The sequence below is a fragment of the Amblyomma mixtum genome, chromosome 8 (genome assembly GCF_055824585.1).
Source record: "Amblyomma mixtum isolate Tamu chromosome 8, ASM5582458v1, whole genome shotgun sequence".
Taxonomy (NCBI): domain Eukaryota; kingdom Metazoa; phylum Arthropoda; class Arachnida; order Ixodida; family Ixodidae; genus Amblyomma; species Amblyomma mixtum.
In genome coordinates, this window is record NC_143019.1 from 122,318,576 (window position 1) to 122,462,754 (window position 144,179).

The following is a 144,179-nucleotide window of genomic DNA, read 5'->3' on the forward strand; positions in this document are numbered from 1 at the left end:
GGTGAAGGTGGGACGTTGGCCGCTAGGTACTGGTCGATCTCGCGGGTACATTCACCATAGCGTGGCGGGGGTGCGTCTGGCGAAAAGCCGCGCAGGCCGATGCGGCGGTACGGGCAGTTACGATGGATGTGGCCTGCTTCGCCGCATTGAAACCACAGCGGTCTGTTGTTCGGCGTGCGCCACATGTTTGTCTTCGTGACGGGTGGGCGCCGTCTGGCAGCGCTGTCGTATACGGGAATCGGTGGGATGGCGCGTTAGGGGCAGAAGAGTAGAACGCCGGTGGGCGTGGCGCAGGGCTGCGCAATGCCTTGCTGTATGTCATCACATAGGGTGCTGGCGGTTGGGGAGGTGGAATGGGCCGCACCGTGTGGCTTATCTCGTCACGGACCGCATCCGAAATGGCGGTGACACTAGGAGGTTGCTCCACAGAGCGAAGCTTCTGAATCTCTTCGCGGACGATGGTCCTGATGAGCTCTCAGAGGTTGGTGTTCTCATCCCTGGGCTTCGGCACGTGGCACTCCACCGCAGTTATGTTTGAGGGACGGCCGTAGTGCGCAAATCCCTGTTGCAGGGCGCGCTCCATGCCTGCCGCTTCCTTTGCAAAATCGGCGACTGTAGCCGGAGGATCGCGCACGAGCCCGACGAACAACTGCTCCTTCACGCCACGCATCAAATGGCGAACTTTCTTGGCTTCTGACATCGAAGGATCAGCGCGGTTGAAAAGCCGGGTCATGTCCTCCACGAACATCGCCACGCTCTTGTTTGGCTGCTGCGCTCTTGATTGCAGGGCCAAATCAGCACGCTCCCTCCGTTCGTTGCTGCTGAACGTATCCAGCAACTGCCGCCGGAAGTCTTGCCAGGTGTGGATGGCAGACTCGTGGTTTTCGAACCACGTCTTGGTGGCGTCCTGGAGGGCAAAGTAGACGTTCCGTAGCTTGCGGTCCTCGTCCCACAGATTAAATTCAGCGACCCCGTCGTACCCGTCCAACCAGTCCTCTACATCCTCAAACTTGTCACCATGAAACGACGCGGGCGTACGAGGCGTATGGAGAAGTAGCGGTGGCGAACTTAGAGATTGCTGGATAGTATGGCTGGCCGCCGTAGAGGTCATCGTGCGGGGTGGAGTGGTGAGGGGATTGTATGCGGGGGCTAAGCCTCTCAAGCGGCGGCTCGACTTGTGGACAGGTGTTGTGTTCAGGGAGTGTGGCTGAGCGCTGGAGGTTCCTGGGACCTCTTCGTACATGGATCGTTACCCAGCAGCTGCACCAAATCCTCACCGGACGCCGGTAGAACGTTCTCCCTGGCAGAACAGTACTTGGCGAGCACACTGGGCAGAGCGCAACCGACCGACCCTAGAACCGAGCTGAAGAGGACGAAGTTCGGCGAGCGGCAAAGGACGAAGACAGACCGCACGGGGGCGCCGGTAGAGTGTCCAAAATAGGATCCATTATCGTTGTGTTCCTCTCTAACCGCGCCTACAACATCTCATGCACTACTCTTACTCAAATGCTTGATTCCACCCCACGTGTGTTCGTTACGGTTGGTCTGGGTGGCTGGACACAGAGGAATCTATTTGAATGAGGTTGCTGATACCCTGGCGAAGGCATCTCTTCAAGGCCCAGTCGTATCTGTGTTTCCACCCAGCGCATATATTACTGCGGCCAGGTTTCGCAGGCGTCTGCTCTTGAAACAATTCGCAGCATCAGCTCTGATCTCCTCTCCCGAATTCCGGCATCTCCTTTACCCGTGGTGCAGTAAAGGATGGCGACCGCGCAAGCTTGAGGTTTCCTTCATGCGTCTACTTTGTCGAGTGCCTCACTTAAACTTCTACCTTTATACATCTGGTCTGGCGGTCTCCCCATTGTGCCCGTTCTGCGGAGAACCCGAAACGATAGATCATTTCTTGTTGACCTGCCGCCGTTTGTCCTCTTTACGGAGCCGCCTGCTAGAGCATCGGTTACGACAGCTAGGTCTAAGTCTGTCATCTGGGGTTGATCTGTCTCTTGGGGCTTCCTCCCTTGGGCACAGTAACTGCAATGTGCTCTCGGCCATGCAAAACTTCCTTACAGACACTAAACGGCTGGCGTCTTAAGCTGTGCTCTTTCTCATGATATATTTCTCTGTAACGAAAGCTTTCCGAAACATGGAATAAATATTTATCTCCGTTCTCTATTTCAGTCACCGATCTCACAATTATTGTTTAGCTTATTTCAATTACACATCTGAATTTCTTTTATTTATTTCCTAATTACTATTATTATCATTATTATTTTATTTTTTTCCGCCATCATTATTTTCTTCCCTAACATTCTGAGTACCAATCAGTTGCCGCCTGTGTCTTGGCCAACTCCCCGCAGTGGGTACGCGCCATTATTTAGAGGACAACAACAACAACAAGCGTGGCAATATTATGAAAACTGTTTACAGCATTGGCTACCTTGCAACCACCATACATAGCTTCGAGCCACGTTTTGCTTCTCAATGCAGGTGCTGCAGCTCAAATAATTTTGGGTGTTGTTTCTGTAATCAGATGCAAGAAAACTGGCCGACAAGGAATAATTCTGCTCTTGATTCTTTTTTTCTCGAGATTTTGGGTGTCAGCTGTGACATGGCAATAGAGTGCACGACGAAGCTCAAGACAAAGGATCTCGTGGTAAGTCTGCGACATTGATTGCGCCGCTAAGGTGTTGCATTAGGGCAATTTAATATTTGTCACCCTTCATTTTCATGCTTGTGGAGTTGAACGGAGGTGGTGCTTGACTAGAGTTTTAAGAGCGTTAGTTCTTATTCATCACGTTTCTCGATTTCTTGGAGTCTGCTACCACCTCCCTTCGGCGTGAAATTTCTTGGCCAAGGAATGAAATATGGCGGTCTCAATAGTAAATCGATATAGCAACCCATTTGGTGATTGATTGGTGACATCATTAGTATATCGAAGTGGTTATTGGCGACGTCACCGATTTCGTGACGCCATGAGTAACGTCACATGACTATGTTTAATCGCTTTTAACATAATAATTATTGAGGCATCATAAAACGAATTAGATATTTGGAATCCTCTATATGAGTAGAACAGCTTAGATACCAAGATTAACTAACGAAGTTAATATTCAGTTATGGTTATGCTTATATTTAATTGCTTATAATTAACCAACCGATAACTTCATGATAAATTAATGAATAATTGTAACTGGCTCGATGAATAGGTCATGTTTGACGTCAGTATTGTCTAATTAGGTTAATATTTACTTATGTTTAGGCTTCACATGCGACCATGTCGTCAGCACTTCATACATTCGCAATTTCATACATCATCGCGACCGGGCACCTACCACCTTGAGGTAAGAAAAAATGGCCCTCCAAAGTGTTGAAAAACGTTTTCGTCCCAAATTGGTCAAAAATATCTGACCTCAAGGAGGTAGGCGCCCGCTCGCCGTAAGGTATGGAAAAGTAGCCTAATCACGCGGTAGTACACCACATGGACGATAGATGGCGCTACCGAAAGGCTACGCTCGTTACTGCAACGTCTTCCAGGCATTTTTTTTAGTTCAGAATGGCAGTGAAATCAGATTTTGCATGTCATGAGTTCAGTTTCCGTATTATGTAAGCTGTCTATTTTGTATTGTCCATTTCGCGTCCATTTAGTCCAATGGGATTGGTTACTCACACATACCCGCGGCTTTCAAGCGTCTGTGAGAAGCAACCTGGCCATCTTCATTCGCTCCAAATCGCAGCAATGGTGAGTCTCGGTCGCCAACCACCCAATGGTCAGGTCCCTTCCCACAGACGCTTGAAAGCCACTGGTATATGTGAGTAACCCATCCCAGAGGACTAAACGGACGCGAAATGGACAGTACATAATGAACAGCTTCAAGATGTGGCCTCTGAACTGGCTTTGTCGAGTACTCTGGAGAATTAAAATTGTTACTTGTGCTAGTTTTTCTCAAGTAATTAAATTCTTTACCTTTATTGTTTTCGTAAAGTAATGGAGGAAGAGTTGGTTGTCACGACAAATTATTTGCCACTTTAAAGTGTTGCTTAAATTGTTGCTCGACAATGATATTTTCACCGTCGTGGTTAGTTAAGCGGGCGAGTTGGTGATACATTATGCAAAAAAACAGCGCGAACAAACGGGGACGAGACGAAGAATACACAGGAACAAGCGCTTGTTCCTGTGTATTCTTCGTCTCGTCCCCGTTTGTTCGCGCTGTTTTTTTGCATACCGTCGTGGTGATGGCGGTAAAGGAAGCAGTGAAATACTTCCTAATAAAATACCTTAATTGAGCTTACTTACAGCGCCCACAAAGAACTAACCAACTCGGCAGGAGTAATAGCAACAACTGTGCTAGGCGGTTGTCGAAGTTTTCTATCACCACCTGCATTAACGCCGCTAAATTTAAAGCTGACGAAGAGGTTTGTAGATCAGGCACGGCAATCATCTACGACATCCTCGAAAAACTGGGAACCAATAGCGCGCGGCTGTAGACATTCCAGATAAATCTTGTAGCATTTCTCTTCAGATGCAAAGTAATAAAGCCGCCTAGCGGCATCTATCAGCATGAGTAAATAAACATTACAAAGCTGTGCGGCATTACCTCCCTCTTAAAGAATCAATGGAGTGGTGCTTTACTACGAACTGAAATGTGGACAAACACTGCGAATGCTCACACCAAGGTTCTTTTAGCGCGCATAGGGTCTTTAGGCGCACGCCAAACACAACTGTGTGCGCGCGGTGTGGGTTAGGTTTTGTCGTTCTGTCGGGGAACCCTTCGTAGTGAAGTTCTCCAATCCGACGATGAATCTTGTACGCGCCGAAGTAGCGGCGCAAAAGTTCTTCACTGAGTCCGCGTCCGCGAACGGGCGTCTAGGCTCTTACTCGGTCACATCGCTTTTATTCCGTTTGATACCGGCGCAGATGGTAGCACCTGGCAGCGGTATGCTGTTGGTCCTTAATTCGTAGTTGTACAAGTACTCGGGCTTCTGCACGCTGCAGGTAGGCGGTGGGGTCAAGGTTGGCCTCGTCGGTGACGTTCAGTAGTCAGTAGTCGAGCGTGGTGGTTTCATTCCTGCCGTGGAGGAACCAAAACGGCATCTGGGTGGTATCATGTACGGGGGTGTTGTACGCAGACAGCGTAGAGGAGGATGCCATCTTAGGTGTTGGTTCGCCATGCACATTCATGGCGATCATGTAGGCTATCGTTTTATCCGTTAGCCCGTTAGTTTGTGGGTGGCACGCAGTTGTCGTACGGTGGCTGGTTTCGTTGTATTGCGGGATTGTTTCAGTTAACCTGGACGTAAACGCAGTTCCTACGTCTTTGATGACAACATCGGGGGTACTGGGGCAAGAAGGATGTTTTGAACGAAGAATTTGGCAACCTCACGGCGTTACTACGGGCCATACCATTCGTTTCGGCAAAGCAGGCGAAGTAATTCATTGGCGCTATTATCCCGCTCTTAGCAGGTATCGCTTGACAGGAGGGGCCAAGTAGGTGTATGCCGATCTGGTGGAGAGGTCTTACTGACAGTTGCTCTGGCAGTCACGGAACAGTCACGGGAACTTTTGACGTAGTGATCGGTGTCAGCTGACAGAAGGGGCCAGTAATATTTGCTGCGAATTCTTCGGAGGATGCTAGTGAAAACTGGTGGCAGAAGCCTGTAAATTTTCCTTAGAAAGGTTCACAGGGAGGAACCGAGGCAGGACATCTTAGGTGCGAGGTTTTCTTCACTAGGACGCCCTTATGACGACAGAAGGTGGGTAATGCACTTTGAAACGTTCTGGGTTTGGGAAGAGGAATAGCCATCAAGGTACTCGAGTTGGCCCTGGAGCTCATGATCGTAGCTATGGTGTTGCGCAAAGTCGCTGGTGCTTATCAGTGCAAAACTGGACGACCATGGCCCACGTCTTGACTTCGTTAAAGCATTGCTGTTAAAATTATGAACGGTACGCAAATAAAAGATGGTTGATTGCTGTATTACAGCTGGCCACATACAGGTTTGCCGAGTATGCAGCCTAATAATTTCTCTTGTATTGACGGTTGCATTGACAGCATTCAGCTGAATAAAATAAAGAAAACATTTTTATGTCTTCTGAGGCTTCGACATCACGGCTAATCATTGAACTGTGTATTCAGCGTAATTCAACCGCTTACGAGGAACAAAACCAGAGTTTTCGCCTAAAACTCACCCTTTGCTTATACTTACAGCATGAGTACAAATGTTTCTCCTCTCGTTTTGTCCACTACAGGCACAAAAAAACTGCACTGTTGCACTTCTGTGGGCACACAATGTGAGTTTCTTCTCCGGCTACATCCTGCATCGTTTTTCTAGCGAATAAAAATGTGTGACTTGAGCTTGAAGCTTCTCTCCCTGCGGGAGAAAGTACTACGTCAAACAAGAAAATAAGTTCCTGCGATTGTCTTGTTCTGATGACGTTTGTGGCTGCCGATGACTTTTGCTTAAGGGCAAGGACAATCCGCTATGTAAGGAAATAAATTTTATGTAAAACAGTCATGGAAAACTTAAAGTGATATTACGCTGCTTTGGAGAAATTAAATGGCTTCGTGCAGCCACAAAAATGACGTGGCTTTGGAGAAATCAACAGAGGTTTCGAGAAGCCAAAAAGCACGCCCTAGCAACGAGGCAAGATGCCTGTCTGATCTCTTGACGGGTCCTGTGAGTGGCAATGTTCTAGTATTTTCACGGCGCAATAGATAGTAAGTTGTCGTCCCTCCGTCATTTCAAGATAAGTTGTCGAAGTGTGTACATGTAATCGACCCGCACTGAACATAGGGAGAGAAGAATTCGAAATGAACAAGGAGTGCAAGTCGTGCAGTGAATGGCCGCATAAACCACCGATAATGCGCAAGCGTGGCATGCATTAAGAGCCGCAGCCAATAAACGTCTGCACAGAGATATTTACGTTACGAGCTGAATGTCTATCTCATTTCATTTAAGTTGAGCGGGGTTGATGTCTCCGCAAAGGCGCTCTTTAAGTGTACTGTCATTTACTGCATCTCTTTGAGAGCAAATACGAATTCAAAACAAAGCAGTGAGTTTTCCGGGTTCAACCAGCAGTTGCATTCTAGACCCTCTTAATAAGAATCCCTTCTCCTTCTCAGCGATCTACACAGCCCCAACAATGTAAAGTAACTGATATTAATAACCGGCTTCGGAATTTGCGAGATCTCATGTAAATTTAGGACGCCATTGAGTTACTACATTTGCTGTATGGCAGCAACGAGACAGATAAATAATACCTCGGCATTACACAATCGTATCAACCAGGAATGTTTGACAAAATTAGGTGAGAAGTCCTTCAGATGCTGATGCCACTTTTTAAAGTCTGTTATTTTACACCCTAGAGGACATGGATGATCTGTACTGATTAACCACAACTTGGCTGTCAGATTACCCGTGTCTACAAAATGTCCAAAGTGTGCTATAAAAAAATTGTTGACTATGCGATGTTCCGCTCAGTGACAGCTTGTACTATATAATGCTAAGTGTTATATAAGGAGACGGAGGTGGTTTTCACAGGACCGCTGAGCGTCATAGTTGTCCCAGTCGATGATGATTATGCCACAGTCACAGCTGTTGAAGAAATATATTTCTGATGGCAAGTATAATGCCGGGCAAAGTTTAAAGAGATCAGGGAATAATTGACTGAACAAAAAAGGGGTTTAGCACTTTTGAAAATGTGCGACACATTTTAAACCTTTGATGAGAATCCTTTGTGTAACATTGGCTTACTTGCAACTGACACCAGAGAATAAGGCGACAATTAACTACTCATATATCTAAAATACGAACATAGCGTAGGACACTTCTTTACTTGCGAAACTCACGACTTCAGCATCAAAAATAGATATGGTATTTAAAGGTAGATTATGTTTTTGATCAAAGGTAAGCTTTGTGATATGCAGTTTCCTCTGATAGCAGCTGAAATCTTTTAGCGACACCGACAAAACGTGTAACAAATATTTACACAGTTTATGGTTCCCCCTTGCGAGTCTTATGAGCTGTTTCGTAGTCTTCTGTGAGCACTTAGGGGCTCACATCGGGGTCCATCATGTTGAACAGGGCTAGTTAAGAGAGTCCCCAGGATAGAAGCGGGCCCAATCCACCATTTCCGAACTTTAGTATACAGAGGCGTCTTGTCCAAAACAAGAGCGAAGATGATGAAACAATGATATAAATATTTATCTGAGTGAACACACCGTAGATGATTAGAGGGGCCATGAAATTGCTGGAGATGCACATTTCAGTGCAAAATGAGAAAACTTTATTGGGGACGAGTGCAGATGGACTTGATTTCGCGAAATGTTTTATTGACATGGACATTTTGTTCTTTATGTGTACGATTAAAGGACTTTAAATCATGAAAGAAGACTAGTGCTAATGACAGATTTTTATGTATATTGTTTATGTTGAATACTTCCGCTTGATGATAGGGTATAGTATACTCTAAAGTCGAGTTGTTTATGTATATAAAGCAAACTGTGCTGTTTTCAGAACATAACTGCACGGTTCACAAGGCAGGAAATCACGTGCCTAAAAAATGCAACAGTAAGCACGCACTTGTTACTATCAGACTGTTTTGCCCCGTTTTTGCTCGCTCGTATTCGAGACGGTGCACGCTAGGACTTTTTCACTGATGACAAATAGAAACCATAGCATGGTATTTATTGTTGTCCTTTGTGTCAAACTTCGCCCAAAACAGAGCCCTCTTATCTGAAAATTTTATCCCAAATGAAGTGTTATGCATTCCATAATTCTGGTTCCATAACTTCCGAGAATCACTGTGGCACGATTCGAATTTGCCCTACTAATACGAATCCCTAGCACGCCTTAACTTTTTGTTTAGCTTATTTCTGAGGACTTTGTATCTTGCTAATAGTTCGGGATCGGGTGCATTAAGGAAGTCTTGGTACATTTTTGCTTTAGATTGTATCTCCTTGAGCAACTGTGACGTCATCCACTCCTTGCGCCCTTTCCGAGGTCTTACGTGCGCCTTGTACGGAAAATGTTCGGTGAAAAGTGTTTTAAATTTTTCAAGAAAGCTATCATAAGTGGCTTCCACGTCTGTCATAGACAGCACGTCAGACCAGGCTACATATGAAACAGCCTGTCTTAAAGAAGCAAGGTTTTTCTTAGTTATCGCTTGATGAAAGCAAGCACGTGCTGGTTTGTTCTTCATACCTGGTTTCACCCCTAGCAATATTGTTATAAAGGGCCACTAAGGTCGTAATGAAAGACAGCGGACACAAAGCTCTGTTTATCAAAATTAGTAATAAAGAGGTCAATGAGTGATTCTGTATGCATAGTAACTCTTGTAGACGTACCAATTGTGTTATTGCAGCCGTTAGCGGAGAGCAGCAAAATAAAATCTTTTGCTGTGTTGCTATCGGAAAGCAGGTTTACATTAAAATCGCCGCCTAGAATGACACTGAAGTTGTTAGAGTTCACAAAATTCATAAATACGGCAACGAAAGAGAAGAATTCTGCAGTGCGGCTATCAGGAGGCCGTTAACAAACCGCAATAATAGTACGGTCAAAATTTAAGCAAACCATTTCGTAGTCAGAAGTGACACAACAAAATCCTGGCACTAGGTCACAATTTATACGCTTTTTTACTAAAGCACAAACACCGCCACTACGATTTAATGATCTGTTCATGAAGAAATAGTTGTACCCGGGCATATTCATTACTTCTTCCTCACAAGAGTGCCAGGTTTCCGTAATCATAAACACTTAAAACCCTTCTAGTTTATTAAACAGATGCTCAAGATCAGCAGTTTTATTCACGGCAGACCGCGCATTCACATGGAGACAAAGAAAAGACGTGTTTGTTAATATTTCGTTATATTTTACTTCATGCATCGTGACTTGATTGAAAGCTTCTCGACCGTCATATTCGTTGATAAGACTGCGCACGTCTAGACTGATCAACGTTTGCGGCAACTTGACCGAGTGGCCCGTGGTTCCATACTGTGCTCTACTTCGCCTTTCATTTCCCCCACAAAGAAACAGGCGTCTTCGTACATTTAGACTCTGTTCCTTTCTTTTCTCGCGGCCAACAATTTTATTTATTTTCATAATATCAGTGCAAGTTAAGATGGAGTTTGGCGAAGAATCCGCAGTCCTCTTAAGTGTTCTAGATGGCGCTGTGGGGCTCTCGGACATCCAATGCAATTGAGTGTAGAACATTTTATCCGTCGGAAAGAGCTCGTGGGAATGTCAATCACTTCTCGAACGCGCGCGCCTTCACAATAGGGCTCGAAGCTGATAACCATTCCAAGATGGGGACGACGTGGCTGTGCCATTTGTAGCGGGTCGCCGCTGTGTAGATGGCACGGCAGAGCGAGAAAAAAATCGTTAATAAACAAACTGTAAAAACTTTGAAGCTTTGAAAGAAAAGTAAATCATCACAGCCCCCTCCGCACCGCTCCGTGCTGCCACCAGTATTCTGGCCGCCTCTTCGTTACATCAACCACTGCGGCTGCGTAGCTTTCCGTCCCAAAATTGAGTGCGGTTGGGAGCCATGACGAGCGGACTATGGGCGAAATGCCCGGAAATTCGATTATCCCGAGCTCCGCTGTCTTCTTCTCTGTCCCACAGACAGCACATGTCGTCTGGAAGCCTTTGGAGAAATGAGCTCTGCATAGCCTTGTGCGCAGCACTCCGCTACTAAAAGCTATGCGTTGCGCAGACCTACGCGCCCACATCTACTCATGGTGTTGGTGTTGTAGCATGGTTCTATAGAAATGTAGCAGCCATGAAGAAAGTGGAAATACCGCACACTCTAATTTCTCTGTCAGCAGCTGGGAATAATGAAAAAATAATCGAAAGTTGCTGAAGAAAAAAAAACAGCAACTTTCTAAACACCGCAAAGAAAAACGGTTTAAGATAGGAACTGTTTGTGTTTGAATATGGTCTTTTAACGCTAGGGCATCTAGAGTCGTTCCTCCTTACTAGCTGCATTGAGTACACCCCCTTGTCAGGACACAACTGCCAAATGTGCTGATTTTGTTCATCTGACGCAGAACTGTGCACTCGCGGAAATCCCAAGCCTTGATGTCGCCAAACTGATCATATCGTACCTCAGGAAGAAGGCCGGCTGAAAAGTTTGGGTTGTTATTGCCGAGACCAGCGGTGTCGTCGCGGATCAAGAATTCATTGTATTCTTGCCTTTTACTGTGCGCAGTGAAGAATAAAATCACACGCATAATCCAGCCACCAAAAACATGCTATATGTTTCGCACTAAAACAGCACCTAAACATGTACACTAGCAATTATTTCTCGCGGTTTAAGATATGAACACCAATACATTCCAAGCAGCTACGTTGCATGTGGTCGGCACACAAAGAAAAGTAAATGAGGAAACCGAGACCGTATTTTAAGCCGTGGCGGGAGGCTCTTTGAACGATTTTGGCATGAATGACCCTCTAATACTACCTGAGATTAGTGGTTTGGTTCGGTTTGTGAGGTTTAACGTCCCGAAGCGGCTCAGGCTATGAGAGACGCTGTAGTGAAAGGCTGCGGAGATTTCTACCACCTGGGGTTCTTTAACGTGCAATGATATCGCACAGTACACGGGCCTCTAGAATTTCGCCTAAATCGAGATTCGTCCGCCACGGCCGGGATCGAACCTGAGATTAGTGTTAGTCTTAGTGTTAGCCAAATGTTTAAGGGGAAACACCCGACGTTATCATTTAGAGTAATCCCCCAGTATTTCTGTGAGAATGTTTATCGCATTATGAAGGAAAACATGACCAGTGCAAGATGTTTTGTTTCTTGAGAAACAGCTGGCATTGATTGCGATATGTAGCCACTGGTGAGGTGCATTGTAGCGCTTTGTCAAAGGCAGGTGACCGGTCGTGACCACTGGGCGCCATTGCTGCAGTACGCAGCGAATGGTGAGGTCTGACAGCCTTCCACCCAATGGCCGCGTTGCTATCCACGCACACTTAAAAGCCGCGGGTATACCTGAGTCACGAAAGACAGATGATAATACGGACGCGAAATGGCCATTTCAAATTGGACAGGTCATAGAACACGGCATCAGGAGGCCCTTTTGTCGAAATGTTGGCTCGTGGGCTGCGAATTCACTTTGTTACATACCAGAAGAGAGAGAGAGAGAGAGAGAGAAGGTTTACTGACGGGAAAGGAAGAGAGGTTGGCCTGAAAAATGAATATCTGGCCTGCTACTCTCCACTGTGGAACGGGAAGAGGAGAAAAAAGAGGGTCACGATGTGGGATGATGTTGATGGGAGGAGGCAGATGAAAAAAGACAAGGCACACTTACTAACATCACAAGCTCGAGTCGAGGCCCGTATCGCTTAAAAAAACGTGAAAAGAGTGACAGGACTCGCGTTGCCTGTAGTTTACGAACTATCTGGCCGAGCGCCGAGGATCAAGTCCTTCGAGAGGGGCCTGGTTTCAAAAGACTGGAGAATAGATGCTAGCATGCGTCTTTCTCGTGCATATGCTGGGGAGGCCACTAATTCATGGTCTACAGTTTCTAGCACGCCAAATGTGGAACAGTTCAGGGAGTCCGCTTGTCCGATTAAGTGCAAGTACTTGCGCGTGAAGGTGGCGTTTAAACGTAACCTATGTATTAGGCATGCAATAGGGCATGCTATTGTGCGAGGAGGAGAAAAAGCCATCGCCGGAGCTAGCCGTTTAAAAGGACTATGCAATGAATTAAAAGTCACTTGTAAATGTTTTCAATGCTTAGAAATGATGCTAAGAAGCATTAACACCAAGTCTGAGTCTTCGAAACTGAGCCGGCAATTTAATATGAATTTTTAAAAACCGCGTTTTTTAAAATTCGCGGGCCGATTGGTGTCTTCGTAGAAACCGACTTTGAAACCAACATCGGGAAAATTGACGTCACTAGTCCCGTGACGTCGGCAGGCCACCACGCGTTGTAATTCGCTGGAGCCACGGCAGCCACGACGTCACGGGCACACTTGCGGTAGCCGTGAAAATCGTCTGCTCGAGCCGCCGCACGACCCCCTCAAGCAAGCGCGAGCGAGCTAGGCACTGCCTTCACGCCTATGTTTTCAGTTTACCTCTGCCGCCTCTTTCTCTCGGGAGTTCGGGAATCACTCACAGTGCCTTTGTCGCAGTGACAAGCAAAAAAACCAGACGCGCGCTGCAATCCAGGAAGACGAGGAGAGACGCTCCCGACTCTGCTGCTGGGGTGCGGGGGGCGACAACCGGAAGTCGCAAACCGAACGTCAGCGATTGACGTTTTCATGGGCGGGGCCCAGTCCCAGAGCTGTTTTCTTTACTTTTTCTTGGTGCTCCGCGCGTACGAGTTGAGGGGGGCGAGGAGGTACGTGATTTTTAAGCGCCTATAACTTCGTTGTTATTGACGCTAGCTCAAAAATTCTTGCGCTGGGGTGAGGAGTGATGGAATGCCCATCTCTCGTCTGCTTTACGTAATCGCAATTAATTTACTGCGTAGTCCCTTTAAGGCGGATGTGTCGAGTGTCTGGCAGGGCCCAGTATCTAGCCGTCGGACTCCTCATAGATCATGAAAGTAGACGAGTGGTGTCCGATCTACAGAAGGGCACAGCTGTGCGCATGCCACTGCTCCAAAGCGCTCCTTGCTTCAGCGTCGGTGGTCTCATTTCCATCGAGTCCGCAGTGACCAGGGATGCACTGGAACACTATAAGGTGGCCTTTTTGCTGAGCAGATGAAAGGAGTCTAGTTATATCAAGAGCCAGAGCCTGGTAGGTGGTGCGGCGTAGGAAGCATCCCAATGTTTGTAGCGCAGGTTTATAGTCTGTGAAAGTTCACCACTCCTGAATCGGTTCTCCGAAGATGTGGAGAATTGCTTCCCGAAGGGGCGCAAGCTCTGCAGCGGTTAATGTAGAATTTTGTCCTAAAATGAATCTCCGAGCCGTCTGCTGAGCGGGGATTACCAAAGCTGCGGTCGATGCCTTTGGTGACGCAGATCCATTATTGTATACGTGCACGCAGTTTTGGTGTTCTGAGCAGATGTAGGCAAGAGCAAGTTGCGTCAGTCCGCTTAGCGCCATCACAGATTTCTTGAGTATGCCAGGGACATGCAGGCGTACTGAAGGCTGAGCCATCACTCATGGTGGCTGCAAGGGATGATGCGGCAGGGCACAGTCTGATGGCAATGCGGACTGATGGCAGCGCAGTGCACTTACAAAGCTGCTGTCCGGTCGCTCATCAAAAATCTTCGTCAGCGGGTGACAGCGGTGCCGTGTAAGCGCGCGTAAATATACACGAACTGGTTCATGTGACAGGTAGTTTGATATTGCGCCCGCACGAGATTCCTCAATCATGCCTTTGTTCGAGACAAAACGTGGTAATTCGAGGCATATCTTGAGAGCCTGTGCTTAAGCACTCGCTAATGTCCACAAGCTTGAAATGCTTACGGTAGAGAGTACAGGAAGGCTGTAACGAATGTAGCCTAAAGAGAGAGTATAGTAAAGTCTTAGCAAGGAGCGCTCCACTGAGTCTTTTCATTAACATATTTATATCTCTCGACCATGACATGTCGCGGTCAATGGTAATGCCCAACAATCTGTAGTGGGAGACGTATGGTATTGGAACCCCTTGAAGTGTTGCCGGGTAGCGGCAGACAGATTTGCGCGTGAATGCGACCACAGCACACTTCTCAACTGCGAAGTGCAAGCCCTGACGCCGTAGGTACCTTGATGTAGATGACATGGCACGCTGTAATCTCGCTCGTATTTACGGACGTGTCGAACCCAAAGCCCAGATGCAGATATCAGCAGCATAGGCACTGATATGGATGTGAGTGGGAAGTTCATTCACCAGTCCGATCAACGCCACGTGTTGGGCTGGGAACTCCTCCCTGAGGAACTCCACGGCAAACCTGATTGCGGGTAGTCTCTCCATCAGGGGTAGACATGTAAACGGACCTGCCGCTGAGGTCGCTCACAATCCACGAGTACATCTAGCCGCCAACGCCCATTTAGTCAAGGGCATCGAGGATGGTGTCATGAAGTATGTTATCGTAGGTCCCTTTGATGTCTAGGGAGACAGCTGCAGCTAGTCGGCGACTACGTTTTTAATGCTCCACTGTCGATATGGGGTGGATTACGGTGTCATTCGAAGAACTTCTCTGCCGGAACCCGGTGATCATGTCTGAATAGACAACACTTTGCTCTAAAAACTATTCTAGACACGCCAGCACCATTCGCTCCTTACTGAAGCAGCTTGCTAGTGCAACTCGCCGATATGAGGTAAACTCACAAAGAGGCTTTCCGGGCTTCAAAAGAGCAACCAAGCGACTGATCTTCCAGTGTCCTGGAAGAAATCCGGAAGCCCATGTATCATTGTAGTAACTGAGCAGCACAGTTCGGTCTTCCATGCCAAAGTGAGAGAGAGACGCGTACGAGATCCCGTCGGGACCAGGTGTAGATGCAGGCCTACATGAGGAAAGAGCAGCGTCTAGTTCAGACACCGTGAATAGCATGTCTTAGTGGCCGGTGAAGGCAGCACAAAAGCCTTCAAACTGTTTGATGCTACCGGAGTTGTGCCCACAACCATTTTTCCGAATTCTGCTACCCCTACATTATTACGGCATTGGTAAAGGGACAGGGCATGGAAAAGATACCGTTCTTGTGGGGGGTTAACGCAAGCTCCTGGCTACATGCCAAAAGAGTGACAGCGGTTTTTGAGGTTCCAGCGATGAACAGAACTGCCTCCAGCGTTGTCTCCCTAATCTCGTGGGTGGCGCTTTATTTGTCGTTGAGCTCGACGACAAAGGACGAGATCATAGGTGGATTTAGTTCTGTATTTCCTCTCGGCTCGCCGACGGACTGCGTGTAGTCTCTCGAATTCCACGTCAATAGTAGATCCTGGCATAGGCGCACGGATATACCGCGTGGTCTCACCGAGAGAGGACGCAATCAAGTCTTCCATTTTAGACGGTGACGTGAGGTCCACACAGGAAGTCTCCACGGAAGTCCTAAAGGCGGATCAGTCTGTATATCGCACGCTAGACGAAGTAGTAGGTGCGTACCACTTGACGCATACATATGTTGGAATGTGGTCACTTCCATGTGTTTCCACGTCAGTGCACCAGGTGATGTGAGACAGGAGACTCGCTGAAACAAACGCCAGATGCAAACAGCTGCTGCACGACGTGCCACGCAGAAACGTACGTGAAACATCGTTGATATTGACGAAATTCTGATAGTGCATAATGTCAAACAGGTTTCTGCCTCGGTACTTCATAACAGCACCTCCCCACTGAGGGTGGAGACCATTAAAATCGCCCACTATTATATGAGGAGCTGTGCAACTCCGGATAGCTGAAAATAGGTATGAAGTATCAATGGCATCTCTAAGTCGAATGTAGCTATCGATTATAGAGAAGACCCGTGCTTTTAGCCTGACTGTCAAGCTGGTCTAATCGTTGTGTTGTATGACTGTAGGACTTGGCGGACGTGCGCAATGTCTTAGCGTATGCAAACTAACACTTTGCTTGTTTCGTCTGCTTCGCGAGACCGAAGCAGCACATACCCAGGAAGGCGGAAAGGAGACGGCATGTTGGGATCACGTATAACTAGCACAGGGAAGCAGTACTTGTGGACGTGTTGCTGGAAGTCACGCAGACGCCGCGTACACCACTACACTGCGGCGCACGTGCATTTGCACAGAGGAAGTGGGTATTGGTAGTGCTATCATGATTTACTGCAATGCCTCCAAGAGCGGCTGAAGTGCGTTCAAAAACTGCGCAACAATCCTTGCTTTTGCCGTGTTGATGCCTGAAAGCAGCGCGGGCATTGAACACACAAGTCTTCTTAGCATAATGTTCACCTCCTGACCGTCGGGCTTGCCAGCAGTGTCAGCTGAAGCGGCAACCAGTCTTGGCCGTGGCGATGTCCTTGGATGGTAGCGCAGGCCATTCCGCATCAGAGGAAGTTGATAACACAACTGCATCGGACTGATCCACGGTGGTAACACGGGACACTACCGCAGGAGTCTTGTTATCGTTTTTAGGCTCATGCTGCTGAGCCGGTTGAGCTGATACTTGCTGCGACGTTGGGGCAGCTAGAATAGTTTTATTTGTGGATCCGGACGACGGCGCCGGGAGCGATGTTTGGATACGCGCATGCGCTTCTTGGTTGGTTGAATTGTCCTTCACCATGTTCTTCAGGATGAGTCTTTCGTTTTTCATCTTAGGGCGGTCCTTAGCCGTTGCTTCATGGGCACCCGAGCAGTTTGCGCACTTTATAGTCTCCGTCGTGCAAGTGTCATTCTGGTGAATCCCACCGCATCGAGAGCAGGATACCTCGTTTTTGCGAACAGCACTCACACATACTTTCTTGTTGCACTTGTGGCGCTGAACAGGCCTTGGAATACACAGGCGGACAGGATGCCTCACATACCCCACCTTGACGTGCGGTGGGAGAATGTCAGTTTCAAACACCAACTTCACACACTTGGAGCGGCCGAAACGATGAACGTCAACTACCCGGGCGTCGAATTGATCAGCGTCTGGAGGTCCTCGTCATCTATCTCAAGGTCAACATAGTGGTAACTCCAATGGTAGTCCGCTTCCTGTGTGCAACGTAGGAGTGGACCGCCATACCACCGAGGACACCAATTTCTTTTAGCTTGTCCGCTTATGCCTGAGATTTAACATCTACGATCAGGACATTGTTCCGTGCATTAATTCTAACTTCACAGACTTGTCCCGGAACCACCCGTTCGAAAAACTGGGTTAGCCGCTGTCTGTTAATGGTGTTCAGATTAGCTGCCTACGTTGTGGAACAAAGGCCACTGAGAAAACTCTTGGCTTGTCAACAGTCTTGGTAGGCAACTCACCCGCTGTTCATGTGCGGCGCAGCTTCCTTTTCAGGCGGCGCGACTCAACAGGCACGAAGCTGCTGCTGTCAGATTCCATCTCTGTCACTGTGAATTCATAAGAGGAATCTGGAAGGTCCGCAGCAGCGACGTTCGTGGCACTGGAATTGCCAATTGGTAGAGCCGCAGTCTTCTCAACGGCGACGACGGGAGGGCGCAGGAAATTTTCGTCCGCCATCCCAAAGGATGACGAGGACACGGTTCACGCGCATAAGTAAGAAAACTGCAGTAAAGTGGAAGAGCTGCAAACAAGGGACAGTCGGTACCACTACTTCTTCCAAGAGGAGAGGGGATCAAGGCGGGAGATGACATGAAAAATTGACGTGGCAAGAGTTACGGAGCTGAAAGAAGATGACGAGAGGAGTGACTTAGAAAATTGACGTGGCAAAGGGTACAGGAGCGAAAGAAGCGGATGAACGCGTGAGACAAAGAATGTATGTTTTTATAGTGCTGGGACTTCAAAATTATTATTTTGTGTTCAATTATTTTTTTTTTAGTTTGAGCCATATAGCTATTCTAATTCTCCGTCTCATGCCTTTCTTTTCCTCGAAATAAACTGTAAATTACCTTGATATCAACCACCAAACCTCGGCCACTCCCCTCGCGTGGGTATGGGCCATGTTCACCGAGGACAACAACAACAATAACAACATAAAAGTGCATGGGATGTAATAATAGGTTGGTTTAGAGGAGCTAAGAAGAACATAGCAACATCGAAGGCGAAGCCTCCGGTTCCAGCCGGTGTTCGGAGCATCGCACTGTCCCAGCAGGTCAGAAGCGCATCTCTTGAGAGAGCATTGCTGGCTGCTCCTCCGATTTTGTGGTCCCATTTGTCCTACTGCGCTGCTGCATAAGCCTCAGCTCTTCCTGCACCTGTTTTTGGGCTCCAGCGGCTTCGACAACAACTGAAACGCCCAGGGTTTTCTTCGACGCTGACTTTACCGTTCACCTGTAACGCCCAATGGCTCCTCCAATCCTGGCTACGACGCCGAAGCCAGCACCTTGCGATACCCAGTGGTTTCTGCGACGCTACCTTAAACCCTTATTTATTTCTTTATTTATTTATGATTACCCTCAGGGTATGAACATTACAGAGGGGAGTGGGTTGCAATCAATAAACAAAAAATATGCACAGCAACAAGAACATACAAGTAATACTGTAAGTGACAGTTAAGTTTGGTTGCTTGTGCAAACTTAGCTTGTGCAAAATAGCTTGTGCGAGGCACAAGCTATTTGTCAACGTCAACAGCGAACAACGCTCAGGCCTCTCTCATTGTATACCGACAAGACATCTATCGCAGTGAGCAAAAACTGTGAACGCTCTTTGCACTTACTGTTTTGCATGTTTTGTTTGCCCGGGGGTTCCCTTAGTTTGGTGTAGGTTAGTATTTTCGCGCATTTACTGTTTTGCATGTTTTGTTTGCCTGGGGGTTCTCTTAGTTTTGCGTACGTTAGTATTTTCGCGCAGTTTTAGATTAACACTGCGCTTTTCTCATAGTTAGTATATCGTAGTGTCTGTTGCTGTTTAGTATGTATTAAATGTGTTTGTGTAGCTACCACGCCTGACATGTATCTTCAGTCTGCCTGAGCGTTTTATTTCAGGTTCGTGACGAAAGTGGCGAGCCGTTCCAGAATCGTTTTAATACGATAGCGTTACTGGCCGCCGTGAACAATTTCAGGGATCTGTGTGTGGTCGTTCTGCGTCACGCAAACAAGACATATCCAGAGAAAAAGTTCCAGGGGCCAGATTCCAGCCAAGGAATTTCTCGTGGGACGCGAGTACGGAACCTCTTAGCCACGACGAGCGCGTGTTTATTTTTTTATTGACGAGTGCCGTGTTAGTGGATGGAAGTGAACGCAGTCTGTGCAGCAAGACAGAAGCAGTAGCGGCGGAGCTTCGCATGATGCAATTCTAGGTTAGCTGAGCGAACAGAAGGTGGATGACGTATGTAAACTCTGTTTACGTTGACGTTAGAGAAAGTTACCACGCGCACGCCTAAAAACCTCCGCGCGTTGTCCAGTCGCATTGGCCTCGCGTCAGATATGGACCAGGGAAATGGGCAATGCCTTGGCATGTCTTGAACAGTGCCTTAGCCAGTGTTGCGAATAAAGCAACAAAATTGGAGGAGACAATTAAGCTTCGCCTTAAAGGTATGACGCGATAGCGTAACACGAGCAGAAGGGAAGGGAAGTAGGGAATCTACTTTACATTCTTAGATACCTGGGAGTCCTGATACCTTCCTGGCACAGTGGTGCAGCCATTTAGCGATGCGCCACTGCCCTGCGATGGAAGGTGCTCCCAGCGGTGGGCCTTGTGCGACTCACCTGGGTGTTCCCAACCCACCAATCATTAATTTAACTGCTACGCACCACGGTGGGTAGTTTGATCACTATTCGGGGGGCAGGTTGTGATGGCTCTGCGAAGACACGTGACCAAGGCGGTCTACCAGCTTCCTAGGTTTCTCTCTGCGGACTACCTGCCAGAGCAATGCCCGTGATTTTTAACACAGAACGCCGACGCTGACAGCGCCGACAAGTAGAATGATGCAGCGAGAACAAGACTATGGTGGCAGTAGTTGAATGGATGTTCAGAGTTAACAAAAGAAAGTGTTTGCAATGGGCAACAAAGGTGTTCGCGGTGGTTTGAGAAGGGGCCAAACAGTCGTTAGTGTGGACAACTGCTTGCTAGCGCATTGAAACCTTGCTCTGGGAGAGAATGGCCTGTCATTTTTATTTATTTATTTATTTATTTATTTATTTATTTATTTATTTATTGATTTATTTATTTATTTATTTATTTATTTATTTATTTATTTATTTATTATATTTATATATTTATTTATTTATTTATTTATTTATTTATTTATTTATTTATTTATTACAATACCCTCAGGGCCCGCAGGGCGTTATAGAGGGGTGGGTGAAAAAAGAAAACATACACAGTAAAAAGTACAGGCAAAAGGCAAATTCATGACGCAGACGCTAGTTCTTGATATGCTTGGTGATAAGTGGCTTGAAAGATGACGAGTCTTCAATGCAAGCGATATGGAGTGGAAGGTGGTTCCACTCAGTGCTAGTCTTCGGTATGAAGAATGCTTCGGTATGAAGTTATGCTTTTTCTCGGGTCTCACGGATTTTAGGATGGCAGAAAGAAACTTAGCGAAAACTTTGCAGGTGCCTTTAGCTAGGTCTCCCTAAGGAAGAAGCTATGTGTCTCCATTAAAAAGTCGTTATGAGTCTGTATTAAAAATTAGTTTCTATTAATCGGAGATAAATGAACGCAACATCAGAAGTATCCAACGAGGGAAGGAGTTTTGATGCGGAAACAGTAGTAGTCGATGGCATAAAGTGAGGGCTATGCGGGTGACAATAGGGCCACCGCGGTAAGGGAATAATCACCTAGATCGAAGAGAACATGTCCAAGAAACGGGTAAACAGAGAACCAGGATGAGTGTTTTCACTCTAAGGAAATGTTGGGAACAGAGTGAGTTGGCGGCGGTGTTAAGCCTGTGTTTGGAAGGGGAAGTCTTGAATGTGTTCGATAGGATACCTGTCAGTTAGCCAGTGGATTACGATTAAGTCAAGGAAGCACTTCTCGCAAGATCAAGATCAATAGGAGTTGGTTTTTGTGAAAAGTTTCGCATTGCCAAGCCCGAGGATTGACAAACAGCCGAAGAGTTATCTGGTGAGTTGGCGAATTATTTGGACATTTGGCTGGATACGTCAAGGATCGAAAAAAAATCTTCTGAAAGTGTGCATGACAGGATGGTCATAGAGCAGTTGTTGGTACTTTGCAGCCGAAAACATGCAGTATTTCTTAAAGAAGGGAATTTGCTCTTTAGATGATTTTGTCGATTATGCAGACCGATTCTTATAAGCTCAAAGGTTTAGGAACATGGGCAAGGTGAAAGGAGAAGTACAGAAGGCCCTGGAAACAAAATCAGCAATACCAAAGCCTCATGGTGAACCTCAGGCGACGATAAGCTGTTTCCTTCGCGACAGGCTACCTCACGGTAGAGCTTGCTGCCGGTCTAGCAGAGGAACCAGAAATACGGAGGTTTTATTTCAAGGCTGCATTCCAAGATGGCATACAGTAGAAGATTGCCGATATCGAACGCAGAACAGGGCGGCTTGTGTTGATTTGCGGGAACAGTGCATCCTGCCACCCGAAGATTCGCGGCCCAGATGGGAAGGAACGCCGCTGAAGAATGAGGTGGCAGGTAGAACGCCTTAATCGAAAGCAGAAATGCCGCTGGTTGTCGGGCAAATAAGTGACCTCCACATTTTGGTTGTAAGAGGCAGTGGAGCCAACACAGACTTCGTCAGAAGAAGCCTAGGAGGAAGAGCGAGAGAACACTTTATTTTCACGAAAATTTTCTTTCACGAATTTCACGAAATATTTTCACAATTGGTGTCAAGAATAGGGTGGTCCTCCCCTTTTTATTGTGGGTCTCTTCCTCGGCCGCACGCTAGGTGGCCGACCGGCGGAGCCATCCGGCGACCTTTTCAATCCTTCCGTGAACCGGAAGTGCGGGCTGTACAGCGCGGCCTCCCACTGGGATCGGTCGGATCTTTGCAGCCATGTGGCGATTTTTCTCGATTGCCTAAGTATAAAATGTGTGGAGCGTTTGCTCTTGGGTCTCTGGACCGAGAACAGACGGGGTTGAGCTCTTCTGGCAGGCATTTTGAATATATGTGCGATTAAAGAATGTGTTTTCTGGTGTTGTCTGCAGCGGACTTGTTGCGATTTACTTAATGATTTGTGTGGTGCGGGAAACAATTCTCTGTTCTATTAACACTGAGACGTAAGTTTGTAACAGGACACCACTCGCTTTCTGGTCGACCTGAGTTCGGAGTAGAGCTGCTCCTTGTTGACGACAGAACCTAGGGCATATTGGTGCGCCGCCTCTTTCAGAGGATGGTCCAAATGAGCTCAGTAAGGCATGTTGACGGGCTAGTTGGTTATTCATCTTGAAACTTGGGAAAAACCCACCTAGGCGCAAATGATTTCACGACACAAAAAGAGACGAGGAGATTGGCGCCTGTCCGTTGTCTCCTCGTCTCTTTTTGTGTCGTGAAATTATTTGCGCCTAGGTGGGTTTTTTCCCAAGTTTCAAGGTCCAAATGAGGGGGGCCCAGATAAATTTGATCTGGCGAGTATTAATGCGAAGTCCTTTAATGGCTCATGTTCGCGGTGTCCGTCTGTGCGCTCGAATCGTGCCAACTGCGGCCTCTACTCCTCGCAGCGGCGCAACCTCCTCTCCTCCTTAGCAACCGGTGCACCGGTGGGGGCGCAGCTATGCATAATGTCACGTATTATTGTAGTGTCCGTTCGTTCGCGCTCAAGACCGCAGGAAAGGGTTGTTATCATTTTTGTTCATGACGCGAGAAGCGACCGGACTAATCTCGATTGATCGCAGCCATAAAGAGCTATATCTACGTTTTTCCAGAATACCGTAGATGATCTTTTCCTGTTATTACGAAGTTTCCTTGCCGGATTTAAATTGAGCGATGCCGCGAGCGGCAGGTATTCGTAGTTCGACGACTGACGAGCACGTTTGTGCTTACGCCGCCGCCGAGTGATTCAGTTCTTTTGCGGGCGAAAGTCAGCCCAAATAAAGAGCTTCGTTTGCAAGTCTTGTTGGTGTCCTCCTGACCGGTGGACTGCCGTCACTACAACGTGACAATAGCAACCGTGACGTCGCACCGTAGCGGTAGAACGAGCGCTCGCGCGTCGGCGGTGCCAGCTACACCGCCGCTCCTTCGCCAGACGTCTCGTTGCAGTCGAGTGAGTGAGACGCATGGCTCCGCAGCGCCCCAGTGATTCCGCGCCCAGCGGTTCAGGGAAGCGGCAGTGGGTTGACAGCAAGGCTTTCGCCAAGCACACTTTAGAATTTCCAAAGTGTCTTTGGTAATTTTTTCGATTGTTGCTCGAATTTACTTAGCATTTTAATGCATGCAGAGTAGATTCTGCATTTAGCGAAATTTGGAATTCCTGTTTTAGAGTTGCTGATTATGTATTTGGCTGTGGTGGACACGATGGCCAGGGCTTTGGCAGTTTCTTCTGGGAACTTTGCTTTACTGACAGTTCCTGAGACTGAGGGATAACCACGGTGATCGACTATTGCCATGGCAAAGGCGTCCCTGTGCAGGGACAAAGAGTGTACAGGTGAAGCATCCGCTCTCACTCTCGTTAATGGGCTCCAGAAGCTGGGATTTTTGTCTCGACACCATATTACACCGGACCACTGGTGGCCAAATGTGCTGAAAAACCCTCTCATCTTCACAAACAATCTGAATGCAAGAAACGCCGGTGACCCTGACACTGACTGGAGAGCACTCGACATTGTGAAATGCCGAAATGAGGAACCTTGAGCACAGTAATTGCGCACACACAAGAGAGGACATCAAAACAGACACACGCAGGCGCAAACTTCAACTGGATTTTATTGTGACCGCGAAAAATATGCATTCTTTGACAATCAGGATGATCAATAATAAACGACAAATAGAAACATGCAATGCCGCTCGTGCCGAAAACGTAGTGCGACTTTTTCATCAGTTCTCCGTCCAAAAATTTCCCTCTTTGTCTAGTGAAGCGACTGATGGCGCACTCACGCACCCAGGGCCATACCTAAGAATTTCCCTCGCCGCGACAATCTCTCTGGTCAGTTGATTGCTGTGCGAGTACATAATCTGGCAACTAGGACTGCACCCTTCGCACGAACTACATGCTCTTCTACGTGTCCGTTAGTACTTTTCCTCACCTTGCGATAACGTTCGTCCAAACGCACATTTACGCACCTGCCAGTTTGGCCGATACAGCATTTCCCGCATGATAACGGCACGAAATAGTCTACGCCTTCTTTCCAGTTCACAAACGTCATTAGGCGGCTTATCGTGCATCTTGCAGCCTATTGGTTTATTGGTCAGCTCTTTTTGCACAGCCTTGCAAGTGTCGTGGGGCACCAGAATATGACTTTTACATTGGAGCGAGATCCTACCTTTTTGAGACGATGGGATACTTTGTTTAATGTATGGTTTTACAGCCATTTCTGCTCCTTTCGGGCTTCAACTTTTCTTCAAATATCTGCGGGTTCTTCTTTACTCATCTTTGCCATAATTTTCCTGTTGCGGTGCATGCTGTGAGCGATAGCTACCAGAACCTGTTCTGAGATGCCTGCTTTTTCCAACCGCGTCACCTGCAAATGAAAGCTTTCTTGCTTTAAATGATGACATGACTTCTCAAGCGCTTTCGCGAAACAAGAATGCGCTATACTTCTTTTTAAAAGTTCCGAATGAGCAGATGAAAATGGCAACAGAGTCTGGCTTCGTCGTGGTACATACATCCCGCAACAGTGATGCCGCTCAAAAACAATTTGGAGATCAAGAATCTTGATGCTGTTGGCCTCGGGCACCTCGGAAGTTAAATACAAAGGCTTGAGGCAACTTTTGAAACATCTTGAAGTACTTCCTATCTCTGCGTCATTGTTCTTAAATGATTGTCTAAAACCACTGAAAAGTCATCAACAAAACGAAAGATTCTTGCAACACCTAGGTCACATAAGCATATGGGAATGCCGCCCTGTCACACCGCGCTAAAAGGAAGTCACTTAACACAGGAGCTATACAGAAGCCGATAAAATGCCCTGTTAGCGCACGTAAACCTCTTGTCAGCAGTTAAAAAAGTGGAAGATAAGTACACAGCCAATAATTCTAAAAAAGCAGCAGAGCTTACACCTGAAGCTTTCTGGAAGGCGACGACACCGCAACAATCAAGGCATGCCTTCAGACACGACCGTAGTTCATTGTGCGCTAGAGAACAGCAATAATCTTTGTCTTAAGAAACTCAGCAGCAGCATCAGAATCACGCACCCGAAATGGGTCATCTAATTCTATCTTTCCAAATTTTCTTCCAAAAACACAGCGACGCACTTTTCCCACGTTCCGGCTCAGAATACTGTTACACGAAACAGGCATTCTGCCTTGTATAGCGCTAAATAACATATCAAAATTGCCTTTCATACTTAGCTCAGTGCTCCGTACAAACCTGTTAATTTCAAGCGGCTTGAATAGCTTCTTTTCCCTCACTTTTGCAACAGACACTTTGTTTAGTCGGTTGAAGAGTGCTGCAGCTGCACTTCACCTGCACTTTTCGTCCTTGACGAAAAAATGTTTGCGGCTGAAACTGGCAAAACCACCTTCTTTGTCCGAATTCACAACACATAGGTTCTGCGATTTCCAACCATGAACCGGAGCCTAAGTTTTGAAATTAGAGGATATGTTGAAATCGCACAAGTAAAGGAGAGTTTCTTCTCTGGTTTCTTGGAAATGTGTCCAGGAAACTGTTCGTCTCATTTTCGTGCTTAAGTATTAATGAATTGTCCGATTTTACTAATTTTGTATCAAGCGACGTTGTATCTGCCGTCCATGCTGAGACGGCAGTCGCGAAGGTCGCTGTTAATTTGTAACAAACGGAGGAATGGTCGATGAACGCCTTGTGAGCATATTCTAGTGCATGTGTGTAGCTTGGCGTGTCCCGCGTTTTTTATGCCCCCTTTTTACTTTTGTTGTCGCCCCCAACCAGTCTGTCTTAGCACGCCTTTGAATGAATCCCACTCGAGACTCGTGAGGAAATAAGTACTCGTCAACTCAGCGTCGGCAAGATTTGCGCTTTAGTATGTGACATGAAATGCGAGCTCCCAGCCAGATTAATCAGTTATATTTTTATTTTCTGAGATCATAGCAAGTAATGCGCCGTTTAGTATTCACGTTAAAAAGTATATGCCGACTGTTTAGTGCGCGTCCTCGACAGAAGTAGTCGGAGTCACTTTGTGAGGCCCAGCCTTTTGGCTGCCAATGTACGCATCTTAGCCTTTTGCGCTTTGCCAACGGGCGTCCTGGGTACGTTGGGATCGTAGATGAAGTACCTGGGAATCTTGAATCGAGCCAGCTGGAAAAGGCGGAACAGGAAGAAAGAATGAGCTGAATGTTTGATACCAACGTTGAGCATACTGGGGAATTCGGTTGCAAGTAAATGGAGCCCTCGAATTTGGAAAAGAGAAGAAGAGCTTATCTACAGAGAATGGAACACTTAGACACACAACATACTTAACAGCGCCAGGTCGAGTGTGAAATGCTACCGAGACATCACTCGTCGCAGGAATGACAGTAGCAGGAAAAAAAATGTGGCAGTTACTGCGAAGAAGAGTATGCCTCTGTTTCCCGCGGTAATGTCTTAGTGTTGGTTGTGTGATATTAGAGGGTGATCGGCCGGAAGACTAAGTGTTTCTCAGAAATTTTTCACTGAAAACTCGAAGTCTACTTTTGCAGTTATCGTTCTTAACATTTACGTGCAAAAAATACGCTGGGTTGCAAAAAAACCTAAATTAAGTAAACGTCTTGGCTAGCTTATTATCTACAGCCCATGGTTATGAAAGGTCTTATGCATTGGGCGAAGCATTTAAACAGTATGTGAACAACTCTAACTGCGGAAGATATGGTTTGAGAAGTGGCATCGATAGATTTTTTTTTGAACTCAAGACGATCAATTTTCATACGGTTTAGGGGAAGCGCGCACTACAGTTAATGAATTATTCGGAAAGAACGAAAACTGTAAGAAACCAGGAATTCGATAACAACAACTAGCTTACAACATTGGTTTTTGTATAGAGGGATAAATCTAGTTAAAAAAATTGAGCCGCTCAAAACTCAGGCACATCGCAGCTCCGTGAATGCAAAGGTTTGCGCGGCACATTAAATAGACAGAAAGAGTAGATGTACTCCGACAGAAAACTCTGGATTACTCTGAAATTTCACCTGTTCTGATCATCATCAAGCCTTTTACTATATTGGCGAGAAGGTGAGTCCACTCCTGAGAAAAGTGATTTAACTTTACGGTCCCCTTCGTCATTTACGGCCCCAGAAAACGTGGGCAATGTTACATCATTGAATAATATGCATAAATCATACCAATCAAAAAAAGAATGAGCGTAAAAAGTAATTCATCGGACCCCAAGGTTGTCGCGCGGCAGTTAGCCGTTGAGTTTAGGAAAAATGATACCAACCTGCCAATTTCACTGCCAATGACAACTGATACTGCACATTGTCTCGTCTATAGTTTAGCCATAGTTACACGTACCGGATTTTCAAGGTTTAACAGGGGGGATACCAAGTTAATAAGAACTAGCTTAACCAAGATATACCAATACCTTAGGCTACGTACACCCCCCGTCAAAAGTATACAGCCCAAGGGGTGTGATTGTGAGGCCTGCAGCATGGCTCGTTATGCATCCTCAGCAACCGTGATCTCTCTAAAGAGAAAAGGCATTGAGTCCTCAATCCTACCAAGCTTTGGACTTCTCAGTGCACTAGGGAGCCACGCTAAACAGCTTCGAAGCAAACCCCTTGGGCTCTATACTTTTGACGGGGGCTGTACATCCTGGCATAGCAGAGCGAAGCCACTGCCAATTTTTTGCCCAGCTTTTCCAATATTCCCCTTCACCGATCCTGCGCGCGCAGACCGCCTCTCGGCCGCCCGTTCACCCAAGAAACAAACGAGTTCTACTACTTTAGAACAGACCCGTATGTCTGTAGATCACAAAATGAACAAGGGAGGGGAAAACCTCAGGTTGCTAGAGCCAACGTTTCGACAAGGGGACTTGTCTTCGTCTGGGCAAAGCGTTCATCATCGGCAGCGATTAAATAGGGCCTTCGCTCCGAGGAGGAAGGCCCCGGGGGTGGGGAAGGAAAGTGGTGTGGGAGGGGATGCGTGTCAGGAAGGGGTGGGAGGTGAATCATGATTCGTTAGGCTGCAATAGTGGAACAACTTATATCCGGGGGGTGTATAATGAACAAAAGGCTTTGAAGGGGCTGCGACGGGGGAAGGGGATGAGGCGCTGGGTGAACCTGCAAAACTCAGATAAAAGGATTAGTCAGCGTGGTACAGGGAAATGAGAACAAGGAAAAAAAAATAGGCTGGCACTGGAAGGAGAAAGGAAGGGGGGCATTTCCAAGGAAGGACAAGGCAGGGGGGGGGGGGGGGGGGGGGGGAATGGCTCGTGTTCAGAGAAAGCCAAAAAGTGGGGGCGGAGGGGGTAACAGGATTGTCATGGTTTCCGAGAACTGGTAGCAGGGGATTAGGAGAAAAAAAAAAGGTGAACAAAGGGAGAGGGTGACAAGGCCGGAAATGGGGTGGAAGATATGACGTGGGAAGGGTGCAAGGAGCGACAGTATACTTATGTGAGGTTCTAGGAAATAGTCTGACCACGTGCAAGACATTTGTTAATTTAAAATTATGCTGACCCTGGAATGTACCTGAGAGATTCCAGGTTTCCTCTGGACATGTTGATCCCTGTTGGTTGCAGTGTTTTAAATTTGTGGATTAGGAATGCTTCTCTGTATTTTCTGTCCCTAGTCGATTTGAAGCCTGACTGAAGAATGAACAATTTGAGTTCGTCGAATTTGTGATGGCGTTGATTGAAATGGGTCGACACTGCCTTCTGTTCATTCCGTGTTGTGTCAGCCCGGTGCCCGTTTAATCTGGCACTCATTGTTTGTCCGGTTTCTCCGATATATTGTTTCTGGCAGTAGGAGCACTGGAGCATGTAGATAATATTGGACGATGTGCAGTCAAAACTGGTCTTTATATCGAAACTGAAATTGCTTGGCGTACTTTTAACCGTAGTGTCCCTTTGTAAATGTTTGGGAATGTTTCGCCCCCACTTTTTGGCTTTCTCTGAACACGAGCCATTTCCCCCCCCCCCCTGCCTTGTCCTTCCTTGGAAATGCCCCCCTTCCTTTCTCCTTCCAGTGCCAGCCTATTTTTTTTTCTTCCTTGTTCTCATTTCCCTGTACCACGCTGACTAATCCTTTTATCTGAGTTTTGCAGGTTCACCCAGCGCCTCATCCCCTTCCCCCGTCTCAGCCCCTTCAAAGCCTTTTGTTCATTATACACCCCCCGGATATAAGTTGTTCCACTATTGCAGCCTAACGAATCATGATTCACCTCCCACCCCTTCCTGACACGCATCCCCTCCCACACCACTTTCCTTCCCCACCCACGGGGCCTTCCTCCTCGGAGCGAAGGCCCTATTTAATCCCTGCCGATGATGAACGCTTTGCCCAGACGAAGACAAGTCCCCTTGTCGAAACGTTGGCTCTAGCAACCTGAGGTTTTCCCCTCCCTTGTTCATTTTGTGATCGCCAAGGACCATCTACCGCACCCTCTCTCTACCATGGACCGTATATATGTAGAACAGACAAGGGAAGGGCTAAAATGTTGACTAATAATTTCCGTCGATCAACACCACAAAGAAAAAAATCCCTTGGGCTTCTTGGTTTCTGTGACTGTTGGATTCTCTCTCTCACCCCCCGCCCCCCTACAGAAGCACACGAGCGCGCGCGCGCGCGCACACACACACACACACACACACACACACGCACACGCACACGCACACGCACACGCACACGCACACGCACACGCACACACACACACACACACACACACACACACGCACGCACGCACGCACGCACGCACGCACGCACGCGATATGCTGGATACGTCGTCACACGAAATATAGGTGTCGTCTTCCTCGGGCGATTTCAGTGAAGTGCATGCTCTGACCCAGACGTTCTGACGCTTTTCCCAGAGCCTACACAACGCTAGCGTGCACTCGAAAACGGTGGCAACACTTTGTTTCAGCGAGCACTACACCACTGTGAACACACTGGCAGGAATGTTGTTGCACTCCAGGTTTCTCGCTTATAAGTGCACCTTTGCCATCCAGACTAACGTCAATGTACGCAGAGAGAGCCAGGGAGTCAATTTTACTGAAAAGAATAATTGGATGGAGTCGCCCTCAGTGTCCCAATAAATCTATATAACATAGGATTTAAAGAATTCCTCCAATTAATCTACGTCAGTCGCGTTTGTCTGGCGTGAATTTTTTTCCACTGCCTCCATTTTTTGTTTAATGGACGAGATTTGACCAAAAGGAGGTCTGACTGAATATCAATGCATTTTTTTGTAATACGCCTACGGTCTCTCGGAGCCTTGACGCAGAATTTTTAAGTGAAATTAAATGCTACAACATGGGATATAGTGTGAATATGCTTAAAGTGTTGTATGATACGGACATTATCTGCTCGCTACGAGAGCGTGAAACACGTTGTTCTTAGCCCAAGAAAAATTAAGGTACAAACAATGCTCCAGAACATAGTTTTGGAAGTTCTGCATAGCACGCTTACGAGCCGTTGTTATGAGGTTTATGTACCATGGAATTAATTTTAATTTTTCTTTCTTTTTGCATAATTGTGGAGGCAGCGGCTCATGTGGAATTAAGGACCGAAATCTTTAACAGAATTCCCTTTCTGAGCTAATAACAAGAGAACAGTTAGTGGCAATGTTAACAAGAGCTGCCAGCTCAACATGTTCATATTAGATGTCCTACCTTGCCTTCACAGTGATCCCTCAGCTCCTCCTCAGTGGCACTCAGTCCGTTCTTGAGCACGATCCACGCGCACAACTCCTCTCCCATGCGGTTGTCGGGTACCCCGATAACCTTTATTAAAGAACAAAAAAGAAACACGCTCGCTAAAGATTGATATGCGCCGCCGCAGTGGCTCAGTGGTTACGGCGCTCGGCTCCTGACCCGAAAGACGCGGGTTCGATCCCGGCCGCAGCGATCGGATTTCGATGGTGGAGAAATTCTAGAGGCCCGTGTACTGTGCGATGACAGTGCACATTAAAGAACTCCAGGTGGTCGAAGCCTCCGGAGCCCTTCACTATGGAGTCCCTCATAGCCTGAGTCGCTTTGGGACGTCAAGCCCCCCTAAACCGGATGGATAATCTGTACAGCACTCGGAAAGTGCAACAGAAAGAGAAGCGCGGCTGCTGCAACATTCCAGAAGTGACGTGGCCTGCACATGTTGAAAGCGCTAACTCCTAAATTCGCAGCATAGAGAAATACATTGTGTATTGCGCTTCGCAAGCGCAGTGCTTGCAGTCATCATCATCATCAGCCTGACTATGCCCGCTGCACGGCAAAGCCTCTCCAATGCCTCTTCAATTATTCCTGTCCTTTGGCAGGTGCGGCTATCACATCCACGCAAACTTCGCAATCTCATACGCCTACCTAACTTTCTGCCGCCCCCTGCTACGCTTGCCTTCTTTTGGAATCCGCTCCGTTACCCTTATGGGTTAGCGGTTATCTTGCCTTGCAGTGGTGTGATTCAAACGTTTCTAGAACTCTGTTTTGGTTGCTTTAGAAAACTGGGTATGAGCCATTCGAATTGGCTAGCCATCTTGAAAGGTTGGTTCGGTTTATGAAATTTGAATGCCCCAAAGCGACTCAGGCTATGAGAGACGCAGTAGTGAAGTACTCCGGAAATTTCGACCACCTGAGGTTCTTTAACGTGCGCTGACATCGCACAGTACACCGCGGCCGGGATCGAACCCGTGTCTTTCGGGACAGCAGCCCAGCGGCATAACCATTCAGCCACTGCGAATTTTTTCCCGTTATTGCATGGAAATAGTGCCGAAAAGAAAAATGTAAGCATGCTTCGCTACAAAACACCAGGCGACCATACCCCTGCTTGACCCCACATTCCAAAACATCAAAAGTCTGGGATGCACACACATGCTTCGAGATAGACGAGCCAGCTGGGCGGCTCTTTCAGGGCAGCATATGCTCCCCGCATCAAATCGCATTGTTCACGTTGCAAAGGTTTCGACGACCATGAGGGATTCGGCGTGGCGGTCCATCCTGTGGCTCTTCCAGAGACTAAATAGTCCCAGCGACATAAATAGATCACATTACACAGCACAGTTTTTCTCCACAGGAAAGAAAACTTGAGCTGTAGGGCGTGATGTCAACTTCTTAATGGTTCGCTGTAATATGTCCGAGGAGAATACAGCATCAATGCACAGAATAAAGCAAAGGTCATTTGTCTCCGCTGTATTGCACAGGTGGCAATTCGCCGTTCACGGCGCAAGCACCTCCTTAGCATAAAGCCATGCCTTCACAGGCAGCGTAGATGTGTGCAGTTTGAAGAAGAATGTTTTTGCAGCAGAAAAAATGCAGATTCGCCTAACACCTTTTAAAACACTGGTGTCAAGGAACTCCAGAAAAGGTTGCCGGTGCAATAGTACAGGGAACAAATACCCTGTAAGTGCCTGAGTCATCTACCTTCTGGAGAGCCAATACAGGTAGTCTAAGGAAAAGAACACATTGAGGAAATTGAAGGTGTCAGCAACTTCCTTAAGGAATCCCCTTAAGGAATCCCCCTCACGAGTGCGTCCAGTCAGTGCGAAAAGGAAAGGCAAATGAGCACTGAGTCGCCTAATAAGCACAGCTACTAAAAAAGGTGGTTTGCCGATTTGAGAAAGAAAAAATGGCTGAGGCTTAGCTAAGGTTAAGCCTAGTCAGATGCGAAGCATATTGATGGCTAGGCTTGGTAAAGTTCCTCGCTTTGTTCTTCAATTGTAGAACGTTGTCGCCGAGCCGCATATTGAGCACGCCGCTTAGCCAGACGTTCATCCCGCTCTTCATCGGTCTCTGTGGCACGCTGAAGCTTTCGCTTCTCGTTCAAATCAGCCCTGCTTCTAGGCGGCATCCCAACACCTGGCCGCCTCGTAAGTGCCCGGAGAGCGAGGCAAGCTCAGCTTTATACCTCTGCTGTAGCGTCACGTGGTCAGCTGCAGCGCCTCTGATGTGGAGCCTCCACCGCCGCAGCCGACCGCGCGAGCCGGCAGCCCATCTCTCCTCTGATGTGACGTCATGTTGTCACGTGGTCAGCCGCCGCGCCTCAGATGTGGAGCCTCCACCTCCGCGGCCGACCGCGCGAGCCGGCAGCCCATCTCTCCTCTGCTGTGACGTCATGTTGTCACGTGGTGTCACGTGGTCACGCTAAAGGTCAATGGTAGCTCCACCGCCGCGCTCAACGGGCTGTAGTGTAGCTCTAGTAGTATGCTTCGCATAAAAAACGCGAAACAAGCTGATACACAAATAAATGAACACGGCCTATTCCACCAGATTATAGAGAAAGAAATAGGTTATCGCGAAGTATGGGTTTCCATTGGGAACGCCTTACGAAGGTTGCAAATATTCTCTGCATAAACTGCACTTTATTCCTCGCACAGTGGAGAACCTGCATCGCATAGGTAAGCTTTGCGAATACAGAAATGTTGCAGACTAGAGCCCGAGAAAACGCCGACAGTTCCCCACTCATCCAAGCCTGGGTTTCTCGCCTCGTGGAGATTATCTGTGAATCCCAGCAGCCCCCACTGTTGCGAATTTGGTGAAGAGGAACTCCTAAGTAGTGAAGGGTCCCGCCGTCCCAGCTTATGCCACCATAATGACTTGGCGTTGTACCCCATTGGCCCAACCAAAACCCCTTAGATTGATCTAAATTAGGAGCCACATCTGATACGTCGCGAAACTGTTGAGTCCAATGTAATGCCTCATTCACACTCGTTTTGTCAGAACAAAAGAGGGCGACATCATCTGCCTGGGCTAAAATCTTAATTTCACATTGCGCCAGGGTGAAACCACGCATAGTTGTGCTGTTAATTATATCGAGGCAAAGGGGTTCAAGATATCGGGCAAACAACAAAACGATAATGGATAGCCTTGTCGAACAGATGATTTCTATGGAAAACGATTGATTAGGTCTTGAATATTAATGTCATTAATATTATGTCCCTTATCTCTCCCATCATCCACAAGGTTTTATTCGCATGCCAAATCAGTAAGTAAAGCAGCAATCAATAGATAGATAGAGAGAGGGGGGCAAAGGAAGGGGTGTTAACCAGAATGGTTTCCGGTTGGCTACCCTGCACTGGGTAAAGGAATGAAAGGATTAAAGAGAGATGCAGCACGAGGGTCATTGAAGAAAGTATATACCCTCTTTAAAGATGGAAGCCGCCGCAGTGGGTCAGTGCGCGCTCAGTGTTGAGTACACAGAGGGCCACTGTGGCGGCTTCTATATTTAAACACGGTACAAACTTTCTTCTATGCCCTCGAAAGCTATTGGACACCAAAAAGATGAATATGCTTTGCCTTAAAAGGACTCTGAGAACAAGCTGAATTCGGCTAGTACCGTCTAACTGGGGATGTTCAATGAAACATAGCTACCAATCTTGAAAACAAAGGTCCTGAAATACGATACTGCTGTCATGCCCAGCGGTAATTTTCAGAAGCAGACTGCGTGTACGTTGGTAATGTTTTTAATTCGTAACTCGTAGGCTCAGCTCCGCCGCTATTCTTTTATTTGTCACTGGCATCAAGAGAGTGAATTTCGTGGGCAGGAGAAATGTTAATATTTTAAATTCTATTTTCTCGGCAAAAGATGATTATTTGCTGCTTAATAATCGTCAACATGCCAAAGAAGGCCTATGCAAATAACGTTCAGTCAAGGCATAAACGCCATAAAATTTTTCTGAATGTCTCTACGCAGGTACGTACCAAGCTCTCTTGGATGGCCGGATGGGTGTTGAGGACTTCTTCCACCTCGACCGGAGATATATTTTCTCCTCCACGAATCACCATGTCCTTGAGTCGGTTCATAATGGTAACATAGCCGTCGGCGTCCATGACACCCACGTCGCTGCAGGAAAGAAATATTTAAATAGTGTTAACTGGGAACGTTTTCTTGTTACCACTGATGAATTTTCCAAACTAAGTTATCACAAAAACCAGATGCTATTACAAAACTAGAGCCTCTAATCTACTTTTATCACAAGACTAGATTAGAGGCTCTGGTTCTCTGCCTTCTGCGTGATCTTGGCACTACGCCTTATTAAGCAATCGGAAAACTATGTTGGTAGGCACTTGGTATGGTTTATCTTCATCTGTGCGCATTCATTTATATCTATAGATTCCATGTTAAAGCCACGGCCGCTCAATGGAGGCGCACTTGGTGCGGCCCGCCGCGTCGCGCCTCAATGGGTGGGGGAGCGCGTATTGGGAGAAGTTCTAGTTTCCGCCGTTATTCTCCGCGGGGGCGCCACCTCTCCGTGACAAGCCGCCGCCGGCACGGACGGCCAGACGACGCGGAAGGAGTGCGCTGGCTGTGTTAGCACGTGTTTTCGCTCTAACTGCTCTGCATGACCGCGTGGTTCAGCTAGTTCTGCGTGCTTGTCATCGGTGCCTGTGTCGACAGCGTCCTAAGCGCATGCGACACCATGCCACGCAACTGCTGCGTGCCGCTGTGCACCACAAACGCTAAGATCCGAAGATCGGTTACCATGAGTTCCCGCATAAGCAGCAAGCTATGCAACATGGTGGTTTCAGCCCTTCTTCCCTATTTTGAGCAATGTCCGGAGTTGATTTGCGAGAGAGAAGACCGCAGTCACACCGAGGACATCTGCAAAGCCTTTCTAACCAAACTAATGCGACCACTGCTGGCCAATTGGGCAGACAACATCAATCTTACGCAGGAAAAAAATCATACTTGCTCATAAACCGCTTTCGAGGAAAGTTCTTCGCTTGTAAAATAGGCTTGAATTCCTTCGGTGCATCACGTGGCTTCAAAATAAAACGCAAAACATTGGCCGAGCCTGCTGGAGTCTGGTTGAACTGGCTGTCTTGTGTTGTTTGTTTTGCAACTGTTTGTGTCAGTAGTATATTTACGAGGGTAATCCCAAAAGTAAGGTCTCCAAAGGGCTGCGACCGCAGGGAAACTATATGCGTGGCTGCTCGCTATACTGCTGTGTTCATTGTTCCCCGTCTTCCAAACAAGCCATGACTCAGCGCGAAAGGGATTGTCAGTCTCGGCCCGACAACCATTTGAAATGGAGCTCCCGTTTGTCGCTACCGCCAGGAGCGAAGTTCACGCAAATGGCGTTCAACCAATCGAAAATTATCGCCAGTTGATGGAACTGTACGGAGAGTCTTGCATGGATGTTAAAAACTTCCGCAAGTGGTGTAGGGAGTTCGCAGCTGGTAGCACTGGAATTCACGACGAAGAAGCGGTAGACCGTCAATTTCTGATGAGACAGTCGCCAAGGTCGAAGAAATGATGCGGCAATATCGGAGGATCACACTCGACGAACCCTGCATATTGGTTCCTGGCGTTTCTAGAAGCACTATTCACAGGAGTTTGACCGCAAAGTTGAAATATCGGAAGGTGTGCCCAAAACGGGTTGCGCGTATGCTCACAGACGACCATCAACAATGCGTTGACCTCTCCCGCGAATTCCATCCGCGTTCTGGAGATGAAACGGAGACATTTTTGTATTTGTTACGGGTGATGAAGCCTAGACATTCCACTTCACGCCTGAGACTAAAAAAAAATCACGTGAATTGCGGCACTCATCTTTGCCCAAGCCGCGAAAATTCAAGCAAGCGCAGTCTGCCGGCAAAGGCATCTGCGTTTTGGGATCGAAAATGGGTATCGTTGTTAGACTTCATGACTCCTGGCTCCACAGTAAACGCGGACAGATATTGTGAAACCCTTTCGAAACTCAGACGGGCGATTCAAAATCGCAGAAGAGGAACAACGCTCGCCGCCACGTTGACTGTCAAACCATCGCTCTCCTAGAACAGTTTGTGCGGGACGTCATCAACCACTCACCCTACAGTCCGGACTTGGCACCAAGTGACTACCACTTATTTCCAAAGCTAAAAGAACACCACGCTGGAAGGCGCTTCACTGATGATGACGAAATGAAAGATGCGGTCAAACGATTCCTCAAAGGCATAGCGGCGAGCTGGTGTGACATGGGCATACAAAAACTGCCCCAGCGTCTGTAAAAATGCATAGACCGCAACGGCGATTATGTGCAAAAGTAGAAGAATGGTGTCCCTTTTAAGTGATTTGTAATTTGCTTAAAATAAACATATCTTTCGATTTATAAAAGAACTGCAAACCTTAATTTTGGGATGACCCTCGTACTTGGTGGTACCCACTTGGAACTATTTCCACCGAAAACGGAGCAACAGGCTGAACTATAATACAGAACGTTACGACCACAAGCGTAAGTTTACAGAAAGTTCACGTTCAATAAGTGGCCCGAAACCTTGTCCCGAGTTCAAGACTGTAATAAGTAATGAGTTATTACAGTGGTTGAAACGCCCGTAACTGAATGGGTGACCGCTCGGCGAAGCGCACTTCTTCCTAGATTCTCGGTGTAAACGCAAGTCCTCGTGCGATTGGGAAAAGCGCAGTGATCGTGACATGCCACTATCACGCTATCAATAGCAAACTTGCACGTGGTATCACCATAATGTGTGAAACGCAGCTCAGAAAGGCTAAAATTATAAGGCGCCTACCGTGCAGACGCCTAAACGAAAGCACTGCCTCGGCCGCTGCGCACAGCTCTCCGCCCGGACTCGTCCCGGAGCGGTGGCGCCGCAGCGGTGGCGACGAGAACTAGGCGCAATACGGCTCTTTCGGGCGACGCGACGGGCCGCACCCAGTGCGCTCTCCATTGAGCGGCCGTGTTAAAGCTGTCACATGAAAGTATGCTTCCAGGTATGAACTTTTACATGCCGAGGGTTGAAGCACTTGGATAACGTTACTTCCCTCCGTACAACGTATCTTGCAGCGAACGTTCCTTTCCACAACCTGTTCGCCTCATACGTACAGCCTTTGTCAAAGGTTTTGAGCCCAGGGGGTTTGCTTCTGAAGCACACTGTCTTGTTCGTAATGCATATCCAGCGCTCCAAATTTGCTGAAGGTAAGAAGAGTTCTGGTCCTGCCTCCTCCAATGGGTAGGACTACCACGAATATTGCAGGAGTCCCACTGCGAAGCTTAGAAGCAACCTCCTGGGCTCTAAACTTTTGACAAAGACTGTACTTCCTCATCGTATTTAGCTGCACAGGTGTCATTACAATCGCACCTTTCCTTGTGGTGCATTTAAGGTTTTCATCAGAAGTTCAATATCGAACTCTAAATCGCTGAGGAACCAGACATTCCTTCCGCACGACGCAATACTGCATAGATTTACCCTGTCTTGTACCAGCCGGCCTCCGCAAAGCATTCCCGCGTCTTCTGCTCATCATTGTAGTACCCGAGGAAGACGTTGTGGCCGCGGACCCACACTTCACCGGGCGTGTCCACCGGCTGCGCGCGGCCCGTCTTCGAGTCAGCGATTTTTACCTGCAAGGTCAAGTGTCGGCAATAAAGGGAGGAGAGGCATACTTGCCTCATAAATATATCGAGCCTCACTGAAATCACATAGCTAACAAGGCGCCGAATTCACACAAAGAAAATCCGGCGCAAAGTGCAAAAATGGTGGGCGCAAGGGTGATGATGCACTTTGAAGGAAAGCGTCGTAAACTTAGCTTAAGGTTTACAGTTGAGAATGTTCCACAATTTGCCGATTAGGTAGGATTCATGTTTAGTGCCCCATAAAAAAAATTGCAGCTATTATTGGAATATTTCATAACAGCAAGCGTTCAGGCATTTTGTAGCCAGCACCAGTAATCGAAAACTTAACGGTGGATTTGAAAGAGTAAAGCATTCAACCACAGTTCCGGACACCTCAGTAAAATGAACTAGCTACACTTGGATGGTGTATTAAAGTAATTTTTATCACATGTTGTTAAAAATAAAGCTAATGACGTCCTCTAATGTTAAGATTTACCTAAATAAGCAGCCTGATGGAAAAACCACGAGAAGCTTTCGAATAAAATTCCTTACTTTGACATCGTGAAAACTTTAGCATGTGCAGCAAATAAAACATGTCGAAATGTTGTGTTCACGAATTTCTATCGAAATTAGCAAATATTTCCACTTTGAGGTGCTGTTTTAAGATTTACCTTTTTTTTCTGAACAGCGGCACCCCGTTCAAGGCACTCAACAACCAACCGAAAATATTTGGTCACATCTGACGAATATTTACAGGAGTGTATTTCAACCAGATCTTACCCAGCAAGCTGCCTCGCGTACCAGGGCCTAATATTTCAAAAGCGATTTTTGATTCCTGAAGTACTATAATGTACTTCTGCATTATTAGTACTGTAAGTACTTGCTAACATACTTAAGTATATAAAGTACTTACAGTATTGTACTGTCTACAACTACTTCCTCTTTTTGCTTGCTATATGTCTACAACAAACCAGCAACGTTCAGGGTATCATGTCTGAGCCAGACAAAAGTAAATTGCTCTTTTTCGCTAGTACGCACTGTAAGTGTCTCAGCGGTGCGGTTTTGTGCACCCTAAATAATACGTTGCTTTGCTACAGCTGAGCGCGTGTAAAGAAGCAAGCAGACTGCACTTCACTGCACATTGTCTTGCCGCCATTAATATAACCGCTGTTCAGGCTGCCAGATGCTCGCTATGGCTGTCTATGGGTCGCTTAAGATCAGGAAACACACTTATGGCCACTTATAATGGCCGCAGACAAACGACCATTCGCTTATCAGGAACGTGTTCGCTGCTACCGTGCAAAATATGCATGGGACAATGCAACTCGTCTCTGATACAACGGGCAACATTGGCCGCGCCACTAGGTTATAGCGAACAAAAAGGGGTTGTAAACTTCCCCGCCCCCGCTTTCTCCCCGAATTCGAAGAACGTGTGCTTCCTACCTTCCTCCCTTCCCTTACGGCGTGGTTCAGGTGTTCGCCGAGATATGTGAGACAAATACTGCGCCATTTCCGTTCCTCAAAAACCAATTTACCAATTTTGCGCTTCAAGCGAGCGCGGAGATCGAAGAGCGTCTCTCGGCCCTCGCGACACACTGTAAAAAATTTCACACCTTTAAAGGGAACAAACTGACTAACACACCCTCGCACCCGACAAAATAGGAGTTTCTGTTACTCGTGCACCCGTCCTGCACCCGTCCTGCAAGCTAGCATTTTAGGGGCGGGTGCATTTGGCCAAAATACCCCCCAGTGCAGGCAAGGGTGTTCCTTTAAAAAATGTAAAGCTGGCTTCACCTCAGTTATGCATGCCGGACTAATTGGGGAAGGGAAATGTAAAAAACATAAAATATAGCTGTAGCTCGTGTGTTTTATGGGACAAAATATGTTGGCGTGGTTCCTGTGACAACAACACGTGCACGTGTGAAGCAGTAACATACGTTTTCGGCATTTTATCCACGTTTCACTGATGCATCGACGCGATTGTTAAGGCAACATTCCACATGGCGATCCCAACTTAACTAATTTTAAAGGCTGTACAAACGCTCTGACGGGGGCGATAGTATGCGCTTTTGAGGATTGCACTTTGAGGCATGGTTTACATCTTTCGCACCCGAGAACATACATGCAGCGGCGAGAAAAATATTGGTTCACTCGCAGCTGAAAAAAAAAGGGGTCATTGATTTTATTACAAATGCCAATAAAAATTGCTGGAATAATACCTATGCCACGAATGTGGGTGCTAATTGCTTGTTTTGATAATGACGTGCTCCTGTACTGAATCCATATCAAGGTGAAGCAGTTACGACTGCATCGCAGTGAATAGAGGAATCATTACGTTAAAGTGTTGCGATAATACGGGGTGTTTCACGTAACTTGAACCAAGTATTTAGAAAAAGCGGTTAACCGAGCGCCACAAGGAGCGCCACATGATGGCGAACAATGCATCGTTGGATTCAGCTGGCTGCGGTGTAACGCTTTTTTAAAATCCTTGGTTCAAGTTACGTGAAACACCCTGCATATTTTTCAAACAGAGTACTGTCAGCGCGAAATCATTCTACTTTACGCACGAAACTACGCGCAAAAAACAAGACCAAAATTAGCAATTTCTTGAAGCAACCTCTGTGTCAACTGGAAGAAAGGTAACGATGGAGACCTGAAGTTAATGAGGGTCCCAGAAGCACTTGAGAAGCTCAAAGAGCAAAGGGAAGAAAACAAAAATTTTATTTTGCCCCGACCTACGTAGCTCTCCAAAACTGAGCGAGTAGCAGAAGGTACCTGTGCAAACGCATTACAAAAAAAGTTTAATGTCTTAAAGCTAAACCTGAGCTATCGGAGACACCGTAGTGGAGGACCCCATACCATTTTAGGCAATCGTGGGTCCTTTAACGTGCACTGACATTCGCACAATACACGGACAATTTAGGCATTTAGTGCTTCCAGTTTCCGTTCTCGACAAACTATCGAACATCGTCTACGCACAGCAGCGCACAGGACATAGAACATGAGCTAGAACTTTTAGAACCTTAAGCGAACATTTCCATCCTCCCGCTGATCCCGTAACAGGCGCGCTGCGAGTGAAAGCACGCTGTGCGGGCCTATGAGAGCGCCAAGGGAGCCGAAGGTCTACTGGACCGGAGAAAAATCTGTCGCGATCAGACCTTGCAGTCCGCATTCGGCCTTATGCGTTGCTCTCAATCACCGCTGCGTTTTGTTGATTAATTCAAGTTTATGAAGAGCAATGCCACAGGCCTAGGGGCATTATGCCTATCCATCATAGCATAGCACCCTCCCGCCCATCTTCTACCTCTGAGCCACCTCACCACGAATGCCATGGCACCGTCCCTGTGCGGCCCTTCGAAGGTGTCGCTTGACGGTGGGGGTGCCGTCCTAAAATGTGCTACGCCGTGACTGCCATACATTTCATGCTCCCTCCACTTTCGACGACGATATAGGCTACACTTTTTTTATATATATTTCGCCACCATCGAAATGCAGCCGCTGGAGTGAACGTAAAAAGAAAAAAACGGCAAGGGGGCCAATTCATGGTAACTTTTGAATCCGAAGAAATATATCTAATTTAATCACTTCGCATTTTCCGTAACTGGTAACGGTTGGCAATCGTTGCGTATGCTGTTCAAATGCTGCAAATACATTCTAGCTTCCGTACGCACTGTAAAAAGCCCAATAAACTGAATTCAAAACTGAAAGTGAAACTACATTTCCGCCGCTAGGCGGCCACCGGTACCGTCGGGCCTTTGTTGATTTTTTTCCCGCCTGTTGCGTGTGGTATGGCGTCGCGTCGCGGTGTGCGGTTTTCAGCGGTTGACGTGAACTGCGTTTTCGACCGCATTTTTCGAGGTACCGCGTTGAACTGAAGTGTTTTTTGTGCATATATAACTGGAGTAGTGCGTAGGTTCGTTCACTGCTGTCCAAGTACGCGTATCTCACGTATCGGAACAGAAGCACCCTTTGGAGGCTCTGCCGAATGCGTTTCTTTGTTGTAGATTGGCAGAAAGGCCGGCGCTCGCTCACGTTTTAAAGGCTTGATATCAGAAATCACGGGCGAAGTTATAATGTGCGCGTGTTTATGCACCAGAATGCATTTTGTAATGTAGAAACGTCCTGAAGTCGGCGTTAATGAAAAACGAGCGTTGCCGTGATTTGGAGACGTACTTCATCAGCTCGGCACGACTACGCACCTGCCTCGCATGGTAAGCAATACTATGTCTTCATGAATGCTGGTTTGCATTATTCATAGCATATTTTATGGAAGAGCGGCCTCAAGGCTTGCTGCTTCTAGTACCAAAGTGCCAAGATCTGCAGACAGGCAGCTCTTTCCGTGTATCCAAGAAGAGAAGCAGCACTAAACAGAGTTCGCCGAGAATGATTCTACTCAGAGCTGTTTTTGTTTTGACGAAACGAATGTTGCAGAGTACTGCCTCATGTTACTTAAGAGCTCTAGTATGTGTGTTCTGTCATATTTACAGCCGTTTAACGCTATTTCGTCAAATTACTTGTCCTACGGTTTATCTGCACGTGGTAATTTTTCCTCCTGTGCGTAAGGTCTATTCCGTATCTCTGCGTAAAATGCGTTGCGTCAGCGTGACGTCTGAAATAAGCTTTCAGTTTTGTGTGCTGCAGGCGCTGACCGCTGGTCGTTTTTGCATCAGGCCAGGTTTTTGCAAAAATTTGTTGACGCTGCTATCTATTTTGGTTCTTTAATTGTTTTTAGAACGGCATCCAGATTAAAGAATCCTGTGCTGTGCCAGCTAGGTATATTTAGCTTGCTTTTTCAAGTTTTTAAAAGCTTCATTGTTTGGCCATGGTGACCTAATTTCTGAATTTTGGCGGTCTGTAATCGTGATGGTATTAAATGGATGTCTGCAGGGGGAAACATCTACATCCACAGCCACAGCTTGCACCTTGTTGCCACTGGGCAATATTCATGAGCAGTATGGAAGCAAAGGTGCGTTTTATTTCTTGCTGTCAGCTTCTTTTTATTTTGTATGCTTGGTTCTCTTTTGGGCCATTTTCCCTTCTTTCCTTCATCAAGCTGCTTCATGAAACAGGGTACATAGCCTAACCATGCCCTCATTTATTTGTACATCCTTGCTAGTTCGTTGTCAGCATAAGGTTATTGCTAACCAGTTTGAGTGTTGTTGAACGTAGTTTTCTCGTCATCATCATCATCCTGATTACACCCACTGCAGGGCAAAGGACTGCCTTTGCCAGCTGCGGCTACCATATCCCTGCGAACTTGGTACTAGCATTTGGTGATAAAAAGTGTGCTACCGCATAATGTCTTTACCTCATCCACCCGCCTAACTTCCTGCCGCCCACTGCTACGTTTGCCTTCTCTTGGAATCCACTCCGTTACACTTGAACCCGTGTACTGTGCGATGTCAGTGCACGTTAAAGAACCCCAGGTGGTCGAAATTTCCGGAGCCCTTCACTACGGCGTCTCTCATAGCCTTAATCGCTTTGGGACATTAAACCTCATAAGCCAACCAACCAACACTTGAGGACCAACGGAGTGGATTCCAAGAGAAGGCAAACGAAGTGCCAAATGTGTGGATGGGTTTGTTTTGTATGATGTGAATGGGATTAGGACAAAAGCTAGAGCATTTTGGTGCATCTTTATTTGTTTGTCATGAAGTTGGGAATTTCTAAACATTGTCGTTATCAGTTTTTGGTAATGGAAAATGGGTTGTTACAAAAAGTGCTGCAAAATAAAATCCTGTGCTAAAACAGAACCTCTACTCACTGGGTGCTCACTTTAAGACCTGCTTTTGTAACTAAATATATGTGGGCATATGTAAGGGTCTCAGTATGACAAATATAATGCAGGTACACTCATTTAAATAAGCCAGTCAGAAGCCCAGTGCAGAAGCAGGTATGAATACTTAGACAATGAAGAGTGACAATTAAAAAAAAACCTAGACCCTTACTGTAGCATCAGCATTCAAGTTAGTTAGCTGCAGCTAGAATCAACTAAAAGCCATTGATAACGGTGGCATAGAAAGCCTAGAGGGTTAGTTTGTGGGACATCTGGCACCAAGAGCACACTTGCAGATGTAGGCAAGAGGAAGCTGAATGGCTTTTTGGCTTTAATACATCTCCCATTTCCTGTACACTCACTTATGCCAGTCCGGTCTATGTTAAAGCAGAATAGCCAACTGTGTGACTCATAACCCCACTGTTCTTTTTTTTTTTGAGGTAGCAGTAGCTGGCATCACAATTATTTCAACTGCGCAGAGCATGGGCCGCAGTGTAATCAGTAGCAATTACCTGCTGCTCCTAATCCAGCATGTCTGTGACTTGCAAGCAGAGTAGTATATTTCACCTCACCACTTCTTGCAGTGCATTAGAAGTTGTTAGTGAAAGGCAACGTCTTCCACCTAACATGGCCAGTCACAGTTTCGGAAGCTGTTGCCTCACTAGCATAGGTTCGCCTCCATTTTACTAAGGTGTGAAATGGAACATACTAGAAGTGTAGTGAAAATGTCACTCTCGTTGTTTAAAATAAGTGTTTTCTCTCGGGTATAAGCATGCATTTGGGAGGTAGCTGCCTATCTGACTAGTGTAATGGTAGCCACTGTGTAGATTGTTTTGTTTTTTTCAATTAATGCTGTTGTTTGTCGCTTTTGTTTCTTGTGTGTGTGTACAAAGCCTGCAGTAGGATAGTGGATATAGCACTTGTGTTCATATTGCCTTGTGATTACACCCATTGGCAGTAAAGTACGTGGAGCACATGTGATCATTCCCAAGGAACAGGTGGAAGTCAACAAACGGTCTGTGATCACTTTTGGGGAGCTCATGGTTAATCTTTAAGGTTTCTTTAAGCTTAGCCTTTGGTATGCAATGAATTTTCATGCTGCTGTGAGGTGCCTGCAGAACTGCATTATTTTACATTCTAGTACACTCGTTTGTGATTCCTTAACTATTATTGATGTCTGTTTTGACTGAAGTAGTACCAAAAATGTTTCATTACATTGTGAAGCTATCACTTAAAGGTACAGTGCTGACTCACTACTGATCTTTATTGCTGTTAAGCAATAAATCGATGAAAAACGAGCACTACCGACACGTGGCACTGCATCAAAGATTGACTACATAAAGCAAAACAAACATTGGCGAATAAAAACAAAAAGAATAAAAAATGTTGAAAAAAATCACTATTCTGCCTTCTAAGCTGCTAAGGTAGCCTATAGTCGGGGACAGCTTTCTGTGGCTATGCAGTGGAAGGTACGAGCACGCACCTCCAGCTTAACCACCTATCTCTGTCCCTTGTGACGGTGTGATAAGAGGCACGCTTGTAAAAGCCTTGCCCTCATAGCTTCCACTGCATAGCCACAGAAAGCTGACCCCAAGTATAGTTCTTTTCGTGTGAGCACAACAGAATGTTTGCTGACACACTTGTCTTGCTCCTGACGGGTCAAACGCACCAACAACAATCTCGTCTCACACGTGTCTCACAACTTGAAAAGAATAGAAGCTAGGGCCGGTGTGCGAGTAGTATTCTCTGCTCCAAGCAAATTGCAACGTCGCTGCAAGAGTGTCAACTGTGAAGGGTTGCCACCTGCAGAATGCGAAAAGAACCAAGAATTCTCTTATGTACAAGTGCCCCAAAAATGTGACGCACAGAAGTGAGCTATCCCGCGGAACGGGCTGTATCAGTCAAACAGGAGATGCCTAAACGACTTTATGAGCGAACACAAGAGCTTCTTAAAACCACCTCCCGAAAGCAATATGGTTATATATTGGCTGTCGTGTGAAAACTGCGCCTCTGCTTTCAGCCAACCATACTGTGCACTTACATAAGGACCAGAACACGCGGGAGATTGTTGTTGATGCGTTTGATGTGTCAGGAGCAAGACAAATGCATCAGCAAACCTACTGTTGTGCTCACATGCAAAGAACTAGGCTACCTCAGCAGTTAAGACGGCAGAGTAATGGTTTTTTCTACATTTTTAACACTTTTTTTGTTTTTATTCGCCAGGGTTTTTGCCCTTCGCAGACAATCGTTAATGCAGTGCCACATGTTTTGCAAGCAGGCAAACTGTTGCAAAAAAAATGTTGGTTGTGCCCTTTTTTCACTTGTTTATTGTGTGGCAGCAATAAAAATCGTCAGTCAGCGCCGAGTCTGTCTAGTTCTTTCATCCCATTACTGTCATGGTGTGCCCTTCATGCTGACGAACATGTACCGACTAGTTCAAGAAAGTAACTTTTTACATTGTGAAGCCATTTTACCAATTGCATTCGCATGGTTTGAATGAATGACCATTCAGATTGCTATTGCATCTTTTTGGAAACGAACAAGCTTAAATTTTGCAAGCTTACCAAACTCTTAGGATGCTTATATTTGTTGTTAGCAGCATTAAGTCTCCTTTGCTGCTCACGTCTACAGAAGGCAAAATGCTCGACTCATTATGATATTGCGGGGACCATATTTGGTAGACTGGCAGGAACAATGCCACCATCCAAGTAGGGGAGTGGGAGTTCTCAGTGTCAGGGTTATACATCTGTACAATGTAAAGATTCAGATTGGTGTCCTCTTTGTAACTGGCAATTGTAATTTTTTCTAGTGTTACAGAAGCCTCTTAAAGTCCAGCCAATATATTGACCTATACGGAAGCTGCTATATGCCTGGTGATAAGTAGGCTGTGTATTTTGTTCCTGTGCAATACTGAATAAGGTGATTCCAAGCCACCTTATCCAGACTTTTGCACTCGACTCCACTTGATTTCTTAAAGAAACAAAAAAAATCATGGCTTATTTTATTACCATGACAAAGATTTTTCCATCATGTTCTTGGCAGAGAAAAATAAGTTTCATGTCGTGGCCACGTCCTATGTTTACAAGCAAAGCTAAGTCTTGCAAAAGAACATGTTAAAAATAAATGCTTTACGCATGACTGAAACTTTTTCGTATAAATGAAGGATGTGCTTTCTATCCAATAAATTGGACTCATGTATAAAACATGAAAGAAGGTGCAAAAATATTGGAAATTGATGTATGTTATCCAATTTATGTTCTCATAACCGTCATTTAAACCATTTTTCTGGGTTATCCAAAAGGCAAAGGATGGAATAAAAGTGTTTCAGAGATGAAAAAAACTCAAGGCATGTCAGTCAGCTAAAAAAAATTATATTTTTGAGGCATATTCAGCCACCAGTTGCACAGTGAGGTTGGTCTCATTTATTTTCTAATGGCTGACATTTCTAAAATTTTAATTGGAGCAATTTTCATTTTAGGCGAGAAAATAATTTTGCAATTTGAGTCTACCTTCAACCGCAGCATTGCTGGCTGCTTGCTCGACACTGCGGTGCATGCTAGAGCCGGCATGAAGGAGACAAAGCTTTGCTGCACGGTACTCCATGTGGATGCTCCTCATATTTTGGTTTTGAGAGGTCTGCTGGCATATTCGCTCAAATTTTGTCAGTTTAAACTCAAGCATGACTTAAGTCCAGCGTGCACCATTGAGAGAGATAAAAAAGGCTTGATGTGGTGAAAAATGGGTATTCCTTGTAATGGTAGCACTCTTGTAAACCGCCTAGTGAGTTCACCTTTGTTTTCTTGAATATTTTGTTGGAGCACCCAGAGGGCTACGACAATCTTAATGGTTGTCTCCGCCCATGTAAATAGCTTATACAAGAACAGTATTTGACCTTTCTATGGCCTCTGAATGCTTGCTGTTGCTGCAGGGGGCCTCACACTCCCACCAATGCTGTCACAAGCAATCCTCCCATGTGATGTGGTGAAAAAGTCCATTCCACTGAAAAGTTTAAATAATTTTCATGGTAGTAGAGGTTTTAACTCTGATTGGTCAGACCGCAAGAGTGCTTCCTGGCTGAGTACTGTTTGTGCCGAGGAACGAGAGTCGTTCTGCCATGTGGCCACTTCAGTTTTACTTCTTGTAAATCTATCGTTCAGCAGATTTCTTTATTGCCGAAGCTGGTGCCATCGAAGACCAGCACACTATTGTATTCGTGCAGCGGAGTGCTGGTTTTGTGTAATTTACAGCCGGTGGCAAAGTGTGCTGGAGTGAAAAGGAAGCACTGTGCAGTGTCAATGTTGAACGCTGGGACTCAACTTGCAAGATTGTTTTCTCGCTTAAAACAAAAAAAGAGCTCCAATTGAACTAAAAATAAATGCCATTAAATGGTGCTGTTTAACTTTCTATCTTTCATAATTTAATTAAGATCACCTCATTATGTAGTAGACTACTGAATATGTCACATAAAGCAAATTTTCTCGACTTTAGAATCCTTTCGCTGACTTGCCTTACTTGTTTTGCTCTCTGAAATATTTTTATCACCTTTGCCTTCTCGACAGCTTAGAAAATAGAATAATACTGTGAGAACATAAAATTTGATAAAAGATCTCAAATTTTCATTTTGTACTTCTTATAGTTTTTATTTAAAACAAAATAAGTTCAATTTACTGCATTGGATATAGAATACCTTTAATTTATATAACAAAAACTTCATAGTCCTGCTTAAGAATGTTTCTTTTCACAAATTTTTTTGCAAGGTTAGGTCTGGCTAGCGCTTACAAACGTGAGATGGTGGGCACGATGGGAAAAAATTATTCCGCCTAAAACAAGCTGGGATAATGTTTGCCTAAGTAATGCAATAAGCCATGAATTTTTTTAAAGAAATCGAAGATTTAGTGGTAAGCCTGGAACAGTTGGCATGGAATGATCCAATGACATATAAATGCCAACTGTGTGCTGGTTTGAAAAAGCCTTTATGATATTTTTGTAACTCGATTAATATTGGAGTGTAGGTTGAATGCAATTTTTTCTGCTGGCATAATTGGAATGGTTCCATATCATACCGTCTATTTCGCATCTTGTATGCGAACTTATATTGCATTGCCAATATTTTTTCCTGCAAGCATTCACCTCATATGAATATTGCTGCTCCTGAGCAGCATACTCAACTGATCCACTGGAATGGTATCACTGTGTGTACCTTTGGTAAATTTCTGGGAAAAATGTATGCATTCACCTGGGTGCTTGGAATTTTCATGTTTCATTTGTAATGGCAGATGAAATGCAGATCTGTCCTAAGGATTAATGTGGCCATTTGTTAACACCGTTTTACAGTAGTGATATTTGCCAAATGATTTATTCTATTTATCTACTTTGTACTTTTGTTCACTACATGGTGCATGTATGCCTCAAAGAAAGGGAACGCAAACCAGAAAGGAAACAGCTTGGAACCCCTTGTGGTCTTTTTCCAGATTTAGATAGTCTAGTAGTCTAGGCAAAGCAGCGTGCAGGGTAACAGGACACTGACAGGAAGACGCAGATACTGTGCTGACTAACAATTGAGGAATTTATTGCTTTGCTCACTATAGGTAGAGGAAATATCATCCAAGATACAAAAGAAGGAAAGTCGTGGAATCATCATTTGGTCACATCGGTCGTGATTATTAATCCAGATAGTCAATTTATTTTTTCGTTGGCGTTAGTGATGATGTGCTTGCGTAGGTTGAACAATTCTTATGTGTCATGCATGTCTCATATGTCTCGGCATGAGCTGTTCATTATATTTCCTAAGAATTTTACATTGTCGAAAGTGTGGGGTGCACTCACAGTTCGACACGTGTCTTGCTAGTTTGCTACTATATCCTGTCTCAGTGTTGCTGACTTGTTCTATTAGACAAATGTTGACACGCTCCCCTTATTTCCCAACATACGACGCTTTGCATGAGAGACGGATCTTGTAAACTAAGCCACAGTCGCATGCTGTGAATTTGTTTCAGTGCTTCATCTTGTGCTGGGCTGTTTTTAAAGCACCTTTGCTGGGTGCGTTGCATACTACGTTCAGCTACTTTCTGCAAAAAAGCAAATGAAGCCATCGCAAAGAACTTCCGCAAGCTGCAAAAGAAGGTCAAGCGCCATACAGTGAAGAACGAAACCTAAAAAATTGTGTCAAGCCAGCAACTTGACCAAATTAGTGCTGGCTATGAAGAAAAGTGATGGCCTGTGCCTGAATGCATTCTCTTGCAAAAACACTCAGCAATAACTGGCCTTTCAGAGTAATTGTCGCTGAACAAGGATCAAGGCAGCAACCCTTAGGGCAGTATCTGCAAGAATTACTCTCCTTGTTCACCGTGGGAGACCTCTTCCTGGTAAAGAAGCCAGAAGTGTCCGCATTCCCAGTGATGGGAATGCTGCGCCAATTGCGCCAATCTGCGCCATTTCGATAAAGCTGCTACATGCTGCTCCAAAAAGGGGCCTTTTTGCAAAATTGCGCCAAAGCTGCGCCAAAACGAGCCGTCGCCAACGTCAGGTACTGCCCTGTGAGGGAACTATGCTTGCGACTGTTGTCCGCCATTGAAGTCTGAGAGTAGCCGGTAAAATCCAATACGATCCAGTTCTCAGTCTTCGTCTAGAGTGCTCCGCATGGTGCTCCGTCTACTTCGTCTCTGATGGGAGAGTGTGACTGAGTGAGGGTGTCGTGAACGCGTCACGCTTTCCACCGCGTCCGAGCTCCGAGCGTTTCCGGTGGGCCGGCACCGGAGGCGAGTAGTTGGTGGAGTGGGCCGTGGCTAGGCCTTGGCGCGTCGGCGCGCGCTCTTGCACTTTCCCGCCGCTCGTTCGCCTCGACTGCGTGGTTTCAGCGGTTTCAGCGGCGTCGTGGCGGCGTCACGATGGCGCTCTCGAAACTGAAAGGTAAGCTTTTTCTCGTTTTTTGCGCCTTTTAGTTTATTCAAATGAGTCTTTCTGGACATAAGAGCTGATGAGTCAGTGTGGCGGGGTTCAAATTTAGAAACTGAACATGACTTAACAGTAGCAAATTGAGCGAATGGCGGTGGATGCACGTTGCAGAACCGCGGTAGTTTGAGCCTGCAAGAGAGGGTGCTGTTAATTCCCGGTTTGTTTACTTTTTATGAAAGAGTACTTGTAGTTTTGTGGCGTTCGTCTTACGCTAGTATCAGCTTCGAAAGCCCTGGAGCACGTGGCGTGCTGGGCAGCCGTGTAACGTCGCTCAGTAATTTCATATTGCCATCCGCAGTTCTACGAATTCCGTGGTTGAAATAAAGCTACAGTGACGTCCGGGCTGCCCATAACAACCTTGCGGCACGAAATGCATAAAACTCGCCGGCGACCGGGCCATTCACGCGCTCCTTTATTCACTCGGCATGCGAGGTCGCTTGGTAGTTTCGGATTGTCCGGCTGCGGAGCCTACGGAATGCGTTTTCCTGACATCACTTGGCTGATTGAAAGACGTCCTTAAAGCGGTGCCTTTGCAGCTTGAGCTGAAAGTGTTATATGGATATGAGCACTGAACTCATGCTAAGGAGTTTTATGTAGCGGCTTCTGAAATAAAGTGTATACCGCGGACGTATATGACGCCGTACATTTCTCACGGAGTTGGTGGGCCTTCTGGCCTTCGTGCTCGTGTTGCTGCCGTAATTAAAAAAACTTCCGAGGCGAAAATGAAAGAAAGTTCCACGGAACGCAGTATTTTGCAGCCTTCCGGCTATACGATGAAGCAACAAGCGTCTTCTGGCGCGCCCGCTACGTTCGTACGATTTTGGCGCTGCGCTGACGGCCCTGTCTGTTGTCGAAGCTTGGCAGGCTTCGCGAATTTACGGCGGAAGCTTTCAAAAAGTAAGGGGAAACAAGGTCGTTTTTCAGGGCAGCAATTAACGGGCGGGTAAGGGATACGTGGGAGAAAGCCTCCACCCTTCCTCGGCGGTCGAGGACTGCATGATAGCGCGATCGCGCGCTCAAAGCAGGTGCGCTCTTTGTCGGCGAAAGTGGTACTGCTTTTATAATTACACGTGTCCGGTTTTTAGAATGGAGCTTGCTCTGCCAAACATCTAGACAGAAGCCTTCAATACTTTGCAATTAGTGAGCTGCAAATTTTTGGCACTTTGCTTATTCTGGATTTATAACAAACTGCTCTTTTGTTTTTACGTGTTCAAATTAACGTTTATCCAAATTAACGTTTATTCATCAAATTAGTGCAGGAAAGATTGCCGGTATGTGCAGCTCAGGTGCTCTGAAAGCCCTGAAAAAGCTACTTTTGCAGCTATTAGTGCAACAGCTACAACCTAAGGACGCTGCAGTGAAGGGCTCTGGAAATTTCGACCACCTAGGTATCTTTAACGTGCACTGACATCGCACGGCCCTCTGGAATTTTGCCTCCATTGAAATTTTGTTAAAGTTAATTTTTAATATTCAGTTCTGTATCGAGGAACGTGTTTCTATAACTTGTACTGCCACGTTTGAATGAAGTGTGTAATTGTTAACCATGACTGTTGTGGGAAAAGAACCGTAGTGTTTCCTGGGTCTTTATTTTTTTTTTTAGAATATGTTTAAGCACTCAACAATTATTCTCTAATTTACAGGATCATATTGCTTGCATAACAGCTTTTTATTTCATCAAACTAACATTATTATTTATCGTTTGCAGGACGCAACAGCAAATTTAACTCTGGCATATTGAAAGATGTCGACTGCAATGGAGATTGCTTCGAGGTGTGGTGCAGACCAGGAAAAAGGGAAGAAAATGCTTATTGCATTATTTGTAACCAGACAATCAACTGCTCACAGCATGGTGTCACAGCAGTGAAACGGCATTCACAGAGTAAAAAGCACTTGGAGCTGACCAGCAAGCTTCGGGGCCCTGACGGGAGGCTGAAGAGGCCAGCTGCTGTTCAAGCATCGTTGGATTTTTCATCGACAGGCACGATGACCCATGCAGACCGTGTCACAGCTAGCGAAGCACTTTTTGTTTTGGCATTGACGATAAAAGGTCTCCCATACTCATGGGCGGATACGGCTACACCCCTTCATCGCTTGATGTTTCCCGACTCAAAGGTGGCTAAAGACTTCTCCTGTAGTAGGAAAAAAGTGTCTTACGTTGTGTCAGATGGGCTTGGGCCTTATTTCAAGGGACTTGTGCATGAGGAACTGAATCGTCCTGGTGTGTTTTACAGTATCAGTGTAGATGAAACACCACTGCCAGAACAGCGGTGCCAGCAGTTTGATGTTCTCGTGCGCTACTTTTCTGGTGCTGAAAAAGGAGTAGTGGTCGAGCACCTGCAGTCGTTTCGTTTGGGGAGGGCAACGGCTGATATCCTTTTGAAATGTGTAAATGAAGCCACTGAAAATATTCCTCGAGCAGGGTTTTTTTCATTTTTCAGTGATGGTCCAAATGTAGTGAAGTGTTTAAAGAAAAAATTGACCCAGGAAAACGGCCCCTTAATGGAAATCGGAGAGTGCTCGCTGCACAAGGTGCACAACGCGTTTTCATGTGCTCTTGATTCATTTGGTAGTGAAGTTGAAACTGTAGTCAGTGACGTGTATTACTTTTTCAAGACATCTTCGGTGCAAAGTGCCCAGCTCCAAGAAAAACAAGAGGCTCTTGGATTGCCTGAAACTGTGTTTTTGCGTCATGTCAACTGTCGCTGGTTGTCTCTTGTACCAGCCGTGGAAAGACTAGTCGAGCAGTTTTCTGCCCTAAAGAGCATCCTAGACTCCCAGAAACCAGTGCGTGCTGCAGGTAGCATGAGGGCGAGACTAAACAGAAACCTGAATGACAAAAGTTTCTACGCAAAGGCTCTGTTTGTGAAGAATGCAGGTGACCTAGTTGTGAGATTTCTGACGCTGTTTCAAAAGAGTGAACCTTTGCTGCATGTTCTTTATGATGAAATGGTGATGATGTTGAAGAAAATTTTGGGCAGATTTCTGAGGCCTCAGGTGTTCATGTTGAAACAGGGACATGAGCTCGCTTCCATTGATGTCGAAAGTTCGCAGAATTGGAAGGAAAGCATAGTAGTTGGGGCAGATACTGAGGAAGCTATGAAATCTTGGTCTGCTTCAGAGAAAGCTGAATTTCGACTAGGAGCTAGGTCATTTTACATAGCGTGCTCAAAGTACCTTCTGACAAGGCTTCCTCTTCAGAATTTGACACTTCAGCACCTCAGGTGCTTGCACCCAAACACCCACTCCCAGGAGTCTTCAGCAGAATCGTTCAGATATCTTGCAAAATGTGCGCCTCAAGTGGTACAACCTAGCCAAGTTTCATCTCTCCTTGATGAGGTGACACTCTTAAGCTCTGAAGCGCTGAATGTGGGCACTGATGGGCCACTTGACAAATACTGGCATAATATATTTATCATCAAGGGCGCTCAAGGTGAGAGAAAATATCCGCTTTTGACTAAGCTTGTCAAGGCCCTTCTTTCGCTTCCGCATGGGAACGCTGATGTTGAGCGAGGCTTCAGCCAGAATACAAGGGTTTTGAATGAGAGGTCGAACCTTTGTCTGGCAAGCGTGAATGGTATTCGCCAGATTATGTCATTTGCCAGAAGGTACAACAGTGACCCATGCCAGCTTTCAATTTGTCCAAATGTCATTAGGGCCGTTCGAGGCGCATCGAAACGGTATGCAGAGCGCATTGCCTGCGAACAAGAGAAGTCGAAAAGGCCACGTGCAGGTGCGGATCCAGTGCTAGCAAGTGCCAGCTTGTCTAAAGCACAAGCGAAACAGAAGGTAGATGAAGCGCAGCACATGTTCAGAAATGCTGAATTGCTGATTGAGCGGGGCATGAAGCTGAAGAACTTCAGTGACATTGCGAGTGGCCAGGCAATATTGAGCCAAGCTAGGGAAAAAATGAATGATAGTGTCTCTCATCTGGCTGCCTTTAATAAGGGCTCAAAGAAAGGAACATAGGCCTGTCCATCTGATATCAGTATTTTTAAAGCACATGCCTAATTCCCTTTCATTTCTCTTGATTCTTGTGCGAAGGGTTGTCATACATGCTTACTGCAATCCAAGATGGTCAGTTCCTTTTTTTCTCGAAAGCAGGTTTAGTTCAGTGGCTGCTCCTGTTTACACTCATAATTTATTTTAATATTTTGAGTACTTCGGTCTCAGTTCTTTGTTGCTGGTGAAGACAATGTTTCTTTGTCTTGCGGTACAATTACCATGGTAATGATTACCAGTGCTAGTCAATATACACTTTGTGTGTTTCTGTATTGCATTGCATTGATGTATGCTGTTACAAATAAACTATAAATTTGTCTTCTAAGCTTTTTTTTTTCGGAAATGCCGGCTCTTGCTACAAAACAAGTGACGCTTGCTACAAAGCGAATATTTTCCTGCTACAAGGCCTGCTACAAAATGGTTTTGGCCATTCCCATCACTGCATTCCTCTCTAACAGCTGTACAGAAGAATTGTCTTCTTATTCTGATCAATGACTTACATTGCACGCTGCTAAATGCCGCCTTGTTTGAGACGATGAGAGAAGGCATTAATTCAATGGAAGCAGTACGATTCCAGAACCTGTGCAGAATTAATGCGGATAGATTCCTCGAGTTGCTAACCATCTGCTTCCGTTCTACCTATGTAAAGTTTAATGATGTGTGCATACAGTGGCAGGGAGTATGCACCAGTTCCGGCGTAGCACTAATTCTCATTGTGCTGCTAGCCTGTCAAGATAGCCAACTATTAAAAATCTTTGCATGGCACCAGTTTGATAATGACCTTCCGATTTGTGGACGACTTCTTAGTAATCACAAGCTTCATTACCAAGGGTAACACAAAGTCATTGTTGCCATCTTCATGACCTTCTCCAAAGTTCTTGCCAACTTTGAGCTGACCAAAGAAATGCCACTGGAGGTACAGCTTCCCGATCTATGGCTGTACTTTGTAGAGACCCATATGTGCTGGCGTTTCTTCCCAGGGTCGAAAAAAAAGGCTGTTGCTACTGGCGCACTGAAAAATATCCTAAATAGGTCGTGTATTGACCGTCAGCAGGAATGCCTTGAGGCCCACCTGACATGGCTACCTGAAGCTGATTTCCCAGATGACCTCATCTGCAGCCTTGGCTTCAGGATAAAGAAATTTGCCTATCTACCTCTAAAAGGCTTCAGAAAGAACGGACCATAGCTGTCGTAGAATATTATTATGGGGTTTAGCTCAGCAGCAGGCGCGACAGGTCGCACTCAGAAGGCACACCAAACCAAGTCACCCCAAGCACTAGCTGCAGCGTCCCCGTTGTCGACTGTCCAGAGTCAAAACTCCTCTTCACCTTGCAACTTGCACTGTGGCACTTCCCCCTCCGCCTCGCGGAAGGAAGCACAGTCCCTGGGTGCCCTAAGTTGGTGTGAATGGTAGGGCTTAAGACGGGTGACGAGCGCGAGCTTTGTGGGGAGGCCGTGGGAGGAGTGTGGTAGTCCAGGGACGTGATTTGATAGGTCACATTGCTCAGTTGCCTTAAGATAAGATGCGGTAAGGACCCACGCAATGAGGCAGCAGCTTCTCACCCAGGCCCACATGGCGCGCAGGGAGCCAGAGGAGTACGTGGAAGCCGGGAGGGTAGTGGGCAACATGGTGATTAAGGTCATAGGTGCATGGTATCAGCCACGCGCGAAAGAAAGTGGTCAGGCAGGCTGGTGTGAACTTAGTATGCAACATGCCCAGCAAGGGTGCTTCAAAGACAGCCTGGTATAGAAGGCAGTCAAATTCACAGCATGCGACAGTTACTCAGGCGCCTTGTTTACTAAGTTCACACCAGCTTGCCTGACCACTTTCTCTAGCGCGTGGCTGATACCATGCACATACGCCGTCACAGCTAACTTCCATTCTTCTTTCTGAAGCCTCGTTAGGGTGGATCAGAAAATTTCTTTCATTATCTTCAAGCCTAGGCTGCAGACCAGGTCATCGGGTAAACCAGCTTCAGGTAACTATGTTAATTGGGCCTCAATGCTTTCCTGCTGACGGTCAGTACACAATCTGTTTGAGGCATTTTTTAGTGTGCCAGTAGCAACAGTCTTTTTTTCAACTGTGGGACGTAACACCAACACATATGGGCCTCTCTGATGTGCAGCCATAGCTCGAGAAGCTATACCTCCAGCAAGAACTTCGGAGAAGGTCTTGAATATGTGAACAATGCCGTTGTATTGCCCTTTCTTATGAAGCTTGTGGATTACTAGGAAGTCGTCCAAGAATTGGAAGGTCATTATTAAATTGGTGCCATGCAAAGCTTTTTAATAGTTGGCTATCTTGACAGGCTAGCAGGACAATGAGAATTAGTGCAACACAGGAACTGGTGCATACTCCTTGCCACTGTATGTGCAGGTCATGAAACTAAAATAATAGATGGTTAGCAACTCGAGGAATCTATGAGCATTAATTCTGCATTGGATCTGGAATCATGCTGCTCCCATTGAATGAATGCCTTCTCTTACAGTCTCAAACAAGGTGGTATGTGGCAGCGTGTAATGTTAGTCCTTGATGACAATGAGAAGACACTCCTTCTAGACGGCTGTTCAAGAGGAATGCGGACACATCTGGTTTTTTTACCAGGAAAAGGTCTTCCACGGTGAGCAAGGAGACCAATTCTTGCAGATACTGCCCTAAGGGTTGTTGCCACGATCCTTGTTCAGAGACAATTACTCTGAAAGGCCAGTTATCATTGCGTTTTTGCCATAAAGAAGGCATTCAGGCATAGGCCCTCACTCTTTTTCACAACCAGCCCTAGTTTGGTCAAGTTGTTGGCATGACTTTCTTTTGCAGCTTGTGGAAGCTCTTTGCAGTGGCTTCATTTGCTTTTTCACAGAAAGTAGCTGAATGTAGTATGCAATGCTCCTAGCAAAGGTGCTTCACAAACAGCCCAGCGTAAGACGCACAGAGACAAATTCATGGCATGCGACAGTGGCTTAGTCTACAAGAACCCTCCGTCACGCCTAGCGTCCTGTGTTGGGAAATAAGGTCAGCATGTTAACATTTATCTAATGCAACATGTCGGAATACTGAGAAAGGATATGGTAGCAAGCTACCAAGACACGTATCGGACTGTGAGTGTATATCACACTTTCGACAATGTAAAATTCTGAGGAAATGTAAGAGACGTGCATGGTACATAAGAATTGTTCAACCTGTTTAAGCACATCATCACTAACTCTAACGAAAAAGAAATCAACTACCTGGATAAATAATCACGACAGATTTGACAAAATGACGATTCCATGACTTCCCTTCTTTGTATTTTGGATGATGCTTCCTGTATTCATTGCAAACTAAACAATAAATTCCGCAGTTGTTATTGCTGCACCTGTCTTGTCTGTGCCCTGTTATCCTGCGTGGTTTTGCAAAGATTCATGCACCAACTGGCCGAGCTCCTTTTCTTGTAGTAGTTTAGTGGCCTTGTGCAAATTTTTCTTGATGGATTTTTGAGGTTACTGGCTGCAGACATGGGAGATATGTTAACTTAGCACTGTTGCCTGCCTTTCAAGATGTCACTTGCTTGGTATAATAATGAATGCATGCTTTGCGTTAGTTGCAGCCAACCACTCTCATGGAAGGGGTCGTATTGCTGACTTTGATCAGATACTGTGCTTTCTGTTACAGTGAATGTTGCACATTACTTGTCGTTCGGTTTATTGTAAAACATTTTGAAGTGCTCTATTTTCGCCTTTGTTGTCATGGTGTTTTGTGCCTTTTATAGTCAGTTTACCCGCCAGGCAGGCCAGTGGTTTGCACTAGCTTTTAGCAGTTCGTGCAGAATTAATTGCATGGCCTGACCACCTTCATTCCATTTCATAACATCTAGCTTTTTACCTAAAACATTGTTTATATAATGCCGCTTAGAGCTATTTTTTCTAAACCACGGTGGCCTCTTTGGAATGGTTCAAAAGATAACAGCTGGCACTTGCTTGCCACTTGGGCAGATTTTCTTTCTGTTAGTGTTAGCATGCATTATAAAACACATTGTTAATGAGCAATATGTTGGCGTTTATAAGGACCATTGAGCAGTGTAAACTGATGTGAAATATTTTACTGTTTTTGTCTGAAATGCAGACTCACACCATGTATGCTGTTCACCGAAGACAATCCTGAGGTGGCTGAGAACCTGTTCGTCGAGGATGACTACTCAGCAAGCTTACCACTGCGGCTCACTCCACAACTGCCATAATGTCAGGAATATGCGTGTTCAGCATAAGCTGCCTTAAGTTTGCTTTTTTGCTTATTCCTGGGAGTTAGCGTCACAGTCCAAGCCTTCTTCAGGCTGGTATAGAAGGCTGCACAGGCATGAATTTTTCATTCTGTTTGCTCTGAAAGGCTGCACAAGCATGAATTTTTCATTGTTTGCTCTGGAAAATTAGGAGGTAGAGTAAGTGCAATGGAACCTTATTCTTGCAGCACCATAAACCCAATAATGGCAGGTATCGTGCTGTTGTACCTTAAAATTTTAAGTTCCTTGGATGGCAGTGAGGAATTCATTGGAGAAGCTTCTTGTGCATTGTTTTATGGATGTTTTGTTCTAATAAAAATTTTCAACATTTCTGCAGTTTTGTGAGTTTTGTCAATAAACGTTTTTCTTAGGTGCATACAGCCTGTTTACTGCTATGAAGAGCTCCAGTAACACAGGTATATTGCAATACATAGGCATTATAATGGTAAAATTAAAGAACGCTTAAGAAAAGTAATAAAAGTGGGGACAAATTATGAACCCATTGCATGCTTTTTCCTGAAGGGTGCAGGGGTGTAAGAAGCATAAAACTCCTTTGGCTCGGTGGTAAAGTGTGTGATACACCTCAACACCTTTGGGTCAAGTTATATCATTTTCGGGTTGGTTTTTTCATGAAACACCCCATGTGAAAGGTGTATTGAAATCACAAAACACCCTTCTGGGCCGGGTGCAAGGGTGCGAGTTATAGACACCTGGAAACTCCTTTAAGGGTGTTTTATTTTTTACAGTGCACCCCGGAAAGAACACCTCAACACAAGAAGGAGAAGGAGGGATAAGAGGAAAGGCACGGACATTAACCGAAACAATAATAGGCTTGCTACCCACCTCAACCAAAAAGGCGGCACTGAAAAGAAAAGTAACCGCCTTCCAGGCGCGTTCAAGGTCAATCATCTCTTGAGTGTTCGACGGCTGTGCAAAGCATCCAAGAAAAAGCAGAAGCAGAAAAACGTGGTATGCGTTTCCTGCCCAGTCGGCTCCATCTTTTGTGCTACTACCACGTGCAGGCAGCGCCAGACATTAAGCAATGCCGAAAGTTGGCCAAGTTGGATAACGTTCATGATGTAACAATAGCGCAAAACGAACACGAGGGACGGATCGTTGCATCATGAGTGTCAGACAGCTGACAGAGAGGTTGGTACATTTCATGCCACAAGCACTGCTCTACTTCCGTCGCTGCATGGGCCCAGCAGCAATAGATCAAGGTGTCGCAAACACATGCTATCAGACGCGTGTAGATTTGTGGCAAGGCATCGCTGAAACATAGCTGGCCAGATGTTTCTTTGGATGACTATGTTCCTACGAGCGATATTGCAGAGCAGCCTGCTCTGAATAAGCCGTGCTACGAAAATTGTGTACTGCCCTACAGCTCTGATATGGCCGACCAGCCACAAGCTGTGGTGGACGCTGCAACCGCGGTTAGTTTTGTACCGTCCACAAAGCTGAATGCTGGCAGCAATGGTATCGGCGAGCAGAACGTGAACGTCTTGGAGAGCCTGGAATGCGCCGCGGTAGGGTCTGATTGAAGCAGTAGATACGTATGACGCAGTTTTTTAAAAGAAATAAACACCGGCTAATATTTTTAATCTTATACCGGGCCGACGACCACGAGTCGAAGACGAACATCTCTCTCTCGGTGCGCTCGGCACTTCTCGCAGCTATCCCTGCTGCTGTTATTACTTTTCCTGCAAATGCTTTTAAATATATTATTCTCGCTGCCATAGTTTTGGCTGTAAATTAAGCGTGCACTTACTACGAACATCGCATACAACGAACGAACGCCGCGTGACCCTCAGGTTCTTTATAAGTGGGCTCGACACTACTGCCATTTTGCTTGCTTCAGTACCTTTAGGAAATTGAAAGGTCGTGTCAGTCTTGTCTTGGAGACAAGTTTATGGGATGTGGGTTCTAGGAAAAAAGTCTTTGTGCAGCGTGGGGCGAAGAGCTCAATGGAAAGTATTTGAAGCGGTTGAGGACACGCGCCCTCCATCCACTGGAACGAATACCAGTTGATTGGCTTGCAAAGCGCCAATGAAATAAATTATTTTCTGCGAATCTGCGTCCTCTAAACTTTTGTTTGAAATGGTACAGGTGCTCACCCCTGCGGTTTTCCATTCAGTCACTGCCAAGTTTTATCCACTAAAATCTTGTACCAAAGTTCAAACTAACTCTAGGAAACCAGCTGTGAATGTTGCACTTGTAACTTACTGGAATATAGTATGCATTAAAAATGAACATCAAGCTCTTAGATTGGTTCATTGGTTCATTGTGCTTTAACGTCCCAAAGCAACACAATCTATGAGAAACGCCGTAGTGAAAGGCTCCGAAAATTTCGACCAACTGGGGTTCTGTAACGTGCACTGACATCGCACAGTACACGGGCCTGTAGAATTTCGCCCACCGCGGCCGGATTCGAACCCGTGTCTTTCGGATCAGCAGCCAAGCGCCGTAACCAATGAGCCACCGCGGCGGGTCGAAAGTCTTAGAAACCGAAAAAAAACCATGACATTTCATTTCCTGCATGTCTCACTTTTCAATATTTTGCAATCTTCTACAGACTGCTACATGTTACAAAAAATGAATTCCTTTCATTATTAAAAATAACCAGAATACCTTAAATGTTTAGTACATATTACGTTATAAAATTTCCTTTCTTTGTTTTGATGTTTTGCCATATTTTTAGTGTTTATTTGTGTTTAGTTGCTTGAGAAGTCTACGCATATTGCATGCAGCCTGCCTATCTTTCAGAGTTTGTCCAGAGAAGAAAACTCTAAGCGGCATCTTCCGCGCAAATATATTATATGACCGCTATACTGGGCTCAGTCTTAAACAACTAACGACACAATGTGCTAGTCAAGTACCCTCTTGCTAAGTCGGGCTAAATTTGCTGTAACGTGCGCTTTTGCAACGCAAGGGACGAGTGCAGCTTTTGTATATGGTGGTTGAAAGAAATGGAAAAAAATGGACAACCTTGATCGGCAAAATTCAACAATCATTTACGTTTTGATTCAAACCATTTCGTGTAAGTCATGGTGATGAGTCGAAGATACCGCCGCTGAAAGGAAAGAGGGTAGGGGATGGGGTAGTGCCATTTAAGCAATTGATGATGGGAAAAACAACAAAGCTGAACAGCAGTGCCGTCTTCATATTCGCTCTTGGAAACCGCCTACCTCCAGAAAAGGGAAAGCCCGGCCAACTGTGTGCAGCTGTTTGGGCAGCGGGTCGTCTTCGCACACGACGGTGGCGCAGGTGGTCAGTTCCGTGGCGCCGTAGCCAACCTGAAAGATGTAGGATGCTTACTGAAGAGTACGTAGCCGGGCTGCTGCAGTCATCAGAGAAATAAGATCCTTGCGCAAATTATCACGACAACACACGCCTTCCTTAGATATGCAGTGCGGGGAGCATATAGGCAATGATTCGATAATGTGGGTAATTTATTTATTTATTTATTTCGCATACCCTCAATAGCCGAAGCATTGTAGAGGAGAGTGGGTTACAAAAAGCAAAAACAGAACTTGAAAGCGGCAGGTATCTAGTGTCAAAATACAAAATAAATCATATAGCGTGAAAGGTTAAAAAGCGAGAAAACGAATAGAATTGCACGATAAAAGTAAATCGAAAAGCAAAACAAGACAGGAATACAATAACAGAAAAACGGCAAAAAAGAAAAAAGGCATTGATAAACTCATAGGTGACATTACAAAAATTATGGAACAATGCTTGCCTGAAAAGAGTGTATTCTGATATAGATGCAATCTCTGCGGGAATGTGGTTCCAGTCTTTAGATGTGTTTGGCAAGAGTGAATAATAAAAGGTGTTAGTGCGGCAATTAAGAAGAGCAACTTCGTTGCGATGGTCGACACGTAAGGAGCGGTAGCTCGGCGATATCATGAATTCACGATGTAGAGATTCGAGGTATAAATTTTTATGAAACAAGCAAATGCGAAAAACTTGACGGCGCAAAGACAGGCACGCCAAACCGACATTAGACCTCATTAATGTTATGCTGGATGTTCGGTTATAAATAGAATGTACAAACCGAATAGCATTATTCTGCACCATTTCAACAGCATGAGATAAAGTGTTTTGATTAGAATCCCAGATGGAGGCAAGGGGATTCTTGGCACATTGAAAGCCAAGGGGAAAAATAATCCGGTGCGCCAGAAGATGAGGAGGTGGGCAGATGAACTTAGCATAATTGTGGGGATTGCGTAGCTGCGGTGATCGCACAGAAAGCTTAATTGCAGATTTGTCGGTGAAACGTTCGTCCTGACGTGAATGCAACCTGACGACACACACTACAAATGCCATTTCCAGGAATGCTTGACTGTTGCCTCGCGATGCAAGCCTTGGCCATCGTATTGCGAATTTTGGAATAGCATGGCTATGCTCACCTCACTGCCGCCGCTAGAAGGTTTCCCTGTTTCTATTCTACGCATTGTGCAAATGAAGTTTAGCCAGCTGTAGCCGATACTCAGATAAAGTAAGCCTGGTCGGACACGTTACATGCTCATCCCATGCTCGCGCACATCATCACACATGTGGTGAGTAATAAATAATTCTAAATATAATCATCATCAGCTTGACTACGCCTACTACAGGGCAAATGACTCTGCGATGCCCATATAATTAACCCTGTGCATTGCCAACTGCGGCCACCCGCAAACTCATTAATCTCATCCGCACAGTTAACTTTCTGCCGCCCCCTGTTACGCTTTCCTTCTCTTGGAATCCACTCCGTTAGACTTAAGGACCAGCGGTTATCTTGCCTTCGCAACACATGCCCTGCCCAAGCCCATTTCTTCCTATTGATTTCGACTGGGATGCCATTAACTTACGTTTGTCCCCTTACCCACTCTTCCTGCTTCCGGTCTCTTAACGTTACTCCTAACACTTTTTTTCCAAAGCTCGCTGCGTTGTCCTTAACTTAAGCTGAACCCTCTTCGTTAACCTCCACGTTTCTGTTATTGGTGAGTACCGGTAAGATACAGCTGTTGTACGCTTTTATATTAAGTGATATTCAGGACCGTGATTCATGATCTGAGAGAACTTGCCATATGCCTTTTGCCCCATTCTTATTCTTCTACTTGTTTCCTTGTCATGATCCGATTCAGCGCTCACCTTCTGCCGTAAGTAGGCACATTCCCTTACCACTTAGAGCACCCCGCTAAGAGAGACTGTTGAAAATCACTTTAGTTTTCTGCATGTTAATTTTTAGACCCACGTTGTGCTGTGCCTAACTGATTGTTTGTGCTTTGCAGTTCATTTGAGTTGCTTGGCAAGGCAATGTCATCAGTGAATCGAAGATTACTTATGTATTCTTCATTAACTCTTATCCCCGATTGTTCCCAATCTAGGCCTCGGAATTCCCCAATACCGCAGTGCCTGCATGAATGCTAATGTTTCCACTCAGTCAAATCCTTTTTTGTGAACAATCAAGGCTACATGTTGGTGGTAGTTATAGTGTGCACATTTCTCTGTCATCGTATTGGCAGTGTGAATATGGCCTATTGTCGGATATTCTTTACGATCTTTTGGGTAATTAAAGTCATAAGTCGTCTCGACTCTATTAGCGATTGCCTCAGGGAACACCTTGTAAGGAACGGACAGTAGGCTGATCTCTCTGTAATTTTTCAAGTCCTTGACGTCTCCTTTCTTATGAATTAAGTTAATGTTAGCGTTCTTCCAAGCTTCGGTGCGCTCGAGGTCATAATGCATTTCGCATGGAGGGTGGCTAGTATTTCTAGAACAGTCTGCCATCCGTTCCTCAACAGAACATCACCATCCGTTTTACCCCTTTGATGATGATGATGATGTCCTCGGGCTGAATGGCACATACCCACGGCGGGGGATTGGCCAGGGTGCATAGCGGATACAAACGCACTCAAGTACAGGGAATGGAGTATAATTAAATATAAAATTTGGGACACAGAGCTAGAATTTGTACAATACAAAAAATACGGAGAAAGAAAAGTTGTGAATTCACATTCTAGCAGAGGAATCTACCAGATGAAATTATATAATTGTGAATAGAATCGAACACTGGTTTCAGGGCATATCCCTTGGCGCTTGCCCCGAAGGATAAGAGAATTGGAATAGATAGAGGAAGCCCAAGCCGAGCGAGGGGGATCTCCAAGCAAATTCTACGGAGAGCAGCGAGCCGCCTGCAGGAGAGGAAAAAATGTTCTATAGACTCAATTTCGCCACAAGACTCACAAAGGTTGGATATCGAAAGCCCCGATCGGCATAAATAAAGATTTAGCCGCGGTATCCTGCAGCGCAAAAGGGTCATGGACACCTCACATTGCCTCGAACTGCACATCCGCACACTCCAAGGAAATGCCAGGTGTTGAAAATCCGCTGCAGCGAGGAGAGGCTCATGGCTCAAGGTGTGGAAACGCTGGAATCGCTGAAAGCGTGCTAAAGTCAAGTAAATAGTATTTGGGACGAAAGGGACAATAGGACCATCAAGGGCAGACTTCGCTAAAAAATCAGCCCTCTCATTAGAAACAATGCCACAGTGCCCAGGGACCCAGTGAAAGCTAACTTCTGAAACATGTGGAGGATTAAAAATTGAAGGGAACGGCTCATAGGAGTATCACTCGAGGTTTCGAGCGCTGCCAAAACAGAAAGGTTGTCTGAGAGTATAATAACCCGAGTGACACTGCAGGGAATCCTTAGTAAGGCCAACTCAATGGCCAGGAACTCAGCTACAAAAATAGGGGTATAGTCAGGGGCCCGAAATGAGTAACTCCAATCAAGAGCCCTTGAGTAAATACCAATAGTGGCCTTTTCATTTTGCTGGGAGGCATCTGTATAGACGGCAATATGGTTAGGAAAATTGTCTAGGTACTCCTCTATGAGCCCATTTAACATATTGGCGGGCAGGTTCTTAGCATTCCTTGGGAGGGTGTTGTCAAAGAAGACCGCCGTGTCAGCCCGCCTGTGGTTGACCAGTACTAAAGATCTCACTGATAAAGAAATATTTGACAGCAGGGAGTTAGTGAACACCACCTGAGGGAGCTTATACTGAGGCCAGGGAGTACCAAAGAAGAGAGTTGGGTTCGTTGTAAATATAGGGTTAGCCAATCCAGGAACAGGCTCCAAAGACCTTAAAAATGTCCGCGCAGTGATAAGCTCAAACCGGGAATTGAGATCAGGTATCCGCGCCTCCAAGTACAGCACAGCATTAGCTACTGATTTAGGCAGACCTAAGCAAAGGCGCAGAGCGCGTCGCTCCATAACAAACAGGGGTTCACGCTTGTACTTTGGGCACCCAGAAAAGAGAACGGAGCCGAATTCAAGGATTGGCCGTACATAGGTCTTATAAAGAAGTAGTAGAGTGTCTCGTCGCATACCGAATTTTTTGTTGCTGATCCTCACCAACCGGCCGAGGGCACGCTCACCCTTAAGCGCAATGCTTCTAATGTGTGGCCGCCAGTCTAAATGCGGGTCATATATTATACCCAAGTATTTTGTTGAATCAACTTGCGGGATGAGGATAGAGTGATACGACAGAGAGATGTAAAGAGGGGTTGCTTGTGGGAAAACAAGGACGGCACACTTGTTCACATTTAAAGTTAACTTTATGCTGTCTAGCCAAACTTCCAGAGCATTTAAATACTCTTGCAGTAATTGGTACAGGATATGAATGTCTTTGGCAGAAGCGAAAAAAGCAATATCATCCGCATACACATAAACTTTGACGGCAGGGTGAATAGGGATATCACGCATTAGTATGTTAAACAATAACGGTGAAAGAACGGAGCCTTGTGGGACACCTCTAGACTGGGCGTATGTTGTAGAAGTTAACGTGCCCTTAGAACAAAAGAACGCTCTATTCTTCAAGAACTCTCCTATCCACGCAAATAGGTACAAAGGAGGTTGTACATTAGCCAGTTTATGAAGCAAAATGCTGTGTTCAACGCTGTCGTAAGCCTTTGCAATATCTAAAGTAACCAGAGCTGATACCTCATTTTGCCTCATAGCAACCTTAATACGGCTCTCCAAGTCTATGTGCGCGGTCCAAATCGAACACCCCCGGCGAAAGCCAATCTGAGCCTCGCTAAAACCTTGAATGCTCAGAATATGACTCGTGAGGCGGCTGAAGACTACCCGCTCTACAAGCTTAACCAAATTTGATGTGAGAGCAATCGGCCGAATATTGTCGAGATCAAAACCCTTCCCCTGCTCTTTCAGCAGTAAAATAATTTTCGCTGTTTTCCAATTTTGTGGAATCCAGGCTTTTTCCAAAGACCAGTTCACAATCTGCAAGAGGTACGGGGCAAAATCTTGCATTAGGATTTTAAGCATGCCAACTGTTACTCCGTCAATCCCAGGGGCAGCAGATTGCAGGCAATTAACTACGGACGCTAAATCAGAGGCAGATACCTTAGTGAAGTCTCCACCCAAATGAAACGGGGTTGATGGAAAGGTAGTGCGAGCTTGAAAACGCACAGCAAGGCCTTCAGCTATGGACTCTAGTATATCTTTTTCGTCCCGAGGTGGCAATACTGTGGACTGAGAGATGTGAGAAGAGGGCAGCACATGAGTATGTTCCATGAATCTATAAAGAGACTTCCGGTTGACAGGATTAGACAGATAGGTGTTCAGGCTGGCATTGTAATCATCCTTAGCCTTAGATATTGTTCTTTTAAAAGAGGCTGCAAAGAATTTGTAATTTATCCAGTTCTTTGGGCACTGGTTGTGCGTTAGACTCTTCCATGCAGCTTTCCTTCGACGATAGGCTTTTTCGCAGTCGTCATTCCACCAACTTGAAGGAGTCTTATTTACAACGCCTGACCGGACTGTAAAGACTGCTCGCCGAGAGGCGTCTAACACTGAATTTAATACCAGAGGGCCCCCGTCAGATTTATCGGAGGGGGAAACAGACGAGAGGGCCTCACCTAGGAGGTTCTTGAACAGTGAAGTATTTATAAATTTTTGTGGCGAACCAGTCGCCCTGACTGGACTGCACGCAATAGTGAAAGTGATTGGGGCGTGGTCACTGGACGTACCGCAGTCAACTGTACACCACGAAGATACCGCTGTACCATTAACTGCTAGCGTTAAATCAATAGCTGATCGAGAATTAGCCCTCATGTAAGTTATGGCGCGACTATTGTAACAGCACACGCCGTTTGCTGACATCCAAGACCAAAGTAATTTCCCGCTAAAGTCTGATCTGAAACCCCAAATTACATGATGAGAATTGAAGTCCCCAGCTAGAACTACTCGTCTGCTGATGCGCAGTAACGCATCGAGCTCATCCGTCCTACGGACTCCTGCGGGGAAGTAGATATTTGCCACCGTAACAGGGGCGCACTGCGGAATAATGATTTCAACGGCAAGTATCTCACAATCAGGTCTCATAATTTTGTGAGACACTTTAGCACGATGATACAGTTTCGTTGAAATCAATGTTAGTAAGCCCCCACCCCTGCCGTTTGGGCGATCATTTCTAAAAACGGAGAAATTTTTAATTGCAAATGGGCGATTAGGATTGAGCCACGACTCCTGTATTAAAATAATGTCTGGACTATGTTTTAGTATAAGCTGCTGTAAATCGGGGAAAGAAGATGATATAGAGGGACAATTCCACTGTAGAACAGATATTCCCGCCATGATTATTGCTTTAAAAACGTAGCTGCAACAGCCTCTTTCAACACATCTGTTTTCTTTGAAATTCCAGGCGAACTTTTCTTAGTCTTACCATGATGATGGTCAGATTTCGATGGAGAAGAGGAAGCACGACGCTTCTGAGATGGAGTAGTCATTTCAACATCTGACTCACAAGCGTTAGAGAGGGGGACTTGGTCAGAGTCATTTACATCCACGGACGTGGAGGTAGAAGGGGTGGTGGGCTGAATAGCAGCAGTGGCAGAGGAGGAAGGACAGGTAGACGAGTTGAGGTTACTTAAAGCCGATGAAGCAGCCTGCGCGGAAATGACCTGGGACAAGGCGTCGCTGAACGTACTGATCATGCGGTCAAGTACGCCAGCAACAGCCTTCTCCACCGCAGCAACAACGGACTTAGTTAAGGCTGCCTCCACATCAGCAGTGGACGTGCGGGCAATACTTGCGTGTGAGCACTGCCGTCTGTCAAGGCGGGCGTATGCATCAGCGCGCGAGCACCTGTCACGCTGAATAATGTCCAAGACGTTCTGCTCATCGGCACGCTTGGGACAGGTGGGGTCGTCAGCTGTGTGATCAGAGTGGCAAAGACAGCAGCTAAGCGACTCAGAAGTGCAAATATCGTGTGCATGATCACCGCCACAAACGCGACAGCGCGTTGCGGACTTGCAAGATTTGGCACTGTGACCGAACCGCCAGCAATTCTTACATTGTAAAGGACGGGGCTGCAGTGGGTCTACACGGTACACAATAGGCCAAACTTTGATCTCGGACGGACAAGAGTACCCTGCGAATGTTGCAATAACCGACTCCGTTGGTGTTCGAGAGCCTCCAGCCTCTCTGCTGCAGCGGTAAACTGAAAGGATGCCAACACCGGCGTCATGAAAGTCTGCAAGAATTTCCCCTGGTGTAGCGGAAGGATCCACACCGCGTATAATTCCTTTTACGCAGGCTAGCTGCTCTGGAATGAATACCTTCACCGGTAGGGAGGCGAAAGAGGTGCACTGCAGCAAATCAGCAACGCAATCCAAGTGAGCCGATTTGCATAGAATTCCTCTCTTGCCAAATGGTCGCACCTCCGAAATCTCAAGATAGTGGCTGGTGGCTGCCTTCAGCTGCTCCTGGATGAATCGAGTTTTTTATTTTAATTACTCCATCTCCTACAGGGACCAGCGCCACAGGGATTAGCTTTACACCGTTTTGACTAAAAGATGGTAACGGCAGATTTTCAGCCGGTAAACTGGCGAACCAGGTTACCGGACCTGAGCCCGGGGAAGACATAGCCATGGCGGAAAACCTACAAATCCTTCGAACCTACATCGAAAGGGGGAAAGACCTGGCCAAATCCCCCACTCGCGGAACGGCCTCACCAAAATTTGAAGACGGCCAGAAGACGCAGAGGCAGTCCGTGGTAGAAGCAGCTCCAACGGGGAGGAGAGGGAACAGCAGGACTCCGTGCGTTGCTCCTAAGGCTTTCTTAACTTCCTCTTTCTTTACTGGCGGGTTGTCCTAGCTATTGCTGTGTGCTACTGCCTCTCTGAATAACGTTCTGATTACACTGGCTACTGTATAGAGTTGTGTACAACTTTTCGACTACTTTAACTACCTTGTCTATATTGCTATTGACATTGCCCTGTGTGTCTCTCAACGCTTGCATCTGGTATTTACCAATGCCTCGTGTCCTCTTTACCGCCTTTTAGGCTGCCTCCGTTTCTTTAGAGCATGCTGTATTCTCTCCATATTAAACTTCCTTATGTTGACTACCTTATGCTTATTTATTAGCTTTTATAGCTCTACCAGTTCTATTCTGTCCGTAGGCTTAGAGGCTTCCGTGCTTTGGCGTTTCTTAATCAAATCTTTCGTGTACTGAGATAGCTTGCCGGTATCTTGCCGTAGCACCCTACCGCTTTCTTTTACTGCGCACTCCGAAATGATAGCTGTGAGATTAGCGTTCATTGTTTCGACATTAATACTGTCTGTCACACTTAGAGCCAAATATCGGTTGTGCAACGATATCCTGCATTTCGCTACTTTCCCTCTTACCGCTAACTTGTTAATGGGCTTCCGCTTTACTAGTTTATTCCCTTCCCCCTTCATGTCTAGGCTACTTCAGGACTTTACCATTCTGTGGTCGCTGCAATGTATCTTTCTGCGGACCTCCACATCCTGCACGATGATTTATGTACGCGCATAGAAATAGATAATTAGGAATACAATGTCCCCCGCGGCTCACATTATCAACTTTGAAAACCTTAAAACGCGACTTATGTTACGTTTTAAAATTTTTACCTTGCACAGTGGCTGGTGAGGACAATGACACCTCTGCAGCCACCGACAAAATGAAAGCATATCACTTGTTTTTTTCTATCCACAAAAAAAGCGCTCTTTGAAGTCCTGCTGAGGAGCGAAATGTTATGCTTTTTCCGTGAAAAACGTAAAGCGCATCACTTGCGCAGGAACCTCGGTGCAAACACATCATCAGCTGGTGCCACCTTAAAACGACTACGGCGCCTATTTAGAACCTTTGAATAGTTGTACCTCAGAATGTTCTTATTTCTGCCTCTCTGGGCGCGAAAGCGAAGGCCAAATTATTGCCACCATTATTATTTACTCATCATATTACTTGATGAGATACAGAAAACTATTGTGCTGAATAAAATGCTAATTAGAAAGTTTCGGTTGCTTCAAATAGTTTTGTATTATTACTGGCGTTCCCCTGAATTAAAGTTTGTTCCTTACACTTTATATTGACCAGCTTGCGCTCGTATTTACTACCTTTCCTGCGAAAGCACTACTTCACTGCGTCAAACTCTGCGAAGAATCTTGTGGTGTTGCGGGGCTTGAGAGTGCAGAAATGTAATAAATATTGCCGCGACTGGGTTTCGATCCCACGGCGGTGCGAATATATCAGCTTCGCTGGCTACTGCAGGAAAGCACTATGCTATCGCCGCAGCCAATCAGGCCTCGTGTTAAACTGCAACACACTCACGTGCTGTACATTGCACATCGTTATCTTCGTGAACCGCCATCTGCGGTGGGAACATGTCAGGTCAGTTTAACTTCGATCAGTGCTTAATCTGATTCAAATATCGTCGCCAGACGCGTCGACGATCCAGTAAAGAAAAAGCATGAACCAACCAGGCTTCCTCACCCCTGCTTAGTTTAATCGCGTTTTGAAATTGTTTGCTTAAACAACTGATGTGTATGCGTATGGTACGGGCAGCATGCAATGCATCCGGCCCGACTTCACATTGCTTGTTAATATCAGTAACAGTTAAGTATGCTTTCCTTATATTTCCGATCCATTTATTTATTTATACAAATACCTCACAGGTTCCACACTTGGAACATTGTGTGAGGGGAGGGGTTACAATATTTAGCAGACAAAAGATGGTACAAGGTGGAAAGAACAAAAGTAAACAATATTAAATACATTGGACTGCAAACAATTATTACACCGTACTTAAACAAAAACGTAATATATTGACATAGAGGAAAAAAACAGCAAACAAATAGCGGCACTGCATGGATTTGACAACACATACGAACACAATTTATGTACAATATCATGGATGCATGAAGGTGGTCAATTCGTTTTTGAAGATTAATGGGTCACGTATGGTAGCAATGCAATCCGGAAGGCCATTCCAACACTTGATAGCACGTGGCAAAGCAGAAGAATTAAACGCGAGTGTTCGGCCGAATAGACGTTGGAAGCTAAGATTATTATGTAGGCGACGTGAAGTGCGCATTGGGCGTGTAAGTAGCAGTGTGGACGCGTGACGACTGTATATTAGTTTCTGTAGTAAGCAAAGAAGTGCGATATCCCTACGTGTCTGTAAACTTGTTAGCGACAAAGATAACTTGATGCTTGTTACGCCTCAGTGCTTCAGTGCTTCAGTTCAGTTACGCCTCAGTGCTTCAGTGCTTCAGTTAGTTCGCTATCAAAGCGTTATGCTTTTAGAAAATGCGACATGATCTCAAATTTTATCTGCGGAACCCTTGCCATGAAGTTCATGCGCACTGTTCAGACGGGTGCAGAAAAGCGGCGAGAGGGCTCCGGGCAGTCCGCATTTGTTTTTATGTGGTCACAGTGGATGCAAACCTACTTCACAGCGGTACATACATGATACAAGAGAGTGACACAGACACAAGCGCTTGCTAGCATCCAAATGCATTATAGCCACATTTACGGCAGTGTCGCCACCTACGGTGACGCGTGCGTTAGCCAGCTGTCGGTGGCATTGATTTCACAAGAGCTTGCCTATCTTATTAGTCAGTGACATCATTTGATAGTACGCGATTGTGGGCTTTGCTCGATATGTATGATGCTTTTTGTTTTGCTTGCCGCGTTTCATTTATATTGCTGCCTTACCGGTCCGGTCGCATTAAATCAGTTGGTTGCTAGTAAGAGCTTGTGTTTGTGTTCCTCTTTTGCGTCCTGTCTGTTAGCGCTGCTGAATTGGTTTCTATCAACATACACGAACCAGCCTGACTAAGCCTTGTTCTTGAAGTCACAGTGGACCTTAGTGGGTAAGTGTATTTAGGAAGCGATAGTAAGCGCCTCAGAGCAGACGCCCATCTCAGGGTCAAACGCATGCCATCCATCGGTCGACTGCTTACTTGTGCTTGTATTGCTCCACCATGTTAGACGCGTGTTACGCTCGACTTCTTCCGCTAAAACGCCGAAGCATCGGTACGGCTCCTTTGGGCTGTTGCTGCTATATGTTAAAGACGGGAAGCGCCAGCCTACAAGGAATCTACAGACATCTGGAAACTGTCAATAGACAGGACTTCGGAGAGGCGTCGCCGTGGCGGCCCCGGCACCCCGAAAGCAGGGAGCGGCGTCAACAAGGGGACCCCCTGGTGGTTTATGGGGGGACATCCGCTGCACGGGAACGGTCTTCGGCTCAACTCCCATTAGCGGTGCCAAACCCAAACGAAACGCAACGGCATGGTGTGTCGGCGGCTGTTCTGTGTTGTTTGTGGCCAGCGCGGGTGCTGGCGTGCTCGCGCTTCGGTAACGGCTTCCGGTCTTCCTGGAACCTTTCGGCCCAAGTGCGACGCCGGCCCTCCGTCCCCGCGGCTCGCTGTGAAGTGCAGGTGTCAGACTTGTGTTTCGGCTGACGAATGGCTCGACCTTAACGGCTTGTCATCGTTGCTGCGAGGGATCGGCCGGACAGCATCTTCGAGGAAGTGGCGAGTGTGAACTGGGGAATGTCCTTGTGGGCGGAACACTACAAATGGACACGTGACCCAATTCGCAGTGATTGGACGCATTTTTGATTAACCAAATTCCCCAACTAGGGGCCTGTTCGGCATGGAAAGGGGCTTTTTCTTCAACCTTGTAACCTTGTCTACCTACTTTCCTTGTTGTCTCACCTTTAATCATGTAATTAAACCTTTGTATTTTACCTGTTACCTTGTCTGGGAAGTTCGTTCTATGTACCGGCAGTCTGAGGGAAATTATGGTAGGGAACACAACTGGCGCAGTCGACAGGACCTGCTTAGGCTGAGCGGAAGAACTTCACAGGGGACAAGCGACAACGACGACGAGAGTGGCGGAGGGAGCGACCAGGCTACCAAGGAGACCCACCAGACCTCCAGGCTCATCTGACCCAGCCGGGGCACCGACAGCGACGCTTCGGTAGCTAGGCGAGTACCCGTTTGGTTTCTTGTGTTTGCGTGTAATGTCAAAGCCTTGGGTTTTGAGGAGTGACATCGCTAAAGAAACCACAATGGTGAACCCGGGTGTAGATGGGGAAGGGGGAGAGGTGCCGGCGCTAACAAACGAAATGGTAGAAGGCCGTAGTAACGCCTCGCCACAGACGGCGTCGGAGCAGCAAGAAAGGCTGCTGGAGTTACAATTGAAAATTGCTGAAAGGGTCCTAGAAACAGTACGTTTGCAATCGCAAAGTGGAGTCGCGTCCGTCGAGGGGAGCAGCTGCTCAGGTGCGGATACGCGGTTGGAGGAGGACCGGAAACTAAAATTTGCTAGCCTGTTGAAGGGGGTACTCGCGATAATGCCTACTCAAGAAGCACTAGTGCCGGGTTGGTTTGAAGACATCGAGGCAACCTTGGAATCCTACGATGTACCAACAGAGTGGCGGGCCGGACTTGTGTTGCCGCGACTCAGTGAGAGGGCGCGGGGACTCCTTACACGTCTGTCTTCAGATGAAAGGCGAGAATACGCCATTCTAAAGAGCAAAATTTTGCAGGGACTAAGATTATCAGCTGCGGAGTACAAACGCCTTTTCCAATCATCCAGCAGGAGACCGGGAGAGTCGTGGGAGCAATTCGCGGTCAGATTAGAGAATTATTGGGAGTACTATGTCGAAAGCAGTGAAGCAAACTCGTTGGAGAAAATTAAACAGCTGGTAGTCTCAGACCGTCTGAAGGATTGTCTCAGCGCAGACGCAAGAGCACACATTGTGCTAAATCAAAGCCAAAAGCGAGGATCCCTTAGGCTCGAAGATGTTGCTACGATAGCACAGGCATTCGGGGAGAGTGTCAGGTGCAGAGTGACAGCGGGAAGGACATCAAGTGCGAACGAAAAGCAGAAAGCGGAAGGGACCCCGACAGCACGGCCTTCAAAAAGCACTAGCCCACATTCGCGGCGCAGGAAACTATGTTTTCATTGCCACAGCTACGGGTACGGAGCAAAGGAATGCCCGCAGGGTGCATTACCAGCCAGGGAGGCGACAAAGAAAAATCGTAGCGAGAACAGAGAGGTCGTTGCTCGGGTAGCCGCACCACTTGAGGCGGGGGACGCGCCAGTGCGAGTAACAGAAGTCGGCGGGGCCAGCACGGTTACGATAAAGAGTGCAGGTCAAACATTCGACGCGCAAATAGACTCTGGGGCGGACGTGACCCTCATTCGCAAATCACTATGCCCAAGGTACTACAGCGCAGGGTCGACTATCAAACTGACAGGCGCGTTTGGGGAGCAAGTAGTTGCCGAGCTGGCATACGTGCAGATGTCGACTACGGAGGGCGCTCCAGGTGTCTCATTTTACCCCTCGGAGAAGGGCATACTGTGTGCAATCGCCGACAAGTTGGCAAAGGGCATAGACGCGCTGATAACCCCTAATGATTACGAGCAGCTCTTGGAGGACAGAGAGGCAGCACCACCTATCGGTGAGCCTGAAGCCGAAGATGAGAACTTAGACCCAGGGCAGGAATCGTGCGAGAACGAGAGCGGGGAAGTAGTGCGCGCATGCGAGGTGACCGTCGAGAGCACCTCGCAAGAGGCAGCGCAAACGACGCGGCAGACATTCCGCGAGGCGCAACGGATGGACGAAACGCTGAGAGAAGCATGGGCACAGGCGAAGGAAGGCACGCACGGCATGCTCGTGCGCGACGAGCTGCTTTATCACCGAGAGCACGTCGCCGGGCACGAGTGCTGCCAGCTCGTTCTGCCATCAGAACGCCGCAAGGAAGTCCTAGAAATGGCCCATGATTCCACATGGGCAAGACACCTTGGCGAGCGGAAAACTCTACAGCGCATTAGGGCGTCATTCTACTGGCCACGGGTAGCCCGCGATGTGAAGGAGCACTGCCGCACGTGCCATGATTGTCAGATGAGAGCCCCTATGCGAACACAGGACCGCGTGCCAATCTCACCTTTAGCTAGACCGGGCGTCGCATTCCAAGTGGTAAACATGGACTGTGTAGGCCCGCTCGAGCCGCCTTCCGCTAGAGGACACCGTTATGCTTTATGTGCAGTGGACGTCCATTCGAGGTGGCCAGAAGTAATATGTTTGAAGACCTTGACTGCGAGGGCTACTTGCGACGGGTTACTACAGATATTTGCGCGACTAGGAGTCCCAGAGACGATCTGCTGCGATCAGGGCACAAATTTCACAGCTAAGTTGACTCAGGAGCTCCTTGCAAAGCTAGGCGCATGTCCTCGTTTCTCTACGCCGGACCGCCCGCAGAGCAACGGGTTAGTCGAGGGGTGGAATGTGACATTCAAGTCCATGCTGCACCACACCATAAACGAACACGGGAGAGAGTGGGACAAATTCGTTCCGTTCCTCCTGTGGGCCTACCGCGAGGTGCCCAACGCTAGCACGGAGGAGGTCGCCCTTCGAGCTGATGTACGGAAGGCTGCCGGTGGGGCCACTCACCATCCTACAAAAATCTTGGACGGGGGAATGGCCAGTTCTAGACTCATTGGGAATCCCCGCGGCGCAGTACATGCAAAGGCGACGGGAAACGATGGCTGAGGCCAGTGCAGCAGCCGACGAAAACTTAGAAGCAGCTCAGCGCGCTTATACCAGCCGCTACAATCTCAGAGCGACAGACAAGGGGTTCATGGAGGACGAACAGGTATTGTGGCTCGAGAGGGTAGGGAACACAACACAACACAGTCTGAGGGAAATTATGGTAGGGAACACAGCTACGCGGTTACTTTTTTTTAAGAATACAGTTATCTGAGGTTGCGACGGATGCTTAAGCTAGATTTTTTATTTATTTATCTATTTACAAATACTGCAGGCCCTTCTCGGGCCCATGCAAGAGTGGATACAAAGGAGACAATACAAGGGAACAAGTTAGGTACATATATAATACAAAATAAGAATTCGGCATCATATTTCACTATGATATCATCATATTATCATATATCATCATATGAAGAATCATCATCATCATTTTTTTTTCATTATGCTCATGAAAAGAAAACCGGTAATATCATCCTTGACCGCTTAATGACGGATGCAAGGTGAGTAAGGTTTAAGGATGCGTGTGTGTTTGTTTTTCGTTATTTCTATGCGCTTCCGTCACATTTAATACCTGCTCGTATCTTCGGTTTAATATTGGTTGCAGATATTGGGGCGAGGGTCGTCACCCACACCCTCTCTTAAATCAATCCCTGATGTGGAAGAAAAATTCTGCGCACTCACCCTAACAGGAATATTGAGCTTCTCCCTGATAAGTTTCCGGACAGAAGCCGTGACGACGCTGCCGCCCGTCTCGGCTGCAAAGCGTTTTCCGCGTTGCTGGCGTTACACGGCGGTTTAGGACACAAACTAGAGATCACATTGTGTAAGCCGTGGACCAATAAAATTAAAAAAAAACAATGCTAGTGAGTCGTGTAGCGCTCGAGGTCCCATTGCACATTCAGTGTTCTGCATGAGTACACAGTCGATCACACTTGTCTAGAGTGCTTGGACGGTGTGCTGCGGAGCTGATGAACCGAAATCTTTTCGCAGCTGCTTTGCTAGCGGTAAGGAGCTGGTGCTTGTGCGTTCACGGCTCTATCCAGCTGCTGTCTAGCGCATGCATTATCAATGAAAGTTAATACCTGCTTCATAATTTCTGTTCATCCTGCCTGAACGGCACCTTTCCAGCGCTCTAGGCAAGTGTGATCGACTCTGTACTCTTTCTGCAACAACATTCTGCTCCACCGACTTGGTTTCCCACACACATTGGGCAATCGAAGGATTGACTTCTGCACAGAAAGTTTGCGTTTCTCTGCGTTTCTCTCTATGTTGACATCTGTACCACCAATTTAGTGCTGTATTTTATCGTTGAACATGGGGGTACCCAAATGTTTCTGAGAAAATAATATTTGACATTAATTTTTTTTGGCCGGCTCCTGAGAACTTTGAAGTCTTTGGCAGCAAGAGAATAAGTCGCGGCAGACACTTCAGCGAGCAGACCAAACAGAATTTTTGAACATGAAGATATAGACAACTGTCGTTTTTTCTGCGTGTTATCAGAATCTCAGTAAACTTTATAGAAAAAGTGCTCCGATGGATCAAACAATTGCATAGCAAGCTTGAACAAAGACAACTCCACTCACGACTTAGCAGGTTGCGTGAATGAATTTAAAGGACATGCCACTTTTGTCATTGGCTTCATGTAAATGAGGCGAGTTATAATTTATTGCTGTCAGGTACGTTTCATCTATGCATGAAATACTCTGCATGCATGGCATTCATTCGCAACTGTGCAATGCATCGCATAGGTTCTTGTCTATACATGCGTCAGAAAGGCAATGTATTTTCAATATTGCACAAATGCTTAGGCATATTAGAAGAGTTTTGACCTCAACGGTGTTTCGATGTAAGTAGAAGATGCGATAAATTTTACTCCTGGTCACATTTTCCATCAATGCCATCGGAATTTAGGACTTGATAATTTTCCGCGGCGGCCGCGTATCAATGCAGGCGAAAGGCAAAAGGCGCCCGTGTGCTGTGCAATGTCAGTGCACATTAAACATCCCCAGATGGCCGGAATTATTTCTGAGGCCTCCACTACGGCACCTCTTTCTTCCTTTCTTCTTTCACTTCCTCCTTGATTTCACTCCCTCCTTTCCCTTACGGCGCGGTGTCGACGTCACTTTCTTTCCTCAAAATCCAATTTTCAAAATTGTCATTTTTTTTCATGCGTTTTCTGCAAACTTTCATTTTCTCTTAAGCGGTGATTCATTTAGGTTGCGTAAACAATCACTTTATGACATCTATATCATTAATCCTTTTTAAAAAGGCATTGTTCTTTGTCCTATCGACATATCAGGAGCTCAACTTATTCGATCATGGTAGTTAGCAAGGTTAGCACTGTTCGTTTGAATGCGTACATCAACTAATCAAAACCTGAAAAATAGCCAAACAATACCGCAGTGGATGCATATTTCAGGGTGCTATCATCATAACCATCAACCTGATTACGCCTACTGCAGGGCGGGGTGGTATATGATGATCTAAGTTTTTGCGCAACTAATCATTACAGAAACATCACACAAGAGGGTAATAAACCTTGCAAAGAGATGTATTTTAAGACAGGATTTGAGAAAATGAAACATTTGTAATGTGCGAGAAATCATAATTGCCATGAATTAACACGTAACTTCAAGAATTATCATTTTCTAGACATCCTTGCACACATGACTGCCATGACTCCACATGTCGCCTCTTGAACAGGCGACATGTGGAGTCATGGCACATCCGGCTCACAAAGGCAGCGATGAATACAACTCCAGGAACGCTCCCCTCTGCGTACGTTAGTGGACTGTGCCACGTGCTAACGAAGGGAGAGCGAAGGCAACACCCCGCTGCTGCTGGCACACTTTAGTCACCCCTGAAGAAGGGACCGAGCTGGCCCCGCAACGTTCGGCAAAATTAAAATATTGGTTGTCGTCAGTTTTTTCTCTCAATCTACCATGAGTTGGGATCTCTACCACCGGATATCTGCCATGGACGCTTGTCCAGTTTTTGCTTTCGTTCAGGATGCTGTCATGAAAGCTCTAGTGAGGCTTCGGCAGACCATTAATGTTTATTGTTTGTCATTTATCTGAGAATAAAGCAATTTTTATCAGTACTCGTATTATTGTTACGAACATGATCGCTTATGCGGTCACGGTATCAAGATGTTCGTGCGCACTTTAAAAAGCTTTTACACCGCTCACTATCAAAGAACAGGTATGGCCTTTTCGACAGCTTATGACAGAAATATACGACGCGCACCATTTATGCCCAACTGAGGTAATGCGCGGAATTAGCGAAGATGCTTACCGATTCGTAGAGACGAGACGTCATAGTGCTGAAGCAGCGGGCTTTTGATTATGTCCACTAACATGGCTGGGGTTCCGCTGATTTCGGTGCACCTGAGAAACATTGTGATTGATGCACGTGCATAGGATTGACGGTGTCGCACCTGAGAACATGCGATAACATGCACGCATAGTGCCAGGAATCAAAACTTTGGGAATAATGGGAAAGCGTATGGTAGGTGCCTTTCAACACGGTCTTTCATTCTTTTCGAGGATTTGGCCCAGTCTTTTTTTTTTGAAAGACAACGATTAAATTTACAGATCTTAACACGGTAGAGAGATGGAATGAGGATGGGTTGCTTTGAAACATAAAGTGAACAAGGGATTGGCAGCCTCAGGGTGATTAGTGAGTGTTGTGACAAGAATTTTCTTCGTATAACCAAAGCGTCAATCATTGACGGGGGTTAAATAGGCCTTTCTCAGAGGAGGAAGTTCCGTTGGTGACGCAGGGAGTTAGTGGTAACGTGATGGAGGTGTGATGTGCGACTGGTAGTAGGAAACTGAGATGTGGCTAATGAAGAAAAGATGACTGCGAGGACTTTAGAATCATTTACACGGCGTTCAAATCTATACGTAGGTCAAAATCTGTTCGCCGGTATTTCCTCATTAAGCCTTTATCGAAATACATGACGCGAGTTGCTGATGATGATGATAAAATAAAGTTTTACGGCACAAGGGCATTTGTGGCCAAAGAACGCCATGGCAAAAAATGTTTTCTTCTACTCAAGGGGGGGGGGGGGGAGGTCAAAGACCGATCTCCCAAGCATTTTACTCGAAATAATTCGAGCACCAAACCAGGACAAAGCTTGCACCACTTGTATGACCAGTGGGTACCCGGCGGCACTGGGGATCGATCCCCGCGCCTTCCGCATGCGAGCCGGATGCTCAGGCCACCAGGTCACCGCGAATTGCTGCTCTCAAGCAGATTACCAACGCGGCAACGTGAAGCACAGGAAAATAATAACACTATCGCCATTATTTTGAGTTTTTCTTGTATCGTTAAACGCAGCAAAACTCATCGAGGAAGACCGATCTCTTTCAAGATCTCTTTCAAGATCGGTCTTTCTTACGTTTGCAATCCTTTATGTCATTTAAAACTGGATGCAATTTTTTAGCAGTGTTGTGTGCATGATCAAGTTTTACATATGATAGTTTTGTAGGAGTACGAGAAACGTCTACGTAGGTACCGTTTCAGGTCTGCTTATCGACGTTGTTTTGTGCAGTGTGTGGCTTTAATTGTGAAGAGGGACATGTAGAATGGAAGACTTCCAGTCCACAGACACAACCATAAAAAGGAAGGAACTGTGCCGTCTATATAAATGATACTGGAACCGTGTTCCGCGTATACTGCTGCACGCGACAGCACCTTCATCCTTCAGTCAAGCCATTCCATTTACAATGTACAGTACGGTCCATTGTTAAAGGGAGCATGCGATCGCGTGGCCTTCGCGCTTCTCGGCGCGGTGCAGCCGAGAACTTGCGGGAATTGTCGACACAAGACGCATGCGCAGTAAGCACAGCGGCTGGTCTTTCCACGTATGCGCCTCGTGCCGCTTATTCTCGCTGCATCTTGGCAGCAGGGCTTCGTGAAGCTCGAAGGCCACGGCATCGCATGTTCCCTTTAACAATGGACCGTACTGTACATTGTTCACTGGACATTCCACAGGTCACTACATCTCAGTGACCACCTCACAGTTTACAGAAGCATTAAGGTCGTCGTTTACGTCACCGTCTCACAGAAGTTACTTAAAATAAAGCTGAGCCTGCGGTAAAGACTGGCTAACTGAATAACCTGAGTAGTCAGTTTTGCGGCCGCTTGAATAGTGTTTCCAAATAAATATGCTTGAAATATTACTTTTCGCAATTTAATCAAAGCGTTGATAATGGTACGGGATTGGAGACACAAGCATCTGGAATCAAAAATTAGGAGTTACTGTATTCTCCTTCATAATTCTTTTTACACTTGCGATTTGTGGCATATTACGCCCAAGGAGAAGAAAATTTGCATGGTAGTATACTGCATTGAGGACAGGGTGAGAATTTTTTCTTGCGGTCCCAACATGGGAATTTGCGTTGTGTCTGGTTAAACGTTCTACACGAGAAGGCGTACAGAAGACACTTGGCATACCTGTGGTCCTGGATGGCTTTGAGGATGGCGCCGACGTCGTAGCTAGGAGAAGGCACAACTACCTTCAGCCCGGGAACCAAGGGACGGGCCAGAACCCCGCTCAAGCCATACGCGTGGAAAAGGGGCAGTGGGGCGCACATCACGATGTCCTAGAGAGGACGGAGGAGTAACCTTCGCAATTAAAACTTTATTAGTCCGAAAGCACTATTACAATGGGTTAACCCCGAGCAAGATCGCATGGTTTTTGCATGATTGCGATGTTTCTGGGTTTGTGCCAAATGGTATAAACAAACAAAAATAGACGATATAAATATTTGCGATTCGGATTCGAGATGCAGCGGCGCAGAGAGATCATCTTCGCTGGCCACTGAGCGAGAGCAGTAGGCTACCCTACGGGTCTATGAATGTAATGTAGAGAATGACAGATTCCGCCTATATGGCCATTCACTCATTAACACTATCCGAGCATTTTCGCCCGTGATCAATAAATCCGAACGCCGGAACCGAAGTGAAAACCGAAGTGCTAGCGCAGGTGATTCGTATTTGGCGTAACTACGGAAATCAATCGTCAATTTTTTTTTCAGATCAATACTCATGACAACAAACATTCCGGCAGCAACAATAAATAAACGATGCAACAAGAACCCTGCAAGTACATAGTAGACCAGGGATTAAGACAGGGAATCGTAGTAGGGAAACATAGCAGACAGGGAATCAGGGAGAAGGTACAAGTCCTTCTCTGACCTATTTGCACAGTATTACATGACCACGTTTTTAGATCTTGGCATAAGTGAATTGTTGCATTATTTCAGAATTTTATTATGCATCTACTTTGCATGTTGTATAGGGTCCATCACCGCATCATTATCAAGCCACGCACAAGTTTTATTCAGGCCACAACCAAAGATTTTTGAGATGACTGCTTTTCTATTATCAAGAAGTATGCTTTACCTCATTTCACAGCGCATCTGAAGAGCATCGAGAAAGCCATCCAGTTCACCGTCAAAAAATAAGAAAATGGACACCGTCCTTGTTTGGACGTCTTAGTGAAACGAAGCCAATCCGCCCTCTCATTCAAAGTGTACATGAAGAGCGCTCATACTGGACGCTACCTGCACTTTTAATTCCCTTCACCCAGCCTCCCACAAGAGATCAGTGGTTGCCTCGCTTTTTCGTCGAGCAGACCGCAACTGCCCAGAGCCAGAGGGCGCCAAAGCCGACCGTCAAAGAGTTCACAAGGACCTCTCCAAATGTGGCTGCCCGTTGCCTTTTCTCAGCGTTGTGGAACGGAAACTGTTGCGGCCTCTACGACCTGACAGTGGCCCAGCCGCCAAAAAACGTGCGCCTGTGCTATACGTGCCCGGAATAAGCGAAACCTTGGCCCTCATCTTGCGATCCTATAACGCTGAGGTGTCACACGTGCCGGCGAAAAAGTGGTGGCAAGCCCTTGTCAGCGTAAAAGACTTCTGCCAAAAGAAAAACTTCCTGGCGTAGTCTACAGTATACCGCGCAGAGACTGTAACCATGTGTGTGCAGGTAATAGTAGAAACATTGTTAAAAGGTTGAAGCAATACCAGAATGATATTGTAAACCAGAAAGTTTCGTCAAGTGCACTAGCCGAACACTCTGAAAGCAGAGAGCATGACATAGATTGGAGCAAAGCACCGATTTTAAAAACAGAAAAGAATCTCCAAAGCCGTCTATCTAAAATCTTGAATCATTCAGACAACCGAACACACACTTAATCGCGCTGACGGGGAACTTCCTGGTGCGTACGCCCGCTCTCTAAGGCACATTTTCAAGCATAAATAGCGAGCCTTGCTCGCCTGTACCTCTTTGCAAACAAGGTTCCCGTGTGGGAGCCGACAAGTCATTCAAAATTTCATTGTTTTGGTCGGTGTTCCGCCTCCTTCATAAGACAAGCCTGAAGCAAATCCCCATTCTTTTTCCTGTGCCTTTAAAGGCATTTTTTCGTGTTTCCCCTCATAGTGTGCACAAGGCTGCCACTTATTCCGCTCAAAAGCAAAAAGAGCGCTCGGACCCATCTCCTGCTTCAGAAGTGCCAAGAGGTGAAACTGCTTAGTGTGTGGACATTACGCAGGTTGAGGCTTTGGGCCAAAAATGTAGTCCGTCTCCCTTAAGGACTGCTGAATCGTCATGCCCTCATAGGGAAACAAAAAAGAATGACACTGGTGGTACCTTTATAAATAGTAGTCTAGAAAAGGCAGGTGTGGCTGCCGGCCTCTCCTCAGAATAGTGTCTCCTAAGAGTGTTGGAAAGGAGAAGTCGTTGATTTGAATCCTCTTTAAATGATTTAATCAGTTAATGAGAATCTTGAGGAAGAAAGTGCCTAGCTGAAGAATGCAATTTTTTCATCGAATTATCGAGCTTGCAAGCTTCATCGTCCATCGTGGGGAGGTTGCACACTTTGGTCATTTCATTCAAAGTTTGTTACAGGTTTAGTATAGTGTTTCAGTATATGGATGTGGAGAGGATAATTCAGGCTCTGGATTTCTCCATAGCTGGATTCCATTCAATAACAACTGTCAATGCATATTTACCATCTGGGGTTCATGACACTAATCCTCTGGATTATATTTTCTCTATCTGTAGAACGCATGCGTTACTGGGCGGAGAGTTCAGTTCTGATCACACAGCGGGGATTTCGGACGTATGCTTGCGGCTGCCGTGTATGGGGACTGGACTTGTGAAAGAAAAAACATACTGATTTAACACGAGCTTTCCTACTCTTTCCCATGGGTGATGTAGTTCTATATTACATTAAACTTTTTGCACCCACATGTTAACTGTTCATTCATTGACACCGGTCGGCTCAGCCGCAAGTAATACTTTGTAATCAGTTTCAAATTTGTGCTTCCGGTGACCTCTAGCAAAGGCCTGATTTGCGCCTTCATCAATTTTAAGAGTTAAAAACTACTCTGTACACGAAACGGAAAGACTTGGCGAATTTGCTCACTAACATTTGGTCGGCTTTAGATAGAGCACGACAGCAAACAGATTTCTGGTGCAGGCTAGTAAAGTTACTGTTAGGGTGAACATGCAATTACGTGGCTACGCTGGCAGGAGACTCGAAGGAGCACCTCCAGGTCCTTCTCTGTGGACCACACTTTGCTTCGATTCGCAGCCGTGTCCAACACAAGGGCGCTCCGAAGAGAGTGGCCACTGACTCGCGTGCTCACACTATGAGTGGATCACCCTGTGCATACCTATGCAATTGTTGGTATGCGGAATATCCTAGGGATGACAGCAGATGAAAGGCAACCTGGAAGAAACTAATAAACAACCAGTGCCCCAGAAACTGGGTTCATTACGAGTTTATTACCGGAAACCCGAATTGCATTGTTTCTTCTGCAAGCGAGGAATACGACGAAGAGGATTGGGAATATCCGTTTTCATCATAAAAGAGACCAGTTTTGGTTCGTTTTTTGAGATTTAGGACATTGATTCCAATGGCTGTGTTCATGCTCTCAGCAGTATCAACTGGAGGAGAAATTGCGAAGTAATTAGACGGAATTGATACAGTCCTGGGTTTTCGCTTTACAGCTCCCTGACTACCCCTCCATGAATTCCCTTCGACAGTTTCTGCATTGATTCTACACGTGAGCTTTCGCAAATTGTCTGCTGGTTGCCTTCTGTGGCTCCTGTACCTTACTGTGTAACCTGTGTGATGGTGAAAATTGTTTTCAACGAATCCCCCTATATTTATTGACAGCAACGCCGTGCACCCCAAGCGAAATTAAGTGGTCTGCTTCGAGGATGATGTGAAAGCAAGGGCGCTATGAACTCCGGGGCTATTTAACAACGCCTTAGTGGCAGGAAAGTAGAGTTAAAAAAGACCTGAACGTTGAAAAGTATACCTTTAAGAGAAAGTGAGAAAGACAGTCGCTACAGCACTAAAGAAGGCGATGACAGGACGGACGCCGTCCGGACCTCAACGTCGTGGCTCAAACCTCGTACTTCATTAAAAAGGAAAACAACGCTCACAAACGAGCAGAAGAGCCGAGACGCAAACACAGCGAAACGATAGCAGGATCTCGTTTCCAAGCAGCGGCTTAGGAGCGACAAGCGAGCGATATCTTGTACAGTTGCGTCTTCAGCATGAAGTCCAGCTGGACATTACTGATGCCCTTCGGCATTAATGGGGCAGGAAGCTTTACCGCTCCACGAGGTTTCGCTTGAGGTTGACATTGATCACTTGGTCACTTTCCTATTCGACTGCGAAAAAAAAACGCTACGAAATGGGTGCTTAAGGTAGGTTGACTGACAACACTTTGTGTCTATGCGTGACAGCAAAACAAGTCGCAGTACGCAATCATCATTGCAGCGAGGCAGTACGGGCGTAGCATGAAGTAGGACAAACATTTTTTGCCGAATCGCGTTTCACAAGATGTCTGTGCTTAGACGTATACTAAGTGAACGTAGTATGCGTTTTTTCTTCGCCAAGTATAACGCTCTCCTTGCTTAATTGAAATCATTTCCAGGCAATTTCCTTGATCTATGACGTATTGTGAGCCAACACTATATGGCCACGCTAAACACACCATACGTTTGTATGTTTTAGTGCACATGATGTGGCCAGAAAATTATTTCATTGCGCTGAGCAATGCCGACACCAATACCATTCCCCGACTATGACTGAGGTCATCGAATATATACTGACCATTGGAGATGCTGGGGCACTCTATGCTTACCGTTGTCAAGTCTATCCTGTGGTGGAAGGCGACGATATTGTTGACGAAGTTGTGATGGCTAAGAACGGCCGCTTTTGGACTGCCTGTTGTACCCTGTGAGAGGACATTGTCGTACTCTATATTACACTGAAAGCGTCCTACTCTTTCGAACATATATAATGTTTTATAATCCAACTAAGCACTTTTACTTAATCTGTAAGGTTCTGGTTTTAATTAGAAGCATCCGAATTTCCGTCAGGTAAGTTGCATTTTAAGCTTTGCCAGGCCGCTTTACTGTCACCTTTTTCACACTCCAACGAGCCGGCTGTCAGTCTCTAGTTTGAAAATCAATACGAATACATTAATAATTTCACGACCGAATCACGGTCTACACTGGTTCAGTGCTTCTTGTTTTAGCTGGATTAAGGAAAAATGAGTTTCATGCGTGTTATGGTAGCCGCGAAAGAGGCCGAGCAGCGATATTAAGGTATGGATTTTGTAAATCGTATTTTCCCATTGTACTCGCTCGTATATTTGTTATTATTGTTTTGTGTCAACTCAAAAACTTTCAACAACAAGTATGAAATCAACAACTAGCAAACATCGAGATTTAATATCTGTCAGTCATGCAGGTCAAGGCATGCCCATAGTTAGAGTATACAAAGCAATGGTACGAACGTCTGTCCGTGGATATGGCTTGAAACTTTAGGGAAATTCGCCAAAATTTATTCTAGATCTATGCTTCCTGTTGTGCTATAAATGAAATGCAAGAGTTTTGACAAAATTCGACTCCCGTTGTCGCACCTATGGTCGCCTCTGAACGGCACTTCGTCGTTTCTCATTCTCCGCTATTTATGTGTAAGCGCTTCGTGGTGTTCGCTACAGAAGCAGCGTGTCCTTTTTCTGCCTTCAAGCGCTGCAGAAAGATATTGACAGGAGGCATTGTTAAGGGTACTTGTTTTTTCTCTGTATATAGCACAACTGTCATGCCGTTTTTAGATTATTTTATGTTTGCACATGGTGCAAGCAATATTATAGGCGCCTAAATGGGAAGGAAATGCTTTATAGACGTTCCGTCCTGACTTTATTTCTTAATGGGATAGTTTTCGACATTAGCAAGAGATCTAAAGGAGGGGCTCGGCTGAAAATTGTTAATGAAATATTTATTCACCCGCTTTCAGAACAACTTAGCAGAGAACGCGTTCAGAGTTTGCCCAGCTTTAACTGGAAACAAAAAACTCCACTAGTTTGCAAGAAAAATAAGACAATGATGCCTATACGTATTATTAATTAGGCTTACCATTATGAATAACCTAATTAATGAAGGAGTTTTAAAGACAAGCACACAGTCCAGCACGTACTGATGTGAAGACAATGGTGAAAGGGTCGTCCATGTCGACTTGCTGCTGAGCTGTTTGGAGGTCGGCTTCCCCACCTTGCATCAGATCTCGCAGTGCGATGCAACCTCTGCGTTTGTGGCCGATGCTTATATTTTATCGGTACAAAAACAGCCACGGAATTGCTCTTTTCAGTTCGCACCCACTAGTGCCGTCGTAAACGCTTACGATGCTGTAAATAACGCGCTCGCCTTCTGAGAATCTTTATAACCAAATCTGTTCACAGGAGACCTGGAGAATTTCATACCATCCGAATGCTCTCGACGGAACGTCATCGCTACTCCGTAGCCCAACTCACCATCTGCACTGCAGCTGCGTTTTCGTGCACGCATAAAGACAGCTAAACTATGCCTGCGCCGTGGGTAGGCTGGGGGTAGTCTCTGTATAGTCTGTATAGCTTTCCTTTTTAGCCGTATGGCTGCGCTCGGGTGGACTTCAATGAGTAATTATTCCCTTATTACAAATCTACTCCACCTTGGGGGATTCCCCTAAACATTTGGTCAACATCTAAAGCTGTATAGCTTTCTCAGAAACATCGTAGTTAAAGAAAAATTCGTCCTGGTCCGGGGCTCGAACCCGGGACCACCGCTGCACCGGTGCCGTCGCTCTACCAACTGAGCTAACCGGGATGGTAAGCTTATGGTAGGGCGAGAGCGAATTGATCTATAACTCGAAGTGGGAACTGTGTTGGTCAAATGTTTACACACACATTGTCGCTTAGTGATTAATTTTTTTAGCATCTAATGGACAATGTTAGCCGCAGCTTTTTTTTTTCAGCACTTAGTGAACAGCGATAGGCACAGATGGCGCTGTAATGGAAACCCGCCGCGGCGGCTCAGTAGTTAAGGCGCTCGGCTACTGGGCCGGAGAAGCCGGGTTCGATCCCGGCAGCGGTGGCCGTGTTTCGATGGAGGCGTGACGCAAAGGCGCCCGTGTTCTGTGCGTTGTAAGTGCACGCTAAAGATCCCCAGGTGATAGAAATTATTCCAGAGACTTCCACTACGGCACCTCTTTCTTCCTTTCTTCTTTCACTCCCATCCTCCTTCCTTCCCTTACACCCTGCCCACCTAGTTTTGAGACAATTTCAGCGCCATTTCTTTTCCTAAAAACCGATTTTATTTTTTTGTAATGGAGGCCTAAGCGGAACACAGCGTTTTTTTCTGCATTTCCAATTTGATAGTGGCAAAAAACTGTCAAATGCTGTGCTCGCTACGGAGAATGTGTTACGCGTGCTTATGTAAGATCCTTGAAATACACTGACTGCAAATTAGCGGAGCACAGCGGAAATCCCGAAATATTCTGGAAGCCTAGGATAAAGTCTAGGAGGCAACGTGAAGTTCCAGCTTACGACATTTCATAGTTTTAGGAAGACATTGACCTGCAGCTGACGTTATGAGCAGTCTGCGTGCCCTATACAGTCATACGAAAACATTGTTCTCGACATTTTATATGGCGAGAATTAGCATCGATCTTTGCCATTGCACATTGCAATCTTCATTATTTTGCTACACTGCGGACTTGACCAACTGCGACTGGATTCAGGTGATATTTTTGGATTTCGAACAATGTTCCTGTAGTGCATTAAAAGACATTCCGACATCCATGGCCTGTAACTGAAAGCAAATGCAGACCAAATTCAATCAAAGCCTGGGACAAAAATGGAAGCTTCTATTAGCATAGCCTCCAGAAAAGGATAGGCACGGTATCGAAAGGAAGGCGGTATGGGGCCCGTCGTTGTTGATCCGAATAAGGTCCTTCTCCCACCTTCTTATGTCTGTCTTGTAGATATGTAATAAGCCGTGATCTTATGCCTGAGTTATCATTTGAAGAGCAGGTTTAGCGTTTAATTGATTCCTTTCCAGGAATAGTCCGATACATCACTGAGTGATTCGCTGGTGATTGTCAAATCGCTCTCTCTCTCGGTCCAGCTCGAAGTGATTCTGCTTTGGTCGCCTTTGACCAGAAAACGTACGAAGGTGTGTAAGTGGTGTACCATATATTGCACCAGTCCACTTCAGGCGACGCATAGAGACTGAGGCGGTAAAGAGTGCATTTGCCTATCGAGCATGACGTTGGCATTCCGACTGTCGAAAGTAGGCGTGAACAATTCGTCTCATATAATCTGCTGCACGAGCTGATCCTACAAACCTACAACTTGGACTGGTGGATCAAGGGCGCTGGGCATGGTGCTGGTAAAATGAACACGAATCGCGTATGCATGCCGGAACACAGGGAAGTAGTAGTAGTGGTACAAACATTTATGGAGAATTCAAAATAAAGACGAAGAATATTGCTGCGGGTGATGTCTTTATTTCCGGGCTAAAATGACCATGGCTGTTTCGTCAGGTCACAGCAGGAGAGAGCGGCCTTCCACTGCTCCTTCGTGTAGTGTGTTTGTAGGTTGTCTGGTTTTTCGTTCCTGCTGTTCCATGTGACTTGGTATACTGTAGGTCTCTCCTTGCACCACAGGCATGCGTCTTTGTAGTGTTCAGGGTATATTGTGGTTTATTTATGTAAATTTGGGAAGCGGTTGGTTTGGAGTATTCTCCAGTCCCTGACGTCCTGTGCTCTCACCCCCTTGTGTGGTCTGGGGAGGAGTTTTCGCTTTCACTAAAAGTATTGTAATCTGGTGTTGTAGGCAGTAGGTACTGCCGTAGTGTTTAGTTGGGTGGAGTGGGTCTCTGCGTGGCCTGCTTGGCTTCTATGTACTCGAGCCATGCTATTCACGACCTCGTTGCACTCGAGTCCTTAGTGCGCTTACATGTATAGCGAAGTGCATACTTTCTGTTCTTACGGCGTAACGCATGCGCAGCGGTATGCTGTAATAGGCCCGGGGTACTGCGTGACGACACGCGTTTGTTTAATCCTAAAGCGATCACCTGAAAAGCCTTTTACTATATACAATTGCTGTTTTCTTGTTTCATTCAAGAAAACTAGCAAATGACGGCATTTTTGAAAGGCAGCTAGTACGCAGTGGTCATTTCATTTCATGATAGAGTACAGATGGAAAGGAAATACGAAAGCAAGAGAAGCAGCTAAGTAGAACTGTGGGGGCACTTCAGTAGCCTTTAGAGCGGAATGGGATAGCATTAAATTTTATATTGTTGCAGTTTCTATTGCAACTTCTGTGTTTGTTCGAGCTTGTTTCGTTTTCGGTTCAACACCGTCGTATTAAGAATCTGTCACATAATTCGGCGCAGTTTTGAAACAAAGAAAACACCGCCGAGCGCACGGCGTCTAGCCAGCGTGAGCCGAATGGGGGAGAAGGAAAACCCCGCTGAGCGCGTGGCTCTCTCCCCTCGACCACCGCTCACCGCCACGGAGTGCGCCGAGGGAATGAGTCATCCACGCCGATTTCTCTAGAACGTGCGAGTCGTTTCTACTGTTAACCGGGGGAAGAGGGGAAAGCCTTGCGTGCGCTAAGACATGTCCCCCTCCTCTGCACTCGGACGTCGGTGACGGCGCCACGCCAGAACACGCTCGAAACTTCGAGATGCGACCCCCGTACTCTGACCAATGGGGACGCGCGGCTGGCGAGAGAAAGGAAGGGAAACTACACGGGAAATGCTGCGTGTATGTGCGTGCCTACTTTGGCGCGTAGAACAAACAGACGTGAGAGCGAGCCTATAAAAGAAGGACGTTGACCGCTGTCAAGTCAGTCCGGACCGCCGTTTAAGCTTCATCGAAGCGCGCCCGTTCTACTCCCTGGGAAAACACCACTCGGCCAGCCACGGACCAACGAGGCAACGTTCGCCAGTCTGCGGGACAGCATCGTCGCGGACCTCGGGTCGTCGGACTGTCGCAGTGCCCGGTGAAAAAATTGTTTTGTTTGTTTACCTCCCTCTCTTGTGTTAGTGCACTTTAGGTGAAATATTGCCTTTGTATTGCATTCTCTCTCGAGTTTAACTTTGCACGAGTTGCATTGTGTTGTTAATTACTTAGTATGTGTTTGCACTAGTGATTGTTAAATCCTCTGTATCGTCTCTTTGCTGTATAAACTTTGTTTTGTTTGTGAACTTTTGGCTCCGACCCATTCTCTGGCTTGCGACCAGCGAAAGCTGGGCACCGAACGCCCAAAAACCTCTTGTCACTTGGTAGCTGGTCTCCGCTGAGCTTTCCACGCTGAGTCGAGGGCATCTCCTTTGAGTCCGGGACCACTACCCCCCACATGCTCTAAGGGTGTCTGGGAACTTCGCGCTAAAAGTGCGTCGAAGTGAGGGTGACAGACTTCTAGCTGCAGTAGGAGGAATCCGCTATTCTTGAACGGTGCGACATTGGCATATATTGCATTTAAACGCGGTAGTCTTAAAGGCCCCGTTCTCCAGCCAGTCCTGTGTCGGTGTTGTGAGCGAAAAATCACGGGCATGGCTCTGGCAGGGAGTCCCCAGACAGCAACCTAGGAGGCAAGTGGGCCACCTAGGACACGTGACCTTGCGGTGTCATCACAACCTGCCCACCGAAAAGTGAGCTAACTGCCCAACGGAAGGTGGCACTGAAAGTAATGATTGGTCACTACAGAAGAACAACCTGGGCCGTACAAGGCCCACCGCTGGGAGCACCTGCCACCGCAAGGCAGTGGCACAAAGCTTAACTCTGCATCACTGCGCCATGAGGGGTATGAGGAGTGCTAGGTATTTTTGAATGTAAAGTAGAGAATGACCTTTTGCATATATGGGAATAAACCCATTACGCTAACACGTCATACCCTTAAAGCGGAGCTTAAGTGTCCCCTGCAATTTTTTTCTGATTGTTTATTTCAGTTTTTCATATAGATTGTCTAGAAGGTAAGTGGCTCATAGCTGGTGGGCAGGTTGCGATGACGTAACCAGATTACGTGACCTGCCTCGACCAATCATTAATTTAGCCGCAACCTAACACCATGGGCAGGTCTCTCACTATTCGGTGGCCACGTTTTGACATTACAGTCAGGTGATGTTTCTCGTCCAATCAATGTCGCTCATTAAGGTAGGGTTCAATGACGACACAAGGCCATACGGCCTTTTTACCAGTCTGCGAGTCTCATGACATCCCACATGGCGGGATTTTTGTGTCTCAACTCCAATGCCACCTCATTAAAAAGCGGCAACCAAAACTAAGTGAAATTTTAATTTATACGGAATATCGTATCAACCAAGCCAGAAATATGTGAGGCAGAACTTGTTTAGAAATCGGCAAGAAGGAAACTAGAGACGCCTGTATTTAGGCTGCCAATTTTGAGTTCAGTTTACCTGAACAGGACGCCACATTTTTCTAATGTCGTCATACTCACGGAACGTCTTGCACACCATCAGCAATGACGAACTTTAGGTACGGGTATCTGAAGAAGACAGAAGAGTTGTCATGTGATCTTAATATTTACCAAGGTCAAGGAAATCAAAGACTCAAAGCAAGAGCTTAAAGTGCTTGAAATTTCGATAAAGCACACTTTCCCTCAGGTTCAATAAGTGAGAACAGACTCAAGGACACCCACCATACCAAACCAAATCACACCCAGCTGTAACCTAACGGTACTATAAGGCAATGTTTTCGTTCCGTGACCTCTCAATGCTGCATGCGGTATGTACTGCATCCAAAGAGCCGACTGAAGTCCGCAATAGATCTGATTACCCGTAAAAAGGGCGCTTAATCAGTAAGTACACTACATATCGGTCAGAACCACGCTGCGTAATAAGTCTCATGATGAACTTAACCTGCATATAATGCACTTTGAAACCGTCATTTTTCTACGCCTTTGTGTAAAAGCCTTCTGATATTCGGAGAACTTCATACATGCTATAAGTCGCGATTGCAATTTCTGTCTATTCAAAATATGGAACGTAAAACTATACGACCGAATAGCATTTGGTTCCTCTCTGCCATTTTAATCGCCTAATAAAATATCCATCTGTGATTTCAGCAAATACTGAAATCCTGCTTTCTGCGGAAGCGCGCCGTGGTTCTGGTGACGGCACCCAGTCCATTTTATTTGACATGGTGAGCTCATTTTGGAGTCCCTTCACTGACGCCTCCTGTAGAAAGAAAATATTTACATAAAGCTAGCTGAGGGACAAGCAGTGCAGAACAATGTGCGACAAATGTACATCGTTCTGTCCTGTTTTGTGGGCTTTTAATTATTCTGTGTACCCTCAAGAAGACACGAAACGAGCCGAGTGTGAAAATCCGGGATATTTTGTACTTTTGCAGCAATGAATAAAGGAGCTCAAGAGACGACGAAGAAGCAACAAGCAACACTAACGTTGGCTTCATAAATTCTGGTAAAATCTCTGCTAAACTGAAGATACGACGTACTTTAGAGCGAAGTTCCTGACTAAGTAATTCAGTAAGTAAATCACTTACTTTGCCGAGTTCAGTTGTCCAGGCTTAGAATGACGGAGCTCCGGTATTAGGGAACAGAGCATTTGATAGTAGTCGAACACTTTGAATGGCTCGGCGATGAAGATACCTTTGAAGCCAACCTGATATCCAGCACGATAAAAAATAAAAATAGCAAGTGTATAATAAAGGAACCACAATCTTCTGCCCAAGTCATAGGAATAATTCGAAAGAAGGGTCGACTAGTCAGGAGGCAAACGGCAAATGGAGAGGGAATAATATGTGCATTAACAGTTACTTAACAGATGTGAAACGTCAGCCGCACACAAATGTAGACCTGATGCATACGGAATCAGCGGCTGCTGTCGACCAGAAAATGCGTGACAGGCGATCTTCTGCTATGATCCTCGCCCAAGTTTTTTTTAACAATCGCTGTGTACGAATCACTGCCTCCGTCTGTGTTCAGAGCCGGCGGCAGGTTGTCTAATCCTAACCCAACGCTGGGCATTTTGACCCTTCGTATTTAAACAGTTTCTTCACCTACAGTATTGGTATGACCTTGAAGCTGGCGATGCGCCGTGCAAACAATTGATTGGCGAACAAAAAGGATGGCGTGGCGTAAAGCACGGGGTCTAGATTGCGTTTGTGGGCAAAAGAATCCTTGCCGAAGTGAGGCGGCTCTAGCCAGAGGCTCCTCGCGATGAACTGTTAGTTCTTTGCTCCTTTGACACTCTTCTGGGTATTCGCAGCAGTGGCATAGTGGTTTGAGTATCCAGCTCGCATGCAGGATGTGCGGGGTTCGATTGTCAATGCCTTCGGGTACCGGACGCTGATGCAATAGTACAAGCTTGCCCCTGGTCTGGTGCGCAGTTTTGCTCGAGTTAAATGCTTTTGACCTCACGTTCTGAAACGAAAATACTCGTACCTCTTGGCTTGGCGCTCCGTGGCCAGACCTGTTCTTGCGCCATTCCAATTCATCATTCTCATCATAATTCTATCGTGTAACTAAGTTTTCGTAACCATGCCGTTAAACCTTCGTGCTTTGGTTTCCCCGAATTCAAGCTTTAGTATTTCCATTACGTGACGACTCAGATACGCTGCGAAAGGAGACCGGTTCGGGCTTGTCTGGGCCCCACTTGGTGTATTGAGAACACTTCATGCAGGGTTAAAATATTCAGCTACTACCTAAGCCTCGAGATAGAATTTTGTTTATTATGCATAACCTGCAATGCAGTGGCATAAAAGAAAATAAGTAAATTTGAAGCATCTCGGCTGGCTTTAATCACGAGAACGGTTTTAAGCGATTCCCGAAATATTTCTCTTCCCTCTAAAATCCTCTCTAATACGAAGCTTAGATGACGGGTTAGCAAAAACGCAATAAAGTAGTTTAGCAGAACAAGCATGGATTTGTAAAGAAAAAATAATATTCGAAACGTTTGGAAAAATGTAGTACTCACGGTAGTGAGGCATTTTTCAAACTCTGCAGCCGTAATTGCAAAATGGACACCGGCCTGCACAAGGAAAGACGCTTTCTGTGCTCAAAGTTTTCGTTTGTGGTGGAGTAGAGAACAGCGTCTAGAGGTAGCTGAATTTCTAATTTTTCGAAGGAGCTTTGCATAAGCACAAAGAAAAAGCAAAAACGTCATGAGATAAGCAGTACAACTGAATAGAACACGGGTTCCTGACGTAAATAGACGGCGCCGTCCAAAAGAAAGGATGGGATAACGTTTCGGCTCCCCCACGGGAGCCGTGTTCTTAATGAGGCATAACGTAGCTGTGTCGTTTATTTATACACGTCGCATGAGCGAACCCAGGCACCTGGCGTAGATTGGGGGCAAGTTTCCGTTATTCCGATTAAGATTATGCGCTGTCGTCTGTCGTGGGGGAGCCGAAACGTCATCTCATCCTTTCTTTTGGTTGGCGCCTTCTATTTTGGTCGTGTACCATCCCAACCAGACGGGTTTCCGTGAGACACTAGACTTCAAGCAGGGGTCCCTATGTACACAATCCCGCGTGTTTTTTTCATTCTTTCTGTAAGGAGCACGTTTCTATATGTTGTTGTTGTTGTTAGCCTTTCTATATGCTGATGACCGCTCCCAGCACGTTACCCCATCGTTCTCTTCTTCTCCTAGAAGAGATGCGACATATTGCAGTGAATTGAAAGATGCTACTAGACTGTTCCTAAAGGCCGATTCACACGACGGACCGTTCGCCCGCGGCCCGCGCACTACGTGTGCATCTGTCGGCCGCCATCCATCCATGCATCCAGCGCGCCTCTCAATGTGCTGACGCATGCACACGTAGTGCGCGGGCCGCGGGCGAACGGTCCGTCGTGTGAATCGGCCTTAAGGGTTCGCTATGACGCTCGAGCGTTTTGGCGCCCATGGAGACTTGAGACGCAGACGTGCCGCTGTTGCCCGAAGTAACCTGTGCCATGCCTAAGTAAAGCTTGACGAGGGACTGCTGCGACGAGCGCAGCTGTCGTTATTGGCAGGACTGTGCTTCCTTCAATGGCTAAATGTGCTCACATTAACGATATTGCTGCGTGAGAATGTGTTAACCCTCTCAAGCACTTCCGCAAGAAAACTGGAGGAAGTAAAAGAAAGTGAGCATGTAGAATCACAGAGGCAAAACTTCTCTGTGACTTAGGCGGGTAGATGTGTAGGCCAGTTGGTAAGACATGAAGGAGCTATACACCGCAGCGGACACGGGACAGAGAAAGAAGACGACACAGGGCGGTATGTCGTACACATACCGCCACAGGGCGGTAACAAGGAAGACACGGGACGCGGGACAGAGGAACACGGACACGGACACGGGACAGAGAAAGAAGACGACACAGGGCGATATGTCTCCTGCCGGCGGCTCGCTGCTCTCCGTAGAATTTACTTGGAAATCCCCCTCGCTCGGCTTGGGCTTCCTCTATCTATTCGGATTCTCTTATCCTTCGGGGCAAGCGCCAAGGGATATGCCCTGAAACCAGTGTTCGATTCTATTCACGATTATACAATTTCATCTGGTAGATTCCTCTGCTAGAATATGAATTCACATCTTTTCTTTCTCCCTATTTTTTGTTTTGTACAAATTCTAGCTCTGCGTCTCAAAATTTTAAATTTACTCCATTCCCTGTACATGAGTGTGTTTGTATCCGCTATGCACCCTGGCCAATCCCCCGCCGTGGGTATGTGCCATTCAGCCTGAGGACATCATCATCATCATCATCGTACACATACCGCCACAGGGCGGTAACAGGAAAGACGACACAGGACGGTACCGCCCTGTGTCGTCTTTTTTCTCTGTCCCGTGTCCGCTGCGGTGTTTTTATTTATTTATTTATTTATTAATACTGCAATCCCAGGAAGGGATTTTCGCAGGGTGAGCATACAGAAAATAGGTAAGTACAACTATTAAGAAAAAAAAAGTACAAAGGCCACAAATTAATAATAAGCAACAAAAACACAACAGCAAAAATGAAAGGCTCAATGACGTAACACAACAAAAAGTACACTAAGGTTTGGAGCATATAAATACACTACTATCAGGTCGTCAGTGAACATGGTCAACAGGGAATTAATTAAATGAAGAAGCTTTAGCTTTAGAAGTGTTTAGCTCCTTCTCTGTAAGTTGCCGAGAGTCGGCGGGGAAGGCCAGCGCTTTAAACCGGTTAAGTACTGACCTGTCAATGACGTGTGCTTAAAGACTCACAAATTGACAGAAAGCTGGGCAAGTTGGTTACGATTCATTATACAACAGCGCAGAAGACAAGGCACAAAACGAAGAAAATACGACATGAGCGCTGACTTTCAAATGAATTTTATTACATGCTTGTACAGATTTAAACCCCTCCGAGACAAATAAACAAAAGCAAACTTACCAACGCAGGTTGCTAGCTATGCTTCCACAAATGCACCCTCTAAAAAGCCCACATTAGCGGCTGTCAAGTGATAATGACTATTGGCTGACGCAAGAGGAACAACCCTTGGCAATATGATAGGCCTCAATCATTAGGGCCCTTAGGGTCTGGTCGCTATGTGCTAAAATGACTGATGCTTGATTGAACACTGGGTTGCACGCGTGATTTTTCGCCGACAATGAATAGGAAAATTAAAACCCGTGCCTCTGCTCAGCGAATTGTTGTGTTCCATATCGCGGATTTTTAAATACCGACCCGTCTGACCCACATAGTAGCCACCACAAGAAAGCGGTATACGGTAGACAACGCCTACTGCACAATCCACCATCCTACTACCATGCCTTAGAGAGGAGGTGTTGTGCTCTCTCCTTGCATCCAGCTGTCGCCTTCGCCGCACTGCTGAGGAGATATTGCCCAATTTCTGGCGCGAAGAAAAGATAGCTTCAACGTTGTACTTCCTGCCCACTTTTCTCGTTCTGTGCGACAAAGCATGCGCGTAAGGAAATACGGCATTGTCTTGTCTTGTATCCGCAGAGCTTTAAGTAGTTCATGGCTGGATCAAGTCGCGGGGAGCATGGGCGATCAGCTTGCCAGGCTCCGGGACGCAGGTTATCCTAGGATGGTGATCCCAAGACTGTGCGAAAGATTGATTATCAAGAGTAAGTTCGAAAAGAAGCGCGTGTCTAAGGAACCTCATTAAAAAAATCGCAAAACGGTTACCGTAACTCCTTACGCGCATGCTTTGTCGCACAGAATGAGAAAAGTGGGCAGGAAGTAACCCGCCGCGGTGGCTCATTGGTAAGGCGCTCGTCTAACGAGCCGGAGTACCCGGGTTCGAACCCAACCGCGGCGGCTACGTTTCGATGGAGGCGAAACGCAAGAGGCGGTCGTGTGCTGTGTGATGTCAGTGCACGTTAAAGATCCCCAGGTGGTCGAAATTATTCCGGAGACCACCACTACGGCACCTCTTTCTCTCTCTTTTCTTTCCCTGCCACCGTCATCCCTTCCCTTACGCCGCGGTTCAGGTGTCCGCCGAGATATGTGTGACAGATACTGCGCCATTTATTTCCCTCAAAAACCAATATAAGCAACTAAGTACAACTTTAAAGTTGTTTTTTCTTCACGCCCAAATTGGACAATATCTGCCCAGCTGTGTGGCGAAGGCGGCAGCTGGATGCAAGGAGAGAGCACAACACCTTGTCTGTAAGGTATGGTAGTAGGATGATGGATTGTGTAGCAGGCGTTGTGTACCGTATACCGCCTTCTTGTGGCGGGTACTATGTGGGCCAGACAGGTAGGTGTTTAAACATCCGCCTTATGGAAAACAACAGTTCACTGAGCAAGGCACGACTTCTAATCTTCCTATTCATTGTCGGCAAAAAATCACGCGTGCAACCCAATGTTCAATCAAACATCAGTCATTTTAGCACACAGCCACCAGACCCTAAGGGAGGTGGTTGAGGGCTATCATATTGCCAAGGTTGGTTCCTCTTGCGTCAGCCAATTGTCATTGTCACTTGACAGCCGTGAATTAGATGTATACAAGCACGTAATAAAATTCAGTTGAAAGTCAGCGCTCGTGTTGTATTTTCTCCGTTTTGTGCCTTGTCTTCTGTGCTGTTGTATAATGAATCACAAAATATTAAGAAGTGTCATGGTTGTCATGTTCATTGACCAAGCGACGCAAGGCCGCTCCAGCAGCCCTTGTCTACTTCGCGTATATAAGCCGGCCGCTTCCAAGAAACTAGCACGGGCCAGCCGCTTCCACAATAGCTAGCAGGCGTCTCCCCCGACGACACCCGACCCCTACAGCCCCGCCGACTGACGCATTCCCCCATTCCCTCTCACTGGCGCCACACGGTGACCGACTGCACTCCCACAACACAGGAGGTGCTTTCTTTTAGACTCTCCCTCACTCTCTCTCTCCCTACTGCAATAAACCTTTCAGTCTCCACTCAGCAACCGTGTGAGAAGTTCCTCGCATGCGGGCTCCCACGCTCCGCATCAACGCAACCGCAACCTGTTAACACTGGCGACGAGAAGTAGGATCTAGAACGTACGCAGCTCGAGGTGTCGCCGATGGCTACTGGAGGACTATACGGTGGCATCGAGCCTTTTAACAGCAAGAATTCGTCATCGTGGATTGGGTGGTGGTGGTGAAAACATTTATTAATCATAGAGAGAGATGTTGGGGGTCGTGACCTGAAGGGTCACGCCCTTACAACCACTAGGTGGGATGCCTAGTCAGGCACACCATTGGCGTTTGCCGCAGCCCGGGCGCGCTGCGTTAAGGCCCTTTGGGCCTCGAGGGTGCAGCAACCGGACAGGGTCGCCTCCCAGTCCTCTCGGGTGGGGTTCGGGATAGGGGGTAGGGATGGGTTCTGCTGGCAGGCCCACACCATGTGGTAGGTGTCAGACACCTCCCCACAGTGTGAGCACCGCCCGTCGAATTTAGGATCGAAATGCTTTAGAATTGCCGGGCACAACATCGTGTTGGTGAGCAGGCGCAGGAGTACCCGCTCGTTGTCCTTCCCCAGCCCTTTGCATGGGGTGGGAAGAGTTTGGTGCGTGGATTTGTAATAATCGCATATTCAGCGCCTCACCTTCTACTTCGTGGCAACCGATGTCTCCGACGAAGCAAAGCACGCGCTCCTCCTGACTCTATGCGGAGCCGACACCTTCGAGAATGCCTGCGCGCTGGTCGCACGGAAGACTCCTGGAGAGGTCAGCTATGAAGATCTGGTCACACTTCTCCAGAAGCACTTCGATCCCAGACCATCTGAGCTGTACAGCCGGTACGTTTTCCAGCGACGTGACCAACTGCCGGAGGAAACGATCAGCAGCTACGTCGCAGCCCTTAGAAGTTTGACATCAGATCGCAAATTTGGGGTGCTAACGACCACGTCTGCAACATCGACGCCGCCGACAGAAAGCCATACACCCGTTGTAACGAGCCCCACCATGCTGCCCCAGGACGTCATGCTTCGCGACAGGTTCGTCTGCGGGATCCGCGACGAGCACCTCCAAAAGAGACTACACGTGGAGAAAGACGACTTTTAAACGTGCTTTCTACCTGGCACTGTCATCAGAAAGTGCGTCAAGGCAGCAGCGAGGACTCAATGGAGCGACGAGCTCCGCAGAAGTGCACAAGACGTCTCAACACAAAAACAGAACGGTTCGTCAGCATCTTGACCACGTTAAGCCGGGGGAAGCAGCCTACCCGACGGAAGATCCGCCGCCAGACAGTCGGACGAACGGACAAGCAGCAAGTGAGCAACAATACACGTGCCAGCTCCGTACGTGATCACGCTGCCAGCGGAAACTTCGCCTGCGCTAGATCTTCCTACAGCGCCCCCTCTCCGAACATGGAGAACCTGCGGCCAGTCTAGACAACTGTGACACGCAACCTTGCGGGGACCGACCCAACGTGACCACGCAACAGCAAACAACTGCGCAGAGACCCCAGCGTGAACGGCGCCCACTCGACCGATACGGTGACCAAACCTAAGGAGGAAGGGATGTCATGTTCGTTGACCAAGCGACGCAAGGCCGCTCTAGCAGCCCTTGCCTACTTCGCGCATATAAGCCGGCCGCTTCCAAGAGACTAGCACGGGCCGGTCGCTTCCACAAAACCTAGCAGGCGTCTCTCCCGACGACACCCGATCCCTACAGCCCCGCCGACTGACGCATTCCCCCATTCCCTCTGACTGGCGCCACACGGTGACCGACTGCACTCCCACAACACAGGAAGTGCTTTCTTTTAGACTCTCCCTCACTCTCTCTCTCCCTACTGCAATAAACCTCTCAGTCTCCACTGAGCAACTGTCTTGAGAGGTGCCTCGCATGTGGGGCTCCCACGCCCGGAACTAAGACAACCATTAGCAATGGTTGAAAAGAAAAGTTAGTAATGCAGACTGCAAATGGGACAGTTTCGGCATTGACAAGATGCTGGATGGCAGAGTTCTATTTGTTCATGGACAGAACGAGAGGCAAGTTTCGGTACTTTTTGTGCGCGAAAATTATGAGCATGATCGAGGCGAGATGAAACTTGGAGGCCCGTTGTGATATTGACTTGATGAAAGGGTAGGCTACAATGATACAACGTGTCAAAAATGCTAAGCGAGCGGGTTCTCTACGCGTGATAGTTTTCAGAAGGTCTAGAGAATGTTTCAATGCTCATAAGCTTTGATGACTTGAATAGGATGAGCTGATAAACCTTGCTGCTTTGTTTTGGACCGACTTGAGAAGATTGTAAGAGTATCCTGCTGAGAGTGAATCAGAGTGAGAGTGAGAGTCAGTGAATCGTATTCAAGTGAAGTTCTGAAGAGGTGCAGCGCATGCTTTATTGAAACTGTCTCAGCTCTCGAAAAAATTAGCAGCGGTTCAACTACTTCGGAACCTGGCTAGAGAGCGAAAGCTATGGCGTATCGGGCAACTGTAAGCGGTTTAGCCTCTGTAACGTTGAGTGCGTTCCGCGACATGGGTAGGAAGCACACCCACCCTGCCATCCTGGCAGGCCGCAGTTATTGGTTGATAGCGAGAGTTTGCTCACCCAATGAACACTGCGGCCTATTGCAGCAGTCCCGTGTGTCTGCCATAACGCTGTCAGCGCTAACGCATGCAGCCCACAACTCTCTCTCATAACCCCACGTACCTATAAGTAGGATTCAGGCGTGCACTGACCCAGGGAGTCATTATGCGCACTCCCTTTCCTTCAAATGACCGGAGTGTAAAACGTTGTCAACGCCAACGCCAATGAACACAATGAACGCCGATAGCCTATGGCTTCAGCACCGCGTTTCTGGCCCAACGTTGTCAATGCCAACACATGCAGCACACATTTGTCATTACCGCCTGAGGTGACGACTGTTCCGAAAGGGCAGTTATGCGCCTTTACTTGCTTTGCGATCTCCCAATCCATTGGCTTCGTATCTTAAAGCGCGACTAAGGTGTCCACTGTCCCATGGGGCCAGTTATGCGCCTTTTCTTTGCTTTCGAAGCTCAAGGTCATTTGAAGGTCAAAACTGGGCACACAGGGATCGAAGCACGAGGTCCCGTAGTGAAGCGTTCGCTTCAAAACTGTTTTACTCATTTGAAGAGTTAAGTCTCCAGCTTAATTTCAACTGCGGTGTTCATCAGGATTTAATCCTCGGTCCATATTAATATCTGCTATATATTGACCCCATAGTTAACATCCAAAACATCGTGTGCATGGTGTTATTTTCTCATGACACCAGTGTTCTCTTCTCATTACATTTAGGATGTATTTAACGCTGCCATTTCATGGATGTAGAATCTAAGTTGCTGTTTGAATTGAAATTGACTGCAATTAAACTGCTAAAAACCGAGTGTATTATATTTGCACATAAGGAAAGCACCTGATGTGTAAAATAAAATACACTGCTCCTATATTCTGTGCACAAAAATGTGTTAATTAATTAAAAATTAATTAATTAATTAATTAATAAATTAATTAATTCCTTCCATGCACCATAATTGAGTGGAATGTTGTGCCTCCAGAAGTTTTTCTTGAGAAAATTTTGAGTGCGTTTTAACCAGTGTATTAAAATCCTTATACCACCATGACGCTTCATTGCGACATTCGCGACAGTGTAGTTCCGTATTCTATATTATACTCCTGCTTATGGTTTTTATTAGTGCTTTCCTGTTATACTTATGTGTGATCTTGTATTATTGTCATGTTGAATGTATTCTTTCTCTGCGATTGGTTAGTGGTTGTGTCATGCTATTTTTTAGTGTCTATTCCTCTTGAACGATACGTTTGGGAAAGCACTGGTAATAGGTTGTAATCTGCATCTCTGTGTTGTATCCGATATATGTATGTTGTATCCGAAAAAGTTGAATGTAACGAAGAACAAACAAATATAGAAAGAAACAAAATATTGTGTTATTTTGCAGGAAAGTTTGTGATTTTAGGAAAATTCTGGCAACTTTTGCAGACTAACGTTGCGCATGGCTAAAGAATGCAGCGGGCAAAGCAAAACTCAGTGCTTGGAATATATTAGGAAGAATGCTGGCGTAACGCTCTGCCGTCTGCGTAACAGACTTCGATGGGTAGTGTTCCACAGCTAATGAATAGTACTGGATGCTTCAAGCAAAGTTAGATTTTAACGGCAGGAGGATTAGGAGCTAAGGATGTTGGTATGTAATCAGAAACAAGATACAGTTGGATTACTTTCATGAAATAAAAATAGTAAGAGTCAATGGTACAATGAGAAAATAAGAAATACGATATTCAGAACTGGTTAGCCTGAATCTGGCACGCACTTTCCTATAAATGACGGGAGCTTTTCGATATGCTTCAAAAAGAAGTATTGAATTCGCGAACGAGTCACCTGTAGAGCCGCAGTTTGAACACCGGCAAAGAGCCAAAAAATAAGATAAATTAAACCAAAACAACGGAAGAAAGAAAATGATAATAGCGTAGAGAGAGAGAGAAACGTGTCAAGACACAGCGCCGAGTTGACATTTTAGCAGAAATCAAGAACAGGAATTGGAGGGTCATACTTCTCAGTGGAAGCGATTTTCAAATGGCTAATTAGGTTACAAAGTAAATTATAACAAAGGATTACGGACATGCGAGATAAAAACAACACCGGAACCACTGACGGAGAAAGGCGGCAATAAGAAATTACCTAGTAAGAATTGCCAGACTATGAGATAGAGCTAATCTGCAACGCACTAGGTGCAGACTATTTACTGCAGTGGCTGTAACCCATTTTCCGGCGCCATTCCCAATAAAACAATGAAATTAACAGGATTAAGCTTCGAAATTTTGGTAACCCGCTTTAGCGGCAGTAAACCATTCTCTTTTGGAGTTATATATTCTGCAATAGTTTTTATTTCGCAACATGTGAGTTCGCTTGTTTCTTGCAATGTCTTCTAAAGGCTGGCGCAACTTGTTTGTTTGCGACAAGTAATTCTTGCTTTGTACAAAAAACAATGTCCGTAATTATTAGGATTGAGCGAATGTTCCAAGTTTTGAACACGATTATAATGTGTTTGTGGTTCGATTGATATAGGATTCTAGAAATTAATATACGAACATTCTCGTATAACACCATCGACAGAGCTAGTTGGTTGCGATCCATATGTATCAGCAGCGCGAACACAACACAGGAAGAAGGAGAAGATAGTACAGAGCACTGAGCGCTATTCGGCAGCGATAGAATTCCCCGCCATCTTGTAAAATGCTACCATGGCAAAATCACTGTACTTGGGCAAATTATCAGGAGATCGGCTTAAAGTGCGAGCAAAGCAGTACTACGTCGTCGTCTTCGCTGTCTTTTCAATCGTTTATCTTTTGTAGCCATAATTCATTCATACGCCGATGAGCTTCCACATAGAGCGAAATCATGGTGGTGGGCTTTCTCACATATCACACGTGATGAGAACAAAATGGCAGACCACTCGCTTCAAACAATGAGAACGCGAAAGCAGGCAGTGTCATTTCAGGCGTCAGCGAATATTCGATAATTTTGATTATTCTTTCATATATTAAAGTATTCAATATTCGATTCGATCCGAATGCTTGGCCTCCGAAATCTCCCAGTATTCGTTTCGAGCACATAACGTATACTGAACGCTTGTATGTGTGGTTTCGGTTCTGCTTGCCTCCTCCGGAATGGCACAGCGGCGCGCGCGCCGCCAAATTGACGACCGCATGGACGCCTGCTAGGCGTCCTCTCCGTGTGTCTGCGCGCGTGCGCGTATGGTGGAGCCGGCCTGCGCATGCGCGCGGGAGCAGACGCGAACAGGCGCTAGCCTGGAGACCAGGTTTGTACTTGCAAGGTGTCTGCTCCCTGGTTACCCGCGGTGCGTACGCACCAGAACCGACCCGAATGAGTGCACCAACTGGAGGACGCACGGCTTCCTTGCCTCGCGCTAGAAAAGTCTGAGCTGACTGCAGCTGCTGCTGCCGGTTTCCTGCGCGTGAAAATCGCAGGTGAATCGCGATGGCGCGAGCACGAGAGGAAGCTTGAGGGAGGCGCTTGGAGACGGGTGCCCCTCTGCGATGCCTGACGCGGATCGGCGCTAGGAGCGCATCATGGAGGAAAAAAAACTAGGAGGGAGGGTGACGTCAGAATCTTGAAGCCTAGCCTTAAAAAATGTAATGGAAAGCATCATGGGAAATACGCCCTCACGTGAAAAGGCAGCGGTAGCTCTTAGCCGGATTTCGGTTTCGGTTTTGCTGTCTCGCTGCGTTGTGTCACGACCAACACGGCTGCGCTCGAAATTTGAGAAGCGCACACAAGCCATGGAGCTTGGAGATTTGTATGTGCCGAGAGGCCAGTGCCTCAGTGCACCCGTGTGTTTCGCGAAGTGTGGCTGGGTCGTCTGAGCTGTGCAATGAAATGCTGCGTGCCGGGATGCAGGATCCGTACCGAAGAACGCCGTCCTGGGGGACTCATCACAATCACAAACAGAAAACTCTTGCTACTGTCACTAATGGCAGCGCCTGTCAGGTCGCAATAACGAAAGCTGCATTATTCTATAGGATGATCATCTGCCGTCGTCTTCCGACAAGGGCAGCCACTTCTCGAGCAACGGCGTGAGCCCACAGCACCGCGTCAACTCCGAGCATCGGCTCCGAAACCGACAAACAAGCTAACGCCGAGGGCCGGGAGACCCCGTGCAGGGGCAGACGTAAAGCCGTCGGCACGCCGGAACCGCGTATACCGGGCGAGCGTATTCGGCGCGACTTGTGCCTCGAGAATAGCGGAGAACAGCGCGGGCCCATGGGCGGGCCGAAGTCCGCCTGCCTGAGAAGTAGAATCTTGCACAGCGCGCCGGAGCGCTCGCTAAACACGTCCGTCCGCCGTGAGCGCTCTGGAAGCCACTGTGCCCTTTTTTAGAGGCTCTTTTTCTTCGCCTATTCTCGAGTTCTCCTCTTATAGCATACACTGAAACAAACTGTCGTATGTGTGTATAACGACGAAAGGAATTCCCTCCTATTCTCTTTATCAACCACAGTTCAACAGTGACGAGGTCGTGGCTGCACGCCGCTATGAAAAATTCTGAATTCTAGCGACATTCAAAGCGGGCATAAGCAATTTGTACTTCTAGCAAGAGCATGAAAACGCCTCTTCACGTCGGTACTGGAGTACCGTACCGTACACGTATAGTGTACAGCGAAGGGTGAGTCTCCCACCGTCCTCCGAGGGCTTGGGCCAGGGGATCAACGGTGCCCGGAAAAGTGTGTCGCGGGCGAGCTGATGGGCCAGCTCATTGCCGTCAATCCCTGAATGCCCAGGGACCCAGCGGAGGAAAACGATGGAAGGCTGCAGTGCGGAGACCGCTCGTTCGACCTCCTGTTGGAGAGAAGGGGTCAGGGTGCGTTTCTGTATGTGGTGTATAGCGGCTTGTGAGTCCGAATAGACTGTGTACTCTTGGAGAGAGGGAAGGAGGGAAAATGACTGGAGGGCATGCGCAATGGCGAGGACCTCGAGGGACAATGCGTCTGGAGGGTGTAGATACGGCCCGCTGGTGTGGGAGACTCACCCTTCGCCGCACCATAAAAGAGGTCTACCTTGAGCTCCGCCTCGACAAACGCCTTTACCCTCCCCCTCATCCATCACTCACGGTGCCGGAGTCTCGCCTTCTTCGGCACATTCAGATGAATGCAGTTATCACCCCGTCCCGCCTCTTCCTCTATCGCTATCGATCGCACCCTTCCTGTCCCAACTGCCCCTGTATCTATGCGGACCTGGCCCATTGCCTATTCTATTGCCCGGCTGCTCAGCAGTCGGGTTCCTTCCCCCCACCCTCTCTATCCATCACCACCTGGCTCGACTGGCTTGGCGCTGAAGGGGAAGAAGAACAGCGGCTTCTGGTCGCCCAGGCGGTCGAAATGCTCGGCCTGTAAATTATGGTCGATTAAAAGTCTTTTACTACTACTACTACTACTACTGTACAGCGACGTTAGTTCAAATTCGCAGTGCCCACCGACGAACCCTTCGATGAAAAGTTTACCTGCAGTTTTCTACAGTGCACCCAAAAACTCGAGTGTAATCAACAGAAGTGTTGAGACGCGGAACCCTCAGAGAACCTCGAGCTCGGTACGCATTCCGCCAAAGCTGCAAGACGGGCGTTGCACTTCTACGCTACATCGTAGCACGGACATTCGCTAAAAATCACCGTTGGTTGGCAGTCTGGTAACTGTGGAGGGCCTATTTCCCATGAGGCAGTGCGCAAAAGGGCCCTCGGCACCTGCGTCAGAGGAGGATGGCTTGCAGAGGCTGAGTGCGTGACGTCATGCTCCCTCCTAGTTTTTTCCTTCCTCCATGGAGCGCATGAGTGCGGCGCACGCTTCGCACGTGACCTTGGAGTAACCATTGAAAAGCAACCGCTGCGCAAAGACGCAGTAGCAAAACAGTCCAATGCCCCACAAATAGGTATCGCGCCTTACAAATCCGCGTACACCGCACGAAGGTGTCTCTCCGAAGTTCCAATGGCACTTTTTCCAGAAAGGCGACGCGGCTTCAAAGAATGTGCCGAAGTTTCAGTGCGCACAGTTTTTTTCATTCAAAGATCTCGTTTTTTGAAAAAATGCATGCTTTTGGAAATTATTTTTGATCCGTTGATGTTTTTTCATGTGCCGCAAGTATTCGAAATATTTTATTCGAAATTATTCATAGAAAAAAACTACCGACGATTGCGTTACTTCCCTAATGCGAAATTTGAGCGAAATTTGAGGTGACCACCCAGATGTGTGAGACAGACACTGAGCATGTCCTTCCGTCAAAAACCAATTGACCAATTTTACCCTCTGCTTTCCAAGCTCCCGCTGCATTGGTTTCGCAGCTTAAAGGTCTCCACTGCTGGTTACAACGGAGAACGGCGACGGCGACGCCGCGAAACGCAGAAACGAGCGCCAAAGAGCTGCGCTCTAAAATCACCATTCGCTTCGAAAGGAAAAACAGTATTCGCACGGCCCTGTTTCTTTGTTTCATCTTTCCATTTTGTGTTGTATACCTAACATATAAAATTCAATTTGCCCCGTCGCTTCCAGAACTCTTCTAACTTGAGCTCCGCCAGATCGTACCTGTCAACTATAGTATGCAGGAAAGGACACCTGTGGAGGTTTGCAAGGGGCTCCAGAAGTCTGGCTGAGTCGAGGTGTCACCGTCAGGGCAAGCTATCGTGCAAAAATCCCGCCTGTTGCATAACGTTTTTCAAGCCGCACAACTGTGACATACACAGAGGGTGAAGGTGAAAGCAGGGATTCTGTCGCGAAGCGAAAAAAAAACAATTTCTGGCCGCGTGATTTCAGTTACCGAGCTTCGCCGCCAGCCTGCTGTGACGGCGTTTATCGGACGGGTATTCGTCAACTGTCTGAAACGAGCTGCACGCCGCTTGTAGACACCGACTGGCATGTCATTTGTTATGTTTTTTTATCTCTACAAGCAGTCTTGCTGTTAAGGTGCCAATGTGGGTTTCCCTCACTTATGTCCTTGTTTTACCAGCACGACCAAACTGTGCGCTCCATCACAGACCTTTAACTGTCTTTGCATTGGAGCGTCTTGCCAAAGCTTCATCGCATTTTCAAATATTCAGCATTTTTTAAAGGAGTGCGAGATACTTCATAAATAGACCTTCGCATAATCCGGTCATTTCTTGCAGTTTTTTGTCGTCACAATTAATGATGTTTTAATACCCATCATGTTAGGTTAGGCATGTAGTCAAATGTAGTTCACGTATTTCATTCTCTTATTTTACGTTGCCACCCTACGAGTTTCAAACTATTGAAGTGGTCTATTGAAACAGTATCCATGTATGTGCATGTAAAGTTTTCGTTTGTACGACGCTGAGTGAGTCTAGACTTGTTTAATGTGTGTGTGTGAAAAGAACATACATTGCCTTCAAAAAATAAATGAGGACAATGATGTTTACCCGCTTCTTCTTTTCTGAATTTTTTCTTCTGACTGAAACGACATTGAATATTGGACTCATTACTCCAGCCTATTTTTTTTCTTAATATGGCTATTTGAAAATATTGGTATTCGTGTACCCCTATTATTTAATGACGCGTAATGACGCTTGAAGTGATTTATATCCTGTTTTCAGCTTTGAAGAACAACTAGTAGTCGGACAACTATTTTAGAGGTTCACGAAAACAGGTCTGCGGCCTGGTCACTCTTACGTTCGTATCGGCTTCCTTATTTTTGCGTTAATCTGTCCTTTACTTATCGCAATGGTCACATGCGCTTGCTTATTGTTGCGTTCTTATGTCCTACTGTTGTGTACAGTTCATAATTGTGTGTACTCATTACATCGCAGTTGCGGTGATTATCTTAGCTCATAAACTTAATTCTGACGCGTCAGTGTGTATTATCCCAATAATTCAGGACAAAAGCATTTTTGAGGGGGAAGCTTTCATGAACGCAGTTTTTTATATAATGCAAGATTTAGCTTTTATGAACGCAGTTTTTTATATAATGCAAGATTTTAGTACAACAATCGATATATCCGCAGATCATCTGGCGCACAGCAAACTTAACTGTTCGATACGATCGATGGTAACAGTTTAAAAGAAATGTTTTGCTACATATGTCAAAAATGGACCATTACCTTCAATATTCCCTAAAAGTATCATACAATTTTACAATTTTTATTTTTTTTTCCCAAATTCGTGGGCATGTCTATGTTGTGCACTGAATATGCTGTTTTTCTGTCCTGTTTCACTCACCTATGCGTCGTCAGTACAAATGGTTTCTTTGAATTTGTAAACTGGAACAGCCGGCACCGCTACAAAGTGTCAACCTGTTTCTTACTCTCTCTGTGAATAACAACAAAAGTACGGTAAAACTTAATGAAACAGTAGGCACGTTTCCCACGTTTTCTACTCTTTTGCCCTTACTTTCTTTACCGAAAGTAACAAAAGGACAGCGAACGATTAGCTGTTTCGTCTTGACGAATGCTTATCTGCCACTGAACAAACTGGCGCTTACAAGTAGGATTTACTTTGTTCTCCTCTAGATTTATCTTTTTCTGATGTAAGAGCATAATCATTAGGTGATAGAATTGCGGCAAAATTCGTGTACTCATCCGGCTTTTCAAAGTGTGTGCGTAGAATGCATGTTTTCTGGCCTATTTTTACGAGCAACAACAATGAGCTATTTTGGGCTGGCTTTCCTTTCGCGCTTAAAGTGCTCACCTTTGTTATCATTTTCATCGACAATGTATATTACGGTACGTCACAAGTCCTACATTGTGGTTATTGTTTTCGAGAGCGGTAAAGAAATGTTCAGCGCCAGTCTTGTTGATCGTGTCCTCTTTGCTGTCCCTGTGCTTTGCGCTGCATATACTTTCCTTAAGATGAGCCACTGACTAGCCCATACCAATGTTTTGATCGGTAAATAAGTGATTTGCTCTTCCAGGAATCAAATTGGTTCTCAAATCATACATTTTTTTCTTTGGTCACTAATTAGAATTATTACATTTCACACACGTTTCTACGCTCAGAATTCTCGTGAAGGTACCAGTCGTAACCTTGCCTACGTGCGTAAGGCGGTTACAAAAACATTGAATACAATCGTTGTGAGGTAAGCTGTCATGTGGGGCGTCGTTACGGTAGAGGAGTTTGGCAGAATGATGAGAGATAAATCTCTACTTAAACTCTGTCTCCTGACGGCTTGTTCGTAACAACCATATCCCGAAATTGTGTTGAAGTGAAGCTGCGATTTGGGTATTTTGAGCGTTAAAAAGTGTCAGCAATTACTATAATTAACATTAAACATAACTGTTTAACACCTAAGCTGAAGATATCCGCTCGTTCTGTGCTTTCTGCATTGCTTTATGCACTGTAGAGGAGCCGTTTTTGATGGCGCCTTTTTAGGCGGAACCCGTGTTTAGCCGTATTGTTATTGAATCTGCTAAGGGTGGGGAAATGTGAGAGCACCTGGTTTCGCCCGAAAGGGAAGGCACCTGAATATACTTCGACCGTGAACGAGAAAAGAAAGCTATCCGAGAATGTTTATGGTTGTAACGTATCGGCTGCGCATCCTATTGTTTCTTAAGGAAACCCCTGTATAGATTAGGGCCAGCAAAACCAAACGTTGCCTTAGTGATATAGTGAGTATTTCTACAATATTTCTATTGAATTTTGCATAAAAAGTAAGTAGCCATATTTTTGACATTCCCGAAAGATTGAGATGTACTCACGGAAATTATTCCAACTTTAGCCATGGCTGCGGCCATGAGGATCCAGTTGAACGTACTTGGGGACCAGATGACCAAAGTGTCTCCTTTAGAAAAACCAAGAGAAAGCAGACCTCGGGCTAGCTGATCAACCTGAGATATGTCAAAAAGAAAAAACGAAATGTTATTGATATCTCGCTAGTAAAAGAGGTATAATAAGTTCAAAGAGCTTGTAGCGCTTTGAATCACTCATTCTCAACTTGCAAATTCCATATGCGATGTCAAAAGGAGTCCAGAAGTCTTATTTCAGCTTCTAAGAACCAAACTTAAAAGCAGATATCTGTCTGAGTGTATGGGATGATACACGTTAGCCACTGGTTTGAAAATAAAAGAAGAGCTTCGTCTAGTTTTCATCAGCCCGTGTTGAAACACCACCTGCTTACAAAATGTCTAACAGAACACGGCCTGGTGGTTCACGTACAGTCTTTGTCAAAAGTAACCTGGCTCCATGGTTTGCTTCTCTTCATATATTAGAGCCTTAACGAATTCCCTAATGATCAAAATGTTCTTTGAAGGTGAAAAGAGGGGTTCTTCTTACCATACAGAGATTTCGAGCTTGAGGGCTGGCATAATAGCTTTAATATACGACTGAGAAGAAAAACATGCAGCCTGGTTACTTTTAACAAAGGCTGTACATTTCAGGACTAGGCCTTTTCTTGCTTTCTTTCAGGTTTCGATTATCAGCCTCGAGCTATTTTTTCCTTTACAAGGCCGCCTCTATTTTGGACACACTTTTTTAGTACAATATAATCCTCCGATTCTGAAAATGGAATGAATCGGCCACTGAATTTTAATGCGATAGCAGCTGATATGGATTGTGCCAGAGACTAGATATTTCCAAACGACGGTCAACAGGCAGCAGTGTAGTGCACTCAGGGAAATTCCCACAAGGTCGAGTATACTTGCTTTAAGAAGGTAGTTATTTTTGGATGGATGGATGGAAGAGAAGAGCGTCCCCTTTGAAACGAGGTAGTGGCAGCTGCCACCGTGCAGTTTTTTTTTTAAATTCATTTCTCTTTATATTCCTTTAACGGTGTTATAAATAGGTCTATAGAGTCGCCATTTTATTTAAAAACATTTTACAGCTATCAAAGTATTCCGTTATTCTTTTCATCTTGCAGGAACACAAACAATGGATTATTGAGGGAAAGGCGGGTAAATAAAATAACAAATAAAGCAGCAAAACACGTAGGACGTCGTCATAGAAGGCTAACAGGCGTTACTGCTCGAACAACAAAACTTGAATATAACACGGGTGAAGGCAAAGCAAGAACACAGAAAAAAGAAATAAAAGAAGGAGAAAATCGGCAGGCCATAACATCGCAAAAATTTACGACTAAACACAGCGTTCATTCTAGCTCTGAACATTACGGATCATGGATGCGACTAATACGTATGGCTACGAGAGTCTATGTCTATCATGTAGTAGGTCTAGTATGTATAGAATTATTGTAATCATTTTGACAACAGACATTGCTCTGTGTGCTTCACAAAAAATTTTCGTGAATGAGACTGTATAACCCTTGCGTTTTAGTGTTCTGTGATTGGTTTGGCTGCCTGCCAGACGCTGCCGCTCAAGTTAACAGTGGCTTTGGCAGGCCTGAACATGTATTCGGTTTTCGTTATTGTTAATGAAACTATTATTATCATTAAAACAATTGATTGCATTGGATTATATTATGCGGCAAGGATGGAAAGTTACACTGAATGGTTCGGCCAGTCTAGCATTAAAGCTGTGAGCGTTATTTAGGCGACTAGTAATATACCTGGGCGGATAAATTGGAGGCTTAAGTGGCGGCTACTTTGATTTATAGTATACACAAGACAGACAAACGTAAGTGCACAAGCCGAACGCTGAAAATGTGACAATTTGGCGTTAGTTATATTCTAGCGATAAGCGTGCAACGGCGCTTTCAAAACAATAAACGCTGGTATTAGTAAATTGGTCAGGCGATTATATTTGTGAGAAGTATTCGAGTTGCCAACACATAAAAATTTGTCAAGCAAGTTTACATTTTACCCTGGAAGCAATACGCAGGTTACTATTCGAATAACCGGAAGTGAGAATAACATTTTAGGAGCATCTCTTCTGTGCAGGCGCTTTTAAACGGGAAAACTCAGTAGTTTGACTTATATAAGCAGTAGCACTCCTGTTCTTTGGATTGTAGAAAAAGAAATTCGTCAAATCCAATTTTCAGACAGAAACAAAATCATTACATGAGGCTGTTTTTCATAAGTAGGAAAACCTAGCCCAGCTCAAAAGGGATGATATTACGCCTCTTTGCACACGTTCTATAAATAGCAGACACCGGTTCCTTATGTTTATGTCCTTATCCTTTCTTTTAATGCAAAAGGGCATTCGATGAACTTCCTTGTAGGGTGCGTTTTTTTTTCTCTAATTTGCAGTTTTCCTTTGATATAAGGTGCTCCGACTTTTAGCCTAGAATTGAATGGGATTCTTAAAATATATGGCGCTGCAAAAAGCTCACCGCCAACGTTTAATCCAACCTGTATTAGACGCCATAGCCTAAAAAATTCAGGGGGCACTTTGTTGACCTAAAGTGCGGCGAGGCGAAAGCCTTCAGCGCGGTGTTGCTGCTTGGGACACTGATGTGTGGTTAAGATGTTAATTAAGTACACAATTGTCTGTGAATCTTAAATGCTGGAGACACTGGAGGGCGTTTGGGAGGCATCCGTCTGATTATATGCCTTTCTGAAAACACTGTTCAGCGTCCTAGACAAGGAGAACTAGATATGCGTTGGCAGGAAGTATCGTAGCCATTAGCACGCTTGGCTGTGGAACGGAAGGATGGTGGTTCGAATCCCATCGTGCACAAAGATTTTTTTTCTGGTCTGACGAGAAAAGCGTGACACCTCTGCTGACCACCTTCTGTCGACAACGATGAGGCATAAAAGGCTTTCGCCTTAATAAAGACATGCACCCACCTGTTCCTTGAATTGGGAGAAGCTGCAGTGTTTCCCTTCCTGCACGAACGACCAGGCAATGCGGTCTCCCCATTTCTCGGCCGCCGAGTCAATGTGCGCACCCAGGGTGTCCGGCGAGAGCGGCTTGGAGCACGGGGATTTCCAGTAGCTTAAGTGCAACTTCTTTTCGCCTGAGAATGAGCTGCGAGGAGTGAAGGTAAATTAGCTCTACCACGGAAAACTCAAGCGACGGCAAGTTATGGCTAATGGGTTTGCAGCAAATCAAACCGATCTGCTTGAGCACGAAGTCTGAACAGACAGGTGACACCAGAATTGCCCATTGGTGCGACTCATTAGCACTGAACAAATGCTACAAATAATATACCGAACGCTCCCTGTGCCTAAAACTAAAACTGATGTGGCTATTACTTACGGTGGGCTACACGGCTGTCAAAAATGAAGCAGCTTAACAGTAATAGTTAAAAGGTCCACTATTCAATACTAGTTATCCAGCCTGGTAAATTTCACGTCTTACTGTATTTTGACTATTTACTTCTTGTTCGGTTAGTTAGTGTAGTAGAGGGGCTGGTTTGACTGCAGGCTTCTTCATTATATTTTATTTAATTGTATTTTCATTATATTTATTCAAATTTTGGCGCGATGTAGACAAAATTTGTCCGGCAACCACGCCGAGGGTAAGTGGGTTAGCGAAGTTCCAAAAATTGATATGGATATGAGTTCCGGTCGGCTGCACGCCTCTCAATAAATATGGAGAAGAGAAATGATAGTTACACATGTGCGGGGACACTTAGGCTCCGTCTTAAGGTTATAACGCGATATAGTTAAGGAGTTAGCAATGCCCATATGTGCGGAATCGGTCATTCTGGCCTTTACATTTGTAGGTTCCTAAGGGTCCTGATGCGACTATCGGCGCAGTCGTGCAGCGGTTAAGCCATGCCCTGTCATCGCGATGGCACACCTGCGATGGCAGCACCTGAGATGGTAAGTGCTGCCACCAACGGAGCTTGTGCGACCCAGGTTGCTCTTCGCGAGATACCTATTGGGACCAATCAGTGATTTAACTGCCCCCTGCCACGGTGTTCAATTTGCTCACACTCCGGTGGGCAGGCTGTTCAGTTCAGTTCAGTTCATTTACCTTAAAGACCCCCTTGTATCGGGGGTATTACATAAGGAGTGGGATTTTAATGAAATGAGCAAACAAAACAGCCAATATTATTTAGCACTGAAGGTGATCGGTTACACGTTCTTGAGAAGTAGAGGATGAAGCGATGTTGACGATGTCAGGGGGTAGGCCGTTCCAGTCCGTTGCTGCTTGAAGGAAAAATGAAGCAGAAAAGGTGGCAGTATGCGATGGCGGCCGGGCAACTTGTAGGGGATGACTGGTGCGGTGAGATATGCGTGCGGCAGCTGTGATATACGGTGACCGATTGAGGGAAGAATGAAATAATTTGTGATAAAGGGTGAGACTTGAAATGCGACGACGGAACGAAAGGGGCAGTAGTCCTGATAATGCTTTCAGTGGAGAAATACTGACGTCATATGAGTGTGAAGAGTGGATGAATCGAGTGGCACGATTTTGGACAGCTTCTAATGCATTAATTAAGTAAGTTTAGTGCGGGCTCCATATGGCAGAGGCATATTCTAATTTTGGTCTGACGAGCGATTTATATGCGAGTAATTTTACGTGTGATGACAATAAAAGGTCACGTGACCTAGGTCGCCCACTTAGGTCGCTTGTCCGGGGATTTTACACTCACAGCGCCGACAACGCCAGATTTTCTGCACAACAGGAGCTTTAACGCAGTTACGTTAAAAAGTTAAGCATTCAATACTAGTTAACCAGGCTAGTAGTTAGGTCGTCTGACCTGCATTCTGAAGCGCTGCCCCACTGACAATGATGTACCGAAAAAGCCCACTTCTATGTCAAAAAGCTTATTGTTAAAATTGGTAGAGCATCTTAGGTGGAACATCCGGTACATTTCCGAATATTTGTAATTTGTGGTAGGTGATGGTTATATTTATGTGTTACCGCTCTCCAAAAGCTGCCAGAAATTTTTGCAAACTTAATAAAAATGAAATATTGTACTGTGAAATTTGATTTAAAAGGCTGTACACTTTATAATGGCACCCGAATTCAATGCCGAATTCCTTGGAGGTTCAAAATAAGAAAATTATTTGCTGCGTAATGCAGAGATCCCGTGCTCTGGTGCACGACTCTGGATTAACTGCGTGCTTTTTTGTCGTGGCAAGAGCCACAAAGCGGGGTCGATCCTCTGTGCCAGCTTTGCGTGCAGATCACAGTACGGTACGTAATTACTCACCTGCTTAATGCTCGAAAGTAGAAGCACGGTGTCTCCGCCGCCTTCAGACACCGAGCGGCAAGGCGACGCAGCACAGAACCGGTTCGCAACGGCGCCATGACTTGTGCTCTTCTCAAACGGTCGCCCCACTCAGTAGTAAGTTGCGCGTACACGTGTGTGGGGGATATCAATGGCAGTGTCAAGAGAATCTAGTACACGTTGCAAAGTTGAACTCTAAATCATTTCTTAAAATAGCAAAGCTGCGCATTTTATCTGCCGGGGTGAATTAAGCACATTTTTCGTAATGTGGGCTGACCGAGCGTAGAACGCAGGCTAGCGTAGTTGAAAGTACGCCGTGACAGCCGTTCAGGCCGAAAAGTACAGGTGTTGTTAAAAGGAAATGCAATGGCTATTGAGCGTGGCAAACCGTTGCGCAGCGCTCTCTAACGTCGCCTATGGCAACTGGTTACACGCTTAAAAATATCCGCGCATTTACGGTGTAAGCCTACGATGAAAAAAATGGAGCATTTTTGGTTTTAGAAAGAAACGCACTGAAAGTTCGCACTTTGTCCGAGTGGCGGAGACAGCGTCTGTAATTCATCTCACGAATTTCGGAAGCGAAAGCTTTAACGTCGCTGGAAATAGAGAGCACAGAAGCACCGCATATACTCGACTCAATCGTCCTGTTTCACCTTGAAACGCACATCAAAGCACATTGTTTTCTTATAACATACCGGAAGATAACTTTAAAAGTCTGTTCGGGCTTTTGTGGCGATGCACCCCTATACCTCTTCGTGCGCTCAGTGGCGTAGGAACGTGGGACCTTGGGCTCCAAGTGCAAGTGCAGTTACGGGACGGGGGGTGGAGGGACGAGGGTGTCATATGTGTCTGCGGACCACCGTCCAACGGCGGCTTTACTGGGCAAAATTGTTGAATAATGATACGTCGTGGCCTTCTCTTTTTTTTTTTGCGAGACGTGTCGTAATTCGTTCTCAGCCTTATGGCTGCATCGCAGAATAGGTATTCACGTTCATCAGTAGCAGAAGCAAAAAGAAATACATTTTGGATCACACTGGAGAGAGCTCATAATTGTCACAGAATTTCTGCCAGCGCAGCAGGCATGCAAGTGACGTTCTCTAATGAGGTGGAGAGACCAGCTTGATTGACACTTAATTTAGTATTCGTTTCGGTTCAGGGCTACCCACAGAGCCCAACTAGTGCACGCCGTAGCCGCTAGGTGATTTTGTAAAGTTGTTGTGTTACAAGCTGCTGTATATACGTGTGTATACCAAGGTGGGGCGTGTAAGCAGCCAAAGAAGCAGTGCTGGTACTCGTGCACCACCCGTTCCCCTCCATAGAAATTTTAGAGATATGAAAACTCGGCAGTTTCCACGGGATAGCCTTCATACAGCTGCGCCTCTCCGTGCGCTGCCCTGGCGAAGGCTCTAGTGTGTTTTGCTTTTCGACTCCTTTTTGCAAACTTCGTCAACGCGGAGACGCCAATGATATTTTGGTGTTCTGAAGATCGATGTGTGAGAGGTAAGTGTAATGTCACTAGCCTGCATAAGTGATGTATGATGCTGGAGGCTTATTTTACCTTTCTATGCCAGGCCGCCGCGGTGGCTCAGTGGTTATGATGCTCGGCTGCTGACCAGAAAAACGCGGGTTCGATCCCGGCCACGGCGGTTGAATTTCTTTGGAGGAGAAATTCTAGAGGCCCGTCTACTGTGCATGCCAGTGCACGTTAAAGAACCCCAGGTGGTCAAAATTTCCGGATTACTCCAATACGGCGTCTCTCATAGCCTTAGTCGCCTTGGGACGTTAAACCCCATAAACCAAACCAAATCAACCAAACCTTTCTATGCCAAGACAGCTGATTCCTCAAGCACGCACACATCGCTGCCCCAGCATAAACGACGTGTCAGGCCCCCTGTGTGTAATAGCGCTGCCTTTAAATCACAAGAATCTTGCGTTCCTTTAGCGCTTACTACCGAGTACTTTAATTGGTTGGATTACGAGGGGAGAGCCGTGGCTACAGTAACCTTTCGGCAAACGTCAGTGATCTTTTTGGCAATATGCTCTTTGTGATACAAAGATATGTCATTCGTTTCGGGTGAACTAAAAATACTGGTAAACTTGAACACTTGATTTTTACATCGCTGATTGTAAAACTTAGAAAACAGTACAGCAAGAAGTGGTAAACACCAGTGTTCTTTAGGGTAGCTAGTAGTCACACGAGACTGCCTCGGAGGGGGTGCGTCTAGTTCTTTCTATCTGCTTCTTACTGGTGTTATGCTTTCTTTGTTTATGGGGCTCGAGACTGTTGAGTTTCGAGGAAGGGCTTCCATTGTGAAAAGAAACCGCGAACTTTTTACCGGGAAGCAGGGACCGTGCCGTTCGGGCGAGGGCATTCTCCTCACGCACTCAACGCGACGTGAACAGCATGGAGGAGGAGAAGGACGATCTAGTTCATTTATTCACAAAGATGAAAACCTTCCCTGGGAGGGCTCCTTAGTCAAAGAGCCTTCTGCCCTTCCCCTCCAGCTTAGCCTTGTCAACCAGCCTGCGCTGTTCCCCAGCTGTTCTGGCCAGAAGGGTGGTTTCCCAGATGGTTGGGGTGGGTGTGTGAATGGGCGGTACACAGGTGAGATGCGGGCATTCAGAGAAGTAGTGTTAGTGTGTGGAGATGCTGGCTCCGCAGGTGATGCAGTATGAAGGGAAGAGGGTGGACTAGGCCAAATGTGCATACTAAGGGGATGGAAATGAATTCATATTGCATGAGCAGTGATGCACCAACAATGAGCTGTTACCGATGTGTGCTTTGGATGCGGTCCAGTGACGAGGAGGGTAAGTGATGCGGATTTGCCTGCAGTTCTGCATGACAGTGTGGTAGTCAAGAAACCCGTTTTGGGTGCGAGCGTATGGCGGTGAGTTGGGAGGCTGTCAACCGGCGCCCGGACGCTAAGTTCGTGGACAAACGCGTGAACTTGCTCGTTTCCGGGGATGCCCTCATGCTCCGAACCCCATGTAATGGTGGTTTTGTGTTGTGTTGCTGGTAGCATAGAGAGTTTGTGGGCTGAAGATGGAGGAACGGTTCCTTTATCGAAGAGTCCATATACTGGCTGCGAGTCTCGGCAGATACCCAGGCAGCACAAGCCCAGTCGTCGAACGTTAGGCAACTGTTGTCAAAAATTGGCACGAACATCGGTCCTACACTATCATTTGGGCCGAGCGCTACCACTTTGACACGTTGGCCCTACTTTCATTCCACGTTTAGGGCCAACGTTACGCCAATCGAGCGGCCAACTCAGGCCCGGCGTTTGCTCTGCAGAATGGGCCAGTAAAGGTCTCAAACTGGCATCCAACTTTCAAACATTGGTATCCAACTTTCGAATAATGGTATCCAGCTTTCGAGCATTGGCACCTGCATTAAACCCACTCGCCAATGACCGGCACTGTGGATGTATCATTCTTCCTAGCAAATATTCATAAATGAGGGCCCCAAAGACCCGTTTATTGCATCGAGTTGCGAGAATCAAGCTTTTAGTGGACGCAGGATGGCTTGCACTACCATCATCCCCCTGCCGAGTAAAGAAAGGTGGGGCCCAACAGCATGATGGCAAAGGCTGTGGGAAAATCATTCAATTTCAAGTTCGGTGCGTAACGATCATTCAGGTTGGACAACGCAGCTCGGCAAGCTGCTGTGGCACGGCTAAGGCATCGATAAAATGCTTAACAGAGCTGTCCTCCAGTGAACTGATCAGTCATATCCGAAGTAATCGTAGCCCTCCTCTTGCAAGAGGACTGCTGCACTGCATTCCAACAAATTCATCGTCCAGCTCTCAAACGATAACATCACGATGTGTCGAGCCTGCGAAGAGATGCATGATGTTATAAGCCTAATTATGGCCGTCAGAGAAAACAAAAACAAAAAATGATTCAATAACACTGAATTTTGTGAGACGAAGTCTGGCTGAAGACACTCGCAACAAATTTTGCCGGATAATTCTTGATTTATGTTTAAGAACAAACACCACATTAGTTCACAAAGAAGTAGATCCTACAAACAGACCCAGTACGCCCAGGCGTGGTACTTGCTCTCCCTCTGTACAGGCCGTCTAGGGGGTCCAACACAAGCGGTGTAATGCGTTGCGAGTTTTTTTTTAGGTGAACACCGCCACCGCCACCTCAAAGCGCGATTGCAGTGTCCGCTGAAGCACTTTCTTTCTTTCTTCCTTTCTTTCTTTCTTTCCTTCTTTCTTTCTTTCTTTCTTTCTTTCTTTCTTTCTTTCTCTCTTTCTTTCTTTCTTTCTTTCTTTCTTTCTTCCTTTCTTTCTCTCTTTCTTTCTTCCTTTCTTTCTTTCTTTCTTTCTCTCTTTCTTTCTTTCTTTCTCTCTTTCTTCCTTTCTTTCTTTCTTTCTTTCTCCCTTTCTTTCTTCCTTTCTTTCTTTCTTTCTTTCTTTCTTCCTTTCTTTCTTTCTTTCTTTCTTTCTTTCTTCCTTCCTTTCTTCCTTCCTTTCTTCCTTCCTTCCTTTCTTTCTTTCTTTCTTTCTTTCTATCCTTCTTTCTTCCTTCCCTTCTTTCTTCCCTCCTTTCTTCTTTTCTTTCTTTCTTTCTTTCCTTTCTTTCTTCCTTCCTTTCTTCCTTTCTTTCTTTCTTTCTTTCTTTCCTTCTTTCTTCCTTTCTTTCTTCCTTTCTTTCCTTCTTCCTTCCTTCCTTCCTTCCTTTCTTTCTTTCTTTCTTTCTTTCTTCCTTTCTTTCTTTCCTTCTTTCCTTCTTTCTTTCTTTCTTTCCTTTCCTTCTTTCTTTCTTTCTTTCTTTCTTTCTTTCTTTCTTTCTTTCTTTCTTCCTTTCTTCGTTTCTTTCCTTCTTTCTTTCTTTCTTTCTTTCCTCCTTTCTTTCGTTATTTCTTCCTTTCTTTCTTTCTCTCATTCTTTCTTTCTTTCTTCCTTCCTTTCTTTATTGTTTCCGCAGACACAGTCCAAAAGGGGGCCGAGGCTAAAGGCGACGGAGCGCCTGACAAGGGCCCCGGTCCCCTTGCACAATGTACATAAAACAACCAAACTAGCATTACAAAGTTCGGTCAAGCAATGTACATAAAACATGCAATGTACGCAAAAAAAAGAAATGTACATAAAACAATGTACATAAAACAAAACTAGCATTAAAAAGTTCGGTCAAGCAGTCGTCCTAGGGTCAGTCAATGGGAAAAGAAAAGGTGGCTATTTCCTGTCAGAATCACAGGGCATTAGAGACAGTTTCTTTTGCTATACAACAGAGTGGCGATACAAAAAAGAAACTAATTGAGTGGTACATCGGGAGTATACTGAATACAGAATTAAACCAATACATTATTTACACATCAGCACTTTATACCCAGTAGACGCAACCGTGAGAGTCGTCGCCAAGCGAAGACATTAGATCATATTACAGTTAGTAGGACATGACAAGAGGAATATAAGATGGAACGAAGGTTACACTTTTCGGAATAGTTACAGTAATGAGAATTTAGTACCGCTGTTCACAAGAAACTTCTTACAGTGTTTCTTAAAAAATTGAGCACCTTTATTAAAGTCTATCTGCATCATATCTGTTCTGTTTAAAGCATTCGTTATTTGTAAAGATAATGCTTGTCTTCCGTAGTTTGTTCTAACTGGCGGCATTCTTCGTTTTGGATTTGGAATGCTGTATGAACTTGAACTATGTACTCTGGGAATATGTAGCCTGTGTCTATGGATCCATTGCAGTAATTTAAAGTAGTATACCTGGTCAGACTTCAACATATTATATTTGACAAATAATGGCCGTGTTCTCAGAGAGTGCTTATTTCCTTTGTAGTCTTCTAGTATACGTAATATTTTCTTGTGTAATACGTTAAGCCTGTAGTAATTAGAGTTTGTTGTCCTTCCCCATTAAGGATGCCATAGCTTATTCTGGAGTAAACTAGAGAATAGTAGAGCGCCTGTTTTAAGCGTTTGGGTATCAGATGTTGTACTTTATAAATGCAGCCTATTGTACGAGACAGATTTGATTTAAGTTGATTAACATGTGTGTTCCAAGAGAGGTCGGGGCAGAACCAAACACCTAAAAATTTTTGTTCGGTAACCTGTTCCAGTGGGTGTCCTTCAATTGTAATACTTACCGAGTTGCAGTCTTGTTTATTTATTGACTTGAAAATTAAGTACTTAGTTTTATTTATATTTAGACCCAAGCAGTTTATGTGTAGCCATTTAGATAACTGTATTAGATAATTGTTAACAGAGTTCTCTAGACAGTGTGCGGTTTCTCCAGTAAAAATACATTAGTATCATCTGCATACATTATAATTTGCGGAGATTCAGGGATTGTTTTAATGTCATTCACGTAAATTAGGAAAAGAAGGGGTCTCAAAATAGAGCCCTGGGGAACACCGTGTTGGATTTCAAGTTTGATGGAGCACCAGTTGTTAATACATACATACTGATAACGTTTCTCGAGGTAACTTCGAATTAGTTTTAGTGCCACTTCTCTGATGCCATACGTTTCCAGTTTTTGTAAGAGAATATGATGTTGAAAAGTATCAAAGGCTTTGCTTAAATCTAGAAATAAGCCAAGAGTAAGCAGTTTTTTTTTCAGTGTTTTCAATTATGTTATCCTTAATGTTAATGAGTGCAAGCTCTGCTGATTTATCAGCTTGAAAACCGTATTAAGCTTCTGTTATCACTCGGTGCTTCTTAAAAAAAACAGTTAACCTGCTATTAATGACATGTTCAAATACCTTCGAAAACACTGTCAGAACAAAGATTGGCCTGTAATTAGTAATGCTACTATCCTCATCGTCTTTATAAATAGGTGTGACTTTTGCGATCTTTAATTCGTCCGGGAAATCTCCGCTAAGAAGCATTTGATTTATTATGTGCGATAGTATAGGACTTATGAAGCATAACACATGTTTAACAGGCAGGACCTTTATCCCGTCATCACCGCAGGCGACATGGTTTTTTATTTTTCTGTTTATCTCTTCAGTTTCACTAGGTGTTGTCGGAGCAAGCATAATGGACTCGAGCAAGCTGGTTACATTCTTCCTGTCATCTGCACTGCCGTATCCTCTTGAGTTAGCACCCACTTTAACAAAGTGCTTATTCATTGCATTTACTAGGTCATTCCCGGTCAGAAGCTCACTGTCAATTTCCTTCACACTGCAACCAGCTTGTTTTGTTGTTAATACCGTATTCAGCATGTCCCATGTCTTTTTGCTGTCATTTTGAACATCTTGGAATTTATTTTGAAAATAATTCGATTCAGCATTCTTGAGATCTGAGTTCAATTTGTTTTGTAATTGTTTAAGTTCACTCAGTAGACAAGGGTCTCTGTTCTTAATAAAGTCTTGAAACTTTCGAATTTTCTCTTTTATTCTGATATACAGATCCCTAGTTACCCACGGCTTCCTAATTCTTTTGTGTCTCTTGCGACATTCTCGGAGCGGAAAGGTCAAGTCGTAGCAAATCTGGAATTTCTTCAAAAGCACCTGGTAAGCTACTGTGGCCCTACACTCCTTGAATACGTTATCCCAGTTCTCTTGCTCTATAAGGGTACGAAACCTCCTCAAGGCGTCGTCTGTTATTGCACGATACAGACTTTTTTCTACAGGAGAAACGCATTTCTTGTTGTAAGGAAAACTCAAGCAAAATACGGGTAAATGATCACTGATGTCATATGAAAGAACGCCAGCTTGAACATTGTTATCATTCACGTTCGAGATGCACACATCAAGACATGTGGCAGTATCTGATGTGATTCTGGTTGGTAGTGATATCAGATTAGCACAGGTGTGAGAATTCAAGATGTCACGAAAGTCACAAGCGTATGGGCTATCTGATATGGTTTTTTCATATTGATGTCGCCAAGAAGCACGAATGATTTCGTTAGAGCCCTTAAAGAGTAAAGTGTGCTGTCGATGAATTCAATAAATTCCGCTGATTTACCTGCGGGGGGTCTGTACATCGCACCGACAATAATGTTTGACACTTTGACGAACAGACTTTCAATATCTTGGTCGCACCTGGTCAGGTCGCTCAACACTTCATGCTGTACACTTTCTTTGATAAAAATTGCTATGCCACCGCCCCTTTTTACACTCCTGCTAAGGCTAATGCACTTGTAACCAGGCAAGTGTGGTACCGTGTCTTTCTGTGTTAGCCATGCTTCCGTTAAGACTATTGAAGAAAATTTAATGTTCAGTGACTGAAGAAGTATTTCAAGATTGTCCACTTTGTTTATCATGCTTCGCATGTTTAAGTGTATAGCCGAGAACTTCCCTTTGCTTAAACTGTGGTTTTGGTTAAATGATTCACAATCAGAGTACTGCCAGACAGTCTTTAGCAAGTTCGACGCCATTTTTTTCCGAGAACCATGGGAAGGTTAAGACTGCAAATAAGACAACAACGAGAACTAGACAAGTTTTCTACACGCAAGCAGGACTTGGAGTTCGTAAAGCGCGCAGACAAGGCGATCTAATTAGGCAGCGCGTGAGGTTCTAGAGGCTTTTCTGATCGCAAAACAAAGAAGACGCTTGTTGTATTGATTGTTCTGTTGTCGTTCGAAGTAAGGAAATGGCCTTCATTGAATCGTTTTCATAATCACAAGGCCTACATAATGAATGTGTGTGTTTTAAGAAAAAATTCCGTTCTGCAAGTTGTGCTCTTTATCCTGCGATACTTATGCGCTGAAAGCTTTCAAATTTTTGCACTTTTGTTAAATGATCGTGTATGACTGTTTTTTGCCATGATTATCTGGCGCTATTTTTGCAAGCATGTTTTTGTGCTAGAAGTAGGCAACGGCAACTGTGAGATCAATTCTAAGATAGAAGTTGTTGCGGTCATCGTAAAATTTTGTTTTCACGAAGAAAGTTTGATGGGATAGCGATCGTGAGAGGGTCATGTGCGTGATTGCCCTCTATATAATTTAGCCCCAAACTTTTAGTACTAAAGCCTCGTTCTTACCAATATTTTTCTTCATTTTTCCCGTGTGCGGCATTTTTGCTGGTTTAATTCCTAAGTGCAATGCACCAACTAGCCAAACAACGTGTTTTACTTGTGCTTTACTTGATTACCTCAACAATTCATGCGCTGATTTTCGCAACTGGTCTGAGACATGGCAATTGAATTGGAGTACGGTTGTGTCGTCTGGAGCCCGCACCAAAATGTTCTAAAAGATAAACTGGAAAGAATTCAATGGATGGCCACTCGTTTTATTTCGTCAATATACAGAAGAAGGGACTCAGTGGCGGAAATGCTAAACTCATGTGGGCTCGACTCACTTGAGAATCGAAGGCGAAAATCAAGACTAAAGCTTTTCTTTCAAATAATAAATTTTCTTTAAAATGAGGACGTCTCGAAGTCATTTTTACAACCATGCCCTTCCTTCTTCACGTACTCATATAATACGGTCAACTTACACCGAGTGTACGAATGCAGATATCTCGTCTTCCGCTAACGCATGACATGTCGTGGTGAATACACATTGATGTCATTTGCAATAAGGCTCTTCAAAACTAGAATACTTTCAATCGCACCTTGCGCGCTGCTCCACAAGAAAAAAAGCGTTCGACATATAAAACACTCATTCGCCCAAGGATAAAATATGCTTGTGTTGTTTGGAATCGCTATACGCAGTGTAATATCAACCAAATGGAATCCGCGTAAAAGGAGGCCGTGCGCTTTGTTTGCAGGAAATGTGACATGGATTTTTCGCCGTCTACATTTCTTCCCCAACTGGGTCGCACTACTGTTACTGCACGTCGTAGTCTTGAATGCCTCAAATTCATGAACATCTCAGTCAATTCACTTAGTTTTTCTTCAGTAGGTAATTGTCTGACATTTTCAAAACCTTCATCTACAAGGAGCCCCTAAGTCCTAAACATTTCGCTCTTTAAGCCTTGCTCTATGTTCTTCAAGTACATCTTTTGTCCTTATGCCATTAAAATTTGGAATATTTAGCAGGCAAGATCCGTTCGTTATCAATAGAAGCTTTCTTACAAGCCTGTACCTCATGGTGTATGATTGCTCTCTTTCTTTCTTGGTATTGTTGTTTCTGCTGCAGCCTTTCGAGGGGCTGCAGAATAAATGGCAGAATTACTGGCTTGATATATATGTTACGTAAAATCTGGGGTCTGTTATCGCTTTGTGATAAGGTTCAGTGAGGTTCTTGGGTCACCGTGGTCCATAAATAGGGTTTCAGGCCCCGGGCTCGTCTACCCAGAACAAGCTCGCCTCACTGCCAGCTGCCACCGGCGGCTTGTTCAAACGTGCCCACGCTTGCCCGGGCCAGTGCGGACCGCCGCCGATGAGTCAGCCTCCTTGCTGACCGGGTGATGCAAACAGTGTACATAAAGCCCTTTTCGTTTCCTCCAAGATAATTTTGATTCGCCGGGCATACACCAAGAGAAGTTGCACGAATCACAACCATGATGACAGCCTGGGACGCCATAGTCGTAACAGTGGTGGCAGCATGGAATGCGCCTGTCAGTGCTTACAGCGCTCGGATGCCTCACTCTCATACTGGATGGCAGCTGCGGGATCGACCGGCGTCAGCTACCTGAGTGCGGTGAGTGCCTAACGTTCTCCCCTCAACAAACCTTCTCTGCACATGTTATCGCAGCCTGAAAAGAGAGAAAGAGAAACGCTGTAATGAAAGAAAGCGAATTTAGCTGGCGCTTAAAGATCACTGGCATGCTAGTCTGCATGGCGAAAGGAATTTGGGCGGAAGGAGAGAAGTGCAGAAAAGCTAAAAGAAGGAATAAAAAGGGGATAAGACTGAATGCGGCCATTAAAAGCGTATTATGAGTCATCGGCGAGAAGTGATGCAAGGTATATAATGATGAAGTGCATAGTCCAAAAAATGGGTTAAGCAAGTTCACTGCGTGAAAAGTTACTGAGGGTAACATGCTAGGCGGAACTAGAGCTTCCCTGGATGTCCAATGTCATTTAGAAATACAAACAAAAAGTTTATTGCACGTCGTTGTTGCCTAAGGCACGCTAAGGAACCCTAAAACTGTGTTTATTGTTAGAGGCACTGGGGCGAGCTCCTCCATGCAATGTTCATAGTGCGCACGCTCGTCAGCATACGCAGGACACTCAAGGAGGATATGATCCACAGTTTCGATCGAGCCGCATTTGCCACAGAGCCGACTCTTCGTTTGTCCGAAACGACAGCGCAAGCCGTTTGTAAATGCAGCGTTCAGGTGAACGCTGTGAAAAAGTGTTTCCAGATGGCAAAGAATTCTGGTTGGCAGTCTTCATCCGAGATGTGGGTCAATGGAGTAAAGAAATTGGTAGCGATGTGTCTGCAAGCTGCAGAGCCGACGCATTTCTTCGGAAGCAAATCTTTTAGCCCTTTGAGACGCATTAGATTTTCTGAAGAAAGCCCGAATGTACAATACGATGTTAGTGGCCTTTACGGGCCGCTTCATCTGCTTCTTATTTGGCCAGAATGTGCTGGTATCCATTGAAATGTAATGCGGTAGCTTGCAGCAATAGCCAAATGATATCAACGATGTCAAGGGAAACTGGCTGATGATTGGATTTCTTCAGCAGGTTGGAGAGGAACTGTAGAAATGCTTTGCAGTTTGTAAAAATAACCCATCTACCGGGAGTTAGGTGCAGGATATAGGAAATAGCCTATTTTATTCCGTGACGCACAGCTGTCGGAGAGGATGTCTTCCGCTGCAGACGATAAGAAAGAACATGGCTTGTTGAGGGCACATAAAGGCCAGGAGAAAAGGTTTCTAAAGTAGTTGGAACTGTTGATGAAGATGTGGGTATGCTGCATATATTCCTCGGTTAAGTAAGCGAGAGTAGCGTGCAGAAGCGGTGCCTTTCGCATGTGGCTCTTTGCATTCTTACCTGGCACAAACTGCTTCACCTTTAGAAGCGAGAGTGTCCAGGGGGGAAAGGGCAGAGGCTGTAGTTTCTGTGGATGATTAATAGTGGCAAGGGGCAAGAGCTGCACAGCTTGGCGAAAGCTAGAGGTGGAGTGGGTGAGGTGGACGCGGTGCAGGAAGTGCTTCTTGCTTTGGAGAACATGGCAGAGATGCATACGAATATACGAATAGTTTCATGGGCGGCAGTCACATCCTGGGGGAGACAGCCTGCTTCCACTACTGTTCCTGATGGAGGGGAAGCCTTTTGGGAGGCCAAGGCATATCCGCAGGCTTATGTTCCTCACGGCCTCGAGAATTTTCTTGCTTGTTGGAGATAATCTTTGAAGCACTGGTAGACAGTAGCGCAAGGTTCCTTCAATGTAGGCTTTCTCATGGAGAACCATTGATCGGCAGTTGCTGCGCCACAGTGTTGCCGCTGTGAACCTGAAAACTTGCGATGCTCCAGTGATCCTCTCGCGGAGTATTTTTTTTTCCCAGGTGACCACGAGAGATGACTGTCTATCACAACGCCTAGGAATAGCTTAGTTCCTACATAAGATAGTGACTGTCCATTTAGGAGGAGCTGATATCGATTCATTGTTTTTCTAGTAAAGCCATGACAACACTATTTTCTGGTGAGAGACGAAGACCTCGGGGAGATAGGTATATCGATATGCGCAGTAACGCGCTTTGAAGACGTTGCTCGGTAGTATATCGGAATGTGACGCGTTCAAGATTCCGATATCATCTGCATAAATCCTTATGTGTATTCCTCGCGGAAGGTTTCTTGTTATGTGTGTATCAATAATACTGAAAAAGAAATGGCTGAGCACCGCTCCCTGAGGTGCGCCTCTCTCCGCTTCATAAAAATTTGTTGGACCGTTTGAAGTGGTCATAAAAATTTGTCGTTCGTTTAAATAGTGTGCAATCCACTTGTACAACTTTCCTCCGAGCTCTAGACTAGCCAAGGCTTCGAGAAATGGATGTTGAAAAACCGTGAAAAGCGTACTTGATCTCCAGGAGCATGGCTGTTGAGATCCATTCAGCATGATGGTACTCTTCGGATGAGGAGACGAGGATACAACATTGTCATTCGCAGACCTATATAGACGGAGCCCATTCATTTTTTGGGGATACTGATAGCGGCTTTCGAGGAAACAAACGATGCGTTTGCAGATCATTCTCTCCATAAGCTTACCTACACGGCTCAGTAGGGCAATGAGCAGGAATGATGCGCAGCTTGTTGGCTGCTTACATTTTTTATTTATTTTTATTTACAGAAGACTGCTGGCTTTATTGCAAAGCCTTAAGCAGGAGTGGGTGTAAAATACACTTTGACAAAAAGAAAAACCTCCTTGAGGCACACGCAACTCAGCACACAATACCGAAAAAAATGAACGACGAAAAGAAACAACATTACACAATATTAGACGAATCTCGCGTCAAAATGAGCACTGGGGGAAAGAAAAAAAAGGAAATGTTGAATGCTGCAAAATTGTTACAAATTCCTAAGCGACGCCGTAAACGACTCCACAGTAGAAGCCTCTACAATATTCGCTTTGAGGACATTCCATTCCCGCACAGTACGGGGGAAGAAAGAATTCTTGTATGTTTCAGTGTGGCATGAGTATTCCTTCACTTTTAAAGAATGGTAGGATCGTGTCGAACGACCCGGGACGAGCTCAATGTACTTGCTGCTGTTAATTCCTAATTTGTTGTGAACAATCATGAACATATATTTAAGCCTCTCGCGGTATCTCCTGAGCTGCAAAGACTCCAAATTTGCTTTCTCAAGTAGCATGGTAGGGGACGTCTGCCAGCTGTATGACTTACAAATAAATCGCACTGACTTTCTTTGAATACTTTCGAGTGTTTTAATGTTTTCTTTTGTATAAGGGTCCCACACAACAGAGGCATATTCTAAAACAGGTCGGATAAAAGTTTTGTAAGCTAGTAACCTAATTTCCGGCGTGGAGTACCGGAGAGATCTTCTTAAAAAGCCAAGTTTTTTCATAGCTTTATTTTTAATATTAGAAATGTGTTTGTTCCACCGAAGGTCAGAGCTAATCGTTAATCCCAAGTACTTGTAGCTGTCCACGGTAGACAGGGGATGGTTATTAATAGTATAGGCAAAACTTAATGGCTGCTTCTTCCGCGTGATAGACATTGAAACTGTTTTTTAGTATTAATACTCATCTGCCACGTTGAGCACCAATCATGAATTTTAGCCAAGGCGTCATTAAGAAAAAGCTGGTCAGCAGGAGTTCGTATTTCATGATATAATACACAATCGTCGGCAAACAGCTTGATTTTGACAGGAATTTCTTTAACAATGTCATTTATAAAAATTAAAAAGAACAATGGCCCAAGTACTGAGCCTTGTGGGATACCGGAGCTTACTAAAGCTGGGCTCGAACATGCATTGCCGATTGATATGGACTGAGATCGAGACGATAGATATGCCTGTACCCACGCCAACAGTAGATCGTTGGCGTGGGTAATTGCAGAACAGGCAAAACTTTTGCCAGCTCCCTTCCGTGGGGACCTTACCAGTCACCCAGAAAGAAATGTAATATTCCAGGAGTCGAAGACGGGAATTGTGGAGTAGCTTTGCGATGGCGTCATAGGTCACTTCATCCTGACTAGGAGACGTGCGTCTGTTTGATTGCGCAATAGCTGTAAATGGCTGTTACATTGTGAAAGGCAGGTTAAACGCTGGCACTGCCGCCTGTGGGATGCCTGATTGACCATTTGCGGAGAGTGTCGAAGGCCCTGACGACACCGACAGCTGTTTGAAGTATTTTTCCGGGACTTCTTCCAGGTATTTTCGTTCATGCAGAGAGTGCAGTCAAGGGAGTGACACTCTCATAGAGCCAATGGGTCGTTTTTTTAGAAGGCGATGGTGGCGGCACCTGGGAGAGGCGGTAAACGCATCAAAAATCCAATATGGCGGCGAGCGTTTAGGCGGCTGGTTGTGGCCGGTTGCTCGCGCTACAGTGCACTGTACTCGCGCGTTGCTAGTGCTGGCGGCCGCTAGCTCGATCCAAGCTTTGTAAATACTGGTGATTAACTGATCCCGCGCTGCATTCACGCTTGATTTTCTAAGTACTTACGGAATCTGCTCACTCGCTTTTGTATTTCGATGTGTCTGTTGATGTAGCATGGTGCATGGTGGCGAGCGGCGCGACTGCTTAGCAGCTGCGCTCGCTCGAGAACGAAAAGCGTAAATGGTTTTGTACAAAGAACACTTTATTAAAAGAACATCAGCAGTGACAATCGATGTTCAAAAAGTGATTTTAGGCATCAGTGACATTGCAGTATCACTAACAGGCATCCTAAAAATCAAAATTAAAAAAAACGCCATTATGTAAACCTAGAAGACATGAGCGCACAGACAATGTATAGGGGATAAAAAAAGGTATCGAGGTAGGTACAGTATACATAATAAAATGCTACATGACTGAATATAAGTTTGTACGCGACTTTGTAAGAGATTTAGGTAAATAGCAGGGAAGTAAAACATCTGACATGTATTGAAACGCATCAGTCTGTGGCTATATCAATAAACACACGCAGAGAAAGGCAGCGAAAATTTTCAACCTTTGACTCGTGTAGAAGAAATCACAGTGCGTTGGGCTAGGGACAACATAATATGCTGCAGTGCTAGTTCTTAGTATAAAGACTCCAAGAAAAGCTCACTGTGTGACTCGACATGACGCCAATGCCGCTGCTGCAGTGCGAATGTCGCCGACGTCGAGGTTTTCGCTTGCGCGGCTGACCGGGCGTCGTCTGCTTGTCGTCTGCTGCCGCGTTACCCCCGTCGTCATCTTCGCAACTAATTTCTTTGATATCTTATTTTTAGTACCTATGGCTCGTTATAATTTAGTTCATAAGCATGTTTTTATTATTGATAGTGGTCGAAAAATTTCACTTTTATTAGGCTTAACTGCAGCCGCGTTTACCGCCGATACCAGGATCGCTGCAATCGTTTCGACCGTGGCGCCACCCTCGGCGCGGACGCGCAACTTCCAACATGCCACAGCCCTGGTGCAGTGAACGGGTGAAGCTGTTGGAGTGGAGTGCGCATACCGGTAACAACCGCCTAACGTTGGATACTGATTGACGTTCATGCAGCGTAGAAGAAAAGTCACCCCATCTTTGCAGCCTGAGTTTATCCAGGTAGTGCCGAATGTGGCGTTCTGCCCGTCGGCAGGCACGAAGGTCTTTGAGACTTTGACCGCAGAGCTTTCCTTTCAGATCTCCTCTGAATAGCTCACAGCCTTTGAAATTCCTTATTGCTTGAAGGGTGCCTACCAATTTTGGGTGTAATTAGTGTACTTTATCTCAGACGTGAGCCATTGTCGATACTAATTCCTCATCCGGGTTGCTGTAGTCATTCCTCTGCTTTCAGCGTCCTCGTACGCATCCCAATCAGTAGATTTTATAAGGAATTTCTTTGTCGCCGTCTGCGATTTGGTAGCCTGGAGGAGAGCTGTGTGAATCACTAGATAGCTTTGTTTGCTTCGAATCTAACAGAAGTGCTTTAAAAGCAAAGCTGATGTTTTGCAAGTAAACACGATGCTGTGGAGAATTGCTTGCGTGTGTCTCATTAGAAGCTTTATAGTAGTGAAAAGCAGGGGAATTGATAAAAGAGCTAACGGCAAGACGCTATTCCGTACGATGAATAGCCTTAAGGTGAAGGAACTCATCACAATTTATGCAGACCTGGGCACTGCGTTGGACTCGCAAAGGAAAGACTGAGACCTTGAGGTCACGCGAGCTGAGAAAGTAACGGCTGAGGAAGCTAATGCGGCCTGAGATGATATAAAGGAATTTTATGAGCGTGAAGAGGCCGAGACAAAGAATTGCCTTGAGAGCGAAGAGGCAGCGAAAAACGAGGGCCGTGAGCACTAGCGCGAAGAACATTATTGGTAGATGCGCGTGAAGCACGACGAGTGCGAATTGCAGCAGCTCCGGTCGGAAAAGAGCGCGCACTAAGAGCAGGAATGGAAGAAGCGGCGTGCCAGCGGTGAATTTGGGAACCAAGATGATTGGTTTATGGAGTTTAACGTCCAAAAGCGAATCTGGCTCTGAGACACGATGTAGTAAAGGGCTCCGGTAATTTCTGTCATCTGAGCTTCTTTAACCTGCACTTACATCGCACAGTACACGGGCCTCTAGCATTTCGCAGCCATCGACATGCGACCACCCCGGCCGGGGTCGAACCCGCGGCTTTCGCCTATGTAAAAGCACGAGTGCAGGCGTCAGGAGTAACAAAAGCAGTTTGTCCGTGTTATTAAGTTGATGAGGCTGGAGCTTGTAGCTCATCAGGTGAGATCGAAGAGGCATGGAGCATTAACAGCCATTTTTCAATGTAACGGTTCCAAACAGCGGGACTAACTTCGGCTGTTCGTCGTCGCCGAAGATATGGCACAGTACTGAGAGGAGTTCGAGCGCGTGTGTAAAAAAAAGCGTATTGAGCGCTATCCTTGGGGAAAGAAGCTGGTAGGCCTTCCTAGCAAAGCGTCGGACGTGATATAGTACCTTTTGAACTGTGGCTTAGAGAACTGCGATGTCCTGGAATGGTTTTATCGATGAAATATATCTTGTAGTAGCCGAACTTTTAAGATAATTACGAGCCTGAACAAAATACCAGCAAATCGTACGTCACTTCTGCGTACCAGTTGAAAGCCGATATTTTACAACCGCTGAAGAGTGAGGCAATTTCTGAGAGTGAGGACGTGGTTGTAGAGAACGCAGCAGTATAGCAGCCATGCCACTGTTTCACTCAAAGGGACGCGTTGTCACCGGAAGACGTCGCCATACTCTCCCCAGTTGAAGATGCCCGTACTTATTCAAATGAAGGAAGAGCAACTGCGGGTGTATCCTCCTTACCGACGGTAGATGCAGTTGTAGCTGCCATTGAAATTAGAGACGACTTGTAGGAGACTGGTTCTCATAGCGTGAGAAGCAGGACTTGCATAGCGTGGCGGGGAGGAAGTCCGGATGACACTGATCAAAACGCCAGTGACGACGTAGGCGAAGTCAAAGAGGGCGACACAGAGTGTTATGCGTCGACTCCCATAGGAGTTAAAAAAAAAGACTAGGTAGAAGACCTACGCTAGCGCTGACGGCGAGCGATGCGACGCACGTCGCAACATTTCACACCATTACGCGCTCAATCACGTACCGGGTTGAAGTGGCACTGGCGGGGACTCAGAAGGAAGGGCGACAGCCCCTCGCATTCAGCTCAGGCACGTCAACAATAGTAAGATAGCCTTACAGCGTTCATAACAAGCAAGAAGAATGGTTTGCGCCTCAAAAAGAAAAGTATACAACAGGTGTATCTTATCGGTAGTAGTAGAAAACTTTTATTTAGATCTTTTAAGAGATTCGCGGATTCGAAGCCTCCGTCGTCTTTCGTGGCGCCGGCGACTTGAGGCTTCTCTTCAGCAAGGTTGGGCCCCTAGTCCAGGGCTCCACTGAGTCGCGCTGCATCAGTAGCGTGCCGCACTAAGGCCCTTTGGGCCGCGAGCTCGCTGCTGGTGAGCCGGCTCTCCCATTGCTCCGCACTCGGGAATTCGTGTTGGTGGAATGCTTTATTTCGTTCGCACTCCCATGTGATGTGGTATAGTGTGGGTGTGTCGCCGCACCAGGGGCAGTTTGCTCTGTATTGTGTTGGTGACATCTTGTTATAGATGTACAAGTTGGGGAAGGAGTTTGTTTGTAGCCTACGCCAGCCGACTGCTTCCTCCCTCGTGAGGGCTTTGTGTGGTGGTGGGTACTTGAATCTAGTCCCTCTGTATAGTTGTAATGTCTCTGTGTATCCCCCCTCGCATGCTAGTAGCTGAAGCTCCAGAACATCTGACATGCCTGCTCGGTATGTAAGCCCTCGAGCTAGGCTGTCTGCTGTTTCGTTCCCCGCTACGCCTGCGTGGCCTGGGACCCAGATTATGTGTTGTATGGGTGTCTTCTCAGCAGAGGCTGCTGCCCCACTGATTATCCTGAGGGCCATGCCGCTAATTCTGCCCTTCGTATAGTTTTTACACGTGTCTTTCGAGTCTGTTAAGATGTTTAGGGATCGGCCTTTCCTATAGCCTTCTGCTACCGCCAGCGCGACGGCAATTTCCTCGGCCTCCGTTATGCCCACGACCTCCACTGAGGCGCATGTGGCCATGTCTCCTGTGCTATTAACTACCACCGTAGCGGCTAAGCGCTTCCTTGCATGTACGTACATGGAGGCGTCCGTATAGACTGTGTTTTCTGATCGGCCTAGCCTCCGTTCTATCTGCTCGGCCCTTGCTTTTCGTCTGTCCTCGTGTAGGCTAGGATCCATGTTTTTAGGCAGGGGTCCTACATTAAAGGTCTTTCTAAGGTCGTCCGGTACGTCCGCGTATCTGTCTATGAGTCCGCACGTGTTCCGACCCAACCTTCTCAGGAGCGCCCTTCCCGTAGAGGAGCCTCTGAGTCTGATGAGTTGTGCCCCCAATTGAGCCTCGGCAAGCTCATCGAAGGTATTGCTGATTCCGAGTTGGAGTAGCTTCTCGTTTGATGCGTTTCTGGGCAGGTGTAGAGCAATCTTGTACGCCTTCCTGAGAATACAGTCGGCTTGCTCTCGCTCCGCCTTTGTTGTTGCGTGGTAGGGCAAGGAGTACATAACTCTGCTAACGATTAGGCTGTTGACGAGTTTGAGGGTATCTTCTTCTTTCATCCCGTACCTTCTCTGAGAGACTCTACTGATCATTCTGCCAACCTGCTCCGCGGCTCTTCTCAACAGGCTGATGGTATGGCTGCATTTTCGGCTGCTCTGCAGCCACATGCCTAGGATTCGTACCATGTTCTGTTCTTGGATGAGTTGCCCCTCTAGAACTACTTCCAGCGAGGCTTTGGTAGGATTTCTTCCGATCCTGATGATTTCCGACTTCTCTGTCGAACATCTGAGGCCTCTCTCCCAGACGTAGGTCTCTACGCAGGTCGCAGCTTCTTGTAGTCTGTCTTGCTTCTCCCCTAACGATCCTTGGGTGACCCACACCGTGATGTCGTCGGCATATATCGCGTGTTGGATGCCCGGGATTTCCTTGAGTCGTCTTGCTAGCCCGATCATCGCCATATTGAACAGGACGGGCGATGTCACGGAGCCTTGGGGTGTTCCTTTGCAAGGCGTGGTGAAGACGTCGCTTCTCAGCTCGCCTAGTCCCACGGTCGCTGTTCTGTCGCTCAGGAAGGCCCTGATGTAGTCGTGGGTTCTTCCCCCGCAGTTGGTGTTGTTGATGCCTTCCATGATGGCGGCGTGGCTCACGTTGTCGAAGGCTCCCTTTATGTCGAGGGCCATGACAACGTTTTCGCCACTTCTCGGCATTTTCTCGAGTACTTCCTCCTTGAGTTGGAGTAGTACGTCCTGCGTAGACAGGTGGGCTCTGAACCCGTACATGCTGTCTGGGTACAGTTGGTTCTTCTCTAGGTGCGACTGGATCCTTTTTGTGATTACTTTCTCGTACATCTTGCCCAGGCACGACGTGAGGGAGATCGGCCTGAGGTTCTCGACCTGGAGTTTCTTGCCTGGCTTCGGGATCATTACCACTACCGCGTGTTTCCACTCGGCCGGCACTGTTCCTTCTTGCCAGAGCTTGTTGAAGTAGGCTGTGAGCTGATCTATGGCTCCATCGCTGAGGTTTCTTATGAGCGAGTTCTTGATTCTGTCCGCCCCCGCTGCTGTGTTTTTTGTTGCCGACCTGATCGCCTCGACGACTTCCTCTCTCGTTATGGGCCGATCCATGGTTGGATTCTCTTCGCCCTGGTACTCTTCTTGGTAGCTTTCGACCTGGTCTCTGCCGTAGCATTTGACCCGGACTTCCTCGAGTAGCTGTTCGTCCGTGCCCGTGTACTGGTGCACCAGCCTCTGAATCGATTTGCCGCTTTCTGATTTGTTCTTGCTCGGGTCCATGAGGGACCTGAGGATCTGCCACGTCCTGGCCGTGCTGAGGGTGCCGTTCAGCGCGTTGCTGAATTGCTGCCATCCTTGCATAGCCAGCTGCGTTGCATACTCCTCCGCTTGTTTAGTTATTTCGGCTATTTTAATCTTTAGCTTCCTATTGAACTTCTGTCTTTTCCAATGCTTGGTGAGCCCGCGTCTCGCCTCCCATAGCTTGAGGAGCCGCTTGTCCACCTCCGGAGTTTGTTCGGTTCTATCCACCTCTTTAGTATAGAGTTCTTGGATCTGTCTGAGTTGCTGGCTCCACTCCTCCGCAGATACAATGTCGCCCTTGATCTGCTTGCAGTGTGTTCTGAAGGCGTCCCAGTCCGTTAGGCGGACCTTGCCTATTTTCCGCTTGATATTGTTTGCGGTTGTGCTGATCCTTATTATGTGGTGGTCGCTTCCAAGGTTCTCGAGCAGGTTCTCCCATTCTGCTTGTCTGGCGCCCCTTACGAAGGTTAAGTCAGGGCACGTGTCTGGACTGACGCTGTTCCCCTGTCTAGTTGGGTGATGTTCGTCGGTTAGCAATTCGCACTCTGCCTGTTCTGCTGCAGCGCAAATGCCACGTCCCTTCTTGTCGTCTTTATTGTAGCCCCACCTCGGGCTCTTGGCGTTGAAATCACCTGCTATTACTAGGGTGTTGTTCCCCGCTAACTTTTTCGCCTCCGTAAAGAGCCTAATAAAGTCCCCATCTTTCTGTCTGGGCGGGCTGTATAGGTTTAAAATATAAGTGCTTTTAGATCGTGCTTTCTTTTTGGGGATTATCTCCGTGATCACGTGTTCGATCCGGGTGTCCTCTATTTCGTTATGTGCTATGGCTACTACTTGTTTGCTAATGAGAGTTGCCGTACGGCCATTTTCCTGACACGTGTAGCCCCTAAGCGTAGGGGTGCAGTTTGTTTCCTGTAGCATAATTACGTCTGGTGGGGTTCCTCTGGCATAGATGAATTGCTGCAGGAGGCCTTGTTTTTGCCTGTACCCCCTGCAGTTCCACTGCCACAGCTCTAATTGTTGGAGTCGTTCTGCCATGATGGGTTACCATTATTTGCGTTGGGGGTTTCTGTGCCGAACCTGCGTTCGTTAAGTAGTCTGTCTCTAGCATCATTGGTTATTCTCTGTGTGTTTTGGCTCTTGATGTGCGTCCTGACATTCTGTTCTAACAGGGCAAACTTTTGTCACCTATGGGGTAGAAACGTCGAGGCTGACAAAGAGGGTTCAGCTTAAGTTAAGGACAACGCAGCCAGCTATGGAAAGAAAAATGATAGGTGTAACGTTAAGAGATCGGAAGCGGACGGAGTGGGTGAGAGAACAGACGCGCGTTAATGATATTCTAGTTTAAATCAAGAGGAAGAAGTGGACTTGGGCAGGGCATGTAATGCGAAGGCAAGATAGCCGCTGGTCCTTAAGGGTAACGGAGGGGATTCCAAGAGAAGGCAAGCGTAGCAGGGGGTGGCAGAAAATTATGTGGGCGGAGGAGATTAAGAGATTTGAGGGAATATGGTGGCCGCGGCTGGCGAAGGAGGGGGTTAATTGGAGATACATGGGAGATGCCTTTGCCCTGCAGTGGGCGCAGTCAGACTGATGATGATGATGATGAAAAAGCCAAAGTGCTGGACGACAGTATTGAAAAGATCCCTTTTGACATCATGCACACTCTGAACGCCATCTTACCCGAGAAAGAAGAAGACAAATGTACACACAGAGGCGCTGAGGAGACACAAGGCAGGTTTCAGGATGTTAGTAAAAGCATAAAAGGCAGTCCTGAAGCATGCACAAGTAGATCAAATCATGTTGTGGATGGTATTTTTACTGAAACGAAGTCTTTGTTGCCTACTCGACAAAAGCAGGATGCTTTTCAAAAGTAGTCGAAAAACAAGCACTGCAGTGTTGGCACAGGAAGACGGAAGGCAAGCGGAAGAAGGCAATCACGCACATTGTTTAAGGTGTTAGAAGTTTGTTAAACGCGGCCGCCGACGCTCTATGTGGTGCATTCGTGTCGTAGTGTGCCTTGAATGAGTTTTTGTCTAGTTTGAATTAGTTTGCAGCGCCCGCCGACGCCACAACACGGTGACGCTCAGTTTTGAGCTCCCAGCTGGTGCCTTTGTGCGAGCATCGCTATTAAGGCGGAAGCCTTTAATGCCTCATCATTGAGAGCAGGTGTTGTCGACAGATATGTCACGCTTTTAAATTGGTCGAATCTGTCGTGACGTATCTCTGCGTGAATTTCAAACGGAGCCAATCGTACCTTGGCTAGTAACCATGCAACCAATTAAAGGGATAGAATAGTGATGCTCCAAGTAAGTGTGACTGAGTTTAGGTAATTAGTTAGTTAGCCAATTACCCTAATTAACATTTTTAGTCAGAACAGGAAAATTTAAATCAGAGTAGGGAATTAGTCGAGCTGGGGAATCGAACCAGGGTCTCCGGAGTGCGAGACAAGCACGCTAAAAACTCGAACATGCCAACTTTTTTCTTTATTGCTTAGCTTTGATACATAACATACAACCAACCAAATCAAGAAAACACACTAAACGCTATGTACAGGTGCAGTCAAAAGTAAATGGAAGGCGCGACAGCGTGGCAAACCATGTCGCAGCGCTTTCTAACGCCGGCTCTGGAAACTGCTTAGCTCGGTCGCCAGGAAGCCGCGCGCGCTATCAGCAGACCCTTGTATCGAGCGCACGGCCATCACTTTCGGCGGCTCGAACGGATGCTTGTTGCTTTTCAAATGTGACACCACGGATTTCACGGGCGCTGCCAGCGATTAGTTTGAAGAGCGATTTGCGCCGTTTGAAAATAGTCAGCAGCTGGCCCGTGCTCCTTGTGGCGGCGAGCGGACGCTGCTATCATCGGCGTGTTTTGATTGCTTAGTGATGCTGACGCATTTAGCGGCAGGCTGCGCCCGTGAAATCCGTGGTGTCACATTTGAAAAGCAACACGCATCCGTTCGAGCCGCCGAAAGCGATGGCCGTACGCTCGGGACAAGGGTCTGCTGATAGCGCGCGCGGCTTCCTGGCAACCGAGCTAATCAGTTTCCAGAGCCGACGTTAGAAAGCGCTGTGACATGGTTTGCCACGCTGTCGCGCCTTCCATTTACTTTTGACTGCACCTGTACGTACACACAACACTATCATAGTCAGCCAGTATAAATCTGGCTTCGTAAGATTAAAATTCACTCAAATTGCACAGCGGCTCTAGTCCGAGTGCCACTCTGGGGGCTCCGCAGCGGCTTTCTGGTTGGCCATAAACCAGTCCATGCTTTTCCGGAAGTAAGTTCGGGCAGGTCATGCGTCTTTGTCACAATGGTAGTCTGCCATTCTGGACCGCCATATTCAGTGGAGACCTATCAGCATTAAGTCGAACGGTACGCCATCCTCATTTTCTAGAGATAAGTACCGGATGCCATACGGGTCTAGTGACAATTCTTTTTTCAGGGTTCCCTGCAATATATCCCAAAAATAAACCCAGCCCCAGTAGTGTAAAAAACATGGTCTATTGTTTCCGACTTTCTGCAAATTAACAGTGAGATCCCCAGGGTAAAGATAATTCCTTTCGCTCTAAAATTTTTTTAAGCGGTTAGGTTCCGGTGTGCATCTTAAATAGAAGGTTGTTGTTCCTGGCGGCACCTGCATTTTTTTAACCCTCTTTAAAACATCTTTGCTCGGCCCTCCACTATACAAAGCCCTGTACAAGGGAACTGGGGAAACCATATCGCACAAAGCACGGTACAGTCTGATGGTATGGAATGAACAAAGGCGCGTCTAGTGAATACGGTGTCTTCATTCACTCTCACCTTCCTCCCTTATCTTTACGCGATGTTCAGCTGCCCATCGATATAGGCGAGGCAGATGCATTTACTTTCCTGAAACACCAATTTAGCGACGAGCAAGGCATACAGCCGAACGAGCGATGGCGTTCTGTGGACTCCCTGGCAGCGTTGCAAGACCCTATCGCGTTGCCCTCTTAGAGGGGAAGCTTAAAGTCTTAACCGCAAATCAGTGACGCAAGCAGCAGCACCGCTCTTAAGGCTTCCGCCTCCCCACACTTTAGGTCAACAAAGTGCCCCCCTGAATTTTTTGGCGGAAGATGAAAATAAACTGGAGCGTCACACGCCCGGGGCGCAAGCCTGGCACGGGCAGTTCGGTCCTGGAAGCCTGCTATGCCTGGAACCTATAGATTGGGCGCTCTGCTGCAACACCGAGATTTCGAGGGAAGTTGTAGTACGTAAGTTAGCGA

General features: G+C 46.2%; 1 protein-coding gene and 1 long non-coding RNA gene across 2 annotated transcripts; one reads left to right on the forward strand and one right to left on the reverse strand.

Annotated features, from left to right (window-relative positions):
* Positions 1 to 26,709: 26,709 nt before the first annotated feature.
* LOC149334177 (medium-chain acyl-CoA ligase ACSF2, mitochondrial-like) lies at positions 26,710 to 119,189 on the reverse strand. The gene is made up of 16 exons (XM_089555055.1): positions 119,092 to 119,189; positions 116,771 to 116,951; positions 113,789 to 113,917; positions 97,149 to 97,202; positions 95,716 to 95,834; positions 94,649 to 94,696; positions 89,344 to 89,449; positions 88,004 to 88,096; positions 83,292 to 83,440; positions 81,126 to 81,217; positions 78,513 to 78,586; positions 63,144 to 63,251; positions 38,834 to 38,985; positions 35,348 to 35,489; positions 31,334 to 31,444; positions 26,710 to 26,835 (listed from the first exon to the last, which is right to left on the reverse strand). The coding sequence occupies exons 1-16, from the start codon at positions 119,187 to 119,189 to the stop codon at positions 26,710 to 26,712; spliced, it is 1,782 nt and encodes a 593-aa protein (XP_089411181.1).
* LOC149334178 (uncharacterized) lies at positions 42,768 to 60,332 on the forward strand. The gene is made up of 3 exons (XR_016284726.1): positions 42,768 to 43,187; positions 43,864 to 43,942; positions 59,805 to 60,332. It is a non-coding gene; the product is annotated as an uncharacterized LOC149334178 (long non-coding RNA).
* Positions 119,190 to 144,179: the final 24,990 nt, after the last annotated feature.

What these genes read in the sequence shown, in the direction of transcription:
- LOC149334177 (XM_089555055.1), bottom strand. Translation starts at nt 119,189, where the DNA reads ATGGCGCCGTTGCGAACCGGTTCTGTGCTGCGTCGCCTTGCCGCTCGG. An exon ending in TCACCATTGTCTTCACATCA is followed by an intron (nt 88,097 to 89,343) that starts GTACGTGCTGGA and finishes GTCCTCTCACAG; the next exon opens with GGTACAACAGGCAGTCCAAA. An exon ending in GGGCTTTCCCTTTTCTGGAG is followed by an intron (nt 38,986 to 63,143) that starts GTAGGCGGTTTC and finishes TTGACCTTGCAG; the next exon opens with GTAAAAATCGCTGACTCGAA.